The sequence below is a fragment of the Anomaloglossus baeobatrachus genome, chromosome 1, assembly GCF_048569485.1.
Source record: "Anomaloglossus baeobatrachus isolate aAnoBae1 chromosome 1, aAnoBae1.hap1, whole genome shotgun sequence".
Lineage (NCBI taxonomy): Eukaryota > Metazoa > Chordata > Amphibia > Anura > Aromobatidae > Anomaloglossus > Anomaloglossus baeobatrachus.
In genome coordinates this window covers 62,124,704-62,268,882 of record NC_134353.1, presented here as the reverse complement: position 1 = coordinate 62,268,882, position 144,179 = coordinate 62,124,704, and positions in this window count along the sequence as shown.

Below are 144,179 nucleotides of genomic sequence, written 5' to 3'. Positions count from 1 at the left end.
CGGGCTGTATACTACATGAAGGTGCCTAATGCTATATGGGTCTGCATTGTGCTATATGGGGGCTGCTTAATGTTATATGGGGGCTGCATAGTGCATATAGGGGCTACATAATACTATATGGAGGACAATGGGGGCTTCATAACACAATATGGGAGCTGCATACTACTATACCCCCAGAGTTGTATGTCCCCTCCACCCAGGTGCTGTATACCCCCTCAGAGCTGTATGTCACCCCACCCCAGTGCTGTATAACACCCAGAGCTGTATGTCCCCCACCACCCCAGAGCTGTATACCCCCAGAGCTGCATGTCACCCCCCACCTCACAGCTGTTTGTCCCCCCACTTCAGAGTCACTGCCCTCCTCTAGAGCTGTATGCCCCCCATTGCTGTATACCCCTTTCCTCAGTAATATGTTTGTCCCCAGCCTCTCTTGTGATGTATATACAGTAGTGTTAGTGTGCTCTATGTGCCGGCTTCCCAATATTAGAAATATATATACAGGATAAATATATAAAAATAATGTGTGTGTGTGTGTGTGTGTGTGTGTATGTATGATGTGTATATCTATGTATGTCAGTGTATATGACTGTGTATAGATTTATGTCTATTTATGTGTTTTTGTGAATTTCTCTTTAAATAAGTATGTGTACATATGCCTGTATGTGTATGTATCTGTGTATGTCTATGTGTGGATGGGGCCCACTGAGACTCTTGCGCCCAGGGCGCACAAAAACCTGGAGCCGGCCCTGGTCAATAGCATATCGCTTCCAATGCTCTCGCAATGAAAGCTACGCGCAAGTGGAACCATACCCTTATAGTCACACAGCTCTACAGTGAGAGCAGAGAGCAGCCTGGTAACGCCCCTGCTAATTAAAATAAGTACTGGGGGCGGAGTTATCTTCCAGGCAACATTCTCCCCATAGCCTGGAAGAACTCATTACATAAAGTGATAAAAGTTGATATTTCAACAACAAGGCGTTTGATATCAACATAAAGGTAAGACTATTGTCAGCATTCTGTAACCTGTATGCCCTTATTAAAAAGAACCTGTCAGGTGCAATATCCACCCAGAACCATGAGCAGTTCTGGGTGCATATTGCTAATTCCTGCCTAACTGTCCCTGTATATGTGGCACCCCTGCGGCTTCAGGCGCCACAGGGTACTGCACCTCAACCGGGTTGCAGTATTCATCTTGGATAAGGAGGAGGTCATCACCGGTAAACCACCACTAACATACTCATCCAACACAACACGGGAGCTCTTTCACTGGGACTGAGCTAGGGTAGGTGCTAGTGTCGCGGGCGGCGGGGCGCTGCGCTCGCTAACGCTCGGGTCCGGCGCTGCTGCGGCTGCTGCTGCTCAGTGGCTCGAGCGGTGGGCCGGATCCGGGGACTCGAGCGGCGCTCCTCGCCCGTGAGTGAAAAGGGGGTGGTTTGTTTGGGGATTTAGTCCGTTACGCCACCCAGGGTTGTGGTGAAGATGGGCACCACCGCTGCTGGTGACGGGGATACCGGGAGCGATGGTAGGGGGTAGCTGGGATGTTGTTTTCCCCCTCCGTGGGTAGGGGTTGGTGGTCCCGGGGCCCGGTGGTGTGACGGGGAGGCAGGGTCGGTGAGGTGCACGGTTGCAGGGACAGCGCGGCGCGGTGCCGGATGGCACGGGTGTACTCACTCAGCAAAAGATGCACAAAGTCTCCGGTAAACCAAACGGCTGGATGACGGGTCCCGCAGCTGGCTGCAGTGTCTCTCCCCGGACAGGTGGTGGTGGCTGTCTCTCCCTGCACCTTTGTGTACTGTGTTGACTCCAATGGCTTCCCAATGGTAGTCCGCTCCCCGGTATATAGATACCGGAGGACCCCATTTTTGCCCACAGGCGCTGGCCCTTGGACTTCTAGCCGGTGGCGGTGGCTGTATGTCCTCACGGTGTGAGCGGTTGTCTTCAATCGGGACTTGGTTGTTAGGGAACCTCGGGGGTTCCTGTCACATTCGGATTTGACTATTGACGGCGGCTCCAAGCCTGGCCGGGGTCCGATGGCCCTGCCTGGGTGTGCTTACCTTCACTCCGTTCCCCGGTCCGGTACCGGTGGGCCACCGCCCAGCCCCGGTCCTTACGGCTCTGCGGAGTTCCACCAACTCCTGCAGACGGCCACCACCGTCTGCCAACCTTGCTCTCAGTGCCTGGGCTCCAACCCAGACACTTGCAGTACGTGACCTCTCACTTTCACCTCCTGGACTCAACTGACTGCTTTTCCCGCCTCCAGGCCTGTGAACTCCTCCGTGGGTGGGGCCAACCGCCTGGCTCCACCCCACCTGGTGTGGACATCAGACCCTGGAGGGAGGCAACAAGGGTTTTGTGCCTGACTAATGTAACTGTCCGGGGGTGTGTGTGTTTTGTCTGTGGCTACCTGGCTAGTCCAGGGCGCCACATTCCCCCTTGGTAAAATGCAGACCGTCGGCGGGCTGCCTGTCCATCACCGGTTTTATTTTTCAAAACTGTAAAAATATAAATAACAGGTAAAATGGTAAACATTTAAAACATAAGCATTTTTTTTTTCAGGTCTCTTTAAACGTTACACATATAAACATTTTTAATACTGACGGACGGACGGACGGACGTCTTCCGCTCTCCCACCCAAGCAACCTAGCCCTGATGCTGCCCCTAAGAAGTGGGCAGCACCCCTTGACCCCAGTCCAGGTTCAGGCTGCCCGAGCGGGAACGGGTACGGTAACTCGCACCTGACTGTCACTTCAGGGGACCCCACGTCCAAGGGGGACCCCTGACCCCCGGAGGATGGCCTCCGGTCCAGGTGGTAGCCGGGCCCCAGCCTGTTCTGCTGCGGGCCCTTCCTCCAATCTGCCTCTCCGGAGGCGGCAACGGTATCCATCCCACAACATTATTTACAGGCTCACAAGTTTGTGGGTGGCCTGCTAGTTCTCGGCCATGTCCATGAGGAGTTTCTCATGTGGGTATGGGAATGAACTTAACAACAGGACAACTCCAGTCCCAACGGGGACGGTTCTCTTCTCGGACGGTAATCAGGTGATGTTTTGGATTGATTAACTGTGCTGAGGGTCCCAACGGGGGACAACAGGGTGCAACGGTGGACCGCTGCCTTCACTTTAGGTCGACTTCCTTGTAGACCTGTTTTACCTCGACATCCTGACGGCAAGGTGGAGGAGGGGACTGGGACTCCGCCTGGAAACTACGGCCTTCCCTCACCTTCACGTCGAGGGTAAACCAACCCCTCTGCCCGCAGTGTCGAGTGTAGGACACAAGGTCACCTGGCAGCAGGTCTCGGCCTGGGTGGCCCGTCGGCAGATGGGCATGCACGTCTCGGCGAGCCACGAACACCTCGGCCTCCTGGCCTGGCTCGTAAATAAAGCCGTACCCCCGATGGGGATCAAATCTCCGGACCTGACCTTCATACACCGGGCACCGTACCCGGGATATAGCATGGCGGAGGTTGTCCTTTTCGCGGATGGTGCGGGCCACCACTTCGGCTCTTTGTTGCTCCCTTCGGCCCAGCGGGTTCGGTTCCCTGTCTCAGTACGGGACGTCTGCATGCCCCCGCGCGCGGGTCGGGCCCCGCGGGACTTCCTTCACGCTGCCCACAACTGGCGCCCTTTTTGGAAGGTCCCGCGGTGACGTGGCCTGGGGTGCTGCCTCACAGTGGCGACCCGGCGCAGCCTCAGCCGAGGTTTGGGAACAGGGGCCCTCACCGGCTGGACCTCCGCCTCCTTCTGGACTGGACGGACTACCGGAGCCGGGACAGGCTTAGGTGCGGCCACTTCCGGTGCAGACGGCTCCTCTTCGCGGACAGGCACCTCCCGCTGGATCTTCCATGGCAGCGGTGCGGGTCGTCTGCGGACATCGTTAGCAGGCTGGTCGTCCAGGGCGGACTGGACGAGCTCCGCTACCGGTGGTGGGGGTAGCGGGCCTAGTGGCGGAGCAGCAGCAGCCGAGATGGATAGCGGGGGAGGCAGCAGGGTGAGCGGGCGCAGACCGGGCCCCTCAGCCGCAGCGACCGGTCCCTCGGGGACACAGGGGCATGGGTTGCTTACCCGCTCCTCCAACTCTGTCTCCACTTCGCGTCTCCGCACGGCTGCCGCCACTATCGCCATGTCGGCCATCCATCCTTCCAAGAGGGACTGTACTTGGGCCTGCAGGCGGCTGCACATTTGTGTGGTCCGGACCTCCACCCACGCCGCTGTTCCTGGCGTGGGCTCTGGGGTTTCAACGGTGCCGGACGGATGGGACATCTTGCGCAGCAGTGTTCCAGGAACCAAATGGCTTGCAGAGTCCTGGCGTCCCTGCTTTTATGGCCTCGGTTACATTAGGCAGGTTTTCACCCGCCCCCCCTTGGTTCTCTTTAGCACTTCCGCTTTGGGGGCGGGGCTTCGCTTTTCGCGTCTTCCCTGCTCGGGGAAGACGCTCGAGCGGGAAATCTTCGCGCCAAAGATGGCGGCGTTTCAAATTTTTCGGCCGGACGCCGCCGGTGGAGACCACAAGGTGCACTTCTACTGGTAAGTAGATCGGCTCGATCCTGTTCGTGACGCCAAATTGTCGCGGGCGGCGGGGCGCTGCGCTCGCTAACACTCGGGTCCGGCGCTGCTGCTGCTCGGTGGCTCGAGCGGTGGGCCGGATCCGGGGACTCGAGCGGCGCTCCTCGCCCGTGAGTGAAAAGGGGATAGTTTGTTTGGGGATTTAGTCCGTGACGCCACCCACGGGTTGTGGTGAAGATGGGCACCACCGCAGCTGGTGACGGGGATCCCGGGAGCGATGGTAGGGAGCAGCTGGGATGTTATTTTCCCCCTCCGTGGGTAGGGGTTGGTGGTCCCGGGGCCCGGTGGTGTGACGGGGAGGCAGGGTCGGTGAGGTGCAGGGTTGCAGGGACAGCGAGGCGCGGTGCCGGATGGCACGGGTGCACTCACTTAACAAAAGATGCACAAAGTCTCCGGTAAACCAAACGGCTGGATGGATGGGTCACGCAGCTGGCTGCAGTGTCTCTCCCCGGACAGGTGATGGTGGCTGTCTCTCCCTGCACCTTTGTGTACTGTGTTGACTGCAATGGCTTCCCAACGGTAGTCCGCTCCCCGGTGTATAGATACCGGAGGAGCCCGTTTTTGCCTGCAGGCACTGGCCCTTGGACTTCTAGCCGGTGGCGGTGGCTGTATGTCCTCACGGTGTGAGCGGTTGCCTTCAATCGGGACTTGGTTGTTAGGGAACCTTGGGGGTTCCTGTCACATTCGGATTTGACTATTGACGGCGGCTCCAAGCCTGGTCGGGGTCCGATGGCCCTGCCTGGGTGTGCTTACCTTCACTCCGTTCCCCGGTCCGGTACTGGTGGGCCACCGCCCAGCACCGGTCCTTACGGCTCTGCGGAGTTCCACCAACTCCTGCAGATGACCACCACCGTCTGCCAACCTTGCTCTCAGTGCCTGGGCTCCAACCCAGACACTTGCAGTACGTGACCTCTCACTTTCACCTCCTGGACTCAACTGACTGCTTTTCCCGCCTCCAGGCCTGTGAACTCCTCCGTGGGTGGGGCCAACCACCTGCCTCCGCCCCACCTGATGTGGACATCAGACCCTGGAGGGAGGCAACAAGGGTTTTGTGTCTGACTAATGTAACTGTCCGGGGGTGGGGGTGTGTGTGTGTTTTGTCTGTGGCTACCTGGCTAGTCCAGGGCGCCACACTAGTATGGGACCTCTTGCCCACTAGTTCAGCAATCCGGTAGGCGGGGAACCAACAAGGGGAAGTTAGAAGCGATCTCTCACACAATGGGCAGTTAGCAACAGGCAGCGCCCACGCCAGGTTGGATTAAACAAGCAAAGACAAGAATAGCAAGCGGAGCTGGAGGCTCGACCTGGGTTCATAAGAAGAAAGAGGATCCTAGGGTTTGCGGGGAGTGCAGTAGGCACCCATGACCCATTCCACGGCCCAGGAGTTGGGTTGGGGAAGACCATTGAAAAGAAACGTACAGAGGGAAACGCCGACCTTGACCTCCGAAGTATCGGGGATCGGATGAGGCCCATCACAGCGGGACACGTCACTCTAAGGGCAGAGTGACTTCAGTGAGTAAAAAGAACTTGATCTACGCCCTACGTGTCGGCCCTCAATATCGCGCCCCTGCCCCATAGACGACTACTACGCCGAACATCCTTCCTGGGACCTGAGCTTTGCCTGTGGAGAGCTGTTCCATCCGAGCTGCATTATCATCCGTCCCAGAGAGAAGACATCCGGCAGCGTCGGCTCCTATATTGTCACGGCCAGGTGGACGGGCAGACCCAGGAGGTGGATCCACTGGGCCGAACTCCTAGATGGTAGTAAAGAGTCCGGTAGCTGGAACACTATAAACAGCAGAACAGTCCGTACACACGAGTATAGCGGAGAAGTTCCTGGGACCACGGAGTCAAGGGTGGTAGTCCGGGTGACGCAGCTCAGGTTCGGAAGCCGAGATGATGTCAGGCGGGGTCCGGAACCTTTGGAGCGAGATGACGGGTCACCGCAGGGATCCGAGATGGTGCGGACTGTCAGGATGGCAGATGGACAGCGTTCGGGGTTCAGGATACGGCAGGACTGGATGGCGAGGCAGGCACGGCTCTACAAGAGAGATAGGTGAGTATATGCACAGAGACACCAGGAGACCTGACTCCTAGCTTAGGAAACACGAAGATCAGGCCCCGCCCCCTTGGACAATAAACCCCTTTATACCCTGTACCTGTTTAGCCTCATTTCCTGTTAATGGACGCTGGCCCTTTAAGAAAGGGTCAGTGACCGCGCGCGCGCCCTAATGCGCATGCGCGCGGCCCGGGTGCCAGAAGCCAGGGAAGGAAGCTGAGAGGAGGACGCAGGGGAGCCGGCCAGGGCCTGGGAAGCCGTCGGGCGCCGGGATCGGAGACCAGGGGACCTGGGAAGGACGGGCACCGGAGGCTGGAGAGCGGGGAGCGTGGCAGGTGAGCCGGGGAGCGGGGCTGAGGACCCGGGGAGCGGAACAGAGGACCCGGGAAGGGGAGCCGAGGACCCGGGGAGCGTGACAGTACCCCCCCCCCACGCCCCCCTCCCCGCAACCGGGACATGAAGGCACGGATCAGAGGAGTGCCTACGTTCTCCCTGGGCTCCCAGGACCTATCCTCAGGACCATACCCTTCCCAGTCCACCAGGAAGAACTGTCGACCTCGTACGGTCTTCATGGCCACGATATCCCTTACCGCATAGATGTCGTCATCGGCAATAGGTGGAGGAGCCGGACTGGCAGCAGCGGAGAAGGGACCAAGGACAACCGGCTTGAGCAGGGAGACGTGGAATGAGGTTGTGGGAGAATTCAGCCCAAGGAAGAAGAGCGGACCAGTCGTCGTGATGGGCGTTAACATAGTGACGTAAGAAAGAGGTCAAGATTTGATTGACCCTCTCTACCTGGCCATTAGACTGAGGATGGTATGCAGATGAAAAGTCCAGAGTCACTCCCAGATGTTTACAGAGAGCCCTCCAGAAGCGGGAGGTGAACTGAGTTCCTCTGTCGGATACGATGTGTAATGGAAAGCCATGCAAGCGGAAGATGTGTTGTATATAGGCGTCCGCGAGTTCCTGAGCAGAGGGCAGTCCAGCCATAGGGACGAAATGGGCCATTTTAGAGAACCGGTCCACCACGACCCATATGACTGTGTGTCCGGAGGACAATGGCAAGTCCGTAATAAAGTCCATTGCTATGTGTTGCCACGGAACTGAGGGTATCGGCAGAGGCAGAAGACGGCCATATGGGAGGTGTTTGGGCGTCTTGTTCCTGGCACAAGAGGAACAGGCGGATACAAAAGCAGCGACGTCCGTGTGAAGGGATGGCCACCAATAATGACGTACAATCGCACCCCATGTCTTTTTCTGACCAGCATGACCGGCTGTTTTCGAGGCATGACCCCAGTGTAACACTTTTTTCCTGTCTACCTCGGAGACATAGGTCTTCCCGGGCGGTATCTGGGCCAGGGTGACAGGGGCCACCGGAATGATTTTACTAGGACAAATGATGGGTTGGGTAGTCTCTTCCTCCTGCTCCATGGGCATGAAAGACCTGGACAAGGCATCAGCGCGTACATTCTTGTCCGAGGGTCGGAAGTGAAGCTGGAAATCAAACCTGGCAAAGAATAGGGACCACCTGGCTTGCCGTGGGTTCAGACGCTGAGCGGACCGTAGGTATTCCAAGTTCTTGTGGTCCGTGTAAATAATCACGGGGTACACTGCACCTTCCAGGAGGTAGCGCCATTCCTCCAAAGCCAGTTTGACTGCCAAGAGCTCTCGGTCACCGATGGTGTAGTTGCGTTCAGGCGCTGAGAAGCCCTTGGAGAAGAATCCGCAAGTCACCATCTTCCCGGAGGAGGACTTTTGCATGAGCACTGCTCCGGCTCCTGAGGAGGAGGCATCCACCTCCAAGGTGAACTGGCGGTTTAACTCCGGACGGTGAAGTACAGGAGAGGAAGCAAAAGCCCGCTTCAGAGAGCCAAACGCGGCGTCAGCCGCAGGTGACCAGTCCTTTGGATTAGCCTCCTTCTTAGTCAAAGCGGAGAGAGGAGCAGTCAAGGCAGAGAAGTGAGGGATAAACTGGCGGTAGTAGTTGGCGAATCCCAGGAAGCGTTGGATTGCCTTCAGTCCAGAAGGAGGAGGCCAGTTGAGAATGGCGGAGACCTTCTTGGGATCCATCTGCAGTCCAGTATCAGAGATGATGTACCCCAGAAAGGGGAGAGAAGACTGCTCAAAGACACACTTCTCATGCTTTGCGTACAGACGATTCTCTCTCAGTCTTTGTAGAACCAGCTGTACGTTTTCTCTGTGGGTTTGGAGGTCCGGAGAGAAGACAAGGATGTCATCTAGATACACTACCACACAGATGTAGAGAAGGTCCCGGAACACGTCGTTCACCAGTTCTTGAAAGACGGCAGGAGCGTTACACAGGCCGAAGGGCATCACGCAGTATTCATAATGTCCATCGCGCGTATTGAACGCGGTTTTCCATTCGTCACCAGAGCGGATGCGTACCAGATTGTAAGCACCCTGAAGATCCAGCTTGGTGAACACACGAGCTCCTCTAAGCCGGTCAAACAATTCGGGAATGAGCGGCAGAGGGTACTTGTTTTTTACGGTGATTTGATTCAAACCCCGGTAGTCTATGCATGGGCGTAAGTCGCCCTCTTTCTTCTTGACAAAGAAGAAACCTGCTCCAGCAGGAGAGGAGGATCTCCGAATGAACCCCCTTGCCAGGCTCTCTGAGATGTAAGCAGACATGGCCCTTGTTTCGGCTGGAGATAAAGGATATATCCGTCCTCGTGGTGGTGTTGTTCCTGGGAGCAGATCGATGGCACAATCGTATGGACGATGTGGCGGCAGTACCTCGGATTCCTTTTTATCAAAGACATCTGCAAAGGACCAATAGGCCGAGGGCAGCCCCGGTAGGTTCTCTGGAACCGGAGGTCGTCGGATGGGTTGTATGGACTTTAGGCACCTCTCATGACACGAAGAGCCCCATCGGGTGATTTCGCCAGTGCCCCAGCTAACTGATGGTTCGTGTGTCCGCATCCATGGAAGTCCCAGCAGGATCTGGTGGGACATGTGTGGGAGGACGTAGAAAGCGATGTTCTCGGTGTGAAGGGCACCGATACGCAGTTCGACCGGCCTGGTGATCCAGGAGATGGTGTCAGAGAGGGGTCTCCCATCCACCGAGGCAATCACTAGGGGCTTGTCGAGTGGAATAACAGGCACCCGGTACTTGTCCACCGTGGCCTGCTGGATGAAATTGCCTGCTGCCCCGGAATCGAGGTAGGCATCAGCCGTGAACCGCGTCTCTCCCGTTGTCACTTGCACTGTCCATGTAACCGGGTCAGAGAGAGTCCCAGCACCTAGGGTGGCCTCTCCTACCAACCCTAGGCTTTGGAGTTTCCCGGCCTCTCTGGACAGGAGCGTAGCAGGTGTGTGCCCTCACCGCAGTAAAAGCAGAGACCCTTGGCGAGCCGCTCTGCTCGACGTTGTTCAGACTGACGCACTCGGTCGATCTGCATGGGCTCGTGGACGGGAGCCCCAGCTGTCAATGACTGAAGTACGGAGGGTTTCTGCGGAGGAGAGGAATGCCGTACCGGACGTCTCTCACGGGACACTTCCTTGGATCGCTCCTGAAAGCGAATGTCCACTCGAGTCGCTAGGGCAATCAGGGCATCCAGGGTGGTCGGTATGTCACGACCCGCCAGCTCGTCTTTAATTCGCCCTGAGAGTCCTTCCCAGAAGGCGGCGGTTAGGGCCTCGTTGTTCCACCCGAGTTCTGAGGCCAGGGTGCGAAACCGGATCGCGTATTGACCCACCGTCAGAGTCCCCTGACGTAACCGGAGAAGAGACGAAGCAGACGCGGAGGCGCGTCCGGGCTCATCAAAGGTACCACGGAATGCCTGCAGGAAGTCCTGGATGTTCGTGGTCACAGGATCCCCCTTCTCCCACAAGGGGTTCATCCACGCCAGTGCCTCACCCTCTAGATGGGACATGATGAAGGCAACCTTGGCTTGGTCGGAGGCAAACAAATGCGGCAGCTGCGTGAAATGGAGGGAGCATTGGTTTAAGAATCCCCTGCAGGTCTTGGGGTCTCCGGCGTACCGGGGTGGTGAAGCCAACCGAAGTCTGGTGGTATCTGAAGAAGTCGCCACAGGAGCTGGATCCGTGGATTGACTAGTGGAAGCCCGAGATGCTGAAGACGTGACTGCCGCTTGTAGCGTGTTCAGGCGGGCGTCCACAGAAGACATGAATTGCAGCATGCGGGTCTGAGTCTCACGCTGGCGTTGGAGTTCCTCCTGTACGGCTGCTAGTGCTGCAGCGGGATCCATGGCCTGATCTTACTGTCACGGCCAGGTGGACGGGCAGACCCAGGAGGTGGATCCACTGGGCCGAACTCCTAGATGGTAGTAAAGAGTCCGGTAGCTGGAACACTATAAACAGCAGAACAGTCCGTACACACGAGTATAGCGGAGAAGTCCCTGGGACCACGGAGTCAAGGGTGGTAGTCCGGGTGACGCAGCTCAGGTTCGGAAGCCGAGATGATGTCAGGCGGGGTCCGGAACCTTTGGAGCGAGATGACGGGTCACCGCAGGGATCCGAGATGGTGCGGACTGTCAGGATGGCAGATGGACAGCGTTCGGGGTTCAGGATACGGCAGGACTGGATGGCGAGGCAGGCACGGCTCTACAAGAGAGATAGGTGAGTATATGCACAGAGACACCAGGAGACCTGACTCCTAGCTTAGGAAACACGAAGATCAGGCCCCGCCCCCTTGGACAATAAACCCCTTTATACCCTGTACCTGTTTAGCCTCATTTCCTGTTAATGGACGCTGGCCCTTTAAGAAAGGGTCAGTGACCGCGCGCGCGCCCTAATGCGCATGCGCGCGGCCCGGGTGCCAGAAGCCAGGGAAGGAAGCTGAGAGGAGGACGCAGGGGAGCCGGCCAGGGCCTGGGAAGCCGTCGGGCGCCGGGATCGGAGACCAGGGGACCTGGGAAGGATGGGCACCGGAGGCTGGAGAGCGGGGAGCGTGGCAGGTGAGCCGGGGAGCGGGGCTGAGGACCCGGGGAGCGGAACAGAGGACCCGGGAAGGGGAGCCGAGGACCCGGGGAGCGTGACATATATTAGCCGCATACCACAGGTGGCGTCACGAATAAATACTCCCATCATCCCCATTCCCGTTGTTATTGACACCGCCGGGGTCACGGAACCGGGCCTGGCCACCGCGGCATCCCGGAAGCTGAACCGCGGCACGGTAACAGGCAGCCCCAGACCCAGTGGACGCGTCTTATACACTAGCATAGATAAAGAGATCTATAGAAAAAGTATTTCTAAAGATCCTTTATGATATGCTAATGAGGCCAGGGACTAGTCGCAAGGGTGTTAGTTCCTGCACTCATTCCGCCCTCTTAGCATGTCAGTACGCCCACAGGGGTGTACTAACTTGCTAATGAATGCCCATTGCCCAGAGTCATCAGTGGTGACGTGCATACCTGTGGCCATTGTACCGCCTCAGACACCAGGCTTAGGGTCACTGTGCATGGATCATAAGTCACCGCACTTCCGGTTATGCGCACTAGATCTCTCTGAAGCTGGGACACGTACACCAGGCTTCATACTGCGCATGACTGGAAGTGTGGGGCATGTTGATAATGTGCACTGACCCTATGCCTGGCGTTCTGACGCAGTGTGATGGACAAAGGTACGCACGTCAACGCTGAAGACGCTTGGCGATGGGCATTGAATGGCATGTTAGCACGTCCCTGTGGGTGTACTAACATGCTAAGAGGGTAGAATGAGTGCAGTAATGAACGCTCGGATGGGCGGGAAAAATGCTTAAGCTCCCAATTGCCCCCCATTATACTCAGATACTTGAGTCGCGCCAAGCTTCCAACTGGTCGTTAAGAGTACCAAGCACCTGAGCATGGTAGTGCCCGCTCATCACTAGTTACGAGTACAGAACACCCGAGCATGGTAGTGCCTGCTCATCACTAGTTACGAGTACAGAGCACCTGAGTATGGTAGTGCTCGCTCATCACTAGTTATGAGTACAGAGCACCCGAGCATGGTAGTGCCCGCTCATCACTAGTTACGAGTACAGAGCACCTGAGCATGGTAGTGCCCGCTCATCACTAGTTACGAGTACTGAGCACCTGAGTATGGTAGTACTCGCTCATCACTAGTTACGAGTACAGAGCACCTGAGCATGGTAGTGCCCGCTCATCACTAGTTACGAGTACAGAGCACCTGAGCATGGTAGTGCCCGCTCATCACTAGTTACGAGTACTGAGCACTCGAGCATCGTAGTGCCCGCTCATCACTAGTTACAAGTACTGAGCACCCGAGCATCGTAGTGCCCGCTTATCACTTGTTACGAGTACCGAGCACCCGAGCATGGTAGTGCCCGCTCATCACTAGTTTTCAAGTACTGAGCACCTGAGCATGGTAGTGCCCGCTTATCACTAGTTATGAGTACCGAGCACCCGAGCATGGTAGTGCCCGCTCATCACTAGTTATGAGTACCGAGCACCCGAGCATGGTAGTGCCCGCTTATCACTAGTTATGAGTACCGAGCACCCGAGCATGGTAGTGCCCGCTTATCACTAGTTATAAGTACCGAGCACCCGAGCATGGTAGTGCCCGCTTATCGCTAGTTACAAGTACCGAGCACCCGAGCATGGTAGTGCCCGCTTATCGCTAGTTACGAGTACCGAGCACCCGAGCATGGTAGTGCCCGCTCATCACTAGTTACTAGTACTGAGCACCTGAGCATGGTAGTGCCCGCTCATCACTAGTTACTAGTACTGAGTACCTGAGCATGGTAGTGCCCGCTTATCACTAGTTATAAGTACCGAGCACCCGAGCATGGTAGTGCCCGCTTATCACTAGTTATAAGTACCGAGCACCCGAGCATGGTAGTGCCCGCTTATCGCTAGTTACGAGTACCGAGCACTCAGCATGGTAGTGCCCGCTTATCACTAGTTATAAGTACCGAGCACCCGAGCATGGTAGTGCCCGCTTATCACTAGTTATAAGTACCGAGCACCCGAGCATGGTAGTGCCCGCTCATCACTAGTTACAAGTACTGAGCACCCGAGCATGGTAGTGCCCGCTTATCACTAGTTACAAGTACTGAGCACCTGAGCATAGTAGTGCCCACTCATCACTAGTTACGAGTCCTGAGCACCCGAGCATGGTAGTGTCCGCTCATCACTAGTTACGAGTACAGAGCACCTGAGCATGGTAGTGCTCGCTCATCACTAGTTACGAGTCCTGAGCACCCGAGCATGGTAGTGCCCGCTCATCACTAGTTACGAGTACTGAGCACCTGAGCATGGTAGTGTCCGCTCATCACTAGTTACGAGTACAGAGCACCCGAGCATGGTAGTGCTCGCTCATCACTAGTTACGAGTCCTGAGCACCCGAGCATGGTAGTGCCCGCTCATCACTAGTTACGAGTACAGAGCACCCGAGCATGGTAGTGCCCGCTCATCACTAGTTACGAGTACTGAGCACCCAAGCATGGTAGTGCCCACTCATCACTAGTTACGAGTACTGAGCACCCGAGCATGGTAGTGCCTGCTTATCACTAGTTACGAGTACTGAGCACCCGAGCATGGTAGAGCTCGCTCATCACTAGTTACGAGTACTGAGCACCCCAGCATGGTAGTGCCCGCTCATCACTAGTTACTAGTACTGAGTACCTGAGCATGGTAGTGCCCGCTCATCACTAGTTACTAGTACTGAGCACCTGAGCATGGTAGTGCCCGCTCATCACTAGTTACTAGTACTGAGTACCTGAGCATGGTAGTGCCCGCTCATCACTAGTTACGAGTACCGAGCACGTAAGCATGGTAGTGCCCGCTCATCACTAGTTACTAGTACTGAGTACCTGAGCATGGTAGTGCCCGCTCATCACTAGTTACTAGTACCGAGCACGTAAGCATGGTAGTGCCCGCTCATCACTAGTTATGAGTACAGTGCACCCGAGCATGGTAGTGCCTGCTCATCACTAGTTACGAGTACCGAGCACGTAAGCATGGTAGTGCCCGCTCATCACTAGTTACTAGTACTGAGTACCTGAGCATGGTAGTGCCCGCTCATCACTAGTTACTAGTACCGAGCACGTAAGCATGGTAGTGCCCGCTCATCACTAGTTATGAGTACAGAGCACCCGAGCATGGTAGTGCCTGCTCATCACTAGTTATGAGTACAGAGCACACAGCGCCCCTAAGGCTTCAGTCATCACAGATTATTGCACCTTATTTTAGGTGTATTATTCACCTCAGGTAAGGAGAGGGTTAATCGCCGGTTTTCCACATTCACACTTTACATATAGCTTAGGAGCCTTCTTTCTGGGGAGCTGTGCTAGGGTAGGCAGGGGGGTGGCCAACACAATACTTGGGACTGTCCCGGTCACTAGGACAACCACCTGGGTGGAGGGTTCTGCTTGGGGTAAAAGAGGAGCATCACACACACAATCACTAGTCAATCTACCCGGGACATCAGTTCTGGGACACGACTCCACTTTCTTTCCTCTCCACAGGACCTGGGGCTGGGGGTGGACTGGCAGAACATGGGTAACAATGTTCCACAACAATCTGTTGAATGCCAGGTCTTAAAGCTGCAGTCTGTCGGTGTCATTCTACCACTTGATCATGGATCAAGTAGATTAAAAACCTGATGTGCACCCTAGTGTGGTGACTGAACAAAGAGCACAATGTCATAGGTGAGGAAATCCTACCAAATTATATGGCACTTGTTTGCTCAGTATTGTAACAACCAGTGGTAGAGACCTGGGGGATACTTGGGCAATGTGATGCCCTGGCAGAGCCAGGTGGTCACACAGTAGGTCCCTGCACAACACCTTCCCTCACAGGGTTACACACAGCCGACCTGAAACCCTAGCCACCCCCCCTCAGGGCAAGACAGGCACACCAGTGGGCCGGACCAGGCGGATGAGAAACGCCCACCTAGGGATCTAGACAGCCCGAGGCGGGAAAAGAGTTCAGTTCAGTTCTGACAGATTAAGTATGGAGTTCAAGTTGAGAGGAGTGTAGGTGTAGCTCCAGCAGGAGGAGAAGCTCAAGTTGACAGGCGCCAGGGTTGGAGCCCTGGTGCCTTGGCTAGGTGGCAGACGGTGGTCTCCGTCAGCAGGCGACGGGAAGACGGCAGCCGGAGATCCGAGGTGGACCGGGACAGGGTTGGAGCCCGCCGGTACCGACACTGGAGAACTGAACCGGAAACCGTGCACAGAGGGGGTACTTGGACCCTGAAGCCAGGACCGGAACCAACGGCTAGTTAATTAACCAATTGAGCGCAGGATTTTAGGTCCTGTCCCAACCAAAGTCCCGAAAGCAGACAACCACCCACAGAGAGGGATAGGGCATCCGCCATGGCCCGGTAGATCCCACGGGTCAGCGTCAATGGGCATGGCTCCTCAGGTACACAAAACACTGGGAGCGGACTCTTGCGTTTCAAACCGAGAAGTCTACACAAACACAAAAGCAGTGGAAAGAGACGGCGACCACCAGCCCGAGTGGGGGACCCGAGTACAACCGGCCATGGCGGCCGGCCACCAGCACCTTTGGTTTACCAAAAGACTCGTGTGATTTATTATGAGTAACCAAACATTCCCTGGTACGTCTGAGTGCGGGGGGCCCCTGCCACCGCCATCCCTTGCACCAAACCACCAGGTCCTGGGGCAACCATCCCTACCCACGGAGGGGTTAATATCCAGCTGAAATCACATCTCCCCCGGGTATCCCGCAACGGCAGCGGTGGTGTCACACTTCACCACACACCGTGGGTGGCGTCACGAACCGAGTAGAGCCAAGCCCGTACAACTACGTCCCCCGTTCATTTGGCGTGTCCGCGTGACCCCCCCGGGTCCAGAGGATCCCTCGAGCCACACAGCGGGTCCGGACCCAAGCAGCCCAGCTGCTACAGGCGTGGGGGCGGCACAGCAACATGCAGCAAACCTGGATTGAAGGATTCAGGTTTGGCAGGTTAAGGACCTTTAGGTGTTTTGGAGAAAGGACTCAGGTTTGGAGGGTTAATGGCCGTTAGGTGTTTTAGAGAAAGGACTCAGATTTGGAGTGTTAAGGACCTTTAGGTGTTTTGGAGGAAGGATTCGGGTTTGGAGGGTTAAGGACCATTAGGTGTTTTGGAGAAAGGACTCAGGTTTTGAGGGTTAAGGACCTTTAGGTGTTTTGGAGAAAGGACTCAGGTTTTGAGGGTTAAGGACCTTTAGGTGTTTTGGAGAAAGGACTCAGGTTTGGAGGGTTAAGGACCTTTAGGACCTTTAGGTGTTTTGGAGAAAGGACTCAGGATTGGAAGGTTCAGGACCTTTAGCTGGTTTAGAGAAAGGATTCAGGTTTGGAGGGTTAAGGACCTGTTTTAGGGAAGGAGTGCAATTTTTTATAATCCAAACTTGGGTATAAAAATCCCTAATTTGGAGCCAGTATGTTATATTACAGCTAAAGGACAGGGGGCATACTGTTCTTGACTCCCATAAATGGGGGAAGGAGAATGACGAAGGATCAGGGTCGTGGCTGTCACTATTCCTACTGTTCCTCTGTATAAACCATAACATAAAACATGACTATTGATATATTAATGGTGACATCACCGTTCCGTACAAACACCAGGGACGGTTCCTCCACAGCAATGACTTTGTCACCATGATGTCTAGTCTTGTAGTGACATCTTCCAGACGGCCGACTATAAACCTCAGGCATTAATAGTAGTGCGGGGTCTGCTCATCATGAAAGATTAGGGAATGTAAAACATGTAAGAAGTGACTGAATCCCACAAATAATGAGCGCAGGTGTCATCGTCCGCATTACATCAGATTGGTGGATGCTCTTATAATTCGCACCTTCTTGTAAGACCGGATGGGTTTTGGGGCACAATGGCCGATGATTTCCTGCTATTGGAGTTTTGTGCCAGTTGGTAGCACCTCACTATACCTAACTGAGCTGGGGTCGTGGTGCTGGGATATACCGCGGCACTCTACATAAGGGTAAGTTCACACAATCAGTATTTGCTGCGGTTTTTGATGCTGTTTAGTTTTGTTACTCAGCGTCTTACACAGTGAATGGTATTACACAGCTTCCACTGAATCCTATAGACTGCCCATGTAATGTATTAACATTATCTATATTATTAAAAAATTCAGACGCAAAATACTGGACTCATATATCTTGTTCTTTACAGGTCACTTATACCAGGTATTATTACACACAGCGTTATAATGACAGATAAGACAAGAACCGCCATTTATAATAGATGATATCACAGCTCACCTCCACCTCCTGTTCAATGACTGATAACCGCTATATACAGTAGATAACACAGGATCCACCATTCACAATAGGGGATGTCACAGCTCACCTCCTCCTCCTGTACAATGACTAATAACGCCCTTTTATATAGTAGATAACACATAATCCACCATTCACAATAGGGGATGTCACAGCTCACCTCCTCCTCCTGTACAATGACTGACTGATAACACTTCTATATACAGTTGATAACACAGGATCCACTAGTCACAATAGGTGATGTCACAGATCACGTCCTCCTTCCTTTATACAATTACTGATAACAATTAAATAGACAGTAGATAACACAGAATCCACCATTCACATTAGGTGATGTCACAGTTCACCTTCTCCTTCTCCTGTAGAATAACTGATAACCGCTATATACCGTAGATAACACAGGATCCACCATTAACAACAGGTGATGGCCACCCCCTCTTCCTTCCTGACCTTTGCACAGATCAAAGCATGCCTATAAAGATCCACTATTCACAAAAGGTGATGCCACAGCTCACCTCTGCCTGTGCATTGACTGATATCACCTCTATATACAATAGATAACACAGGATCCACCATTCACAGTAGGTATCACAGCTCACCTCCTACTCCTCCTGTACAATGACTGATAGCAACTTCTTATACAGCAGATAACACAGGATCCACCATTTACAATATGTGATGTCACAGCTCACCTCCTCCTCCTTCTGTATAATGACTGATAACCGCTATATACAGCAGATAACACAGGATCCACCATTTACAATATGTGATGTCACAGCTCACCTCCTCCTCCTTCTGTATAATGACTGATAACCGCTATATACAGCAGATAACACAGGATCCACCATTTACAATATGTGATGTCACAGCTCACCTCCTCCTCCTTCTGTATAATGACTGATAACCGCTATATACAGCAGATAACACAGGATCCACCATTTACAATATGTGATGTCACAGCTCACCTCCTCCTCCTTCTGTATAATGACTGATAACCGCTATATACAGTAGATAACACAGGATCCACCATTCACAATAGGGGATGGTCACCCCCTCTTCCTTCCTGACCTTTGCACAGATCAAAGCAAGCTTATAAAGCTCTCCTGTAGAGGTCAGTGACTCAATTCCAGTCTATTGCTATGTATGTGACTGCTGAACAGAACAGAAAGTAATGAGCCGAGTATTAGGCTTAGTGGCCAGTGTAAAAATTGCATTGCTGTTTCATTTTTTTATTATTACTTTATTTTTTTTTTTATATTATTTATTTTATCATTATTTTTTATTATTATTTTAGATAATAAGTTGGGCATTAACAGTAATATTAGGGGTGCAAGCTCCAAATTCCCAGATTATCATAGTAGTGATGTAAAAAAATAAAAAAATAAGTGATACGCAAAATTGAAAAAATACTATATATATATATATATATATATATGAAAAAGTTTGTGCACCCCTATTAATGTTAACCTTTTTTCTTTATAACAATTTGGGTTTTTGCTATTTCAGTTTCATATTTCTAATAACTGATGGACTGAGTAATATTTCTGGATTGAAATGAGGTTTATTGTACTAACAGAAAATGTGCAATCCGCATTTAGACTAAATTTGACAGGTGCATAAGTATGGGCACCTCAACATAAAAGTGACATTAATATTTTGTAGATCCTCCTTTTGCAAAAATCACAGCCTCTAGTCGCTTCCTGTAGCTTTTAATGAGTTCCTGGATCCTGGATGAAGGTAGATTTGACCATTCCTGTTTACAAAACAATTCCAGTTCAGTTAAGTTTGATGGTCGCCGAGCATGGACAGCCGCTTCAAATCATCCCACAGATTTTCATTGATATTCAGGTCTGGGGACTGGGATGGCCATTCCAGAACATTGTAATTGTTCCTCTGCATGAATGCCTGAGTAGATTTGGAGCGGTGTTTTGGATCATTGTCTTGCTGAAATATCCATCCCCTGCGTAACTTCAACTTCGTCACTGAATCTTGCACATTATTGTCAAGAATCTGCTGATACTGAGTTGAATCCATGCGACCCTCAACTTCAACAAGATTCCCGGTGCCAGCATTGGCCACACAGCCCCAAAGCATGATGGAACCTGCACCAAATTTTACTGTGGGTAGCAAGTGCTTTTCTTGGAATGCCGTGTTTTTTTACCTCCATGCATAACGCCTTTTTGTATGACCAAACAACTCAATCTTTGTTTCATCAGTCCACAGGACCTTCTTCCAAAATGTAACTGGCTTGTCCAAATGTGTTTTTGCATACCTCAGGCGACTCTGTTTGTGGCGTGCTTGCAGAAACGGCTTCTTTCACATCACTCTCCCATACAGCTTCTCCTTGTGCAACGTGCACTGTATTGTTGACCGATGCACATTGACACCATCTGCAGCAAGATGATGCTGCAGGTCTTTGGAGGTGGTCTGTGGATTGTCCTTGACTGTTCTCACCATTCTTCTTCTCTGCCTTTGATATTTTTCTTGGCCTGCCACTTCTGGGCTTAACAAGAACTGTACCTGTGTTCTTCCATTTCCTTACTATATTCCTACAGTGGAAACTGACAGGTTAAATCTCTGAGACAACTTTTTGTATCTTTATCCTGAACAACTATGTTGAATAATCTTTGTTTTCAGATCATTTGAGAGTTGTTTTGAGGAGCCCATGATGCCACTCTTCATAGGAGATTCAAATAGGAGAACAACTTGCAAGTGGCCACCTTAAATACCTTTTCTCATGATTGGATACACCTGCCTATGAAGCTCAAAGCTCAATGAGGTTACAAAACAATTTAGTGCTTTAGTAAGTCAGTAAAAAGTAGTTAGGCGTGTTCAAAACAAGAAATTGATAAGGGTGCACATACTTATGCACCTGTCAAATTTAGTTTAAATGCAGATTGCACATTTTTTGTTAGTACAATAAACCTCATTTCAATCCAGAAATATTACTCAGTCCATCAGTTCTTAGATATATGAAACTGAAATAGCTGCTGCAAAAACCCAAATTGTTGTAAAGAAAAAAGGTTAACATTAATAGGGGTGCCCAAACTTTTTCATATGACTGTATATATATACAGTACAGACCAAAGGTTTGGACACACCTTCTCATCTCTAGAACAACTGTTAAAGGGAACCTGTCATCAGAAATGTAGCTTTAAACCTAAACGTTTCCCCCTCTGCAGCTCCTGGGCTGCATTTTAGCAGGTTCCTGTACTTTTTGTGGCCCCTTTTAAACCAAATTAAATACTTTATAAACTTGTACCTTTTGCTATGTAAATTTTGTAAATCGTCCATGGGGGCGGACTCTCTGGTGACCGTTGCTGTTCCTCCAGCAGATTCATGCCGCCCCCCAGCGCTGAATTTCATATCTCAGGACGCCGCCCCTGGGCGCCTGTGGTCCCGCGCATGCGCTGTGCGACTGTAGCGGGACTGTGCACTGCGTGCACGTGTGACCGCTGGTGACGTTTTGCGCAGGCACGAGGTTATGGGCGGCGCTGTGAGTGTCATCAGCAAGTGCCGCCCATAACCTCGTGACCGCACTTTCCCCTCTTCCTCCAGTGTTCTGCGCAAGCGCTTGCTGGCCAGATGACCCGACGTCACCTCTTTCCCATCTTGCCCTGCTGCAGGGTATGGGAAGGAGGTGATGTCGGGTCATTTGGCCGGCGAGCGCTTGCGCAGAACGCTGGAGGCAGTGGGGGAAAGCGCGTCCACGAGATTATGGGCGGGCACTTGCGATGCAATCACAGCGCCGCCCATAATCTCGTGCTTGTGACACACGTCACCAGGGATCCTGGCGTGGGCGGCACCTCGGGCGCAGTGGGCGGTGTCCTGATGGATGAAATGGAGCGTGGGGGGACGGCGTCAATGTGCTGGAGGAACAGCAACGGTCAGCAGAGAGCCTGCCCCCATGGACGATTTACAAAATTTACATAGCAAAAGGTACAAGTTTATAAAGTATTTAATTTGGTTTAAAAGGGGCCACAAAAAGTACAGGAACCTGCTAGAATGCAGCCCAGGAGCTGCAGAGGGGGAAACTTTTAGGTTTCAAGCTAAATTTCTGATGACAGGTTCCCTTTAAGAGGAGACTTTGTGCAGCAGGCCTTCATGGTAAAATAGCTGCTAGGAAACCACTGCTAAGGACAGGCAACAAGCAGAAGAGACTTGTTTGGGCTAAAGAACACAAGGAATGGACATTGGACCAGTGGAAATCTGTGCTTTGGTCTGATGAGTCCAAATTTGAGATCTTTGGATCCAACCACCATGTCTTGGTAGAAAAGGTGAACGGATGGACTCTACATGGCTGGTTCCCACCGTGAAGCATGGAGGAGGAGGTGTGATGGTGTGGGGGTGCTTTGCTGGTGACACTGTTGGGGATTTATTCAAAATTCAAGGCATACTAAACCAGCATGGCTACCACAGCATCTTGCAGCGGCATGCTATTACATCCGATTTGCATTTACTTGGACCATCATTTATTTTTCAACAGGACAATGACCCCAAACACACCTCCAGGCTGTGTAAGGGCTATGTGACTAAGAAGGAGAGTGATGGGGTGCTACGCCAGATGACCTGGCCTCCACAGTCACCAGACCTGAACCCAATCGAGATGGTTTGGGGGTGAGCTGGACCGCAGAGTGAAGGCAAAAGGGCCAACAAGTGCTAAGCATCTCTGGGAACCCCTTCAAGACTGTTGGAAAACCATTTCCGGTGACTACCTCTTGAAGCTCATCAAGAGAATGCCAAGAGTGTGCAAAGCAGTAATCAAAGCAAAAGGTGGTTACTTTGAAGAACCTAGAATATAAGACATATTGTCAGTTGTTTCACACTTTTTTGTTAAGTATTTCATTCCTCATGTGTTAATTCATAATGTTGATGCCTTCAATGTGAATCTACAATTTTCAGAGTCATGAAAATAAAGAAAACTCTTTGAATGAGAAGGTGTGTCCAAACTTTTGGCCTGTACTGTAATATATATATATATATATATAAATATATATATATATATATTACATATATATATGTGTGTGTGTGTATATATATATATATATACACACACACACACACACTTAATATATAGACTTGATTTAAATGAAATATTGTCTTCCTGATGAGACGTTGCCCTTAAAGATTAACCTACTAGAGACTCTTTAGTCGGGCGTGCTATAAATGAGTACTCTGTGGGGTTCCTCTGTGGGGTTCCCTCCTCTGCAGCCCCCAATGTCTCTGATAATGGGGCTGCCCGGTGCACTGTCCAGTATTATGGGATTAGTGGTCATTCCGTTCTTCGATTGTCGGTTATTAGACGTCATTAGAACAAACGCTTCATGCGGAGCCAAACCTACAACCTCCCCATAATGATAGCTTCTAATATCAGATAATCCCTTTCTTTTCTACACACGCTGTCATTTACTCTTACATTTGAGGCGTCTGTGAAATTTGGTGAATCTTACTCAGCAGTTCTCGCTCTATATAGTAAGTAATATCTAATACGGTGCTCACCGTGCGACCACAAGTGGTGCCAGGCCCGGCCAAGAGGGTCCCGCAGAAGAAATCACATTGTTTGTGCCACGCTGAAATTACAACAGGAGCGCTTATATTCCTGCAGCCTTTGATGTTTTTCCTCACTCTTTCATGTAAATCAGCTAAATTAATGAGTCTGAGACATTTATGATTTGAAGGTTGAAATCTTTAAAAGCTTTTCATCATTTCTTTTATTTTATTTCTTCTTTTGGTGAGAACACAGAACAAATACAAGAAATACAGATGAAGTCTGACATGCATTGTTTGCTTATTTGGTCCTGTCCAGCAACAAAAGGGCATGGATCTCCATACTCATAGTTGAGGTGTATTGTTATGATATATATATATATATATATATATATATACATATAAAAAATATATATATATATATATATATATACATACTGTATACACTGTATATACATAGATAGTAAGAACATAACCTTGAGAGTCCAGGAAGGGAGATGTGTATCAAGTCAGAGATGTATTCTCAGAAGCAAGCTGGGGTGTATTCCTTATATATATATATATATATATACTAGCTGTACTACCCGGCTTCGCCCGGGTTACTAACTGTTGTTAACAAAATAGAATGTAGTAACAAAAATTTATTCTGCACACAAAACAAATAGATAGAAATGTAATTATTAAAAGGCAAAAACTAAGCTAATACAGCATTTCACAACATATATTGCAATACCACATATATTCCACACAGATTTAACTAAATTGGCCAAGTAATGTGCTCCGTCTGTCTCTTTCCTCGTCTGTCTCTTTCCTCGTTTGTCAGTTTCCTTGTCTGTCTGTTTCCTCGTCTGTCTCTTTTTCCTCGTCTGTCTCTTTCCTCGTCTGTCTCTTTCCTCGTTTGTCTGTTTCCTTGTCTGTCTGTTTCCTCGTCTGTCTCTTTTTCCTCGTCTGTCTCTTTCCTCATCTGTCTCTTTCCTCGTCTGTCTGTTCCCTTGTCTGTCTGTTTCCTCGTCTGTCTCTTTTTCCTCATCTATCTCTTTCCTCGTCTGTCTCTTTCCTCGTCTGTCTCTTTCCTCGTCTGTCTCTTTCCTTGTCTGCCTGTCTCTGTCTGTCCCTTTTTCAGTCTTTCTCTATCTCTCTGTTTCTTTCCCCATCTCTCTTCCTAGGTCTGTCTCTTTCCCCGTCTGTTTCCCCGTCTCTTTGTCTGTGTCTTTCCCTGTCTGTCTCTAATTCTCTGTCTCTTTCCCCGTCTGTCTCTATCAAGGTCTGTGTCTTTCCCCATCTATCTTTATCTGTCTCTCTGGCTGTATCCTCCTTCCCTGTCTGCCTGTTTCTGTCTGCATGTCTGTCTGTCTCTTTCCCCCCGTCTGTCTCTTTCCCACCGTCTGTCTCTTCCCCCCCGTCTGTCTCTTCCCCCCGTCTGTCTCTTCTCCCCCGTCTGTCTCTTCCCCCCGTCTGTCTCTTCCCCCCGTCTGTCTCTTCCCCCCGTCTGTCTCTTTCCCCCGTCTGTCTCTTTCACCCCATCTCCCCACCCACCAACATCTAATTCCCTCACATATAAGCTTCTTATACTATGAACGTCTTTTGTTCCTATAGCAACAACTCACAGCTCCTACTAATAACCTGTAGTTCCAGACTCCATTTACTTTAATGGAGTCATGTTTTTTGGAGAGTAACTGTAAAGCGCAGGGTTAAATTTTCCTGTCAAAACATAGTCTACGACGTTCCCTTGGTCACATGAGGTGTCTGTGAAAAATGTCGTGATTGTAAATGCGACGGTCCCGATACACTTTTCGTATCACTTTTTCCCCATCATGTAGATAGGGGCAAAATTGATTGATAAATTGGAACGCGCAGGGTTAAAATTTCGCCTCACAACTTAGCCTATGACGGTCTCGGGGTCAAGACGTGTGAGTGTGCAAAATTTTGTGGCTGTAGCTGCGACGGTGCAGATGCCAATCCCGGACACACACCCCACACACACACACACACACATTCAGCTTTATATAATATATATATATATATATATATATATATATATATATATATATATATATATATATATATATATATATATATATCTATATATCTCTATCTATCTATCTATCTATCTATCTATCTATATATATATATATATATTCGGCCCCCTTAAATTTTTCAACCTTTTCCCACATTTCAGGCTTCAAACATAAAGATAAAAATGTTAATGTTCTGGTGAAGATTCAACAACAAGTGGGACACAATTGTGAAGTTGAATGAAATTTATTGCTTATTTTAAATTTTTGTAATAAACTGAAAATTAGGGCGTGCAATATTATTCATCCCCTTTACTTTCAGTGCAGCAAACTCACTCCAGAAGTTCATTGAGGATCTCTGAATGATCCAATGTTTTCCTAAATGACTTATGATGATAAATATAATCCACCTGTGTGTAATCAAGTCTCCGTATAAATGCCCCTGCTCTGTGATAGTCTCAGGGTTCTGTTTAAAGCACAGAGAGTATCATGAAGACCAAGGAACACAACAGGCAGGTCCGTGATACTGTTGTGGAGAAGTTTAAAGCCAGATTTGGTTAGAAAAAGATTTCCACAACTTTAAACATCCCAAGAAGCACTGTGCAAGCGATCATATTGAAATGGAAGGAGTAGCATACCACTGCAAATCTACCAAGACCCGGCCGCCCATCCAAACATTCATCTCAAACAAGGAAAAGAATGATCAGAGATGCAGCCAAGAGGCCCATGATCCCTCTGGATGAGCTGCAGAGATCTACAGCTGCGGTGGGAGAGTCTGTCCATAGGACAACAATCAGTCATACACTGCACAAATCTGGCCTTTATGGAAGAGTGGCAAGAAGAAAGCCATTTCTCAAAAATATCCAAAAAAAGTGTTGTTTAAACTTTGCCACAAGCCACCTGGAAGACACCAAACATGTGGAAGAAGGTGCTCTGCTCAGATGAAACCAAAAATCAAACTTTTTGGGCACAATACCAAACGATATGTTTGGCGTAAAAGCAACACAGCTCATCACCCTGAAGACACCATCCCCACTGTCAAACATGGTGGTGGCAGTATCATGGTTTGGGCCTGCTTTTCTTCAGCAGGGACAGGGAAGATGGTTAAAATTGATGGGAAGATGGATGGAGCCAAATACAGGACCATTGTTGAAGAAAACCTGTTGGAGTTTGCAAAAGACCTGAGACTGGGACGGAGATTTGTTTTCCAACAAGATAATGATCCCAAACATAAAGCAAAATCTACAATGGAATGGTTCACAAAAAAACGTATCCAGGTGTTAGAATGGCCAAGTCACAGTCCAGACCTGAATCCAACCGAGAATCTGTGGAAAGAGCTGAAATCTGCTGTTCACAAACGCTCTCCATCCAACCTCACTCAGCTCCAGCTGTTTACAAAGGAAGAATGGGCGAGAATTTCAGTCTCTCGATGTGCACAACTGATAGAGACATACCCCAAGCAACTTGCAGCTGTAATCTGTGGCTTGGCTTTCATGGGCGTACCGCCCACACGACACAAGTCCACCCACTCAGCCAGGGCCATGTGTTTTCTGTAGCATGCCGGAGCATCCGGAATCATTCCCTCACCCTCAACGAGTACTCCGCGCTACTCTACACCGCTACCACACGTTCTGTTGTTCCATTTGGATCTCTCTGCTGCACCAACGTCATCAGTCCGTGCTTCATAACAACTGCTGTGAGAATTCACCTCTTCAAGTGAGACATAATATTTTTGGGAAGATCAGACATCTTTTTCTGCTTTATTTAACTCTTTAAACCCATCCCACTTTTTTTTTTCTTTCTTTTAACTGCCACTTATCTGCTCTCTGGTCTTCTACAAAGTCAATTATTCTTTTGGGGGAATATTAACAAGAAACTAAGGAAGTATTAAGATTTTTATGGTCTAAGTAAGTAATCAAAACATGACATGTTCCTCACCAAATTCACCAGCCTGATATATTATTGTCACATTGTCGGCACTCATAGCCCAGGAGCACTGATGCTTTTCCCTCCTCCCCTGCTTCTGTCCGGTCCCATGGTCCCCTGGTCCCTCCTGTCCTTCCATCGGCACTCCAGCTCCCTGTATGTCGGTGGCGCTGATGTTCCTCATGCTCCACGCTTCCTGGTCCTTTCTTTGTCTCCCGCAGTAGGGCTCTCAGGAACGCACTTAGGCTGCGGCTGCGCTGCTCTACCTTTTCTTAAAGAGCCAGAGCAACCTAAAACCGAAAGTGCTTCCCAACCCCTCTTCATACACAATGTATTAAACACCAGAGCTACTGAGGTAGTCATTTTGACTACTTTGCACCATGTATTTCTATATAGGTGCCACGAGTCCAGTAGTTCTAGTGTTAAGGCATCTTCCCCCATTGGGAGGTGCCTGTTCAACCTATCTCTGTAGCTAGTCTGCCCATGCTAGTTGTCAGGTCCCCGTACTTATAACCACTCTCTGTACTGCTCCATGACCATCCTGTGTCCTCCACCATGTCTGCACCTTTCGTACTCCAGTGGCTTCCAGAACCAGCCGGCACCAGCTGCACCAGCTTCTGCCTTGTCTACTCCAGCTCCTGGTGTCCATCCTTTGGTGCCAGCTGCCATGATATCGGGATCCCTCGCGGCTGCCTCCTGGAAGTTACTTACAAGCATTGGTTGTGGTGAAGTCTAAGGTTTCTGTAGCCGCTCCTTCGGGTATTGCGGACCACTTCCTCCTCGACTGGTTACCCGGGCATGACAATTACTACTATCTAATTGTCTGGGATCGATATGCGGTAATTACAGGATAAGTCATCAATATCTGATTGATTGGGTCCAACACCCGAAACCCTCTCCCGATATACACAGTAGACCACTACAGCGCCACACACTGCATACTGGCCATTCTTGGGTACTGCGGTTCAGATGCTATTAAAGGGAACAGGAGCACGCAAAATCCGACTCAAGTTTCAATCCCGATACATTTGTATTGTTGCTACATCACCATGCAAAATAAACATGTGACGTTCCCCCGATACTTAGAGATTGTTTCACCACTCATTTTATTCGGAGAAGCCTTCTTAACAGCGGCATTATTTATATTCTTAGTCGACCAAGCGCAAGGATTTGCAGAAGTCTTCATTTTAGCAACTGTCATAACATACCTGCTCTGTGTATTCTGTGTTTAAAGTTTTCACTAGAAAATGTAGCGGTATTACGGGGAGGGAGAGGCGGATGAAGGATGGCTACGACCACTGTCTGGTTTATATGATGAGCGCGAGCGGGGGAGGGGGAGTAAAATTTACACAACCCCCTATAAACATCTTATAATCACCACTTTATATGTATTTAAAGTTAACCTCTCGCCTACTTACAGCCGGACACAAATCATATACGAGAGCATTAGTAGCCACAAGCGCAGAACATTCTCATCCTTAGTAATCGTTTTGGACAAATCCTAATTGTTAAAAGAGTCCTCTGACAATAAGGGGATCCCAAAGTCGCCAGCGATCCCCTGCAGAAGCCTGCCAGTGAGTGTTCAATTTACCACTAGCGCCACAACAGGTGAAGGTAAGTATTACACTGTGCAAAGTCACTGAAGGATTATGTGTAGAGTTGAGCGAATAAGTCAGATAAAATTTTGGCAAAATTTCCAGCAAAATTTTGCACAAGCCGGTATCTGATTTATTTTTTTGGGGCAATTCCAAATACAGCTAAATTTTACTGGATTGTAGACGGCAGGGAAAAGTAGGTGCGAAACATTATACTTACCTCGCCGCTCAACTGTTCCTTCCGCTGCAGCTCCTTGCCGAGTCCTCCACTGTATCCTCCCAGCTCTGTTCCCTTTTGGTCTTTATGGCAGTCAACGTCCCCGTCCGCATCTTCTTTCCTTCTGCAGATACAGTTCCTGCGGCCTCATATGAAGCACGATGTGGCATCACGACGCCATGATGTGTGTCACCCAAGGTGTAGTCATCACTTCGAGGAACACAAGTCCTGATGTCATGAAGTGCAGAAACGTGCGTTGGAAAAGTGCGTCAACTGCCATGAATCCCAGAAGAGACCGGAGCCGAAGGGGCCAGCGGAGGACCAAGCTTCTACGGTCATTGTGTCCTGGGGTCAGCAGACCATAGAGAATGATAAGGCACATTTTACTCACAATGAGTAAATTCAATGTAAATTGAAATTTTGGGTCAAATTCAAATAAATTGATGAATTTGAAATTAGGCAAATTTTCTCATTACATTAGTAGTTGTGTGTAACATGGGAAAGGATATGAGAGGGAGAGAGGAGAGAGGGGAGAGAGGAAAGAAGAGAGTAAGAGACAGAGGGGAAAGAGAAGGAGAGAAAGAGAGGGGAGAAGAGAGGGGGAACCAGAGGGGAAAGAAAAGGAGAGAAAGAGAGGAGAGGGAGAGACAGAGGGGAAAGAAAAGGAGAGAAAGAGAGGAGAGAGGAGAGGGAGAGACAGAGGGGGAAGAAAAGGAGAGAAAGAGAGGAGAGGGAAAACCAGAGGGGAAAGAGAAGGAGAGAAAGAGAGGAGAGGGAGAGACAGAGGGGAAAGTGAAGGAGAGAAAGAGAGGAGAGGGAGAGACAGAGGGGAAAGAAAAGGAGAGAAAGAGAGGAGAGAGGAGAGGGAGAGACAGAGGGGAAAGAAAAGGAGAGAAAGAGAGGAGAGAGGAGAGGGAGAGACAGAGGGGGAAGAAAAGGAGAGAAAGATAGGAGAGAGGAGAGGGAGAACCAGAGGGGAAAGAGAAGGAGAGAAAGAGAGGACAGAGGGGAGAAGGAAAAAGAAAGGGGAGAGGAGAGGGAGAGACAGAGGGGAAAGAGAGGAGATGAGGGATGAGAGAAAGAAAATATATGAGAGAGGAGAGAGAGGGAGAAGAGAGAAAAGGAAATATAGTGGAGAGAGAGAGAGGAGAAGGAGAGAAAGAGGAAAGAGAGGAGAGAGAGAAGGAGAGACAGAAGAGACAAGGGAAAGACAGGAGAGAGAAAAAGTAAGTGAGAGAGATATGGGAAAGGAGAGGAAAGAGGGTTAGGAGAGAAAGGAGGAGAGAAAGAGGAGAAGAGAGAGATGAGGGAGGAGAGAAAGAAATATACGAGAGAGGAGGGGAGAGAAAGGAGAGGGAGGAGAGAAAGGGAAAGATAGGGGAGAGAGAGGAGAAGGAGAGAAAGGAAAAAGACAGAGGAGAGAGAGGAGAGACAGAGGAGAGAAGAGACAGACAGAGGAGAGAGAAAGAGTGATAGAGAGATATGGTAAAGAGAGGAAAGAGGGAGAGGACAGTAAGGAGAAGGAGAGAAAGGGGAGAAAGAAAGGAGAGAGAAGAAGGAAAGAGAAAGGAGAGGGAAGGGTGAGGATCAGGAGAGAGAGGAGAAGAGGAGAAAGGAGAGAAAGAGACAGAGACAGATGTGAGGTAGAGAAAGAGAGAGAGAGATGAGAGAAAAAGAGGAGAAAAAAAAGTGGGAGGAGAAGGAAAGAGATAGGAGACGGAGGACTGAGATGGGAGAGACAGAGGAGAGAAAGAGAAGGAGAGAAAGAAATAGAGGAGAGAGATAGGAGACAAAGGAGAGAGGAGAAGGGAAGAAAGGGGAGAAAAAGGAAGAGAGAAATAGAGAGGGGAGGGAGGAGAAGGAGAGAGAAAAAGAGAGAGAGGAGAGGGAGGAGGCAGACAAAGTAGAGAGAAGTGAGAGAGAAGGAGAGGGGGAGAAAGTAAGAGGAGAGGGAGAGGAGAAAAAGAGAAGAGAGAGGAGAGAGAGTGCAGAGAGAGAAGAGAGATAAAGGAGAAAGAGGGAGGAGAGAGGGAAAGCTGCTCTCTCTACCTGCTCTTTATTCTTCCCAAGAGGTGAGGATTGCTAACTGAGCACCAAAAGCGGTGTTCACATGCAGCGTTTTTACAGAATTTTTTTGCTGCTTTTTTCTAATGCAAATTATGCAAATTAAAAGCTGCTTTTTACTGCAGCAGCACAGCTGTCAGATTTCAGACATCTCATGCACACACTTGTTCTTTTCTGACTGTATTTGAGAATGCTGCATTTTTTTTTAAATTTGCAGCGTGTCAATTCTTTCAGTGTTTTTTACCTATAGAAAGCAACGAGAAAGTGAAAAAAACGCAACTACGTGTGTTTGATGCATTTATGTGGTGTTTTTGAAGTGTTTTTGGTAAGTAAAACTAACTTTACTTAGCATACACCGAGACAAATCACAAAAGTAATTTGCACCCAAAAAACCCTGGAAAAAAACACTAAAAAAAAGCAGCAGAAAAATAACAGCGTCTTTACTGTCAAGAGAGCAGGTTTTAGCTGCAGAAAAAACCCTCACTGCTTATGAACAAGGCCTAAAATGGGTTTCCTAAAACAAACAACTTTCTAAGGATATAGTAATTGTTTGGTTTTTTTTTTTTCATTCCCAGGGTTGCAGCATCTCAAAGCTTAAACCATTACATTTTCTGATTAATGTTGCTGTATGAGATCTTTTTTTCCAGCTATTATTTTGGGGAGAATATATATATATATAAATATATATACATATATATATATATATATATAAAAAAATATAATCTATATATTATCAATTCTGCAAATATTAGTCTGTTGTTAGTATTCCGTTTTCACTGGAACGTTTATGGTTTATTTTTATGGTTTTCCAAACCCCATAAATTATTGTTTACATTTTTACATTTATTCATTTATTTTACAGTTTTTACAATAATCGGCATATAAATATATATATATATATATATATATATATAAAAAAAATATAATGTAAATATATATATAGTATATAAATATAATGTCAATGTATATAAATATATTTTAATATTTTATATTATTAATTATAATATTATATATAATATTAGATTTTTAGTAATTTATAATTTATACATTATATAATAATAATATATACATTATACAATTATAATATGTAATATTAATTTTAACATATATAGAAATATATAGAAATATAATATAATAATATAATAATCTGTCTGTCTCTCTCTCTCTATATATATATGTCCAAACTTTTGGTCTGTACTGTATACATATATATATATATATATATATATTATACATATATATATATACATATTTCTATGTTAATCATAATAATTTCTATATATATATATATATTATAAATAAAATAATATATAATAAAATATATATATATATATTTTATTATATATTATATTATTTATAATATATATATATATATATATAAATATATATATTATAATTATTAACATAGAAATATATATATATGTATGTATATATATATATATATATATATATATATAGTCACCTTTTCCTTCAAAGAGTTTTCTTTATTTTCATGACTCTAAATATTGTAGATTCACATTGAAGACACCAAAACTATGAGTGAAAACATGTGGAATGAAATACTTAAAAAAGTGTGAAACTGAAAATATGTCTTATATTCTAGGTTCTTCAAAGTAGCCACTTTTTGCTTTGATTACTGCTTTTCACACTCTTGGCATTCTCTTGATGAGCTTCAAGAGGTAGTCACCGGAAATGTTTTTTCAACAGTCTTGAAGGAGTTCCCAGAGATGCTTAGCACTTGTTGGCCCTTTTGCCTTCACTCTGCGGTCCAGCTCACCCCAAACCATCTCGATTGGGTTCAGGTCTGGTGACTGTGGAGGCCAGGTCATCTGGCGTAGCAGCCCATCACTCTCCTTCTTAGTCAAATAGCCCTTACACAGCCTGGAGGTGTGTTTGGGGTCATTGTCCTGTTGAAAAATAAATGATGGTCCAACTAAACGCAAACCGGATGGAATAGCACGCTGCTGCAAAATGCTGTGGTAGCCATGCTGGTTCAGTATGCCTGCAATTTTGAATAAATCCCCAACAGTGTCACCAGCAAACCACCCCCACACCATTGGATTCAAAGATCTCAAATTTGGACTCATCAGACCAAAGCACAGATTTCCACTGGTCTAATGTCCATTCCTTGTGTTCTTTAGCCCAAACAAGTCTCTTCTGCTTGTTGCCTGTCCTTAGCAGCGGTTTCCTAGCAGCTATTTTACCATGAAGGCCTGCTGCACAAAGTCTCCTCTAGACAGTTGTTCTAGAGATGAGAAGGTGTGTCCAAACTTTTGGTCTGTACTGTGTGTATATATATATAGTATATAAATATAATGTAAATGTATATAAATATATATTATATTATAATATTATTAATTATGATGTTATATATAATGTTATATTTTTAGTAATTTATACATTATCTATATATATAATTGCCTTATTCTGTCTGTCTGTCTGTCTGTCTGTCTATCTGTCTGTCTATCTGTCTGTCTATCTGTCTGTCATGCTCCGAAATTGTGTCCTTACGGTGACACAAAGCTGATTGGCCGCTGGGCTCGCCATGGCCCCGCCCCCCCCCACGGATTGGCCTCTCGCCCCGGCTCTCTGCAGGCCCCGCCCCCTCACGCAATGCACGCTCGCTCTGGCCTAACTGACACGGGGCTCCGATTCCCAGGTGAGTACACACACGCATCAGATCACACTCACTCTCACACTCACCTCACACATCACATCCACACATCACATCCACACATCACAACATGCTGGGATATCGCTTGCTTCTACACCGGCTCCGTCAGGATCCCGGCAGCGCCAGACATAACCTTGCGATGCTGGGATCTTAACGGAGGCCGTGAAAGCTGGTAACCATTATACACATCGGGTAACTAAGGTCCCTTAGTTACCCGATGTGTATCATAGTTACCAGTGTACACCGGCTCACACTCACTCTCACACACACATCACATCGCATCCACACATCAAGGTCCTGCAGCTGCGGAACATACATAACATAACAGCACACACATAACAGCACACACACACACACACACACACACAAATCAGATCACACTCACACATACCTCACACATCACATCGCATCCAAATACTCACAACATCCTGGGATATCGCTTGCTTCTCGGCGGCGATATTGTGCTGTGAGCTTCCAGGACCTGACGGAGGATCACATGGCCAGAAGCATGTGATATCCCCGGATGTTGTGAGTATCAGCGCGTATGTGCAATATCGTCAGTGTCTGTGTGTGTGAGTGTATGCGATCCGGTGTGTGTGAGTGGATGCGATCGGTTGTGTGTGTGAGTGGATGCGATCGGTTGTGTGTGTGAGTGGATGCGATCGGTTGTGTGTGTGAGTGCATGCGATCGGTTGTGTGTGTGAGTGCATGCGATCGGTTGTGTGTGTGAGTGCATGCGATCGGTTGTGTGTGTGAGTGCATGCGATCGGTTGTGTGTGTGAGTGCATGCGATCGGTTGTGTGTGTGAGTGGATGCGATCGGTTGTGTGTGTGAGTGGATGCGATCGGTTGTGTGTGTGAGTGGATGCGATCGGTTGTGTGGGTGAGTGGATGCGATCGGTTGTGTGTGTGAGTGGATGCGATCGGTTGTGTGGGTGAGTGGATGCGATCGGTTGTGTGTGTGAGTGGATGCGATCGGTTGTGTGGGTGAGTGGATGCGATCGGTTGTGTGTGTGAGTGGATGCGATCGGTTGTGTGTGTGAGTGGATGCGATCGGTTGTGTGTGTGAGTGGATGCGATCGGTTGTGTGGGTGAGTGGATGCGATCGGTTGTGTGTGTGAGTGGATGCGATCGGTTGTGTGGGTGAGTGGATGCGATCGGTTGTGTGGGTGAGTGGATGCGATCGGTTGTGTGGGTGAGTGGATGCGATCGGTTGTGTGGGTGAGTGTCGGCAGAGGAGCACGGCGTGCTGGAGGAGGCTGGGAGCAGAGAGGCTGATCTTGGGGAAGGCTGGGAGGGGGAGGCTGATGCTGAGGGAGGCTGGAAGGAGAGAGGCTGAGCAAACGTGCTCCATCCGCCATACTGCGCACTCCCCATCGTGCTGCATCCCCCATGCTGCGCACTCCCAAACGTGCTCCATCCGCCATGCTGCGCACTCCCCATCGTGCTCTATCCGCCATGCTGCACACTCCCAAACGTGCTCCATCCGCCATGCTGCGCACTCCCAAACGTGCTCCATCCGCCATACTGCGCACTCCCCATCGTGCTCTATCCGCCATGCTGCACACTCCCAAACGTGCTCCATCCCCCATGCTGCGCACTCCCAAACGTGCTCCATCCGCCATGCTGCGCACTCCCCATCGTGCTCTATCCGCCATGCTGCACACTCCCAAAAGTGCTCCATCCGCCATGCTGCGCACTCCCAAACGTGCTCCATCCGCCATGCTGCGCACCCCCCATCATGCTCCATCCGCCATGCTGCGCACTCCCAAACGTGCTCCATCCGCCATGCTGCGCACTCCCAAACGTGCTCCATCCGCCATGCTGCACACTCCCAAACGTGGTCCATCCGCCATGCTGCGCACTCCCAAACGTGGTCCATCCGCCATGCTGCGCACTCCCAAACGTGGTCCATCCGCCATGCTGCGCACTCCCAAACGTGCTCCATCCGCCATACTGCGCACTCCCAAACGTGCTCCATCCGCCATACTGCGCACTCCCCATCGTGCACCATCCGGCATGCTGCGCACTCCCAAGCGGATGGAGCATGATGGGGGGTGCGCAGCATGGCGGATGGAGCACGTTTGGGAGTGCGCAGCATGGCGGATGGAGCACGTTTGGGAGTGCGCAGCATGACGGATGGAGCACGTTTGGGAGTGCGCAGCATGACGGATGGAGCACGTTTGGGAGTGCGCAGCATGACGGATGGAGCACGTTTGGGAGTGCGCAGCATGCCGGATGGTGCACGATGGGGAGTGCGCAGTATGGCGGATGGAGCACGTTTGGGAGTGCGCAGCATGGTGGATGGAGCACGTTTGGGAGTGCGCACCATGGCGGATGGATCACGTTTGGGAGTGCGCAGCATGGCGGATGGAGCACGTTTGGGAGTGCGCAGCATGGCGGATGGAGCACGTTTGGGAGTGCGCAGCATGGCGGATGGAGCACGTTTGGGAGTGCGCAGCATGGCGGATGGAGCACGTTTGGGAGTGCGCAGCATGCCAGATGGAGCACGTTTGGCAGTGCGCAGCATGGCGGATGGACCACGTTTGGGAGTGCGCAGCATGGCGGATGGAGCACGTTTGGGAGTGCGCAGCATGGGGGATGCAGCACGATGGGGGGTGCGCAGCATGGGGGATGGAGCACGATGGGAGGTGCACACCTCCCCCAACACACACACGCGCACTGCACAACACACACACACTAGGAATCACAAACAACGCCCTACACAGACACCCACACACACAGACAACGCTGCACACACAAATATACGCACATACTGCACAACACACACATTGCTCAAAACATACCTCCCCCCAAAACACACCACACACACACAAACCGCGCAACACACACACACACAACGCTACAGACACACAGCGCTCCACAAACAACGCAACACACGCAACACACATACAACACCGCTCTCACCCCCCGCGACACTCAGAACATGTACAGCGCCCTACACAAACACTTGGTAACTACACACAACAACATATATATATATATATAACAAAAATCATACATGAACTACACAATACGTAAATTCTAGAATACCCGATGCGTAGAATCGGGCCACCTTCTAGTATATTAATAATAATGTAGACATTATACAATTATAATATGTAATATTAATGTTAGCATATTATATAGAAATATAATATAATAATATAATAATCTGATTATATATTTATATATATATATATATATATATATATATAAAATATTATTTATATATATATAATATTTTTATATTATATATAAATAATTATATAAATATAAATAAAAATTATATTTACAGTTTATATATATATATATATACATATGTAATATCAATATTATAATATATAATATAATTAAATAGTTATATATTATATTATATAATATATTATTTTATTACATATTATATATATTATATTACATATTATATATAAATCTGCTTTTTATATATATATATATATATATGTATATACAATTATATTATGCTATATATATATATATATATATATATACTGTATACATAATTTTTTTATATACATACTGTATGTATATATATATATATTATAAAAATTATATATACCATATATATATATATATATATATATATAAACTTATATATATTTTTATTATTTCAATTGTAATACAACTGAATTAATTAAAAATGGTTAAAAAAATAGGAAAATATATTTTTTAACTTCACATGTTGCAAAAATTTGCAAATATATATATATATATGTGTGTGTGTGTGTGTGTATATATATAATATATATATATATATATATATATATATGCAGTATATATATTTATTTACTGTAAGAAACTGATTTAATTAAAAATCTTAAAAAAAAGAGAAAAATTATAGTAAAGTTATAGTACAAAAATAAGTGTTGTAAAACAATCTGCTACATCTCTGGTACAAGTTGTGCTTTAAGGGGGTATTTCTTGCTATATTAGTCATAATTATGTGTTGTCTGAGGCTGGCAAGACATTAAAGGGGGTAGCAGAGTTAATACCAAGGGTAGAGGGGGAGAGACACAAAGTGGATGGTGCTATATTACATATTTCTGTCTAGGCTGTCCAAGGACAGACAGCATTGATAACAAGAAGCTGACAAGCTGTACATAAACTCGTCTGGGCCGTGAGCCTCCTGCTACCTTGTAAGGGCACACGTCGTCTTATATACATGAGATATATAAAAAAATGAGATATTTATTGTATTATTATTATAAGGAGTACAGGGCGGAAATTGAGAATCCCACGCGAGGATCCCAAACAGTGATCTCAGGTCAGCTGAAGGCTAATCCGGCACATCACTATGGATCAGGAACTTCTGGAGCACCGTACAAGTCATCTCCAACCTGATTATTTATTAGTCCCATTATGCTGGGACTTGTAGCTTCTCGACAGTGGGAGAGTCATGGGTTGGAATCTACCACTCTGCAGGATATGCCGCCTGTATTTTTCTCCATAGGTGGCGGTATTCTTGTAGATAATACTTAAAGGGGTTTCATTTAGTTTCTAAATATGTTCCCAAGACATCTTGTGGTAGGTTGTATTAAATATAATAATTAGTAGAGATAATGAGCTCTGGAGAATTATCCTCTTACTATGTTAAAGGATCTGTCTCTTCCAAGAAATATGTAATGTTTGTGTCCCTGGTGTAAATGCCGCTGTTCTTCTGAATCCGGCGTTGGTTTTCTTTTGTTCCTGCGCCTCTCCGTTCCTGAGATATGGCCGCTTCTTCCTTGCATATAAATCTAGCTTTTTAGGGAAGTGGGCGTGGTCCTCAAGTATACGCCCACAGAGAGAGCAGCTGATGGCCACACCCACTTTTCTAACAAGACTTGATTAATATATAGGGAAGAAGGGGTTATATCTCAGGACAGGAGAGGCGCAGGAATAAAAGAAAAACATCACCGGATTCAGGAGAACAGCGGCTTTTAAACCAGGTAATATATAAAAAAAGTTTATGGTAAGTGACAGGTCCCCTTTAAAGGAGTTTTCCACTCTTCAGTAAGTAAATAAAGCTTTATTAAATGAAAAAGTCTACAACTTCCAAAAATGCTTTCAATTATTCACAATTTGCTTGATTTGTGTTTGCTGTCAGTGAATGAAAACACTTAATGCATATCTAGTCTTCTCATTTGAGAACCAGATACATTTGTATTTAGTCTAGGCAATTCTTTATGCTAAGTTACCTGGACTTATGACCATTACAACCACTGGGGAGATTTGTATTGCTGTTGTGAATGTTCGTATTATGAATTCCTCTACAGTACCCTCTACACACACAGTATGATGACCCTACTGTACCCCCCTTCAACTTCCCCAATAGTATAATCCCCAACTGTGACCCACAGAGCCCTTTATGCAGTATGAGCCTCCATACAGTATAATGGCCCCCACACCTCTTCCCACTGTATAATGGCCACCAACACAGCCTTCAAATAGCCCACTATAAAGTACAAAGGGTGTCTAATAGCCCTCCAAATATTATAATGGCCCGAACATAGCCCTACAAATAGTATAAGGCCGCCACTAGCTCTTCAAATATTATCAAGTCCCCATATAGCCTTCTATATAGTATAATTGGCCCCATATAGTACTCCATATAGTATTATGCACCCCCCATAGTCCTCTATATAATATATTGGGCCCCACATAGTCCTCCATATAGTATTATGCACCCTCCACAGTCCTCCATGTAGTATAATGAGTTCTACATTACCTTCTCTAATAAGGCACCCCATTATAATTCAGCCTATAGTCCTCTATCTAGTATAATGCGTCCCCCATAGTCCTCCATGTAGTATTATGCACCATCCACAGTCCTCCATGTGGTATAATGGGCCCCACATTGCCTTCTCTAATAAGGCACCCCATTATAATTCAGCCTATAGTCCTCTATCTAGTATAATGTGTCCCCCATAGTCCTCCATGTATTATATTGCACCCCCGTAGTCTTTCATATATTATAATGTACCCCCAAAAGTCCTCCAAATAGTATAATGCACCCCCATGTTTCTCCATATATTATATTTCCCCCCCATAGTCCTCAAAGTAGTATAATGCACCCTCATAGTCCTCCAAATAGTATAAGACACCCCCATAGTCCTTCATATAGTATAATGCACCTCCATTTTTTCCATATATTATAATGTACCCCCATAGTACTCCAAATAGTATAATGCACACCATAGTCCTCCATATAGTAAAATGCATCTCCATGTTTCTCAATATAGTATAATGCACCCCATAGATTATATTGCACCCCCATAGTTCTTCATATATTATAATGCAGCCGCATAGTCCTCCAAATAGTATAATGCACCCCATAGTCCTCTATATAGTATAATGCACCACTGTTTCTCCATATATTATAATGCATCTCCCATAGTCCTCCATATATTATATTGCACCCCCATAGTCCTTCATATATTATAATGCAGCCCCATAGTCCTCCAAATAGTATAATGCACCCCATAGTCCTCTATATAGTATAATGCACCACTGTTTCTCCATATATTATAATGCATCTCCCATAGTCCTCCATATATTATATTGCACCCCCATAGTCCTTCATATATTATAATGCATCTCCCATAGTCCTCCATATATTATATTGCACCCCCATAGTCCTTCATATATTATAATGCAGCCCCATAGTCCTCCAAATAGTATAATGCACCCCCATAGTCCTTCATATAGTATAATGCACATCCATGTTTCTCCATATATTATAATGCACCCCATAGTCCTACAAAAAGTCTACAGACCATTGTCTACACTGGATGCAACCTGGCATACAACTGATTTCTACCTCTGAATGCAAACAAGAGATTTCTTATTCATTGACAGCAAACACAAGTAGCAAATATCTTGCTTAGGAGACCGGCCGCCGCTAGTATGGCTCATTCAGACGTCATTTTTTTTTTTGATGCACGAACAAAACTGGCCTGAGTTTCATCAGCGATTTTCATCAGTTTCCTCAGTGTTTCATTAGTTTTATTTCATTGATGAGAAAACAAAAGAAAGTTTTTCCACTTTTTCTATCCATCAGTGAAAAATGGATGCTGCCAGATATCCTGAGGAAGGAGACTACGCTCTCCGAAACGTGTAGAATAAATCACTGTTCAACTTTATAAGTCTCTTGGATTCTTCACGGCAGCGCAGATGGTTAACCCTTTATTTTCCCCATACGACTGAGGCGCAGTAGGAGCACTGAACTATGTTGGGGGCACTGTAGAGACATCGTACTGTGTTGGAGGCTGTGGGGGGAGCACTTTGGAGCATCATACTATGGGATAATCATATTGTGTGGAGGGCATTGTGGAAACAGCAGTCCTATGGAAATTTTGAAAATACGACCTCTGGATATGAGTTCATGCACTCAACTTGATTGGTTGGCCATAGTGAGGCCTGTTCTGAGTGGATCCTGCCTTGTTATACCACTGTATGGTCTTGGCCACCGCTGCAGCTCAGTGTCAGGTGGTACCAATCTTCTTATAGCCTCGGCCATCTGTATGTAGAGCAACAATTCTTTTGTTTCTGATCCTCAGAGAATTCTTTGTCGTGGTGATCTTCCAGTGACCAGTATGAGAGAGTGTGTGAGAGATAACACCAAATGTAACACCCCTGCTCCTCATTCACGCCTGAGACCTTGTAACACTAATGAGTCACATGACACCGGGGAGGGTAATGGCTAATTGGGCACAATTTGGCCATTTTCACTTAGGGGTGTACTCACTTTTGTTGCCAGCAGCTTAGACATTATTGGCTGTGTGTTGAGTTGTTTAGAGGACACCAAGTTTGCACTGTTATTCAAGCTGCACACTGACACTGTACATTGTCTCATATCTTCAGTGTTGTCCCATAAAAAGATATAATAAAATATTTACAAAAAATGTAAGGGGTGCACTCACTTTTGTGATGCACTGTAATTTGCCCCCATATACTGTAGTTTGCTAAACATGCACAAAATGATGACCCCACAGTCCCCCCAGCAAAGTATGATGTCCCCAGTGAAATGATGACCCCACAGTCCCCCTAGCAAAGTATGAAGCCCCCCAGTGAAATGATGACCCCACAGTCCCCCTAGCAAAGTATGATGTCCCCAGTGAAATGATGACCCCACAGTCCCCCCAGCAAAGTATGATGTCCCCCAGTGAAATGATGACCCCACAGTCCCCCTAGCAAAGTATGAAGCCCCCCAGTGAAATGATGACCCCACAGTCCCCCTAGCAAAGTATGATGCCCCCCAGTGAAATGATGACCCCACAGTCCCCCCAGCAAAGTATGATGCCCCCCAGTGAAATGATGACCCCCACAGTCCCCCTAGCAAAGTATGATGTCCCCAGTGAAATGATGACCCCACAGTCCCCCTAGCAAAGTATGAAGCCCCCCAGTGAAATGATGACCCCACAGTCCCCCTAGCAAAGTATGATGCCCCCCAGTGAAATGATGACCCCACAGTCCCCCTAGCAAAGTATGATGCCCCCCAGTGAAGTGATGACCCCACAGTCCCCATAGCAAAGTAAGATGCCCTCCAGTGTCCACACTACAGTACAATGCACCTCCAGTGCCCCCCACACAGTAAAATGTATTGTAGCGGTATAGGGGCATTGTCATTGGGAGATATGTCCTATTTGCCGTAACACTATAATCCACTGAATAATATTAGTTTTTGAGGGGGAGTGTAATTAAGACTTTTGCTTCGGGGCCCCCCGGATTGCTATATGACCCCCTACATCACTGGTTTATAGTATCAGTAAAGTCACTTGTAATGTTGGGTGTGAATGGAGAACGCGGCATCATGCTATAAATCAGCACAAAAAATGTGAAGCACAATGTTCACTAGATTTGTAGTTTATACCCTGCAGCGAGGATTCCCTAGAAGCCTGTAAAGGGTTAACACAGATTCCATGGCTCCCAGCGATCTGGTGACATAACTGGGTGCTGCAGGCATCCTCCATGTATCTGAGCACACAGGCTCTGCCGTTGGGCAGGTGACTGCTGTCTTTCCTTATCTTTTCTTATAACCGCTGATGAGAAATGCTGATAAAGAGCTGAAGTACATGAAACTAGGGAGGAGGGGGCGAGCTGTGCCGCTTCTCCTCACCGAGGAATGTGCCGCCAACAATCACTGATCTCATTTGCATATATGCTGTATTTACAGACAATAAATTAGAAAATGATCTGTTGATTATGTCAGGCTTTTATGTTTTTTTAAATGTTATTTTTTTATTTTCATATGACTTTATGTAAGGAAAAAATATTGCATTTTGTAAACTGCCAATAGGTCAAATATCAGACTTTGACTCTGTATTCTTCACATAGACATTAGCAGCAAGAAACGTTAGATGAGTATGCTCTAATGTTGGTGAAGATCATTGTATAAGAAGGAGGTGGAGGTGAGCTGTGATATCACCCTTTGTGTAGGGTGGATCCTGTGCCATCTACTGTATATAGAGGTGTTATCAGTCATTGTGTAGGAGGAGGTGAGCTGTGACATCACCTATTGTGAATGGTGGATCTTGTTATCTATTATATATACAGGTGTTATCAGTCATTGTACAGGAGGAGGAGGTGAGCTGTGATATTACATATTGTTTATGGTAGATTTTGCCTTATCTACTGTGTATAAAGGGGTTATCAGTCATTGTACAGGAGGAGGAGGCGGTGAGCTGTGACATTACCTTATTGTGAATGGTAGATCCTGTGGTATCTACTGTATAAGGAGGGGTTATGGGTCAGTGCACAGGAGGAGGAGGTGAGCTGTGACATCACCTATTCTGAATTGTGGAACCTGTGTTATCTACTGTATAAAGAGGTATTATCAGTTATTCTACAGGAGGAGGAGGTGAGCTGTGACATCACCTATTGTGAATGGTGTATCCTGTGTTATCTACTGTATATAAAGGTGTTATCAGTCATTGTACAGGAGGAGGTGAGCTGTGATATCACCTATTGTTTATCGTGTATCCTGTGTTATTTACACTATATAGAGGTGTTATCAGTCACTATACAGAAAGCAGCTCAGCTGGTATGAGGTCATCATAATGTGTGTTGGGGACTGTGGGGACATCATATAACTCATATACGGAATATATCATTATACTGTGTGTGGACAATATACTGTATTGAGGGGGCGACTGGAGCATCAGACAGTATGGAGGAAATATCACGTGGGAGTATTTTACTGTTTTTGAACTACGGGGTGCCCCATACAGTGTGTGAGAGTCTTAGACTGCATGTGTGGCGCCCCTGAGGCTCCAGTCGCCACAGATTATTGCACCCGATTTTGAGTGTAATGCTAAACCCGGATCCTGAGGAGGTCAGTCCCGGTTTCACCACATTACACACTCAAATACACACCAGGTTGCCCTGTTCCCACTGGGGACTGGGCTAGGATAGGGTAATAAAGGGGTCGCCGACAGAGAGGCATTTACAAGATGCCCTCATTCAGGGTCCCCAGTCCCACTAGCTTAGGACCTGGGAGGGGGGAGGTGCAGCCAGTAGGGGGAGTCAGGAGCCGACACAACAGTTAGAGAGTTCTCCAGCAGGAGAGCAGCGGAGCAGACATGTTTCACGGGTGCTCTGGTGGGAAGGAGGAGAAGTTCACATGATTTCCGTGGGGAGAGTGCATCTGCTCCCCTCAGAACCGGCGCCACACAGGGCGGCAGGACCCTAAGGAAGATCATACTTCACGTTGGTTTTCCAGAATCTGCTTGGACGGGGAAAGTTTCAAACTTCCCTGCCCACAGGGCGCCCTAAAGCACAGTGCCAGAGAGGATCTGGGGCCTAGGTTAACACCAGACCCCCCAGCAGAACCGCGGCACCTGCATATAGGGACAAGAGTACTACTCGTGAAAACCCAGGTCCCCTCGTAGCTTCAAGCCAGGGGATCCACTGCGCAGGCGCTTCAAAGAGGGAACCCACCGAACACCAAACCGGACTGATCTCTAATAGGATTCGGGTGAGCGACACAGCACAAATAGTGAGTAAGCAACCTGGAACCGCAGCCATAGACTCTGTCTCTTGATTACCGGAACCGCTTCTCGGCGCTTCGGTGCCTGCCATTACTACTCCCCTCATCATCTTCACCGGGGCCCGCTCCACCTGTGAAGAGCGATACCACCCATAGCTGCTACCACCATCTGCCCCGGAGGACAGCGACAGCAGCGGCGGCCCATTCCTGGTCGCATACCACAGGTGGCGTCACGACATTCACCTCACAACTACCCCCATCATCTCTCCCCTGCCATCTTCTGTACGGCAACGGAGCCGGGCTAGGCCACCCGTGACCACGACAGTCCACGGCACGGCTACGAGTAGGTTAACCGCCTGCCCCGTGGGGCGCTACACATGATTTTAGCCATGTATGTTTGACTCTTAAATCATGCAGCCAGTGTCGGATACATGCTGCCCATGGATGATTTATGTGTGCATTATGTGTGTTGCATGTATACTCTGTATGATATGTGTGTTATTTACATGTCTTTTCCATTTTGTGTGCATTATCTGTGTGTTGTGTGCAGTATATTCTATTTTGAGTGTATTGTGTATAATGTGTGTATTATGCTGTTATTTTATACATAGTGCTGTATTTTGCCATTGGCTCCTCGCCTTCCGGTTTGGTTATTTGTGTGCTGTGTGTGTGCGCTTTGTCTGTGTACAGTCCTCTCTGTTTGCAGATATATCAGATGACACAGATAATGACACTAATTTCAAGATTGACAGGCGTTCAAATTGCCCTAATTTGGGATAATTTTGTAATATTACTCCGTGTTGAAGAATTACGACCTGTAGAGACTGGGGATGAATCCTCTGCTATTACCAGAGTTTACTTATTAAATGGAGAGATGGACCGGCCCCCCCACAACCCCCTCCCCAATTATCTCCTGTATGCAATATAGAAAGGAACAACCAATTTGATTATAATGAAATTGCTCTTTAATTTTTATTTTTTTTTAATAGTCTATATCAAAGGTAAGGAATGGAGTGACTAGTGGTCAAAGGAATTTTCAAAGTATTAAAAGGAACCCATCACCAGACATTGGGCTTCTAAGCTAAAACTATCCCCTTAAGGAGCGCCTGTGCTGCATTCGATATAGGTGCACGTTACCCCCTGTCTTCCCCGTAGACCCACAAATACCTTAATAAAATCGCATGCCTGGTATGTAAATTTGCTCAATCCGGTCCAATGGGCGTCCTAATCTGCGCCTCCTGTCCCTCCTTTCGCCCTCCTCTTGTGCTTATTCACCTGAATGAGGCCTCAGACGCCATCCACGTGGGAGGGCAAAATCACATATTCAAAATCAGACATATTACCAGATTGCACAGGCGCACTTTGCTCTGCCCATAGCTGAAAACATAGGTGCGCCTGCGCGAACCGGTGAGTTTTCTGCGCAGTCGTGAGATTTTGCCCGGCGATGTGGATGACGTCACCCGCTTCATCCACATCGCCGGGCAAAATCTGGCGCCTGCGCAGAGAACTCGATGGTTTGTGCACCTATGTTTTCGGCTTTGCCCGCAATAGGGCAGAGCGAAGTGCGCCTGCGCGATACTGGAATATGTCTGTGCAGGCACGAGATTTTGTCTGCTTACATGGATGGCATCCAAGGCGTCATCCGTGTCAATCATGAACATGGCGAAAGAAGGGACAGGAGGTGCAGATTAGGACGCCCTTCAGACAGGACAATTTACATACGTGGAGGGAGATTTTCTAAAGGTATTTTTGGGGGCTACAGGGGGGGGGGTCAGGTGGTAACATACACCTTTACAGAATGCAGCACAGGCGCTGCTTAAGATGCTAGTTTTAGTTTAAAAGGCCAAAATCTAGTGACAGGTTCCCTTTAAAGGGAATCTGACAGCAGGTTTGTGCTACCTCATCTGAAAACAGCATGATGTAGACAGAAAGATCCTGAATCCAACAATGTATCACTTAGATTACTGGATGCAGCTGTTCTAAGACATCCAGAAATTTTAGCTTTAGCCATGCAGCAGAGCTGAGAGAGCTGCCCCCGCCCACACAAGGCTCTCTATAGACATTGTACATTGACAGTCAGGTGTCAATCAGAGGAGGAGCATGCCGGATTGCCACAATGATAAGTTCTGCTGCTTAACATAGCAGATGAACAACAGATTGAACCTTGACAACACAAGCATCCTTGAATTTTCTGTGTTAACCCTTGCAGCATGCTGCCTTCAGATTACATAGCAAAAATCTGCTGATCAACTTCCTTTAAATCATTTAGGTTCATTATTCAGGTTATATGTGAGAATTTCCTCCATTTGTACCCAATCTGTTTGACAATGGTTTGGTAGAGCCAAAACCCTGGTTTATTAACCTTTGCAAGCCTGATGAGTATCAACAACTATTCTTCTGTATTCTGTAGAATGTTTTCACTAAATATGTATTATATGTTATACCTTACAATCTGTTGCCAAACTATCTATCTATTTATTTATCTATCCAGTGGCATAACTAGACTCCAATGACCCCCCCCCCCCCCCCGGTGCAATTGGGCCCATGTAGCATCCAATATCCTATAAAGACATTTGTGTTCGCCCCGCCATGTAATAATGTCCCTCATCCTGGAACCTTCCTGTAGTAATGTCCCCCATCCTTGGTCCTTCTTGTAATAATGTTACTCATCCTGGCTCCTTCCTGTATTAATTTATCCCCATTCTGGGCCCTTCCTTTAATAATGTCCTGGCTCCTTCCGGTAATAATGCTCCCATCCTGGGTCCTTTTCTTGAACAATGTCTTTCATCCTTGGCCCCTTCCTATAATAATGTCACCCATCCTGGCCCCTTCCTGCAATAAAATCCCCCATCTTTGGCCCATTCCTGTAATAATGTGCCCCATCCTGGGCCCCTTACTGTAAGTATGCCCCATTTTTGTCCCTTCTTGTAATAATGTTACCCCATCTTGGGCCCTTCTTTTAATAGTATCACTTCATTTTGGTCCCATCTTGTAATAATGTCACTCATCATGGCCCCATCCTGTAATAATGTCCCATGTCCTGGCCTCTTCCTGTAATTATGTCCCTTTATCTGGGCCTCTTCCTGTATTAATTTCCCCTCCTGTAATAAAGTCCCCATGCTGGGCCTTTTCCTGTAATGTCCCTCATCCAGGGCCCCTAACTGTAATAATGTTCACATCTTGGGCCTCTTTCTTTAATAATGTCATCTGTCCTAACCCCTTCCTGTAATTATGGTCCCCATCCTGTGCCCCTTACTGTAATAATGCCCCCATCCTGGGCCTCTTCCTATATTAATGTCCCCCATCCTGGCCCCTTCCTGTAATAATGTCCCCATCGTGATATAATGTCCTCCATTCTCAACCCCTTCTGGTGATTACGTATCCCATCCTGGGCACCTTCTTGGTATAATGCCCCACGTCCTGACCATTTCCTGTAATAATGTCCCCCATCCTGGCCCCTTCCTGTAATAATGTCCCCCATCTTGTTATAATGTCCTCCATTCTCAGCCCCTTCTGATCATTATATCCTCATTCTGGGCACCTTTCTGGTATACTGTCCTCCATCTGGAATCCCTTTTTGGTGTATTATTCCCACTCATGAACCACACCCAGTAATAATGTCCTCTGTTCTTTATCAAAGTTTTTTCTTATCTTCTTCCGCTCCCATGACATGCGGTGTCCTCTTCCATAGCCTCTGATTGGCTGACAGCATGTATTGCACTGCAGGAAGCCTGTGGGTCTCTGCGCAGCAATAAATCTCAGCTGAATATGTGTCCCTGGTTGCACACCCAGCTGAAGCAGGCGCTAGCCTCGCTGGGCCCCCCTTTGCGACCGCGATAGTTACACCCCTGTATGTATCTATCTTCTGAGTTGTTGCTATCAGTTCTCAGAACTGGAGAAATGCAATATAAAGTCATTAGCCATGTGGCTGAAAACAGAGAACAATAAATAACGCTCATAGCAAATGCAGTTAATCCATTTTAGTATCTCTTTAGGAATTGCTCCTTTTATGTCTGCATACGTCCCCCATACTCAGGACTGCAGTGTTAGCTTTTTCTTTATGCCCGCCAGACATAATGCAGGAAACGTATGTTCGGATTTGACAGAGAAGCGGAGGCTGGGGTTGGCGGGGAGAAGCAGCTGGGCGCAGCATTTTCTCTCCTGGACACTATTTACAGTAAATAGGTCAGAAGCAGATAGAAAACTAAACCTCTCACCTTCCAGGGATTCATCTTCAGGTCTGTCCTCCTACGAATTCATTATTCACGCTCTGATTCCAGGTGATCCATCAAAATCGTTTTTGGTGCAAAATCAACAGTAAGACCACCTGCCCCAGTGTTGTTCTCTTTGGGACCCCCCATACCATTTGTCACCAGCCCGGGCATCTTTGTATATAAAATTCTCTGGTCTGTTTTGGACTTAAATCTCATCCCTTGTTTTGCCCCTTCGACTGAGGTTTTTTACAAAATTGTGACATGCTCCATCAGACGCCATGTTATGAGTTATAACTAGTGATGAGCGGGCACTACCAAGCTTGGATGCTCAGTACTCGTAACTAGTGATGAGCGGGCACTACCATGCTCAGGTGCTCAGTACACGTAACTAGTGATGAGCGGGCACTACCCATGCTCAGGTGCTCAGTACTGGTAACTAGTGATGAGCGGGCACTACCCATGCTCAGGTGCTCAGTACTGGTAACTAGTGATGAGCTGGCACTACCAAGCTTGGATGCTCGGTACTCGTAACTAGTGATGAGCGGGCACTACCATGCTCGGGTGCTCAGTACTCGTAACTAGTGATGAGCGGGCACTACCATGCTCGGGTGCTCAGTACTCGTAACTAGTGATGAGCGGGCACTACCCATGCTCAGGTGCTCAGTACTGGTAACTAGTGATGAGCGGGCACTACCCATGCTCAGGTGCTCAGTACTGGTAACTAGTGATGAGCTGGCACTACCAAGCTTGGATGCTCGGTACTCGTAACTAGTGATGAGCGGGCACTACCATGCTCGGGTGCTCAGTACTCGTAACTAGTGATGAGCGGGCACTACCATGCTCGGGTGCTCAGTACTCGTAACTAGTGATGAGTGGGCACTACCATGCTCAGGTGCTCAGTACTCGTAACTAGTGATGAGCGGGCACTGCCATGCTCAGGTGCTCAGTACTTGTAACTAGTGATGAGCGGGCACTACCATGCTCGGGTGCTCAGTACTCGTAACTAGTGATGAGCGGGCACTACCATGCTCGGGTGCTCAGTACTCGTAACTAGTGATGAGCGGGCACTACCATGCTCAGATGCTCAGTACTCGTAACTAGTGATGAGCGGGCACTACCATGCTCGGGTGCTCAGTACTCGTAACTAGTGATGAGCGGGCACTACCATGCTCGGGTGCTCAGTATTCGTAACTAGTGATGAGGGAGCCCTACCATGCTCGGGTGCTCAGTACTCGTAACTAGTGATGGGGGAGCACTACCATGCTCGGGTGCTCAGTACTCGTAACTAGCGATGAGCGGGCACTACCATGCTCGGGTGCTCAGTAATCGTAACAAGCGATGAGCGGGCACTACCATGCTCGGGTGCTCTGTATTCGTAACTAGTGATGAGCGGGCACTACCATGCTCAGGTGCTCAGTACTGGTAACTAGTGATGAGCGAGCACTACCATGCTCAGGTGCTCAGTACTCGTAACTAGTGATGAGCGGGCACTACCATGCTCAGGTGTTCAGTACTCGTAACTAGTGATGAGGGGGCACTACCATGCTCGGGTGCTCAGTACTCGTAACTAGCGATGAGCGGGCACTACCATGCTCGGGTGCTCTGTACTCGTAACTAGTGATGAGCGGGCACTACTATGCTCGGGTGCTCAGTACTCAGAACTAGTGATGAGCGGGCACTACCATGCTCGGGTGCTCAGTACTTGTAACTAGTGATGAGCGGGCACTACCATGCTCAAGTGCTCAGTACTTGTAACTAGTGATGAGCGGGCACTACCATGCTCGGGTGCTCAGTACTGGTAACTAGTGATGAGCGGGCACTGCCATGCTCGGTTGCTCAGTACTTGTAACTAGTGATGAGTGGGCACTACCATGCTCGAGAGCTCTGTACTTGTAACTAGTGATGAGCGGGCACTACCATGCTCGGGTGCTCAGTACTTGTAACTAGTGATGAGCGGGCACTACCATGCTCAGGTGCTCAGTACTTGTAACTAGTGATGAACGGGCACTACCATGCTCGGGTGCTCAGTACTGGTAACTAGTGATGAGCGGGCACTGCCATGCTCGGTTGCTCAGTACTTGTAACTAGTGATGAGCGTGCACTATCATGCTCGAGAGCTCTGTACTTGTAACTAGTGATGAGCGGGCACTACCATGCTCGGGTGCTCAGTACTTGTAACTAGTGATGAGCGGGCACTACCATGCTCGGGTGCTCAGTACTCGTAACTAGCATTTTGACGATTCGGTGGGCTCGACTTGAGTACCTAAATATAATGGAAGTCAATGGGGAACTTGAGAAAAATGCACAAGTTCCTCATTACCTTCCAGTTTTCTTGGTAAACAAGTTGAGTCTGTCCAAGTGTCAAAATGCTAGTTACAAGTACCGAGCATTAAAGCATGCTAGTGTGGCGCCCCAGGACCTGGTCGCCACAACAGCATTGCCCTTCCAAAGGGTTAATGCTGAGCCTGGAGGTAATGGGGAGGTCCATTGGCCAGCAAGTTTAACATCCACCGCAGTTCTCCCTCCGGCCAGCAGGGGGAGCTCTGAACCTGGAATTCCAGGGAGCCTTCCTCAAGTCTGACCTGAGGGAGGAAGTAGAGTCAGTCTGTAGGGAGAAGTGATAGTGAACAGACGCAGAGTGTGCTGTCCTGTGGATCTGGGGCCTAGAGCTAGAGCAGCTTGGCCCAGGGAAGCAGGAGTAGCAGAGAGGCAGCGAAGAGACTCGGACATCGGAGTTTGTGGCCAAAAGGGCTTAAAATACTCCCTGGTAGCCGAATCCGAAGGGCAGGAGAGCTGCAAGCACCTGGCCCATAAACAGCCCGAAGGTACAGCTGCAGCATCAGGGCCCGGTGAGGACTCCAGCAGAGAAGCACCAGAGAGGGCCTGCACAGCCTACTACAGAGGGAAAGGGACGTACCATCGGTCCCAGCAGCAAAGAGGGCCATTGCTGGATTCAGAGAAGCAGGGTCCTATCATAACAAAGAAAAGCACAGGAGTAGGCCTCATACTCAGCTGGCCAGAAAGATCACCCCAAGTACTTCCAGGCCGACCGGATCCCCATCACCACCTGTGACGGTCTCCCAGGACTGGACTGTTCCTAAAGTAAAAGAGGAGAAGGTAAAGAGACTGTTGTTTGTGCCTGGTTCTTTCATTGCCTGTCGGCCCTGCACCGTGTTAGCCACACAACACCATAGACTTTCACGAGCACTAACAGTGTCCCTGGGGCTCCGCTCCACCTGTGGGGAGCAGTACCACCATTGCTGCCATAACATCACCCCGGAGGCCTCACACAGCAGCGGCGGCTTAATAGCCGTATACCACAGGTGGCGTCACGAAACATATACTTTAATTGCTCCCAAGTCACCAGCCCTATTACAACTGACACCCACCAGGGCCACGGAGTCGGGCCCCGCCACCACTGACGTCCCCCGGACTAGTCCGGCCCGGCACCGGGTGTCCCATAGCCCTGGGGTGGGCGAGTCAACTTTGGCGTCACGAACAGGATTTCGTGCCCGGTCCCACCGGGTACTGTCCGCCTGCAGAAACTGTGCTTAAAAGACTGTGTTACTGTTTGCAAACTGCCGCCGCCATTAGCCTCGCCGAGCGCAGGAAGAAGGGGGGCGTGCCTGACAAAGAGAGCGAAGGGAGCGCGCCATCAGAGCAGAGCGTCGTTAACCCCGCGCTACCCGGAAGAGATTGTAACAAGACAGCGGAGCCTGGTAAGGTTCACTAAGGGGGAGGAAGATGCCCGACACCGAGGGAGAGCCGGTGGCTGTAGTGGTTCAAGACGTAGCAGCGCCGGCCGATGTAATCCCAGTCGCCGTCGCCCCAGCCCCCCGCGGTCGCGCCGGTAATGCCGATCACAATGCCGTACATCCCGGGAGCAGAATGGCTGCCGCAGTACTCCGGGGAGTCCCATACCCTGAGCGACTTCAAAGAAAGTCTGCACGACTTGTTCACAGTGTATCCGCTGACTGAGAGCCAGAAGGTGGGCATATTAATGGGGCAGCTAGCCGGCGCGGCCCAGCGTGAAGTGAAGTCCTGGCCTGATACAGATAAAGGGACAGCAACCCAGATACTGGCCAAGCTAAAGAGTACTTTTGACACCCGCACCGCAGCAGAAATAAAGATGAGATTCTTTGGGTGCAAACAACGGGCCACAGACAGCATACGGGACTATGCCTTAAACTTGCAGGAGGCCCTGAAAGCAATTAAACAGGTGGACCCAGAGAGTGTACGTGAAGAACACAAACTCCTAACTGAGCAGTTCATAGAGGGGCCCCTGTCAGATGCCCACAGGACTCAGCTGCGTATCATGGTCCTGCAGAACCCTGCTCTGGACTTTGCAAAGTTTAAGGACCAGGCCATCCGGGTACTGAGAGAATCTACACCGGATGACCCAGTACCCCTCCGGCCTCTTGCTATCACGTACCCAGGGGTGGTGCCTGCAACACGAGCCGCTGCAGGGGCTGAGGCGCAGTCCCTGGATAAGGATCCCACTGCAGAGCTCAGACAGCAGGTCCAGGAGCTGACCAAGACTGTAGCTGCCCTTGCTAGGACCGTGCAGTCTTTACAAGTGACCCCATCGCCTGCAAGAATCGAGTTGGCCTCCAGCCCAGATGACGTCCCATGGATGCGACAGAGGAGGAGTCCGCCGACCAGAGGAAAAGATACAGACCGGTATGATTCAACGGGACAACCGATCTGCCGCCGCTGCAGTCAGGCGGGCCATATTGCAAGACACTGTCCTTTAAATGGGCCGAGCCTGGGGCCAGGAGCCAACCCCCAGGTGTAAGGAAGCCCGGCTCAACCCCCAGCCACAGCAAGTATGTGGGAGGACGACCGGTCCTTCCTATTGTGCTGGATGGGATCCCGTTGAATGCCCTCCTGGATACGGGGTCCCAGGTAACAACCATCCCTTATAAACTGTACAAAAGATATTGGGCTGATTCAGACATTGACCATGGCCCCGATGATGATTTAACAATTGTGGCCAGTAATGGTCAGCCCTTACCTCAAATTGGGTATAAAGCAGTAACCATTAAAGTGGGGCGGGTAGAATTGCCATGTCAGGGGATGATAATTGTAGATATTGATCGCAAAGAATCTGAGCCACTGCTAACCATTGGTACAAATGTGATAGAAAATTGTATTGCCGAGGTGATAATTTTGTTGCAACAGGCGTCTGAAAGTGCCAGCTCCGGGCAGCAGCGTGCCCTACAGAGGGAGATCAGAGCCCTGATGAGGAGGCAGCAGGTAGAGCTGGCCGAAGGAGAAATTGGCAGTGTGAGGGTAAGTGACCCCCTCCCCATTGCAATACCCCCAAGAAGTGAAATGTTGATATGGTGTCGGGCAGCAATAGGCCTCAAGGGTCAGGATTACCATGCCTTGGTAGAACCGGTGTATTCAGACAGTAGGCCTGGAGTCCTGATAGCCAGAGGGGTAGCAGACGTTCGCAAGGGGAGAGTGCCCGTCCGTGTCCTGAATTGTGGGGAGGAGGAGGCCAAATTGCCCCGGTACGCCACCGTAGCAAAACTGTACACTGTCAGCAACAATACCATCAAAGCAGTGGAACCCTTGATCCCGTCCGACCAGGCGGAAGACAATGGCTCCAAGGGGCAGCTGGAAGACTGGTGCCAAAAATTACATGTGGGCACCGACTCCACCCCCTCACACCAAAAGCATGGGGTTTACCGGGTGGTACAGGAGTACGAGCGGGTCTTCAGCAAACACCCCCTAGATTTTGGGCAGGTAAAAGGGGTTAAACATCAAATCCCCACGGGTGATCATCATCCCATTAAAGAGAGATACCGCCCTGTACCCCCCGCACAGTATCAGCGTGCCAAAGAAATGTTACGGGAAATGAAGGAGGCTGGGGTTATCAGAGATAGTTGTAGCCCCTGGGCAGCTCCACTAGTGCTCGTAAAGAAAAAAGATGGTACAATGAGAATGTGCGTAGATTACAGACATATTAACCGCATTACACATAAAGATGCTTATCCACTACCCAGAATAGAGGAGTCACTAACAGCCTTAAAGTCAGCTAACTATTTCTCCACCTTGGATCTCACCAGTGGGTATTGGCAGGTTCCCGTGGCAGAGGCGGACAAGGAGAAGACTGCATTCACGACACCAATGGGCCTCTGCGAGTTCAACTGTTTGCCATTCGGGCTCTGCAACGCCCCAGGGACATTCCAAAGGTTGATGGAGTGCTGCTTGGGCCACCACAACTTTGAAACCGTGCTGTTGTACCTGGATGACGTCATAGTCTACTCCAAGACTTATGAAGACCACCTGAGGCACTTAGCAGAAGTGTTTGAGTCCTTGTCGAAATATGGCCTGAAGATAAAGCCGTCCAAATGTCACCTCTTGAAGCCAAAGGTACAGTACCTGGGTCATGTGGTCAGCGCAGAAGGTGTGGCACCTGATCCGGAGAAAGTCACCGTAATCAAGGACTGGCCAAGACCCACCACGGTAAAGGAGGTGCGCCAGTTCCTTGGGCTGGTGGGCTACTACCGAAGGTTCATTGATGGTTTCACAAAGATAGCAGCGCCCCTTCAAGATCTCCTGGTGGGCCAGCCAAAGCAGGCTAAGAAGCAGAGCCCTCCATTTGAATGGAGCAGCCAACTGGAAACATCCTTTGTCCGGCTGAAAGGGGCTCTCACGGGAGAAGAAATTCTGGCCTACCCTGACTACAGCCAGCCGTTTGTACTGTATACAGACGCCAGCAACGTGGGACTGGGAGCAGTTCTTTCCCAGGTGCAGGGAGGCAGAGAGAAGGTGATAGCTTACGCCAGTAGGAAGCTTCGGCCCACAGAAAGGAATCCAGAAAACTACAGTTCCTTCAAGCTGGAGTTCCTCGCTATTGTTTGGGCAGTGACTGAACGCTTCAAGCACTATCTGGCATCGGCCAAGTTCACCATCTTCACGGACAACAATCCGTTGACACATCTGGCAACAGCCAAGTTAGGTGCGTTGGAACAGCGATGGATGGCCCGGCTGTCTAACTTTGACTTTACCATCAAGTACCGGGCTGGCAAGAAGAATAACAATGCTGATGCGCTGTCCAGAATGCCTCACTTACCCGAGTCTGGAGAAGACCTGGATGAACTCGAAGAGATAGAGTTACCGGCTTTCCATCACCAAGGTGTTTCCCAGTGTGAGCATGCTGTAGGAGTGAAGCGCTCGAGCCAGCACGAGGTCTCGGTCAACCCGTTACTCCACCATAATTGGGAAGAGACACAGAACGGTGACCCGGCCGTGCGATTGGTCAAAGAAAAGCTAGCACAAGCTGAGACCCACCTTGGCCCAGATGCTCCAGAAGAAGCCCAGCAGCTGTGGAAGGAGCGGGGACGACTGTTCACGTACCAAGGCAAGCTCTGCAAGAGATATGTCAACTGGCGAACAAATGAACTCGTCTGGCAGATAGTGGTCCCACAGAGGGATGCTCCAATGGTCCTAGCCGCTTACCATGATAACGCAGGACACTTCGGGTGGAAGAAGTTGGAGACCCTACTCCGCGATCGGTTCTACTGGGTGCACATGAGAAAGACAGTCGAGAAGTGGTGCCGAGGCTGTGGTCCGTGTAACCTGAGGCGGAAAGATGATGCCAGCCAGAGGTCTCCCCTACAGCCAATTGTCACGAAGCAGCCCCTGGAGTTGGTGGCCCTGGACCACGTGAAGTTAACACCAAGCCGGTCAGGCTATGTGTACGCCCTCACCATTGTGGACCATTACTCTCGTTTCCTGGTAGTAGTGCCTGTGAAGGACCAGACAGCCAGAACAGCAGCTAGAGCATTTCAGGCATACTTTTGTCGACCTCACGGTTACCCTGAGAGGGTACTGACTGATCAAGGTCCTGCATTCGAGGCAGAAGTGTTCCAAGAGTTCTGTAACATGTACGGTTGTAAGAAAATCAGAACAACACCGTACCACCCCCAAACCAATGGATTGTGCGAGAAGATGAACCATGTGGTCATTGATATGCTCAAGACTCTACCTCTGGAAGAAAGAAACCAATGGCCGGAGAAGTTACCAGATCTGGTAGACCTGTACAACCATATCCCAGTAAATTCGACCAACTGCAGCCCTGCTTACCTGATACGAGCAAGACCTGGCAAGTTACCTGTAGACTTTGAGATGGGGACTGTGTCACCTGAAGCGGTTCAGGAGATAGAAGATTGGGATACAGAGCGACAACAGCAGTACCGCAAGGTCCAGGAATGCGTAGAAAGGAGCCTGTCCCAAGCAAGAACGAGACAAGAGAAGAACTACAATCAAACAGCCCCAGCAACTCCCTTAGCACCTGGAGAACAGGACCTCAAGAAAAAGCGGAGGGCGCATAAATTAGATGATCAGTGGGAGAATGAACCCTACACCATTATTCCCTCCAACTTTGACAATAGTAAGGTATGCCTCATAAGCAAAGATGAAGGCAAGACCTATCAAGCAGTTTCTCGAGACCGCCTGAAAGCGTGCCCCGAACGGTGCAGAACCCAAAAAGAAGTAGAATAAGTACAAGAAAGTCCCCAAAGACAAGAAAAAGAGGAAGAGATGATCCAAACAATCCTTGGAAAGTTCCCCAAAACTTGGACCCGAATAAACAATGCCATAGTGGTACCAGTGTTGACGTTCCCGCAGTTGGTCGAGCCAGAAACAGAAGAGGTTCCAGATCCACCTAAAGAACCGTCCGCTCCAACACGAGATGACACGCCAGCAGTGGAACAGGAGAATCAACCCCCTGTCGGTGGTGAACCTGTCATACCCTTGGCGACTCTTAGACCACATAGACAATCATCACGCATACTTATCAGGGTTAGGCCTACCTGTAGTGCTGAGGTAGAAGACACACCAAGTAGTCAGGGACAAACACCAGAGCTATGCAGGTCTCAACGCAGCACTCGGGGACAGCCCCCTCCAAGGTATAGAGAGTAAAAAGAAAAAGTACTTATTAGAATGTAAATAGTTATGTGAAATGTCTGTAATGTTGTGTATAAAATGTTTTTCTTTTTTGATTGAGAAAATGGACAATTGGGCCACTGGACTATGGGTGGCCAACACCTAGCTGTACATAGTTATCACCAGTGTGCTCAGCACCCCTGAAGGAAAACCCGTTTGGCGTGCATAGAGTGGGGTCATCAATGCTCTGACGCACGCCCAGAGCCTACGTTGGGGGTTTTATCGCGGTGGGTCCCCCATGGAGCAGTGTAATGGACACCCGGCAGGGAGCCACGCTGGACTCTAATAGTTGTTTAAGGTTGTAACATGTTTTGTTTTGTTTCTACAGTCCGGGAGTACTGAATTTAACTAAGGGGGAGTGTGGCGCCCCAGGACCTGGTCGCCACAACAGCATTGCCCTTCCAAAGGGTTAATGCTGAGCCTGGAGGTAATGGGGAGGTCCAATGGCCAGCAAGTTTAACATCCACCGCAGTTCTCCCTCCGGCCAGCAGGGGGAGCTCTGAACCTGGAATTCCAGGGAGCCTTCCTCAAGTCTGACCTGAGGGAGGAAGTAGAGTTCAGTCTGTAGGGAGAAGTGATAGTGAGCAGACGCAGAGTGTGCTGTCCTGTGGATCTGGGGCCTAGAGCTAGAGCAGCTTGGCCCAGGGAAGCAGGAGTAGCAGAGAGGCAGCGAAGAGACTCAGACATCGGAGTCTGTGGCCACCAGGGCTTAAAATACTCCCTGGTAGCCGAATCCGAAGGGCAGGAGAGCTGCAAGCACCTGGCCCATAAACAGCCGGAAGGTACAGCTGCAGCATCAGGGCCCGGTGTTGACTCCAACAGGGAAGTACCAGAGAGGGCCTGCACAGCCTACTACAGAGGGAAAGGGATGTACCATCGGTCCCAGCAGCAAAGAGGGCCATTGCTGGATTCAGAGAAGCAGGGTCCTATCATAACAAAGAAAACCACAGGAGTAGGCCTCATACTCAGCTGGCCAGAAAGATCACCCCAAGTACTTCCAGGCCGACCGGATCCCCATCACCACCTGTGACGGTCTCCCAGGACTGGACTGTTCCTAAAGTAAAAGAGGAAAAGGTAAAGAGACTGTTGTTTGTGCCTGGTTCTTTCATTGCCTGTCGGCCCTGCACCGTGTTAGCCACACAACACCATAGACTTTCACGAGCACTAACAGTGTTCCCGGGGTTCCGCTCCACCTGTGGGGAGCAGTACCACCATTGCTGCCATAACATCACCCCGGAGGCCTCACACAGCAGCGGCGGCTTAATAGCCGCAGACCACAGATGGCGTCACGAAACATATACTTTAATTGCTCCCAAGTCACCAGCCCTATTACAACTGACACCCACCAGGGCCACGGAGTCGGGCTCCGCCACCACTGACGTCCCCCGGACTAGTCCGACCCGGCACCGGGTGTCCCATAGCCCTGGGGTGGGCGAGTCACTAGTGCCTGCTCATCACTAGTTACGAGGTACTGAGCACCTTAGCATGGTAGTGCCCGCACATCACTAGTTACGAGGTACTGAGCACCCGAGCATGCTAGTGCCCGCTCATCACTAGTTACGAGTACAGAGCACCCGAGCATGGTAGTGCCCGCTCATCACTAGTTACAAGTACTGAGCACCTGAGCATGGTAGTGCCCGCTCATCACTAGTTACGAGTACAGAGCACCCGAGCATGGTAGTGCCCACTCATCACTAGTTACGAGTACTGAGCACCCGAGCATGGTAGTGCCCGCTCATCACTAGTTACGAGTACAGAGCACCCGAGCATGGTAGTGCCCACTCATCACTAGTTATCAGTACTGAGCACCCGAGCATGGTAGTGCCCGCTCATCACTAGTTACAAATACTGAGCACCCGAGCATGGTAGTGCCCGCTCATCACTAGTTACGAGTACTGAGCACCCGAGCATGGTAGTGCCCGCTCATCACTAGTTACGAGTACTGAGCACCCGAGCATGGTAGTGCCCGCTCATCACTAGTTACGAGTACAGAGCACCCGAGCATGGTAGTGCCCGCTCATCACTAGTTACAAGTATCAAATCTCCATATGTACAGCACTTAGGCTGGGTTCACAGCTATGCAGTAGTCCATGCTGACCACTGTTTTAAGATTGTAGTGTGAAAAAAGACGCACAATGCCAGGCCGGACGTCAGATGGAGTACAAAGTGACTTCCCCAACAGCCTTATAGCAGTGTATTGGGGATCTGTCCGGATTTCCATCAAAATCTTGTTTTTCAGTGAGTCAGAGCCACTTCCCAGTGAAGACCTTTGGAACCCAGCTTTTTTAAACAGCCATATAGGGCCCTTCACTACTGTACAGAATCCATGCACAAGGCATCCAAGCTCGGGCACAGAGGACTAGTGGTCATGTTGGATTTTGTCGTTTGGTAGACACAATGAATAAGTCATTTTTCAGTCGTTTGTATACTTCACAGGGGGCAATGTACCTAGGATTTCACTGTGTTGAGTGCCCTCGCTGGCTGCCGGCAGTGTTTTCTCAGGCTGGTCCCCCCGAGATCAGTGATTGTTTGTCTTGTTGGTCTACTAGGCATTGCTCTCACCTAGCCAGAATCCTACTCCACACTGATGAGGGGCAATACCCCGAAACAGCTGTCTGTGGATAGATACCTGGCCTTGGTATTTCCCTTGTCATATCTTTAAACTCATCAAGAGCTGGATATTGACTAAAAGGGCCATTTAACATGGTGGTTATGGTGGTCTCCTAAAAATAGCCACTCCTTGGCTAGGTCCTTCTTGGAGGGATATCTGGCTGTTTTCTGTGTCGAGACTCCTAACAGAGGCTCCACGGACCTTTTTGATTTGCATTTTTCAGTCTTGTCTTTTTATTTTTTTGCCCTGGCAATTTTCACTCCAAATTTATGAAAATGGTGCACCATTTTTGATGAATTTGGTGCAGTCAGTGATGCTTTTATTTTTGCTCTTTTTCTTTATTTGCACTTTTTTCACAGAAGCTTTCAACTGTGCAGAAATAAAAATACAAATTAGACAAAATATGGTGGAGATTCTTCAAGACTGGCATTTTATATCACTTTTAAATCACCCCAGGGAGGGTTGGAATAAATTTCTACAATAATTTTACAACTTATTTAACAGTTACAATGGATGAATCAGCCAAAAACATCTGAAAACCCCAAACTCCGTCCATGAAACCTACATGAATGCAGATGTCTGAGCATTTCCATAGTTCTCTATGTACTGGTAGGAGAATTTTCCTATATCTGTGCTGCTTTGCAGATACCAGTGACTGTCACAAGCTGATCCTCTCCAGGACAAGGTCTAGAACAGATCCATGACCTCCATGTCGGGAGATAAACAACCTGCCCTCTATTCCAGAGACCTTCTTCTTGTGATCTGCTTATCTGCTGCATTTCACAAACATGGGACAGTGAGCTCTGGACTGTCCCGTGAACAGTGGCTGAACAACACTGAACAAGCCAAGGACGTGCATAAAAATTTCAAGGTCCCTAACTGTTTAATATCTTATTTATTGAGTGATGATCCCCAATATGACTCTCTGATCAGTACTCCATCTGATGGATCATCTATCGGTAAGTTTGAGACATAGAAATCTTGGTCTTGACCATTTTTGGGTTATAATATGGGCCCCCCTATCCTATAGCACCCCTGTGGTGTGCAGCTGGACGCTCTGCACCTATGACATGTCCATATGTCTACATGCAGAATTTTGGATACTCATGGTCATATCCTGGGAGAGGAGTCCGTCGAGGATGTCTTAGGTCTATCAGTTAATTTGAGTCAGAAACGTTGGTGCCATTTTTGGGTTATAATATGGCCTCCATATCCTATAACACCACTCTGCAGCTGCACACTCTGCACCTATGATATGTCTCCAAGCAGAGTTTTGGATACTCATGGTCAGATCCTGGGAGAGGAGTCTGTCGAGGACGTCCCAGGTTTATCGGTAATTTTGAGACATAGAAATCTTGACCATTTAATATCTTATTTATTGAGTGATGATCCCCAATATGACTCTCTGGTCAGTACTCCATCTGATGGATCATCTATCGGTAAGTTTGAGACATAGAAATCTTGGTCTTGACCATTTTTGGGTTATAATATGGGCCCCCCTATCCTATAGCACCCCCCCTGTGGTGTGGAGCTGGACACTCTGCACCTATGACATGTCCATATGTCTACATGCAGAATTTTGGATACTCATGGTCATATCCTGGGAGAGGAGTCTGTCGAGGACGTCCCAGGTTTATCGGTAATTTTGAGACCTAAAAGAATTGGTGCCATTTTTTAGTTATAATATGGGTCCACCTATCCTATAACACTCCTCTGCAGCTGCACACTCTGCACCTATGATATGTCCATGATATGTCTCTGTAGCACCCCTGAGGTACCAGGTGCCACAAAATGTAACCTGTGGAAACCCAAACCCCGGAATATCTGTGCCAGTCAACACACCAGCACCCTCAGGCCACATATGTGACGCCCCTGCGGTAACCAGGTGTCACAAAAACAAGGTAACATCAAGGTAACAGCTCGGGTCCAACATGACTGTGCCATTCAACACACACACACTAGAAAACCAGGACATATAAACTCACAATCAGGGTGGGAGACCCCCCTTAGAGCCAGGTGACAGGGCTGGGCACTGTGAGCTAACAGGCAGCCAACTGGGAAGGGAGGGACCAGACCTGGGGGAGGACAGAGTGACCTTGGAAGTTTGGGTAGACAGCGGGAGGAGTCAGTTAGTTGGAAGGAGTGAAAGAGGAAGGAGTTAAGGAGAGAAGTGTGCGGTAGTAAAAGGAAAGGTGTCAAGACAGACAAAGGAATCTTGAGACACATTGAAAATAGCAAAGACTCTGCAAAGACCTGAGTAGAAAGATCAGCCACTCAGAGGAGAAAATTAGCTTGAGAGCGAGACAGAGCAAGCTCCAAGGACAGAGGGATCCTGTGGGGTGAACATCCCGGGCTCACAGTACTTTGCACGCACGAGGTGCAGATCCCAGAACAGACCAGGACTTCAAGCCATCTGTTAACTCTGCCCGGCGGGTGGGCTTTCAGGACTTATCTGCCACCACTAACGTCCGAGGCATCAGCAGCAAAGAGGGGACCGGGAGAAATCCCCTTAAATAGTCCAAGCTGCCTGCGGCAGGACCCAGACACCAGACGGACCTCCAAGTGCTTCACGCCAGGGAGGACTGACAAATACCCCAGTCTGCATCGGTGGGAGAGTGGCACCATATTGGTTGGCACAGCTATAGAGGACTCGGGCGCACCTGGGATCCAGCACGTCTCCAGGGTGCGAACCCAGTAAGTAAACACAACCAAACTGCACTCCCTGTCAGGACTGATTTATTGCCGTGCACCTCCACATTAACCTTTCACCTACCCCTGGGGAAAAGCCCTGCTCGCGGAGGGCTCCACTATCCATGCTGCCCCCATCCATCACCCCCAGTGGGAACCCGCAGCGACGACCCTACCATCCCTGGCCGCACACTGCGAGTGGCATAGTCGGACTTTCTTTTTCTTTTTGTTTTCATTTAAAACTGGTCGACGGTGCCCCAGGATCCGGAACCCCTTGAGCCACGGACTATTCGGATCCGAGCAGCTCGGCTGCCCTGGGGCGCGACACATACATAACCCCAATTCCAGACTGGGAGACTGCCTAGCAAAAGGTAAAAGGGATGGGCACTCATTGGCTATTTGCAACCCAATCTGTAGGGAGAGACCCAGCGAAGGGAGGGTGTGAGGTAAATCCGGAGAGATGACGATAAATCATGATATTCAAGTATGTCAGGAAGCCCTCTCCTGGTGTCACCCCCCCCCTTTCCTTCACACAACTGGTTTAGCAACAAATCCCATGGCCATGTCCTGTGATATGGAAATGAGGTGGCTTGGGGACAATGGACACAGGATGACTCCCTGCCGTCACCCTGTAACAAGAGCTGTATCTCATTAGCAAGGCTATGGAAATAGCCAGACAGAACGACTCCAGTAAAAAATGGTTCATATCTCGCAAGCCATATTTCCGATAAATATGGCAACCATAAAAATGGTGTCTCCGCATGTGGACGATGCCGGCACCCCCTTTTTATGGGAGCAGGACATTGGGAAATGCCCCAGGCGTGATATCAGCCAATGGGGAACTGGCAGACAGGTCATGAGTCCCCTCGTTCTGTAGCTAAATTCATAACTGTCACAATGAGAGCATTGGCGTCCGCCTACGACGCTCCCAGGCAAAGTTATGGCCAATATCCCCTTTGCTGGATAATTCTGATCCATGCAGGGGGAGTGGCAGTGCTTCCCTGTGAGGTCACTAAGGTAGGAGGGGACCTGGATCTGCCCAGGTTGATAACCCTACTTCGGCCATTTTCCAGTGTTCTTCTGCTCGGGGGCCTGGTTGGGAAAGACCTGTGAGGGAGTTCCTGGAAACCTGGTCTACAGCGCCCCCCTGTGGCCAGACGCAACAAGGTAACTGCTGGAACTGTGTATGCCTGTTTGTAACCCATGCTTTGATTGTAACTGTACTCTGACATAACTGTATATTCTGTAGATTCCCTATTGTATATATTGTAGTTTCTAGTGTGGCTTTAGGCTGATTAAATTATATAATTAATCTTGGGCTGTTCTGTTATCTCGATCTTGAATCCCACGTCTGTGTGTTCGGCTAATAGTTACCGTAAATCGGTTGGTGGCAGCGAGTTGTGCCAAGGATTATTGTGGGGAGGCCAGTGAGATTCAGGGAGGTTTTATATATTCCGCCCGCGGAAGTCGGGGGAATATATACCTTACTCTCACCGGGGACCCTTCAATAATCGGCATAAGTAGTATAGCGGCCTCCTGGCTTATGGTCGGGCAATTCCATAATTGGCCTGACTATAAGAGGGGCGCTAGAGAGCGCGTCACGTGCTCTGTCTGTCGGTCGGGAGGTATAAAGGAGGGGTGACCCCCACTTGTTACCCCCCGATTGTGACGTACTGGTAGCCAGCGCGGGGGATTTCTGAGTGACCCCCCCGGTGGTTTGTGACATATTGGTGGCATAGCGGTGGGATCGAGATAATAGTGTGTGTGAGTGTGAGACCCATACTCCCAGACACTAAAGACTGCCTGCAGCAGCTGTGGCTGCTGGGGTCTTCAGACTAGCTCAACACTAGAGTGTCAGAGTGCAGATACTGTAAGGTGTGTGGAGGCATCAGGTGTCAGTTCTGTGTCAGTGACCAAAAGTCTGCAAGAATGGCTGATGGCACCAGGAGCAGAGCTATGCAACTGGCCAATGCTAAGGCAGGAGCCGAAGAGAGGGAGGACGGTGCTGTGGACAGCAATGAGGAGGTTGCCCACGAGTCCTCCAGGAGCTCGACGCCAGAAAACCGTTCTGCCGAGGACATTGCGCAACCTGGCACTGCTGGACAAGATGAGGAGCAGCTCACCCAAGGTTCCTCAACGAGCCAGATGCCAGCCCTCCGCTCTGAAAGGGACAGTGAATCGCCTAGCTCTGCAGCGTGCCGCAGATCACCACGTGCCATTCCACCGAGCCTGGGAGGCTCGGATAGCCTTCTTCAAATGGCTATGGCCCTTCTCCAGGCTGGAGACCAGAAGGGCTACAAGGAACTCCTGGCAGAGCGCAGGGCAGAGCGGCACGCAGAGCGTGAGGCTGCGGAGCGAGAGCGGCAGGCAGCGCGTGAAGAGCGAGAGCGACAGGCAGACCGTGACTACCAGCTGCAGCTAGCTCAGCTCCGGCCCTCATCAGCCACATGTGACCTTCGAGACACCAAACTTCCAAAGGTCCGTGTTGAGGACTTCCCAGTGCTGGAGAAGGATGGAGACTTGGACTCTTTCTTGACTGCTTTTGAACGGACTTGCTTGCAGCACCATCTGGACAAGGACCAGTGGGCCAAATACCTGACCCCCCGTTTAAGGGGTAAGGCCCTGGATGTCCTTGGGGACTTGCCTGCTGAGGCAGATCAGGGCTACGACACCATCAAGCGGGCCCTGATCCAACAGTACAACCTCACTCCAGAGTCCTACCGCAAGAAGTTCCGGAGCCTACAGAAGGGACCAAAGGACTCCTGGGCTGACCACCGGCGGGCACTTGCCCGAGCTGCCGACCACTGGACCCAAGGCCTGCAGCTTTCCACCGGACCGGAGATCCTGGACTTGTTCATCACGGAGCAACTCTTGTGGAACTGCCCTGAGGATCTCCGCCAGTTCATCCGAGACCAGAAGCCAAAGGGGTCCACGGCTACAGCTGCCCTTGCCGATGACTACACCAACAACCGGGCCCCTGAGGCCAGGAGAGCGGCCACCAGCAGCACCTGGAGAGGGGGTAAGATGAATTCTGCGACTGCCCCACCTGCCCCTAGACTGCAGGGGTTGTCCCCCTCAACTCCCCTCTCCAGGCCCGTGGCGGAACCAAGACGGTGCCACCAGTGCAACCTACCTGGACACTTCAAGGCCATGTGCCCTCAGCGTCCCAAGGCCCCGGCTCCGTCCCCGTCCCAAGGGCCGCCCAAGGTGTATTGTGTGGGTGGGGGTGGTGGTAGGTCCCTGGACAGCTTCCAACCTGTCACCGTCGGCCGGTCTGTGACCATAGGACTGCGAGACAGCGCCTCGGAGGTGACTCTGGTGCGGCCTGAGATGGTGTCCCCCCAAGACTTGATCCCTGGAAAAACCCTCGCTGTCTCCGGGATTGGAGGCACTGACCCGGCGCTGCCTGTTGCTGACATTTATGTGGACTGGGGCGCAGGGCGAGGGGTGAGGGAGGTGGGGGTAACTGATCGGATCCCTGCAAACGTGCTACTTGGGACAGATTTGGGGCAGATAACCTCCCAGTTTGGGCCCCAACCAAGGGCTGAACCTTCAGCCCGTACTGACATGCCTCCGGACAATGTTAATGTGTTATCTATGAATGATGTAAGGGAGGAGGGAGTGAACTCTGATATTTCTGCTTGCATAGACACCATAGACACACACTCAGCTGCAGCTGTGACAGGGGAGGGGGTCAGAGAAAGGTGTGACAATGCCTCTACAAGTAACCAGCCTGTGAGCTGGGATCTGTTGCCCTCTGCAGGGATAAGCAGAGAGCAGGGTGCTGCAGGGGGAGGACCAGTGTGTGGGGTGGGGGCTACCACAGCAAATGTGGGGTTCCCAGAGATTTCACAGCGGGGTTCTGTTGCTGCAGGAGGGGAACAGGCAGGTGAGATTGGGGCCGGTCCAGGAGCGGAAGTGCTCCCAGGTAAGATCTCGGTGCATGGTTCCCCCACAACCGGGGTGTCAGGAAGCCAGGTAGGTCTGCCTGAACCGGCGACTTGGTCAGGAACGGAGGAGGAGCAGGCACGACCCACGGTCGCAGCGGCTGTGGCCGCTGTCACCCGCAGTGGGAGTGCTGGAAGCCAAGGGGCCTCCCGGAGGTCCGATAGCTCTTCCCCTTCTGACCAAGTGGCAGCCGAGTCAGGTGGAGGCCAGGACACAGGTCCCGGGGTACTGACTGAAGATGTGACAGTCTCGTCGATTCTGGCCACATCTAGTCAGGGGTTTCAGGCAGCGTTAGAAGCTGACGACAGCCTGAAAGCTCTTAAGGAGCAGGCGGCACAGCCTCCCTCGGACTCGGACCCGGAGCGAGTGGTCTGGGACCAAGGACGGCTGTACCGGGCCACGGTCCAGCAGGGTTCACCGGAGGCGTGGCCCAGGGACCGACAGTTGGTGGTACCCTATCCGTTCCGGACGGAGTTGTTGCGGATCGCACATGAGATTCCGATGGCCGGACACCTAGGGATCGCTAAGACCAAGGCCAGGTTGAACCAGCATTTCTACTGGCCAAAAATGGGGGCCGATGTGGCTGCCTACTGCCGTTCGTGTGAAACCTGTCAGAGAGTGGGGAAGGCGGGGCCACGCCCCAAAGCCCCACTGGTATCTCTGCCCATCATCGATGAGCCTTTCAGGAGGGTGGCTGTGGATCTGGTCGGCCCGCTGGCCATCCCCAGCAGCTCCGGGAAACGCTTCATACTGACGGTAGTGGACTATGCCACCCGGTACCCAGAAGCAGTGGCCTTGTCGTCCATTCGGGCTGACAAGGTGGCCACCGCATTGCTGGAGATTTTCTCCCGAGTGGGTTTTCCCCAGGAAATGCTCACTGACCGGGGGACCCAATTCATGTCCCAGCTGATGGAGGCCCTCTGTAAGCAAGTCCAGGTGCGACATCTGGTGGCCAGCCCGTACCATCCACAGACTAATGGCCTGTGCGAGCGGTTCAATGGCACCTTAAAGCAGATGCTTAAGATGTTGGTCGACTCCCATTGGCGTGACTGGGAGCGGTATCTCCCACACCTGTTATTTGCTTACCGGGAGGTTCCACAGGCCTCAACAGGATTCTCACCGTTTGAGCTCCTGTACGGGCGACGTGTGCGGGGCCCCCTGGCTCTGGTGAAAGAGGCTTGGGAAGGGGATTTGGCCACCCCTGGAGTGTCGGTTATCGAGTATGTCATGCGCTTCCGGGACAAAATGCAGGCCTTGACGCAACTGGTACACGACAATATGGCTCAAGCCCAGGCCGATCAGAAGCGTTGGTACGACCAGAACGCTTGTGAGAGGACCTACCAAGTGGGTCAAGAGGTGTGGGTACTGGTCCCCGTACCACAGGACAAGCTTCAGGCAGCCTGGGAAGGCCCATACCTCGTGTACCAGCAGCTCAACCCTGTGACGTACCTGGTCACCCTGGACCCTGCCCGTGGAAGGCGGAAGCCCTTCCATGTGAACATGATGAAGGCACATCATGAGCGGGAGGCATGTGCGCTCCCCGTGTGCAACCTGCCCGAGGAAGGAGAAGCGGAAACCCTCTTGGATATGCTAGCCCAGGTTAGGGCAGGCGGATCCATTGAGGATGTGGAGGTTGGCACCAGCTCTTGGAAGACCAACGGTCCCCAGCTGTGGGCCACCCTCCTCCCCTTCCGGGGGTTGTTTACCAACCCAGCCCGGAAGGACTGACTTGGCTGTCCATCACGTGGACACTGGGGATCATCCCCCGATCGGCGTTCAGCATATCGGGTCTCCCCGGAGGTGCAGCAACACATGCGCCAGGAGATTGACGAGATGCTGAAGCTGGGGGTGATCCAGGCATCCAACAGCGCTTGGGCCTCGCCTGTAGTCCTCGTCCCTAAGAAGGACCGAACCACGCGGTTCTGCGTGACTACAGGGGGCTCAATGCGGTCACGGTCGCCGATGCGTACCCAATGCCACGCATCGATGACCTGCTCGATCAGTTGGCCGGGGCTCAGTACCTGACCATCATGGATCTGAGCCGGGAATATTGGCAGATCCCCCTGACTCGCAAGGCCAGGGAACGCTCTGCCTTTATTACCCATTTGGACTGTACGAGTCCACGGTGATGCCATTCGGGATGAGGAATGCCCCTGCCACTTTCCAGCGGATGGTCAACACCCTGCTCAAGGGACTTGAAGGGTACGCGGCCGCGTACCTGGATGACATTGCTGTCTTCAGTCCCACCTGGGAGGACCACCTAGAGCATCTAGCACAGGTGCTCAGGCGGATCCACCGGGCAGGTTTGACCATCAAGCCGGGAAAGTGTCAGCTGGCCATGAGCGAGGTCCAGTACCTCGGTCACCGGGTAGGTGGGAGAACACTGAAGCCCGAGCCTGAGAAAGTGGAAGCCATCGCATCCTGGCCCACCCCCAGGACCAAGAAGCAGGTGATGTCCTTCTTGGGGACCGCTGGGTACTATAGGAGGTTTGTTCCATGCTATAGTAGCCTGGCAAAGCCCTTGACGGACCTCACCAAGAAGAAGCTGCCCTCTGCAGTCGATTGGACAATGGACTGCGAGACAGCCTTCCGGGCCCTAAAGGACGCCCTGTCCAGCCCGCCCGTGCTACAGGCAGCCGACTTCACGCGGCCGTTTGTAGTACAGACCGACGCCAGTGACTTCGGCCTCGGTGCGGTGCTCAGCCAGGTGGACTCTGCGAGCCAAGAGCACCCAGTCTTGTACCTGAGCAGGAAGCTGTTACCAAGGGAAGTTGCCTATTCCACGATGGAGAAGGAGTGCCTGGCCATAGTGTGGGCCCTGCAGCGTCTGCAACCCTATCTATACGGGCGCCACTTCATCGTGGAGACGGACCACAATCCCCTCAGCTGGTTGCACACCGTCTCTGGGACGAATGGGCGATTGTTGCGATGGAGCCTTGCGCTCCAGCAATACAACTTCACCATTCGCCACAAAAGGGGCCGTGACCACGGTAACGCAGACGGGCTGTCCCGACAAGGAGAGGTCGCGGACGGGCGCACGGGGGAACACCGGAGTGTGCTGCCCCCTAGCGCCCTCAAAAGGGGGGAGGTGTGAGGTAAATCCGGAGAGATGACGATAAATCATGATATTCAAGTATGTCAGGAAGCCCTCTCCTGGTGTCACCACCCCCCCCTTTCCTTCACACAACTGGTTTAGCAACAAATCCCATGGCCATGTCCTGTGATATGGAAATGAGGTGGCTTGGGGACAATGGACACAGGATGACTCCCTGCCGTCACCCTGTAACAAGAGCTGTATCTCATTAGCAAGGCTATGGAAATAGCCAGACAGAACGACTCCAGTAAAAAATGGTTCATATCTCGCAAGCCATATTTCCGATAAATATGGCAACCATAAAAATGGTGTCTCCGCATGTGGACGATGCCGGCACCCCCTTTTTATGGGAGCAGGACATTGGGAAATGCCCCAGGCGTGATATCAGCCAATGGGGAACTGGCAGACAGGTCATGAGTCCCCTCGTTCTGTAGCTAAATTCATAACTGTCACAATGAGAGCATTGGCGTCCGCCTACGACGCTCCCAGGCAAAGTTATGGCCAATATCCCCTTTGCTGGATAATTCTGATCCATGCAGGGGGAGTGGCAGTGCTTCCCTGTGAGGTCACTAAGGTAGGAGGGGACCTGGATCTGCCCAGGTTGATAACCCTACTTCGGCCATTTTCCAGTGTTCTTCTGCTCGGGGGCCTGGTTGGGAAAGACCTGTGAGGGAGTTCCTGGAAACCTGGTCTACAGCGCCCCCCTGTGGCCAGACGCAACAAGGTAACTGCTGGAACTGTGTATGCCTGTTTGTAACCCATGCTTTGATTGTAACTGTACTCTGACATATGTATATTCTGTAGATTCCCTATTGTATATATTGTAGTTTCTAGTGTGCTTTAGGCTGATTAAATTATATAATTAATCTTGGGCTGTTCTGTTATCTCGATCTTGAATCCCACGTCTGTGTGTTCGGCTAATAGTTACCGTAAATCGGTTGGTGGCAGCGAGTTGTGCCAAGGATTATTGTGGGGAGGCCAGTGAGATTCAGGGAGGTTTTATATATTCCGCCCGCGGAAGTCGGGGGAATATATACCTTACTCTCACCGGGGACCCTTCAATAATCGGCATAAGTAGTATAGCGGCCTCCTGGCTTATGGTCGGGCAATTCCATAATTGGCCTGACTATAAGAGGGGCGCTAGAGAGCGCGTCACGTGCTCTGTCTGTCGGTCGGGAGGTATAAAGGAGGGGTGACCCCCACTTGTTACCCCCCGATTGTGACGTACTGGTAGCCAGCGCGGGGGATTTCTGAGTGACCCCCCCGGTGGTTTGTGACAGAGGGGCCAATGGTCGGTTGGAGAGTTGGCAGGAGGAAGGAGAAGTGTAAGGAAGTCAAGGAGAGAAGTGTGAGGAAGTCGAGGAGAGGAGAGGTGGAAGTAGAGAGTAGAGAGTGGATTAAAGAAAATAAGGTGTAATGACCTGACGTAACAATGGAACGCTGTAAAGGAGACGAGGACTGTGGAAGTGTGGAACCAAGGCTTACAGGACTCAGCACAAGGCGGGGAGCAGACCCTAGGACAGCGGGACACTTTATGGTCAACTGTTAATGCTGTCAGGTGAGGGGATCTCCAGGGTCCATCGGCAACCAAAGAGTTCAAATCATCAGCAGCAAAGAGGGGACTGGGGACTGAACCGCTTAAATAGTCCTGGCTGCCTGCAATAGGACCAAGACTGAAACAGAGGGGCTCCCGAGAAGCTCTAAGCCACGGGAGCCCAATACAAACGAGTGTGCATGGAGGACAGCTACCTCAGGTCACAGCTGGCATGGAGAACAAGGGGAGCGGGAACACCTGAAACCAGCACCAGCGGGTCCAGGTACAAAGCACAAAGTAAAAAAGGCAAGTTGAAACTGCAATTCCGGTGTGGACTGTTTCCTTATCACCTCCGTGCGCATACACTGGCTGTCCCCTACTATTTCCCCCTCATCATCCACTGTTGGGGCCTGGCCCTGTTTGCGGAGGGCCCAAAACACCTAAGCTGCACCACTCCACCAGCCCCAGCAGGATCCTGCAGCGGCGGCCTCAATAACCTGGCCGCACACCGCAAGTGGCGTAGTCAAGAACTCCTTTATTTTTCTTTTTATTTTTCACCCCTTTTTTATCTGACCGACCCCCAAGGTCACGGAACTGGGCCTCGGCCGCGACCACGACTGTTTCCCCCTGTGCACCGCACGCCCAGGACTGAGTACCCCACTGCCCCTTGGGTGTCACATCTCCATGAAGAGTTTTGGATACTCATGGTCAGATCCTTGGAGAGCAGTCTGAGGAGGACATCCCAGGTCCTTGTGTCCTATTAGGGGTTCTCCGGTTTGGGATTTCTTCTTGTGTAGGTCCACTGCCAGAAGTAGATTTAGAACTGGAAAAACTAGTGGAAACACGACTGCTCCCCATTTCATGGTTTATATATAAAAGGTATCCCGAGATTAAAGGGGTTTTCCAGTCACCACATATTCAAGTTAGGTCATCAATATTAGATTGGGGAGTGTCCGACACTCGGCATCTCCACTGATCAGTTGTCTGTTGCTCCCCCGTGACCAGATGTACACAATTTATAGACCTGGAATAGCATGGCTCTGTACACCATGTAGTGGCCTTTCTCAGGTACTGCAGCTCCGCTCTTATTGAGGTGAGTGGGAGCTGAGACACAAAACTCGAGAATGGCATCTACACAGTATACAAAGGAGATTTTTGCAGGCATCACCAACTGTCATGGCGGCACAAGGATCTGTGGAAACTACAGATTCTGGCACTCTGCCTCCTAACATCCCTGATGTCTGTGATCAGACAGGGATAGCAAGATTTATGCAGGCGTCACACGAGACGATCTATCGTGCGATATGTCGTTGGGGTCACGGTTTTCGTGCCGCACATCCGGCATCGTTTGCGACGTAGTTTCGTGTGACACCTACGAGCGTCTCAGAACGATCGCAAATCGGTTACAAATCGTGTATCGTTTACACGTCGTTTATTTTTAAAAAATCGTTTATTCTTCTTTGCGCCGGTTGTTCATCGTACCCGGGGTAGCACACATCGCTCCGTGTGACACCCCGGGAACGATGAACTGCAGCTTACCTGCGGCCACCGGCTATGCGGACGCAAGGAGGTGGGCAGGATGTTTACGTCCCGCTCATCTCCGCCCCTCCGCTTCTATTGGCCGGCCGCTGTGTGACATCGCTGTGACGCCGCATGTCCCTCCCCCTTCAGGAAGTGGATGTTCGCCGCCCACAGCGAGGTCGCTCAGCAGGTAAGTACGTGTGACAGGGGTTTAACAACTTTGTGCGCCACGGGCAACTAACGACGGGGGCGGGTACGATCGCTTGTGCGATCGCACGAAAGATCGTATCGTGTGACGCCCGCATTAATCTCTGCTTGGCTGGTTGTTAGTCTCCTTAATCACATGCTGTGAGGGAGCCAGTTATGTTCGCTGCCCTCCTATTTACACTACAGTTCAAACGTTTGGGGTCACCCAGACAATTTTGTCTTTTCCATGAAAAATCCTACTTTTATTTATGATGATTATTTATAGATGAGTTGCATAATGAAAATGTGACGCCCTGGGCAAGCCAGGGGTCACAGGTCATGACACCACCACACACCCCACATTCCCTGCAGGCACACCAAGGTCAGAACACAAATCCTTGTTGCCCTCCTCCAGGGGCTGATGTCCACACCAGGGGGTGGGCCAGGCGGTTGGCTCCGCCCACTGAGGAGTTCACAGTCCTAGAGGCGGGAAAACCAGGCAGATAGAGTTTGGAGTTGAAGTGAGAGGGAAGTGGTAGAGGAGCAAGTGAAAGGAGCTGAAGTGAAGTAGAGTAACAGAGCCTGAAGTTGGTCCGGGTGTGTGCCCCGGACTGAGACAGCAAGGTTGGCAGACGGCGGTGACCGTCTGCAGGAGTGGCCTATTGGAGTCTACCGTAAGGACCGTGGACGGGTGTTGGCCCGGTGGTACCGGACCGGTACACAAAGAGAAGCCAGCACCATTGGCAGGGGCCTTTCGGATCCCGGCAAGGCTTGGAGTCGCCGTACAATTTGCCAAATCCGTCAGTGAAGGGGACCTCCGGGTCTCTAAACAGCAAAGTCCCGATTGAAGGCAACCGTCCAACCATATTGGAGAGACACCGCCACCGCCAAGGCACCAGTTTCTCAGGGCCAGCGCCTGCGGGCAAGAGAGGGGCTCCTCCGGCTCATATCCAAGCTGGGGAGCGGGTTACCGGTGGGAATCCATCGCTACCAACAACCGTATTTAGGTGCAGGGAAGAGACAGTCACCGCTAACTTGCAGGGAACATCAACACCGCAGCCGTCCGAGGGACCCGTCCAACCAGCCGCTTGTTTACCGTGAACTGTGTCATCATCCTTGGGCTGATTGAGTACCTCCGTGCCGTGTGGCACAGCGCTGCCCCTGCGTCCCTGCACCTCCACAGGCCCCATAACCCGCCTGACAACCATCCTAACTCCCCATCATCGGGCCCCGGTACCACCAACCCCCTACCCACGGAGGGGAGGGCCAACATTTAGCTGCTCCATACCACCACTCCCGGGATCCCCATACAGAGCAGCGGTGGTGTCCACACAATCACCACAACCGTGGGTGGCGTCACGGACAATAAATCCCCCCCCCCCTTTTCACTCACGGGCGAGGAGCGCCGCTCGAGTCCCCGGGATCCGGCCCATCGCTCGAGCCACCGAGCAGCAGCGGCCACAGCAGCAGCGGCAGCCGGACCCGAGCAGTGGGAGAGCGCAGCGTCCCCTCCTCCGCCCGCGACAACTTGGCGTCACGAACAGGATCTTACCGCTCTGCCGTCTGGTAGAGGTGCGCCTTGTTACCGCCGGAGGTGTCCGGCCAGAAAATTTCAGAAGCCGCCATCTTTGGCGCTAAAAGTTCCCGCTCGAGTGTCTTGTCGAGTAGTGGAGGTGCGAAGGCCAAAACCCCGCCCCGACAGAGGAGGAGCCGGACTAAGGCTAAGGGGGACGCGGATGGAGGAATGTCGGCGTCCTCGAATTGGAGCGCGGGGATACCCGCTACCGGGGCATCCAAGCTCTGGGGAAAAAGAGGAGGAGTAGCCTTTGAAGACTGCGGCCCGGGTGAGCTCCCCGCCGGGACCGCTGAGTGGCTGGAGCGGGAATTAGGTCGGTTCTGCTTGAAGGTGAGGGCGCAGAGCCTGCAGCAGTTGATGGACTGGAAGGCGGAGATGCGCAGAATGGTTGCCGTAGCGGGGGCCCGTGAGCAAGGGGCCGCTGCGGCCGTGCCGCGTCGCGATCAGTCCACCCAAACCCCAGAACCGGCCCTGATTGAGTGGGAGACGGACATCAGCGCCGCGGCCGGGGGTCCGGAGAGAATGCCGCTGATGGAGGAAGAGGTCCCAAGTATGCTGCCTCCGCCGCTGTTCCTAACGGCTGTCAGTGGTTCGGGGTTGAATTTCCGATGGAAGGAGAACCCCATGTACCGTTCGGTCCCTGAGTGGGCCGACCCCCTGCGGTGGTAGCCGCCTCAAGGTCAGCGGAAGCCCACTGCAGTTGTCCCCGTTGGGACCACCAGTGTGTGTTGAAAGTTTTAAGTTGAAATTTATAAGAGAAATGATTAACCGAAAAGTCATCTGATTATCTGCACTTGACTGAAACCGGTCGTTGCCGACACCGTTGTCCCCGTGGGGACCATCCACATTTTATGCATAGGGAACTCTCTATGAACTAGCCCGTGAACTTGCAGGGCAACCACAAACGTTAGTGGCTTGTAAATAAAATGTTTGTTGCAGCTGCTACCGTACCGCCTCCGGAGAGGCAGGTTGGAGGGAGTGCCCGCAGTGGAGCAGGCTGGGGCCCAGCCACCACCGGAACCGGTGGCTACCCTCTGGAGGGGAAGGACAGATCCCGCTCGGGTAACTTGGTTCAGGACTGGGGTCAAGGGGTGCTGCCTGTTTCTTAGGGGCAGCATCAGGGCCAGGTTACTTGGGTCGGAGAGAGCGGCAGCCGCAACCGTTACCGTAACGTTTAAGTACAGTGCCTCCCGTTGTGGGATGATGTTACTATACTTGTATGTCTTGTTTTTTATCTTTTCAGAAAAAAAAAGGAAAATAAAACCGGTGTTGGACGGGCAGCCCGAGGACGGTCTGCGTTTTGCTAAGGGGGAATGTGACGCCCTGGGCAAGCCAGAGGTCACAGGTCATGACACCACCACACACCCCACATTCCCTGCAGGCACACCAAGGTCAGAACACAAATCCTTGTTGCCCTCCTCCAGGGGCTGATGTCCACACCAGGGGGTGGGCCAGGCGGTTGGCTCCGCCCACCGAGGAGTTCACAGTCCTGGAGGCGGGAAAACCAGGCAGATAGAGTTTGGAGTTGAAGTGAGAGGGGAGTGGTAGAAGAGCAAGTGAAAGGAGCTGAAGTGAAGTAGAGTAACAGAGCCTGAAGTTGGTCCGGGTGTGTGCCCCGGACTGAGACATCAAGGTTGGCAGACGGCGGTGACCGTCTGCAGGAGTGGCCTATTGGAGTCTACCGTAAGGACCGTGGACGGGTGGTGGCCCGGCGGTACCGGACCGGTAAACAAAGAGAAGCCAGCACCATTGGTAGGGGCCTTTCGGATCCCGGCAAAGCTTGGAGTCGCCGTACAATTTGCCAAATCCGTCAGTGAAGGGGACCTCCGGGTCTCTAAACAGCAAAGTCCCGATTGAAGGCAACCGTCCAACCATATTGGAGAGACACCGCCACCGCCAAGGCACCAGTTTCTCAGGGCCAGCGCCTGCGGGCAAGAGAGGGGCTCCTCCGGCTCATATCCAAGCTGGGGAGCGGGTTACCGGTGGGAATCCATCGCTACCAACAACCGTATTTAGGTGCAGGGAAAAGACAGTCACCGCTAACTTGCAGGGAACATCAACACCGCAGCCGTCCGAGGGACCCGTCCAACCAGCCGCTTGTTTACCGTGAACTGTGTCATCATCCTTGGGCTGATTGAGTACCTCCGTGCCGTGTGGCACAGCGCTGCCCCTGCACCTCCACAGGCCCCATAACCCACCTGTCAACCATCCTAACTCCCCATCATCGGGCCCCGGGACCACCAACCCCCTACTCACGGAGGGGAGAGCCAACATCTAGCTGCTCCATACCACCACTCCCGGGATCCCCATACAGAGCAGCGGTGGTGTCCACACAATTACCACAACCGTGGGTGGCGTCACGGACAATAAATCCCCAAAACCAATCCCCTTTTCACTTACGGGCGAGGAGCGCCGCTCGAGTCCCCGGGATCCGGCCCATCGCTCGAGCCACCGAGCAGCAGCGGCCGCGGCAGCAGCGGCAGCCGGACCCGAGCAGTGGGAGAGCGCGGCGTCCCCTCCTCCGCCCGCGACAACTAGAAAATATCGTCCAGACAGTGACGAGGTTAGAAATAATAATTTTCTCTTCACACTTTGCTTTCGGCACAGAATGCTCCTTTGCAGCAATTCCAGATTTGCAGAGCTTTGGCATTCTAGCGGTTAATTTGCGGAGGTAATCTGTAGATATTTCCCCCCATGCTTCCCCCTCCCACAAGTTGGATTGGCTTGATGGGCACTTTTTGCACCATACGGTCAAGCTGCTCCCACAACAGCTCTATAGGGTTGAGGTCTCGTGACTGGGCTGGCCTCTCCATTACAGTAGAATACCAGCTGCTGCTTCTTCCCTAAATAGTTCATGGATAATTTGTAGGGGTGCTTTAGGTCATTGTCCTGTTGTGGGATGAAATTGGCTCCAATCAAGCGCTGTCCACAGGGTATGGCATGATGTTGCAAAATGGAGTGATAGCCTTCTTTATTCAAAATCCCTTTTACCTTGTACAAATTTCCCACTTTACCAGCACCAAAGCAACCCCAGACCATCACGTTACCTCCACCATGCTTGACATATGGCGTCAGGCACTCTTCCAGCATCTTTTCAGTTGTTCTGCGTCTCACAAATGTTCTTCTGTGTGATACAAACACCTCAAACATTAATTCGTCTGTCCATAACACTTTTTTTCAATCTTCCTCTGTCCAATGTCTGTGTTCTTTTGCCCATATTACTCTTTTCCTTTTATTAGCCAGGCTCAGATATGGCTTTTTCTTTGCCACTCTGCCTTGAAGGCCGGCATCCCGGAGTCGCCCTTTTCACTGTAGATGGTGACACTGGTATTTTGTGGATACTATTTAATGAAGCTGCAGTTGAGGACCTGTGAGGCGTGGATTTCTCACACTAGAGACTGTAATGTACTTGTCTTGTTGCTCAGTTGTGCAGCGCGGCCTCCCACTTCTCTTTCTACTCTGGATAGAGCCTGTTTGTGCTCTCCTCTGAAGAGAGTAGTACACAACGTTGTAGGAAATATTCTGTTTCTTGGCAATTTCTCGCATGGATTATCCTTCATTTCTAAGAACACGAATAGACTGTCGAGTTTCACATGAAAGTTCTTTTTTTCTGGCCATTTTGAGAGTTTAATGGAACCATCAAATGTAATGCTCCAGAATCACAACTAGCTCAAAGGAAGGTCAAGCAGTTTTATAGCTTCTCTAATCAGCAAAACTGTTTTCAGCTGTAATAACATACTTGCACAAGGGTTTTCAAGGGATTTCTAAACATCCATTAGGGTTACTTCACACACAGCGAGATCGCTACTGAGATCGCTGCTGAGTCACGTTTTTTGTGACCTCATTAGCGATCTCGCTGTATGTGACACTGAGCAGTGATCTGGCCCCTGCTGTGAGATCGCTGCTCGTTACACACAGCCCTGGTTTGTTTTTTTATTGTTGCTCTCCCGCTGATAAGCACACATCGCTGTGTGTGACAGCGAGAGAGCAACAATCCTGAATGTGAAGGGAGCAGGAGCCGGCGTCTGACAGCTGCGGTAAGCTGTAACCAAGGTAAACATCAGGTAACCAAGGTGGTTACCCGATATTTACCTTCGTTACCAGCCTCCGCAGCTCTCACGCTGCCAGTGCCGGCTCCTGCTCCCTGCACACGCTAAGTTAAGCGGTGTGCACTGGTAACTAATGTAAACATCGGGTAACCATACTCGATGTTTACCTTAGTTACCAGTGTCCGCAGCTTCCAGACGCCGGCTCCGTGCAAGCGCAGCGTCGCTTGCACGTCGCTGCTGGCTGGGGGCTGGTCACTGGTCGCTGGTGAGATCTGCCTGTTTGACAGCTCACCAGCGACCATGTTGCGATGCAGCAGCAATCCTGACCAGGTCAGATCGCTGGTCGGATCGCTGCTGCATCGCTAAAGTGTGAAGGTATCCTTAGTCTTCTAAGAAAGTTAGCAAACACAATGTACCAATAGAACACTGGAGTGGTGGTTGTTGGAAATGGGCCTCTATACACCAATGTAGATATTGCATTAAAAAAACAGACGTTTGCAGCTAGAATAGTCATTTACCACATTAACAATGTATAGAGTGTATTTCTGGTTAAATTAATGTTAGCTTCATTGAAAAATAAAAATGTGCTTTTCTTTAAAAAATAAGAAAATATCTAAGTTACCCTAAACATTTGAACTGTAGTGTATGATGGCTGGACTATTCCATTATTGCCAGCTATAGCTTATCTATACTGGTTTGGTGAGGTGTTGTGAACCAGACTTACTGGTGGTTGTTGTGCCTTATTGCTGTGAGCAGTTGTGGTGTTAACTCTTGTGATCGTTTTGATACTTACTTCCTGCTCTTGCTTTTCTCCTTAGTCTTTTACGGTTTATTCCTGCGATTTTGCAGTGTCTGAGTTTTGGGTTTCCCCTATCTGTCTTAATCTGTGTTTTCATCACACTCCTGCCCCTTCCTTTCCTGGGGGGGAGGAACAGACAGATTAGATCTGGTCAAGAGAAAAGTAAGACACACGACACTGGCGTCTCCACCTTCAGGGGTAATCTAAAGTTCACAGATAGCCTAGGATTCCCTAGTGTAAGGGACAGTATGTGAGCCCCTTATACCTTGCTATGTTGCAGTCACATCGTGACACTGTGGTTTTCCGATTCTGCACACTGTGTAGTGTACATCCGGGTCATCGATATAAAAGTCATAGATAATCTACTTAATACTGTTTGACCTACATCTCCATTTGGTTTTCTATGTTTTTGTGTTTGCATGGGTTTCCTACAGATCAAACAAACATATAGATAAATTGTCCCTAATTAAAGCACATTTGTTTGCTGGCCATACCTTTTAGATAGCTCACTTCTGACAGATATAGCTCCCACCTGCTCCAGTACAGCTGAGCCAGTGTACAGTATGTCTTCCTGAATGGGGAGAGTGAAGTAGGCGCCAGCCAGCCACCATTCGCACAACTGTTTTGTCCTGACAATAAAAGGATGTTGTAATCCAACAGTCTGTCACTAGTGTGTCACGGGTGACAGACAGTTATGTGGTTTCTGGCAGTAGAAGGTCACAGTGTTTCTGCGCAAAATATTTCTGTTAGTATTAATTATATTAGGTAGCTTTCCTGCTGGATTTTCATTTATTCTCCTTTAGGACCCAATGGAGCTAAACTTTTGTCCAGCTCCTATCAGTATTCCCCATCTCCCTGGACTGGTGCTGGTGATATTATTCAGTTCATTCAAACTCTGATTGCAAGCAGGTGGCTTGTACTCCTCTGTGGTATTGTTGCTGAAGCTTTGCTGAATTTCCTAAGTCATCTGTGGATAAGTAGTTCATGCACTTTTCCCCTGTGTGTCCTTCTTCTGTCTTCATTTAGAGTTTAGTGGGGTGGACGAAGAGCTCATACCACCCGTTACCTATTTAGGGTCCAGCATTAAGGATACCTAGGGTCAGATATCCAGCTTGGCGCATAGATGTGGAACCTAAGATGGAAGATGGTGAGGGACCCCAGAGACCAGCAGTAGGTTTGGTCAGGTGTCACCATCTCTCCCGTACCTAGACGCAGGGATCCCCTTCCTTTTTAGCTTTCGCCACTCGCTTGGTACTTACCCGTACCTAGCATGACACAGTCCTTCTCCAAATTCAACAGTCGTTCTCCAAACATCTGCCATCAGGAAAAAATCAGGGCACATATAAACACCTAAGATGATCAGCTGTTGAATTTCAGTCAACATTTTTCTAATGTGTAAGGTCACTTTAAGTCTTAGGCGGGCTTTGCACGCTACAACATCGGTAACAATGTGTTACCGATGCTGCAGCGATAGTCCCGCCCCCGTCGCACGTGCAATATCTAGTGAAAGCTGCCGTAGCGATTATTATCGCTACGGCAGTTTCACACGCACATACCTGCCGTGCGACGTCCCTCTGGCCGGCGACCCGCCTCCTTCCTAAGGGGGCGGGTCGTGCGGCGTCACAGCGACGTCACACGGCAGGCGGCCAATTGAAGTGGAGGGGCGGAGATGAGCAGGATGTAAACATCCCGCCCACCTCCGTCCTTCTCATTGCAGCCGGCGGCAGGTAAGGTGAAGTTCCTCGCTCCTGCGGCTTCACACACAGCGATGTATGCTGCCGCAGGAGCGAGGAACAACATCGCACCTGTCGCTGCACCGGCATTATGGAAATGTCGGAGGCTGCAGCGATGATACGATAACGACGCTTTTGCGCTCGTTCATCGTATCAAAAAGGTTTTACACGTTGCGATATCGACTGCGACGCCGGATGTGCGTCACTTTCAATTTGACCCCATCGACATCGCACGTGCAATGTCGCAACGTGCAAAGCGGCCCTAACTCCACAGCTGGCTTTCCAATTGTGCTTCTGTGTCACCCAGGGTTATGGGGTACTCGGTCCCGGGCGGTTTACAGCTGGGGAATGTCACTTTGGTGGCCATTGCCCGATCCCGTGCCCTGGGTGCTTTTTTATAGGGAGTATTTGTACCACCCCGCGCTCGGCTGCAGCTGAGCCGCTCGGATCCGGGCTCATTGGTGGCTGGCGCTTTTGGTGGGGGTTAGGTAGGTGCACGGCCGGAGCCACGCTTGAGTTCGTGATGCCACCCACGGGATGTGCCTCTCTCCGCAATGCCAGGTGTAGCTCACCAGCTCTCTGGGCTCCAGATCCCGGTCGGGATGGCCAATAGGCAGGTGCGGGTAGACGTCCCTTCGGGACACGAAGATCTCCACCTCCAGGCCTGGCTTGAAGATGAACCCCCTTCCACGCCGGGGGTCAAACTGACGGACCTGGCCTTCATACGTCGGGCCCCGTACCCGATAAGTGGTGCTGCGGAGATTATCCTTCTCCTGGATCGTCCGGGCAGCACCTCCGCCTTCTGCTTCTCACGTGTCGCGATCTCCCGGCTCAGCTGGTGCTGCTGCCACTCCCAATACGGAGGGTCTGCCTGCTCCCTTTGCGCGGGGGTCAGGCCCAGCCAGAGCTCCCCCGTGCCGGCTACGACCGGCACCTTCTGCACTGGGGGACTCCGCTGTGACGTGGCCTGCTGTGCAGCCATGCAGCGGCAACCCTGCGACACCTCAGCCGAGGCCTGGTTTGTGGGAGCGGCCAGCTTTGCCCGCTGGACCTCCTTCCGGTCACCGGGTACTTCCATCTTGGCCGGGCGGACTTCCGGGGCCTGAATTAGCTGGGGTGCGGCTGCTTCCAGGATCAACGGGCTCGCTCCAGGGCCGGACACCTGCTGGCGGTCAATCTTCCACGGAAGTGAGATGGGCGTTGATCGGGTGACTGGCCATCCTCGGGCTCCTTCCACCGGCAGGTCCTCGCGGGCGGATTGGACAGGCTTCACTGCCGGTGTCGGGGGCAGCGGACCGAGCGGGGGAGCAGCAGCAGCCGGTACGGGCGGTGAGGGAGGCAACATAGAGGGCAGGGGCAGACCGGGTCCCTCAGACGCGTCGGCTGGTCCCTCGGGGACACAGGGGCATGGGTCGTTTACCCGCTGCTCCAAAATTGCCTCCACTTCACGCACCCGCACGGCCGCAGCTATCTCCTCCATCTCGGCCACCCACCGCTCCATCAGGAAGCGCACCTGGGCTTGCAGACGGCGGGACATCAGTGTCGTCCGGGCTTCTACCCACGCTGCTGTTCCAGGCGCGGGCTCCGGTGCTGCGGGCTTGCGGGACGGGTCGGCCATGGCGCTCTCGCGGGGTCCAGGAACCAGAAGTGTGGCAGGGTCCTGGAGTACCTGCCCTTTATCAGCTCGGTCACATGTCGCTGAATCTTCACCCACCCCCCCTTGGTCTTTTCGCGGCACTCCCTTTTTCTGCCGATCAGTTTCGTTTTTCGACCTCTCACTTTTCTGCACGGCCGCGCTCCCAGGGGGCGGGGCTTCAGTTTTTCGCCCCCTTTCTGCGGGAAAGAAGACTCCGTCGGGAATCTTCGCGCCAAAAGATGGCGGCAAGATGGCGGATTCCGAAAATTTCGCAACGGATCACCACTGACTTTACTTCAAGGCGCACTTCACTAGGTAAGTGAATAGGTAAGTATCTTGTTCGTGATGCCAGAAGAGTCGATGTGTACCGCCCCGCACTTGGCTGCAGCCGAGCCGCTCAGATCCGGGCTTGTTGGTTGGTGGCTCGAGCGCCTCCGGACCCGAGGTCACTTCGCTCTGAAAGGGGATGCTGGCGCTTTTGGTGGGGGTGTCAGAGTTCCGGGATTTCCAGTTCTCTTTTGAAAGAGCTTGCCCTCTGTTAACATGGAGTTTGCTGTTCTGTTGCCCTACTTCCTGTCCATCTGTTTAAAAGGCCGCCCCTAAGCTTAGTCCAGTGCCTGAGTATACTGCTTGCTGTGTACTCCTGCCCTGCTGCTCTTGGTTCCTGATCGACATTTGGATCCTCCTGAAAAACAACCGACACCGACTCTGGACTTCACCTGTCTCATCAAGCTGTGCCCGGACTCCGTCTGCCGTCTTTGTTCAGCACTTCTGCCCGGTTCCTTCCGGTTCGTAACCACTCTGGACTCTCATCTCGTACGGACATTTTTGGACTATACCTATTGCCCTTTGTGTCCCGGCTGCTGCGCATTTAGGCCTTCTGGGGTGATTGCCAGACAGTCCCTGTATAGGGGTTCGCTCTTGGTGGTCTCCCTGGGGGAGTCCGGTGCGTGGCCCCGGGAATTCCCTTCGTTCCGATCCTGGAAGGTATTTCCTGTGTTTTATGTTCTACTGTGTTTTTGTTCCGTTTATGTACATATTGTTGGTTACATATATTATAAACATCTCTGCACCAAGAACTCGTCTCTGGTTGTCATTGCCCTAACTCAATCGAAATCCTCAGTACATACAATAGTATTACATTATACTCAGGCCATAAAAGGATTTCGCTGGGGCAATGACTGAGACACGAGTAGATCAGCATTTTTCCATGATTAACTCATTACAGCAGGAGATGTAGGCGGTGCAAACTAAGCTTAGAGATGTGGAGGTACAGCTGGGCCATGATCACCAGGTACTGGGTCCGGCTATCCAGGATTTGCAAACCAGAGTGGAGGCTCAGGAAGCTGCCCCCACTACATCCGTATCAGCTGCCGGTATGCCTAGGTTACCCCCGTTTCGTTTCAGTGGTGATCGTAGTCAGTTTCGTGGATTTGTTAACCAATGTATACTGTTTTTTGATGTACATGCTGATTATTACCGTTCTGACCGGTCAAAAGTGTTATGTATAATCATGTTGTTAACCTCACGAGCACTGGCTTGGGCTAATCCTATGATAGAGAATCGTGATATCCGTTTAAATCACCTGGATGACTTTCTGACCGCAATGGCGCAAATGTTTGATGATCCGAATCGCCGTGCTACCGCTGAATCGGCTCTCCTTTCCTTACGTCAGGGAAAGCGGTCTGTCGTTGAATACGCCACTGAGTTCAAGAGGTTAGTGGTAGACACCGACTGGGGAAACAATGCGTTATTGTCAGCTTTCAGAAAAGGTTTGTCCGGTACCATCAAGGACGAGTTAGCTCGTTCCGAATCTCCAGGGGATTTTGAACAGTTTCTCCAACACTGTGCGTATCGATACCCGCTTGACGGAACGTAGACAGGAAAAATGGGCAGCTGTAAACCGGGTAACCAACTTTGCGTTTCCTTCCAGAGAACCCGCTCTCAGGACGCCACGGGAGGCCGAGGATGTTCCTATGCAAGTGGACTCTCTACAAAAGCGAGAGACCAACGAACGTCGTGAACACCGGCTCCATGAGCGTTTGTGTTTCTATTGCGGTCAATCGGACCATTTCCTGATTGACTGCCCAAGACGTCCAAATCGCCCAAATAAGGTATTGGCAGCCATGGCAGAGTGTGACAACACGGACGCAGAGTCCGATATCTCTGAGGCAAGTGGACACCTGGATGCGGTATTTCCCTTGACTGTAATGTCAACTTCACCTAAGGACTCAGAAGGGAAATACACCCATTGCTCGCTTCCCATTCAGATACGGTGGGAGGGACAGTTAATTCCTACATCTGCTATGATAGACTCTGGGGCAGGGGGAAATTTCATGGACTCTTCTTTTGCCAGGAAACACGGTATCCAGACTCAACAAAGATCCTCACCGGTTACCATGGAGACGGTAGACGGATCTCCATTAGTTTCTGGACCAGTTGATCGGGAAACAGTACCCCTAGAATGTGTGATGAAGCCAGGTCAGCAGGAGACCCTTGTTTTCATGTTGATTTCTTCTCCCCATTTTCCGATAATCTTAGGAATTCCGTGGCTACGGTCTACAAATCCAGTCATCGATTGGGAGACTAAAGAAATATCCTTCCCACCGCAGAGTGGTCCGACCATTAGTCCAACTGTACCGGTTCCAGTAACACCGAATGCGGAGGGCACTGTAAAGGTACTTGTTCTACCCCCGGTTTATCATGACTTCGCTGATATATGCGACAAAAGAAAAGCAGATCGGCTTCCCCCGCATAGACCGTATGATTGTCCCATAGACTTACTCCCAGGGGCAGAGATCCCGTTTGGTCATGTCTACCCGTTGGCGGCACCTGAGTTAGAAGCACTAAAGGATTACATCGATGAAAGCCTAGCCAAGGGATTTATTCGACCTTCTACCTCACCAGCAGGGGCACCCATCTTTTTTTGTGAAAAAGAAAGAGGGGACTCTGAGACCTTGTATCGACTACCGGGAACTAAATAAGATAACCATCCGGAACCGGTATCCGTTACCGTTGATTCCTGAGCTATTGGAGAGAGTCCAACAGGCAAAGATATTCACTAAATTGGATCTCCGTGGGGCATATAATCTACTCCGCATACGTCCCGGAGACGAGTGGAAGACAGCGTTCAGATGTCGGTATGGACATTATGAGTATCTAGTGATGCCTTTTGGACTCTGTAACGCTCCTGCGGCTTTCCAACACCTAGTCAACGATATTTTTAGGGATATAATGGACCAATTCATGGTGATTTACCTGGATGATATCTTGATCTTTTCTGATTCCCTACAGGAACACCAGGAGCACGTCAAGACAATACTTACCCGACTGAGGGATAACCACCTGTATATTAAACTGGAGAAGTGCGAATTCCATTGCTCAAAAATAAAATTTTTAGGATATGTCATCTCTCCTCAGGGACTGAACATGGAGTCTGGCAAGATACAAGCAATTCTAGACTGGCCGGAACCGGGAAACATCAAGGAGGTACAACGCTTTGTCGGTTTTGCCAACTTTTACAGACGCTTTATCCGTAACTTTTCAGAGATCGTCCGTCCTATTACTCTGTTAACCAAGAAAGGACAGAAGTTTGTGTGGTCCGCCCAGGCCCAGGAAGCTTTCAATCGTCTCAAGGTTTGTTTTACCTCAGCACCAATACTAATACACCCGAATCCCGCACTCCCCTTTATTGTGGAAGTCAACGCTTCCGATTATGCATTAGGGGCTATCCTTTCCCAAAGAACTGGGGACAAGAGTCTCTTGCATCCGTGTGCTTTCTTTTCTCGCCGGTTGTCCCCTGCAGAAAGGAACTATGACATTGCGGACAAGGAATTGTTGGCGATTATTGCGGCTTTTAAGGAATGGAGACACCACTTACAGGGAGCAGTGCAGCAAGTGATCGTTCTCACAGACCATCGTAACCTGGAATTCCTTAAATCTGCCAGGTGCCTGTCTCCACAGCAAGCCCGTTGGAGCTTGTTCCTTAACCAGTTCAATTTTATCGTTACATACCGTCCAGGTTCACGTAATGGGAAAGCCGATGCCTTGTCCCGAATCCACGCCATGGACTCCGTGCCTGGAACCCCGTCTCAGACCGTGTTATCAGATGCCAATTTCGTTGGAGTAATCCAGGACCAGGACTTGTGGAAGGACATCAAGCTGGCCTATGATGGTGACGTATTTCTTGCTGCCCCCCCGAATGATGTGACTCTTGTCCTTCGGAATGGTGTGTGGTTGAGAGAGCGACGTATTTATGTCCCGGAGGCTGTAAGACGTCGGGTTCTCAAATTGGTCCATGACTCCGTGTTGGCAGGTCATAGGGGGGTACAGAAGACGCAGGAATTTCTGAGTCGTTTTTTCTGGTGGCCAACCTGTTTAAAGGATGTGAAAGACTATGTCCACTCATGTGTGGTTTGTGCCCGGTGCAAGGTCCCTCGTGTGGCTCCTACGGGACTCCTTCAACCGTTACCCGTTCCATCTCGCCCTTGGGGATCCATCTCAATGGATTTTATTGTGGAGTTGCCAGTCTCAGGCGGTAACAATACCATTTTAGTGGTGGTGGATCGGTTGACCAAAGCTGCTCCATGTACCGGTCTTCCCTCAGCCGCAGAGACAGTGGATTTGGTTATCCAGAATGTATTTCGACTGCATGGGGTACCAGATGAGATCATCTCTGACCGGGGCGTGCAGTTCACGTCTAAATTCTGGAAGGGGTTTTGTTCAGCACTCCGTATTGATGTCTGTTTGTCTTCTGCATACCATCCTCAGACAAATGGGCAAACCGAACGGACTAATCAAACCCTGGAGCAGTACCTACGTTGTTATGTCAGCCATCTGCAGGATGATTGGTTGAAGCTGCTTCCTTTGGCGGAGTTCTCGTATAACAACACTCAGAGCAGCTCCACTAAGGTAACGCCCTTTTTCGCTAACTTGGGTTACCATCCGAATGTTTTGCCTAGGTCACCGGTGGCGGTTTCGGTGCCAGCGGTGGAGGACAGAGTGACGGAGCTACGACAGAATCTGGAGGTTTTAAAGGACTCTTTGGCTTCGGCTCAGGAGCGTTACAAGAAGTTGGCAGACGCTCACCGGAAACAGGCACCCATGTATAAGGTAGGGGACTCGGTGTGGTTATCCACCAAAAATCTGAAATTGGGTGTTCCTTCGCAGAAGCTGGGGCAGAAATTCATCGGTCCGTTTAGGATCACCAGGATCGTGAGCCCTGTTGCCTGTCGGCTGAGATTGCCGCACCATTTGAAGGTACACCCGGTCTTTCATGTTTCTCTGCTCAAACCTGTCTCCCCTAATACGTTTCATGGTCGTATCGTGCCTCCTCCTCCGCCTGTGATGGTTGACGGCCAGGAGCAGTTCGTGGTTGAGGACATTATTGACTCCCGGCTCCATCGGCATCGGCTTCAGTATCTGGTATGTTGGCAGGGGTACTCCCCCGAGGACGATTCCTGGGAACCTGTGGGTAACATTCGTGCGCCCCGGAAGGTTGCTCAGTTTCATCGGCGGTACCCGGACAAGCCAGGCCCTGATCCGTCCTGAGGCCATTTCTGGGTGGGGGAATACTGTCAGAGTTCCGGGATTTCCAGTTCTCTTTTGAAAGAGCTTGCCCTCTGTTAACATGGAGTTTGCTGTTCTGTTGCCCTACTTCCTGTCCATCTGTTTAAAAGGCTGCCCCTAAGCTTAGTCCAGTGCCTGAGTATACTGCTTCCTGTGTACTCCTGCTTTGCTGCTCTTGGTTCCTGATTGACATTTGGATCCTCCTGAAAAACAACCGACACCGACTCTGGACTTCACCTGGTCTCATCAAGCTGTGCCCGGACTCCGTCTGCCGTCTTTGTTCAGCACTTCTGCCCGGTTCCTTCCAGTTCGTAACCACTCTGGACTCTCATCTCGTACGGACATTTTTGGACTATACCTATTGCCCTTTGTGTCCCGGCTGCTGTGCATTTAGGCCTTCTGGGGTGATTGCCAGACAGTCCCTGTATAGGGGTTCGCTCTTGGTGGTCTCCCTGGGGGAGTCCGGTGCGTTGCCCCGGGAATTCCCTTCGTTCCGATCCTGGAAGGTATTTCCTGTGTTTTATGTTCTACTGTGTTTTTGTTCCGTTTATGTACATATTGTTGGTTACATATTATAAACATCTCTGCACCAAGAACTCGTCTCTGGTTGTCATTGCCCTAACGCAATCGAAATCCTCAGTACATACAATAGTATTACAGGGGGTTAGGTAGGTGCACGGCCGGAGCTGCGCTTGAGTTCGTGACTCCACCCACGGGATGTGGTGAAGGTAGACACCACCTCTGCAGTTACAGGGCACCCGGGGTAGATGTTTATGCAGCAAGTTGTTAACCCCTCCGTGGGCAGGGATGGTGGCCCCGGGACCCATTGGGAGTAGCTGGGCGGTGCAGGGCGGTGCGCGGCCGGATGGCACTGTTGTTCTCACGATTATTGACACACACAAGTCTCTGGTAAACCAAGTTGATGGTGGTCGGTGCCCGCAGCCGGCTGCGTCTGGTCCCCCACCCGGTTCGGTGGTCTTGGCCTTTCTCCTGCACCATGTTGTGTATTTGGGCTGCATGCGCTTCAGCGACGGGAGTCCGCTCCCCGGCTTTGTGGATGTCGGGAGAGACCTTTTGCCTGCAGACGCTGGCCCGTGGGATCTCTCTGCCTTTGCGGTAGCTTTCTATCCCCCTCGTTGGGCTGTTGTCTTTAGTCGGGACTTGGGTGGGAAAGGACCTATAGTCCAGACCGCAATCAGTTAATTAACTAAGTCCAGTGGATTCTCGACCTCGTTTCAGGGTCTGAGTACCCCCGTGTGCTCCGGTTTCCGAGTTGGTTCCCCGGGTCGGTACCGGCGGGCCACTACCCTGTCCCAGTCCACCACGGTTCCACTGAGCAGTCTTCCCGGCTCCTGCAGCCTAAGGCCACCGTTTTCCTCCTAGCCAAAGGTGCCCGGGCTCCAACCCCGGCACCTGTCAGACTCCTGCAGACCTGGGCACAGGCCTGCTTTCACACTGACTACTCCTCTACTCAACACTCAAACTGAACAGACTGTTTCCTGCCTCAGGCCCTCTGAACTTCTCGGTGGGCGCGGCCAACCGCCTGGCTCCACCCTCTAGTGTGTTCATCAAGCACTGAGGGAGGTGACTAGGTTTTAATGGTTGGCTGACAGCTTTTTGGGAGACAGGTGTAGTGCGGGGGTCTATCTGTGACCACCTGGCTAGTCCAGGGCGTCACATATTTACAGGGGAGATTAAAGTCATTAGTGTGACACCACCTGCGGGTTGCGGTAAAGATGGTGGGACCGCTGCTGCGGAGTTGATTATCCCTAGGGCTGGTGGTAATGGCAGCTGTGGTGGTAGGCCCTCCGCTGGTAGGGCAGAGCCCCGGGGGAAGTATGGTGGAGACTTTCGCTGAAGAAGGGAGGCCACACCGTGGGCTGTAATTAACAGTCTTTACTCACAGTTGGGCCCTTGCATGGCTGGTTCAGGTCCCTGTATTTCCAGTGCCAGTTGATGACTCGGTTGCTCTGTCCCCGCACCCTCAGTGTGGTTGGGTCCCCATAGCTTGGAGCTGGTTTGGGGCCCAACTGTCCTTTGGCAGTCTCCTTGTCCGTACGGCGGCCAGTGTGGACCCTGTAGGGGCGGTCCGTGTTCCGAACCCTGATCCTCACTTTACTGCTGGTGCCCCCGGATCTGTGGGTCAGTGAGGTTTGTGAAGGTCCCCTCACTGGGCAGGTATTTGCAAGGCCGCGTGAAGCTGGTGCCTGACCTAGGGTCCTGTGTCCTGTCGATGCTCTGGTCCCAGTGGTACTCGGGTGTACCTACCCTGGCAACCACTCTCCTGTGCCAATGGGTCACCGTTACACGACCCAGCTCTAGGCACCTCTCTCTCCTCTCTCACTCCAACTGTCTACTGTCCCCTCCCACCAGGCTGACTAGTCACCTGGACTGGCTCCGCCCTCTAGGTGGCCATCCCCTTTGGTGTCTGACTAGCCAATTACCCCTGTGTAGAGTGGTAACTAGGATTTTGGTTTGTTCAGATCTTACTGGCACTGGTGGTCCAGGTCCCTGGGGGTAGGCCCTGCATCCTGGTGAGGATGCAGTACCTAGTAGTTCCCTGAGTGGCTCAGGGGCACTACACATCCTTCAGAGCTGAACTCTTTCTGCACTTCCTGCTAATTCACTGTTCATAGAGACTGATGATGCTTCTTTTGAAGAGTCATGTTTATGCTAAACAGCTGTTTGACATAGAAAACATTTTACCTTTGGAAAATTAGCATTTTAGACTTTTCTTTGGATCTCGTTCTGGTCACCACGAGTGTGAACCATTCATGAATGGTTGGTCTTTGACTATCATTGCCATACGAGGGTGAACCATTCATGAATGGTTGGTCTTTGACTATCATTGTCATACGAGAGTGAAACATTCATGGATGGTTGGTCTTTGACTATCATTGTCATACGAGGGTGAACCATTCATGCATGGTTGGTCTTTGACTATCATTGTCATAAGAAAAAGCACTGCTGATGGTCTGACGCAGGGATATACTGGCTCACCATAGTGATGGAGGATCTTTCAGTAGATACCCAAGGTTTCTGCAATAGATAACCTGATTTGAAGGCAACTTTGAAGCCAATCCCTTGTCCCTGGTGTCAATTCACTATGAGGTGATCATAAGTAACTAACTAGATCTTTTTGACATGTCCTATGTGTATGTAGGTGGACGACCACATGCTCTGTGTGGACCTCGGAATCATTCTCTCAGATAGGTCCCAGTATGACACTGGTCTGAAAGGATAATGACCGTCCCCATACGTGGCATGATTCTTATCCTTTACCTCAAAGGACCTGTCATCTCGTTCAGTTTCAGAATAAATAGTAACGTGATTTTTAAGCAGAGGAACAGGTTCTCCCGGGAATCACTGCCAGGACGGTATATGTGGGATTTACTCCTATAGCCGAGATAAAACATATAATTCAATGATATGTGTTCCAACAGGCAGGTTTCACACATCACATACATGGAACTTCCTTCTAAACACCAAATGCTTCTGTATTTCTGAAAGGGTTACTCCCATATCATAAAGTGATGACATACAGTATCACTAGGACCGGTGGGACACCAAGCACACGGGGTGTCTGATAGTGCTGCAATGGAAGGAAATGCAGTGAATGTACCCGAGTCCTGAAGCAAGTCTGCAATCCCCTTCATCATCCTCATCATTATTATTTATTATTATAATGTAATTTATTCCATGGCGTTTACATGTGAAAAGGGGTGTACATAATAGGGACAAGTACAATAATCATAAACAATACAAGGCACAGACAGGTACAGGAGGATAGAGGACCCTGCCCGCGAGGGCTCACAGTCTACAAGCGATGGGTGAAGATACAGTAGGTGAGGGTAGAGATGGTCGTGCAGCGCTATAGTGGACTGAGGGATACGGCAGGTTGTAGGCTTGTCGGAAGAGGTGGGTCTTTAGGTTCCTTTTGAAGCTTGTCAAGGTAGCCAATAGTCTGATGTGTTGGGGCAGAGCATTCCAAAGTATGGAGGATGCTTGGAAGAAATCTTGGATGCGATGGTGGGAAGAGGAGATGAGAAGGGCGTACAGTAGGTGATCTTATGAGGAACGGAGGTTGCGTGGAGGTAAGTACCGAGAGACTAGGTCATAGATGTAAGGAGTAGACAACCTGTGGATGGCTTTGTAGGTCATGGTTAGGGTTTTGAACTTGAGTCGTTGGACAATGGGAAGTCAGTGAAGGGATTGACAGAGAGTAGAGGTCGGGGAATAGTGGGAGGACAGGTGGATTAGTCGGGCAGCAGAGTTTACAATAGATTGTAGGGGTGCAAGACTGTTACAAGGGAGGCCACAAAGCAGGAGGTTGCAATAGTCCAGGCGGGAGATAATAAGAGCATGCACTAGGGGTTTTGCAGCTTTTTCAGAAAGGAATGCACGAAACCGGGAAATATTTTTGAGTTTGGAGGCAGCAGGAGGTGAAGAGGGCTTGAATATTTGGCTTCAAAGAGAGATAGTTTAGAGTTACTCCCAGGCAGCGAGCAAGTGGGACTGGGAAAAGTGAGAAACCATTGACTTTGATGGATTGGTCATTTGGGGGGATTGATCAAGGAGGAGGAAAGATAATGAATTCTGTTTTGTCCATGTACAATTTTAGAAATCGAGCAGAAAAAAAGGATGAAATAGCAAACAGACATTGTGGGATTCTGGTTAGTAAAGAGGTGAAGTCAGGTGCAGAGAGGTAGATCTGCATATCATCAGCGTAGAGATGATACTGAAAGCCGTGGGACTCTATGAGCTGTCCCAGGCCTAAGGTTTAGATGGAAAAGAGGAGGGTTCCAAGAACAGAACCTTGGGGGACATCGACAGACAGGGGGCGAGATGAGGAAGTGGTGTAAGAGTGGGAGAAACTTCAGTCCGTTAGGTATGAGGAGATCCAAGATAGGACCAAGTCTGTGATACCTAGAGACGAGAGAATCTGTAGTATAAGGGAAAGGTCAACTGTGTCGAAGGCAGAGGACACGTCCAGCAAGAGGAGGACAAAGTACTGTCGCTTGGCTTTGGCGGTTAGTAGGTCATTGGTGACTTTAGTTAGAACAGTTTCATTTGGAGGACATCCTAGAGGTTGGACTACTACAAATCATTACGCAATCACATAGTTAGGTCCAGAAATATTTGGACAGTGACACAATTTTCGCGAGTTGGGCTCTGCATGCCACCACATTGGATTTGAAATGAAATCTCTACAACAGAATTCAAGTGCAGATTGTAACGTTTAATTTGAAGGTTTGAACAAAAATATCTGATAGAAATTGTAGGAATTGTACACATTTCTTTACAAACACTCCACATTTTAGGAGGTCAAAAGTAATTGGACAAATAAACCAAACCCAAACAAAATATTTTTATTTTCAATATTTTGTTGTGAATCCTTTGGAGGCAATCACTGCCTTAAGTCTGGAACCCATGGACATCACCAAACGCTGGGTTTCCTCCTTCTTAATGCTTTGCAGACCTTTACAGCCGCAGCCTTCAGGTCTTGCTTGTTTGTGGGTCTTTCCATCTTAAGTCTGGATTTGAGCAAGTGAAATGCATGCTCAATTGGGTTAAGATCTGGTGATTGACTTGGCCATTGCAGAATGTTCCACTTTTTTGCACTCATGAACTCCTGGGTAGCTTTGGCTGTATGCTTGGGGTCATTGTCCATCTGTACTATGAAGCGCCGTCCGATCAACTTTGCGGCATTTGGCTGAATCTGGGCTGAAAGTATATCCCGGTACACTTCAGAATTCATCCGGCTACTCTTGTCTGCTGTTATGTCATCAATAAACACAAGTGACCCAGTGCCATTGAAAGCCATGCATGCCCATGGCATCACGTTGCCTCCACCATGTTTTACAGAGGATGTGGTGTGCCTTGGATCATGTGCCGTTCCCTTTCTTCTCCAAACTTTTTTCTTCCCATCATTCTGGTACAGGTTGATCTTTGTCTCATCTGTCCATAGAATACTTTTCCAGAACTGAGCTGGCTTCATGAGGTGTTTTTCAGCAAATTTAACTCTGGCCTGTCTATTTTTGGAATTGATGAATGGTTTGCATCTAGATGTGAACCCTTTGTATTTACTTTCATGGAGTCTTCTCTTTACTGTTGACTTAGAGACAGATACACCTACTTCACTGAGAGTGTTCTGGACTTCAGTTGATGTTGTGAACGGGTTCTTCTTCACCAAAGAAAGTATGCGGCGATCATCCACTACTGTTGTCATCCGTGGACGCCCAGGCCTTTTTGAGTTCCCAAGCTCACCAGTCAATTCCTTTTTTCTCAGAATGTACCCGACTGTTGATTTTGCTACTTCAAGCATGTCTGCTATCTCTCTGATGGATTTTTTCTTTTTTTTCAGCCTCAGGATGTTCTGCTTCACCTCAATTGAGAGTTCCTTAGACCGCATGTTGTCTGGTCACAGCAACAGCTTCCAAATGCAAAACCACACACCTGTAATCAACCCCAGACCTTTTAACTACTTCATTGATTACAGGTTAACGAGGGAGACGCCTTCAGAGTTAATTGCAGCCCTTAGAGTCCCTTGTCCAATTTCTTTTGGTCCCTTGAAAAAGAGGAGGCTATGCATTACAGAGCTATGATTCCTAAACCCTTTCTCCGATTTGGATGTGAAAACTCTCATATTGCAGCTGGGAGTGTGCACTTTCAGCCCATATTATATATATAATTGTATTTCTGAACATGTTTTTGTAAACAGCTAAAATAACAAAACTTGTGTCACTGTCCAAATATTTCTGGACCTAACTGTATCTGTCCCATGTGTGTTACAGGTGACAGACAGTCATGTGGTTTCTGGTCATAGAAGATCACAGTGTTTGGCTGCACAAAATGCTCCTTGATTTTCTATTGTTCCTGCTTTCAATTCATTGTACTAGACTAGGTAGCTTTCCTGCTGGATTTTCATCTCTTCCCCTTTAGGACCCAGTGGAGTACTCTTTCCATCCAGCTGCTGATTATCAGTATTCTTTTGGTGCTTAAATACTCCCATCTCCCATGGACTTGTGCTGGTGATATTATTCAGTTCCCTCAAGTCTTAGTTGCAAGCAGGTAGCTTGCTCTCTTCTGTGGTATCATTGCTGAGACTTTGCTGAACTTCTACCGGAGTCATCTGTGGATAAGTAGTTCATGTATTTTCCCTCTGTGTGTCCTCCTTGTGTCTCCTCTAGTGTTTAGTGGGGTAGATGAAGAGCTTATCCCACCCGTTCACTATTTAGGGAAAGCTAGGGTCAGGTATCCGGCTTGGCGCATAGGTGTGGACCCTATCTAGGGTGGTGTTTGACCCTACGGACCAGCGGTAGGTTTGGTCAGGGGGTCACCATCTCCCCTATCCCTAGACACAGGGTTTCCTTCCCTTTAGCCATTTGCTTGGTACTTCCCCGTACCTAGTGTGACAATATCCTAACTATATTCCATCACTTTATAAGATGGAAATAACCCTTTACTCCAGTCCTACTCCATCACATGCTATTTCATCATGGAAAGGGTACAAGATTGTCAAATGGACTCAGGAACTGAGCCCGCTTGACACATCCACATGGGCATGTGCTAGCTGTGATATACAGCCTGCACCTGCCTCTAACAACAGCGATTGGGACAAACATTGACCAGCCTCTGTTTAACCACATAAATGCCACTGTCAGTCTAATTCCCCATGAGTAGCGCAATCCTAAAAAATAATGTGAGAACTTTAAAAAAAGGAGATTTTTTCAAATTTTTTTCAAATTTTAGATAAGTAAAAGTCGGAATCACCCCCTACACTTTTCCCAATTAGAAAATGATTTGAATAAATAAGCATATTTGGTAATGCTGCATCTGAAAAAGCTCAATCTATCAAAATATAAATTGTCTAATGCAGTTCCAAACATTGGAAAAATAAAAAAAAGAGTACTCGCTCGCAGGAAAAAGACCAAAAAAAAGTTATTTGTTTTACAAAGTTGAGAATTTTTTAAATTAACCCCATTACGACCGCGTTACGTTTTAAAACGGCACTAAAAAAGGGTACTTATTCCTTTCTGCCGTTTTAAAACGGCGGTCGGAAAAAAGGGTCTAGCGCCCCCCAGAGTCAGAAAATTTCCGGGGTCTCAGCTGCCGGGGGTAGCTGAGACCCTGGAGATCATGATTCGGGCCGGTTTTTCCGGTCCCCGCTCACCTGATGACCGGTATACACCGTATACCGATCATCAAGTTATAGTAAATGACCGCGCCGGTAAAAAATCATTTATCTCCCATCTGGCATGATCAAACATGCCAGATGGGAGATAAATCTTTTTCCCGGTTCCCTCCGGTCCCCTCGGTATCCCCAAAGTGCCCCCCCCGACCCCCAACCCCCTCCCGAAAATCCAAGATGGCCGCGCGCATCGGAGAGCACAGCAGCGCGCCGGCCGCATTTACACTGTTCCTATGGTTTCTGTCGTATGTGCCATAACACATACGACAGAAACCTGCTCCCCAGGCCCTGCCGGGTCCCCCCCTACCCCCCCCCTGGTGTCCCCCGGTGTCCCCCGGTGTCATACATACCGGAGCGCTGATCCCCCGCGGCCCCCTCCTCCTTCTCTGCAGACTCCGGTCACATGTGCCGAGCAGATGACAGCTTCCTGTGTTCAGAGACGCTGGCTGCTGCTCAGCACTGTGCAGCTGTGACCCGGGGAGGGTGGGTGCAGCTTTTTGCACCCACTCTCCTCAAATGGAGGGTCTGCCCTCCTAGAAAATGGGGGATACGTTCCCTGAACGTGTCCCCCATATTCTAGAAGGTCCAGAGGCGACGTGGGACGTCCAAATGGATTATAGTGGATTTTTTTTTTCTTTTCAATAAATTGGTCAATCAGGGAATGTTTTGGGGAGTGTTTTTTCAAATAAATTTTTTTTTGTTGTCAATTTTTTTTCTTATTACTGTCAATTAGTTATGTCGGGTATCTGATAGACGCCGTGACATAACTAATTGCTGGGCTTGATGCCAGGTGACATTACACACCTGGTATCAACCCCATTCATTACCCCGTTAGCCAACGCACCAGGGCGCGGGATGAGCTGGGGCGAAGCGCCAGAATTGGCGCATCTAATGGATGCGCCACTTCTGGGGCGGCTGCGGCCTGCTATTTTTAGGCTGGGAAGAGTCCAATAACCATGGCTCTTCCCATCCTGAAAATACCAGACCCCAGCTGTCAGCTTCACCTTGGCTGGTGATCTAATTTGGGGGGACCCCACGTTTGTTTTTTTTTTTAATTATTTATTTATAAATAATTAAAAAAAAAAAAACAGCTTGGGGAGCCCTCCAAATTGATCACCAGACAAGATGAAGCTGTCAGCTGTGGTTTGCAGGCTACAGCTGTCTGCTTTACCCTAGCTGGCTATCAAAAATAGGGGGGACCCCACGTCATTTATTTTAATTTTTTTTTTTTTTGGGCTAAATACAAGGCTAGGCATCCTTTAGTGTCACATGAAAGGCACTAAAGGGCGCCAGCTTAGAATATGCAGGGGGGTGGGACGTTATATATGTTTGACATCTATCCATTCATCCATTGTAGCATTTTACGCTGTGTGCCCACAATCAGGGTTTGCAGCGTTTTGGGCGCAGAGTGTTTTCCCTGCGTCCATAACGCTGCGTTGTGCAGTAGAAGCACAGTGGCAGGATTTTTAGAAATCCCGTGCCCACTGTGTTTCTTTTCTCCGCAGCATAAACCGACCTGTGGCGCAGCTTCCCGAGCCTCAGCATGTCAATTTATGCTGCGGAGATGAGTGTTCTTTGCAGGTAGAATAAAACTAAAGTCCACAGCAGCCTGAACCCAAATCGTGGGCATGGGCAGCTGCGTTCTCCCGTGGACAACACTCACATTTCTGCAGGAGGCTGACACTGTGTACTAGACGCCGTGTCGCTGGATCATGGCCACATAGCCTAAAGGCTACTTTACACGCTGCGATATCGGTCCCGATATCGCTAGTGTGGGTACCCGCCCCCATCTGTTGTGCGACACGGGCAAATCGCTGCCCGTGCCGCACAACATCGCGCAGACGCATCACACATACTTACCTGCCCGGCGACGTCGCTGTGACCGGCGAACCGCCTCCTTTCTAAGGGGGCGGTCCGTGTGGCGTCACAGTGACGTCACTGAGCGGCCGCCCAATAGAAGCGGAGGGGCGGAGATGAGTGGCCGGAACATCCCGCCCACCTTCTTCCTTCCTCATAGCGGCCGGGAGGCAGGTAAGGAGAGGTTCCTCGTTCCTGCGGCGTCACACATAGCGATGTGTGCTGCCGCAGGAGCGACGAACTACATCGTTACTGCTGCAGTAACGATAATCGAGAATGGACCCCCATGTCACCGATGAGCGATTTTGCACGTTTTTGCAACGATGCAAAATCGCTCATCGGTGTCACACGCAGCAACATCGCTAATGCGGCCGGATGTGCGTCACCAATTCCGTGACCCTAACGACTCCGCATTAGCGATGTCGCAGCGTGTAAAGCCCCCTTAACAGTGAGAAATTTGTTGCTACAGCAACATTTTTGTGAAGTACCTGTGGATTCAAAATGCTTACTATACTCCTGAATAAAATCCTTGAGGGGTCCAGTTTCCAAAATGAGGTCACTTGTGGGGGGTTTCTGATGTATAGGTACCCAAGGGGCCCTGCTAATGTGACATGGTGCGCGCAATTTACTTCAACTTTTCCAAAATTCAAATGGTGCTCCTTCCATTCCAAGCCCTCCCATTTATCCAAACAAAGGTTTTTGGCCACATGTGGGGTATCCCTGCGCTCACAAGAAATTAGATAACAACCTGTGGGGTACACGTTTTGTTGTTGCCTCTTGAAAAAGTGAAAAATGTGTCGCTAAATCAACATTTTTGTGAAAAAAATGAAAATTTCAATATGGCAACCTAAGCTTATCAAATTCTGTGAAGTATTCGTGGATTCAAAATGCTCAATATACACCTAGATTAAAGCCTTGAGGGGTCTTATTTCCAGAATGGGGTCACTTGTGGGGGACCTCCACTGCTTAGGCACCTCAGGGGCTCTCCTAATGCAACATGGCGTCCGCTATTGATTCCAGCCAATTTTGCAGTCAAACTGCACTCCTTCTCTTCTGAGCCCTGTAGTGTGCCCAAACAGTTGATTTCCACCACATACAAGATATCAACAAACTCAGGAGAAATTGCGCAATAAATTTCATGGTGATTTATTTCCTGTTACCCTTGTGAAAAAAAAAGCTACCTGGTTGAAGTAACAATTTTGTGGTAAAATTTTATTTTTTTATTTTCATGGCTCAACGTTATAAACTTCTGTAAAGCACCTGGAGGTTCAGGGTACTCACCAAACATCAAGATAAATTCCTTGAGGGGCCTAGTTTCCAATATGGGGTCACTTGTGGTGTTTTTTTGCTGTTTACGTACCTTAGGGGTCCTCCAAATGCGACATGGTGCCTGCAATCTTTTTCAGCCAAATTTCCTTTCCAAAATTCAAATATTGCTCCTTCCGTTCCAAGCCCTCCCATTTCTCCAAACAAAGGTTTCAGACCACATGTGAGGTATCACCGCGCTCATAAAAAAGTGGGTAACAAACGTTGGGGTCAAATTTTTGGAATTACCTCTTGAAAAAGTGAAAAAATTGATGCTAAAGCAACATTTTTGAGAAAAAAATGAAAATTTTCAATGTGACAACGTAACGTTATCAAAATCTGTGAAGTACTTGTGGATCCAAAATGCTCACTATACCCCTAGATAGAAGCCTTAAGGGGTCTAGTTTCCAAAATGGTGTCACTTGTGAGGGGTTTCTGCTGTTTAGGTACCTTAGCGGACATGTAAATGCAACATGGTGCCCGCAATCTATTTCAGCCAAATTTGCTTTCCAAAATTCAAATATTGCTCCTTCTGTTCCGAGCCCTCCCATTTGTCCAAACAAAGGTTTCTGACCACATGTGGGGTATTGGCGCGTTCATAAGAAAGTGGGTAACAAGTTTTGGGGTTCATTTTGTTGTGTTATTTCTTCTAAAAGTGAATAAATTTGGGGTAGAGCAACATTTTAGGTAAAATTTTATTTTTTGCTTTTTTTCATTCCACTTTGCTTTAGTTCCTGTGAAGCACCTGAAGGGTTAATAAACTTCTTGGATGTGGTTTTGAGTACTTTGAGGGGTGCTGTTTTGAGAATGGTGTCACTTTTAGGTATTTTCTGTCACTTAGGCCTCTCAAAGTCACTTCAAATGTGATGTGGTCCCTAAAAAAATGGTTTTGTGAATTTTGTTGAAAAAATGGGAAATTGCTGATGAACTTTGACCCCTTCTAACTTCCTAACCCCAAAACATTTTGTTTCAGAAATTGCGCTAATGTAAAGTAGACATGTGGGAAATGTTATTTATTAACTGTTTTGTGTGACATAACTCTCTGGGTTAAGGGCATAAAAATTAAAAGTTTGAAAATTGCAAAATTTTCAAAATTTTCATCAAATTTCCGATTTTTTCACAAATAAAAGCAAAAAATATCGTTCTAAATTTATAACTATCATGAAGTACAATATGTCACGAAAAAACAATGTCAGAATCACCGGGATCCGTTGAAGCGTTCCAGAGTTATGACCTCATAAAGTGACACTGGTCAGAATTGCAAAAAATGGCCTGGGCATTAAGGACAAAACTGGCTTCGTCCTTAAGGGGTTAATCAATTAATAAAAAAAAGAACTATACACGTTTGGTATCGCTGTAATAGCACTGACCTTACGAATTATGTGATCTGGTTATTGTTACTGCACAATGAATGACATAAAAACACACCTCCAAAAAACAATAGTTGATTTGCATTTTTTCAGCATTTTTCCTCATTTCGTTTTTTTTGTGGGATTTCCCACTCCCCCCTTTAATTTTTAAGAATGGTGTCATTCAAAACAAGCATTCATGTCACAAAAAAAGCCTCAAGGTTCTTGGAGATTTTGGCTCTTGGAAAAAAAAAGAAAGACGAAAAAATAAAAGCACAAATATATAAATTGGCTGCCGTTGGAAAGAGTACAAGGCTTTTTCGACTCCCAAAAATAAGTTGAAGGCCTAAAGGCCCCTTTGCACACTAAGGGCGGCTTTGCACACTACGACATCGCAGGTGCGATGTCGGTGGGGTCAAATTGAAAGTGACGCACATCCGGCATCGCATGCGTCTTCGCAGTGTGTAAAGCCTAGATGATACGATTAACGAGCGCAAAAGCGTCATAATCGTATCATCGGTGCAGCGTCGGCGTAATCCATGATTACGCTGACGCGACGGTCCGATGTTGTTCCTCGCTCCTGTGGCAGCACACATCGCTGTGTGTGAAGCCGCAAGAGTGAGGAACATCTCCTACCGGCGTCACTGCGGCTTCCGTAGGATATGCGGAAGGAAGGAGGTGGGCGGGATGTTTACATCCTGCTCATCTCCGCCCTTCCGCTCCTATTGGCCGCCTGCCGTGTGACGCCGCACGACCCGCCCCCTTAACAAGGAGGCGGGTCGCCGGCCAGAGCGACGGTCGCAGGACAGGTGAGTCCATGTGAAGCTGCCGTAGCGATAATGTTCGCTACGGCAGCTATCACAAGGATATCGCTGCTGCGACGGGGGCGGGGACTATCGCGCTCGGCATCGCAGCATCGGCCTGCGATGTCGCAGCGTGCAAAGTACCCCTAAAGGCTGCTTTACACCAGACAATCTATCGTGCGATAGATCGTCGGGGTCACAGTTTTTGTGACGCACATCCGGCATCGCTGGCGATGCCGGCCTGTGTGACACCTCCTAGCGACGCAGCATCGCTCACAAATCGTGAGTTGTGTACTGCTCGCTAGGTTCCATAATATCGTTTAATTTAGTTGTTCATCGTTTCCGGGGTAGCACACGCCGCTCCATGTGACACCCCGGGAACGATAAACAGCAGCTCACCTGCGTCACGCGGCCGCCGCCGGCTATGTGAAGGAAGGAGGTGGGCGGGATGTTTACGTTCCGCTCATCTCCGCCCCTCCACTTCCATTGGCCGGCGGCCGTGTGACGTCGCTGTGACGCCGAACGTCCCTCCCACTCCAGGAAGTGGACGTTCGCCGCTCACAGCGAGGTCGCACGAGAGGTAAGTATGTGTGACGGGGGTTACCGACTTTGTGCGCCACGGGCAGCGATTTGCCCATGACGCAAAAAGGATGGGGGCGGGTACGATCGATTGTGAAATTGCACAATGGGTCGTACCGTGTAAAGCAGCCTTAAGACTTTCTAGCGATCCCACCAGAGATCCCAACCTTGCCGGGATCGCTACAAAGTCTCTTTTGAGTCGCTGGTGAGCTGTCAAACAGGCAGACCTTACCAACGACGCAGCAGCGATGCGGACCTGCAGAACGACCTAGCTGGTCATTAGGGACGTGTTAAAGCAGCTATTTGAAAGGGAAGTCACTAACAAAGTCGTTGTAACGGTGTCAAACACACCAATGCATCCTGCTCAGCGGGAAACAAAGGACCAAAAAATGGTCCTGAAAGATTTGTAGTGATCAGCAACCTCTCAGCGGGGGCCAGGTCGCTGATGCGTTTCACACACTGCAATGTCGCTGGGGAGGTCGCTATTGCGTCACAAAACCGGTGACGTTACAGCGATGTCGTTAGCGATGTTGCAGTGTGTAAAGGCGCCTTTAGACACACGGCTTGAAAATCGGAGCGAGTGGAATGCGATAAAACATCGCATTCTACTCGGACCAATATTACCCTATGTCCCAGCACCCATGAGTGATTATTTTCTCAGCCCTAATCGAACCGAGAAAACAGTCGCAGCATGCTGTGGGTACAATGCGATCCTAGTTTCTCTCGCACCCATTCAAGTCTATGGGGCAAGAGAAAAATCACACTGCACTCGCAGTACACCGATGTACCGCGAGTACAGGGAGAGAATGGCAATAGCAGACTACGGAGGAGAGACGGAGATAAATCCCTCCCTCCCCTCCGCAGCGCCAGCCCACCCCTCCTCAGCACTGGCCCGCCCCTCCTCAGAGTCGGCCCGCCCCCGCAGCTGTGGTCGCAGTGACACTCGCATGACACTCGGCTCCCGCTGTGCTGCCAGCGTGAGCCGAGTGTAATGCAAGTGTCGCGGGCGGAGGAGGGGACGCTGCGCTCTCCCACTGCTCGGGTCCGGCTGCCGCTGCTGCTGCGGCCTCTGCTGCTCTGTGGCTCGAGCGATGGGCCGGATCCCGGGGACTCGAGCGGCGCTCCTCTCCCGTGAGTGAAAAGGGGATTGGTTTTGGGGATTTATTGTCCGTGACGCCACCCACGGTTGTGGTGATTGTGTGGACACCACCGCTGCTCTGTATGGGGATCCCGTGAGCGGTGACAGGGAGCAGCAGAGTTGTTAGTTCTCCCCTCCGTGGTTAGGGGTTGGTTGTCCCGGGGCCCAGTGATGGGGTGGAGGATGAGGAATGGCAGGCCAAGTGCGGGGCCTGGTGAGGTGCAGGGTCGCGGGGGCAGCGCTGTGCCTCACGGCACGGTGGTACTCACTCAGCCTGAGACGGTGACACAGTTCTCGGTAAAACACACGGCTGGAAAGACGGTTCCCACGGACGGCTGCTGTTGCTTTTCCCCGGTAGTTAACGGTGACTGTCTCTTTCCCTGCACCTTGTGAAATGTTGGTAGCGATGGGTTCCCACCGGTAACCCGCTCCCCGACTTGGATATGGGCCGGAGGAGCCCCTCTTTGCCCGCAGGCGCTGGCCCTGAGAAACTGGTGCCTTGGCGGTGTCTCTCTCATACGGTTGGACGGTTGCCTTCAATCGGGACTTGGTTGTTTGGAGACCCGGAGGTCCCCTTCACTGACGGATTTGGCAAATTCACGGCGACTCCTAGCCTTGCCGGGATCCGAAAGGCCCCTGCCAATGGTGCTGGCTTCTCCTTGTGTACCGGTCCGGTACCGCCGGGCCACTACCCGTCCACGGTCCTTACGGCACCTCCGATAGGCCACTCCTGCAGACGGTCACCGCCGTCTGCTAACCTTGCTGTCTCTGTCCGGGGCACACACCCGGACCAACTTCAGGCTGCCCTGTTACTACTCTCCTAGCTTCACTCCCACTCCTCTCACTTGCTCCTCTACCACTCAACTCCAACTTCAAAACTCATCTGCCTGGTTTTCCCGCCTCCAGGACTGTGAACTCCTCGGTGGGCGGAACCAACCGCCTGGCCCACCCCCTGGTGTGGACATCAGCCCCTGGAGGAAGGCAACAAGGATTTCTGGTCTAGCTTAGGTGTACCTAACTGGGGTGTAGGGTGTGGTGATGTCATTACCTGTGACCCCTGGCTTGCCCAGGGCGTCACATTCCCCCTTAGCAAAATGCAGACCGTCCGCGGGCTGCCCGTCCAACACCGGTTTTATTTTTCTGAAAAAGATAAGAAAACAATACAAGTAGAAGAACATCATCCCACAACGGGAGGCACTTTTCTTAAACGTTGCAAACGGTAACAGTTTCAAACGGTTACGGCTTCCGCTCTCTCCCACCCAAGGAACCTGGCCCTGATGCTGCCCCTAAGAAACAGGCAGCACCCCTTGACCCCAGTCCAGCACCAAGCTACCCGAGCGGGATCTGTCCTTTCCAGGGGACCCTCGTCCATGGGGAGCCCCTGTAACCCCCAGAGGGTAGCCACCGGTTCCTGTGGTGGCTGGGCCTCAGCCTGCTCCACTGCGGGCCCTCCTTCCAATCTGCCTCTCCGGAGGCGGCAACGGTGGAAGCTGCAACAACAACATTATTTACAAGCCACTAACGTTTGTGGTTGCCCTGCAAGTTCACGGGCTTGTCCGTAAGGAGTCCCTTACGCAACTTCAGACGGTCCCCACGGGGACAACGGTGCCGGCAACGACCGGTTCAATCAGCAGTGTAGACAATCAGGTTAACTTCGGTTAATCATTTTCATTTTCTCATAACTTCCAACTTTAAAACTTTTAACACACATGTTCAACCCCCCTCTAAATAGTAGTTTCCCTGTACCTAAGTGGGGGTCTACCTAGGTTGGGGCGAGTGGACCTCCGGGGTCCAGTGTCAGTGGTGACAGGCAGCGGGGGAGAGGGAACAATCAGTCTCTCTTCCCTGTTATCGTGTGGGGCAGGCGGAGGCATAGGGGAGCTGGGCACAGGTTCATCCCTGGGCACTGGCACTGGTTCTGGCTCACGGTTGACCACCTCCATCATTTCTTCATCCACGGGTTGTGGGAATAGCATCACTGGAAGAATCACCGCGCCGTTCTGTGTAGGCCAGTCCGCTGGGAAGTCACCCATCACGGTGTTGATTACCTCTTTTGCCTTCTCTGCTGGTGGAGGAACCGGTACTTCAGCCGTTGCCCTCAATACTGGTGGGCACCTTTTCAGATGGTCCCGGGAAACCGTGGCCAAGGTGCCCCCTTGGTCACGACTGATCTGGTAGGCCTCCCCATCTTCCCATCCTGTGGGCTGTATGACGTATGGGGTTTGTTCCCATTGATCATCCAGCTTGTGGGTTCTCCTCTTCCGCTTCAGCACTACATCTCCAGGCTGGAAAGGGCCAGCAGACGCCTTCTGGTTGAAGCGCCGCTCCTGTTGTTCCCGACTCCGACTTAAGTTCTTCTCCACATATTCCTGAATCTGTCGGTACTGAGCCCTCCGCCGGGTGTCCCATTCAGCTGTCGAGGGGAGTGTTTCTGGGGCTTCCAGTCCCATTTCCAGGTCCACCGGCAGTCGGCCGGGGCGAGCCCTCATCAGATATGCTGGGGTGCACTTCGTTGAGCTGGACGGGATATTGTTGTACATATCGACCAAGTCAGGCAGCTTCTCCGGCCACAGGTTCCGCTCTTCTAGCGGCAACGTCTTGAGGAGGCCAAGGACCAAATGGTTCATCTTCTCACACATACCGTTGGTTTGGGCATGGTAAGGCGTGGTCCGGATCTTCTTGCAGACGTACAGCTTACAGAACTCATGGAACACCTCCGCTTCAAAGGCGGGGCCTTGGTCAGTAAGCACCTTCTCAGGGTATCCATGTGGCCGACAGAAGTAAGCTTGGAACGCTCTAGCGGCAGTACGGCCGGTTAGGTCTTTAACCGGGACAACCACCATGAACCTTGAATAATGATCCACTATGGTGAGAGCGTAAGTGTACCCACTTCGGCTGGGGGTGAGCTTCACATGGTCCAGGGCGACCAGCTCCAGCGGTTGATGTGTAACGATCGGGTGCAGGGGTGCCTACTGGCTGGCCTCGTCCATCCTTCACAGCGTACACGGGCCACACTCTCGGCACCAGGCCTCCACAGACTCCCGCATCCCACTCCAATAGAACCGCTCCCTCAACAGCATTTCCAATTTCTTCCATCCATAGTGTCCGGCACCATCATGGTACGCTTGTAGAATGGTGGGCACATTAGCTTGGGGAATCACCAACTGGCGGATTTTCTCATGAGTCTTTGGGTTAATCAGCTCACGGTACAACTTCCCTTGGTGTAGATACAGCCGGGTCCGTTCTTTCCACAGGCGTTGGGCTTCAGCTGGGGGGGCAGGGTCTATTCCAGCCGCGCCTTGCTCTACCAGAGTCTTGACTAGGCGGACAGCGGGCGCCTGGTTTTGAGCTTCCTGCCACTCCTGGCTGGGCAGTGGATCCAGGTTCACCCGTTGTTGATGGACATGTACCTTCTCAGTTGGTGGCTGGTGAAATGCAGGCAACTCGATCTCTTCGAGGTCATCATCCTCGCACCCTTCTTTTGACAAGTGGGGCATCCGAGAGAGTGCATCAGCATTAACGTTGGCACGACCGGCCCTGTATTTAATTGTGAAGTCGTAGTTGGCTAGCCTGGACACCCACCGCTGTTCCAACGCACCCAACTTGGCCGTGTCCAGGTGGGTCAGCGGATTGTTATCCGTGAAAGCGGTGAATTTTGCTGCGGCCAAGTAATGGCGGAACCGCTCGGTGATAGCCCACACCAGCGCCAGGAGCTCCAGCTTGAAAGAGCTGTAATTTTCAGGGTTCCTTTCAGTCGGTCGGAGCTTTTGGCTAGCATAGGCAATCACTTTTTCCTTCCCATCCTGGACCTGGGACAAGACTGCCCCCAAGCCCACATTGCTGGCATCAGTGTAGAGGATGAACGGGTGGCTGTAATCAGGATACGCTAGGATCTCCTCCCCGGTCAAGGCCGCTTTCAGCTGATGGAAGGATTCCTCATGCCTCTCTTCCCACACCAGTGGGGCTCCGAGGGGTCTACCACCTTTGGTCTGTCCCACGAGGAGGTCTTGCATGGGGGCAGCCATCTTCGTGTATCCCTTGATGAAGCGATGGTAGTACCCTACCAGACCCAGAAACTGCCTTACTTCCCTCACTGTGGTTGGCCTCGGCCAGTCTTGGATGGCAGTAACCTTTTTCGGGGTCGGGGGCGACACCTTCTGCTCCCACCACATGCCCCAGGTACTGCACTCTGGGTTTCAACAGATGACACTTAGAGGGCTTCAACTTCATCCCGTACTTGGCAAGGGACGAGAACACCTTGGCTATGTGTTCCAGATGGGCTTCATATGTCTGTGAATACACAATTACATCATCCAGATACAACAGGACGGTCTCGAAATTCAGGTGCCCCAAACAGCACTCCATCAGCCGTTGGAAGGTACCCGGGGCATTGCACAGCCCGAACGGCATACTGTTGAATTCACAGAGTCCCATAGGGGTGGTAAAGGCAGTTTTCTCTCGGTCTTCGGGCGCCACTGCCACCTGCCAGTACCCACTGGTGAGGTCAAGGGTGGAGAAGTAGTTTGCGGTTCTCAGCGCGGACAAGGACTCCTCGATACGGGGCGGAGGGTAGGCATCCTTATGTGTTATCTGGTTAATCTTCCGGTAATCCACGCACATCCGCATGCTGCCGTCTTTCTTCTTAACCAGCACCAACGGGGCGGCCCAGGGACTACAGCTGTCCCTGATAACCCCTGCCTCCCTCATATTCCTCAACATGTCCTTGGCGCACTGGTAGTGTGCAGGGGGAATGGGCCTGTACCTCTCTTTGATAGGGGGATGTTCACCGGTAGGGATATGGTGTTGGACCCCTTTAATCTGCCCAAAGTCTAGGGGATGTTTGCTGAAAACTTGCTCGTACTCCCGTACCACCCTGTATACCCCTTCTATGTGATGTGTAGGGGTATCGTCAGTGCCCACGTGTAACTGTTGGTGCCACTCGTCTAACTCCCCTTGGGGCGGGTGAGTGCTGGCAGTAGGTAGTGAAACTGGAGGGGCTGCTTCATGGATGGTGTGGGGATCTAGGGTGAACAACTTGGCAAGTGTGGCATACCGGGGAAGCCTGACTTCTTCCTCTCCACAGTTCAGCACCCTCACGGGCACTCTCCCCTTCTTTACATCTACCACCCCTCAGGCGGCCATTACTGTGGGCCAGTGCTCGGAGGGCATGGGCTCTATCATGGCAGGGTAGTCACGCCCCTGAGGCCCTACTGCTGCCCTACACCAAATCATCATCTCACTCATAGGGGGCACAGTCAACAGGGCAACATCCATCACTCTCACTCCACCAATCTCCCCTCCTGTCGAGTTTACATGCTGGCGGTACATCAAGGCTCGGATCTCACGCTGCACAGCTCTTTGTCGGCTCCCCGCCGCCGTGGCGGCCAGCTGCTGCAGTAGGGCCAACACATCACTCATACAGTGCTCCATCACATTGGTTCCCAGCACTATCTTCGGGTTATGATCACTGGGTTCATTCATGATCACAATCATACCCTGGTGTTGCAGTTCAGCTCGCCCCACAGTCATGGCCACTTATTTATACCCCACTTGGGTCAGTGGGAGTCCATCAGCAGCAATCAGTGTTATACTAGTATCTGGGGGAGCCAGCTCGTCTGTTCCCCAATACCGTTGGTACAATGTGTATGGTATGGTGGTTACCTGTGATCCAGTGTCCAAGAGAGCCATCACCGGTATGCCGTCCACAGCCACGGGGATGATGGGCCGGGCCCCGATATACCGGTCCCGCCAGTCTGGGGGGCCACGGGGTTCTACTCCTGAGGATTGGCCCGTGGCCCCAGGGGTTGCTCGTTTAACGGGCACTGTCGGAAGTAACGGCCAGGCTTGCTGCACCTGTAGCAGGTTGGAGGTCTGTTCCGCGAGTTGTTAGCACTTCTCCGCTGCATACAGGGAACATCCTCAGGGCTGTCGGCGAGCTGTATCTTGGTTGGAGGCTGGGATCTGGTTGGAGGTTGGAGTGCGGCGAGAATCTTGGCGAGGTCTCCATCCATGCGGCGGACCTGGGCAGCCAGTTCTTCCATCGTGCTGCTTGGAGCTGTAGGTACTGGAGAGGCTGGTAGGGCAGGGGCCACCACGACGGGGGCCGTCTCAACTGGCCACGGGGCTGGTTCCAAGACTTCTGAAGCTGGGGGCTGCAGTGCTTTAATGGCCCGTTCCTTTAACACAGCAAAGTCCACATCAGGGTGTTCTAGGGCCCACAGCCGGAGTTGTTTGCGATCCTCAGAGGACCTCATCCCCTGCACAAATTGCTCTACCAACATTTTGTTGCTGTCCGCCTCATTGATGGTGTCCACCCGCTTCAGTGTGCGGAGGGCGGTTTGCAGACGTAAAGCGTAGTCCCGAATGCTATCCACAGACCGTTGCCGACACTGGTAAAACTGAATCCTCAGCTCAGCTTCGGTACGGGTCTCAAAGGCAGTCTGTAGTTTCTCAAAGATGGTGGCTACAGAGAACCGGTCCCCCTCGGCCCAGGTCTCCGCCTCCTGCTCAGCCGCGCCGGTTAGCTGGCCTAGCACTACCGCTGCACGTTGCTTATCAGTCAGGGGGTACAATTCCAGGAGTGGGTTAAGCTTTTTCCAGAAGACCTGTAACGCATCAGGCTTCCCGTCGTACTGCGGCAGCCAGGTAGCTCCGGGCACATAGGGCAAGGAGAACGGCATCACCTGAGCGAAAGCTGGGACCGCGGCACCCCCCGCCAGCGCGGCCGGGACCTGGGCAGGCACATTCCCATCCACGGGTGCCACTGCGGCTGCGACCGCCGCTCCTCCAGCAGCTCCGTCGGGCGCAGACATCTTGTTTCCGTCCCCCGTGTGGCCCCAGCTAACAGTGACTCAGCTGGAAAAAGAAAAAAATCTCAACATAGCATGCTCAGCCTTGTCCCTCGGCCACTGGTACCGGTTTCCAAGTGGATTTCAAATCAAGTGGCACCTTGTCACACTTACCACCCCCACAGTGCCATTACAGGTTGTCCCAATGAGTAGCGATTGTCTGCCGAGGGATTGGAAGCAACATGGGACCTTGTTGGCCAGTTGTGATGGATTTTAAAAGCAATTATATTAGAATTTATCTTTTTTTTACAATTTCAAACCCTAGAAAACCTTATAGAAAGGTTAATTATAAAGAGCATTCGCTTGGTGAAAAGTATAAGCAAGGTCACATGGGTGACCATCAGCACAAAGCACAAATCAAAGTTTTTTGGCCAAACTATGCGACTATGGTAGATCAGCTTCCCATCCATTATAATTGGTAATAGATGATGTGGAGATAGGGTTATTATCTCATGGCCTATAATTTGGGGAGGGTGACTTTGACATCCTTTCTCTATTTCTCAGCAATTTCATGGCCCTTAGTGATTATCGGTGACAGTACCTGTCACTGTTCAGATCATTGGAGCTAGTAGACGACATTCTGGGGAAAAAACCCCCATCTAAATACTTTGCTAAAGAAATCTCTTAGGTATGAATGATCCTAAAAGAAGTTTTCCTGGACTAAATGAGCTTTACCGTACACATCAAGCTATTAAGAAAGGATCCAGATGGAACTCATCCACAAGCTTACGAATGGTGTCGGCCTCAGGCCATAGATGACCCAAGACACCTTCTTCAAAGAGGCTTCCACTCCTCCTAATATCTCGTTCTGCTTTTCTTACGAGGTCAGATTTGATGTGAAGCAACCCTTTCAGGTCTCACAGATGCTTCGGATAGACATGCTCAGTTTGGTATTCATGAAATCTGTAGGTTTTTTTTTCTCCTTTGGGAGCAGAGTTGGAAAGTGACTACAACCAAGTCTTAAATTAGTATGAATAAATAATTAGATCCATTTTACCGTATTTTTCGGACCATAAGACGCACTTTTTCCCCCCCAAATGTTGGGGGAAAGTGGGGGTTGCGTCTAATGGTCTGAATATAGGGCTGCTGCCGGGAATGAGGGTGCTGCGGTGGAGCGGGCCATTGGCGGCACGAGCAGGCTGTAGCAGCGCCTGCCGTGACCACGTGGGCCCGCTCATTACATATGCATGCCTATCATCCCGCCCATCATCTCTCAGCACTGAAGCCAGCGCTGACAGGTGAGCGGGGTGATGGGCGGGGGGTGCGCGCATATTAAACAGCCTGCTGTGATCACCCCTGGCAACTACAGCCTGGAGTGATCATATGCGGCTGTATTTTTGCTCCCCGCGCATCATCATCAGCGCGGGGTGCAGTGAATACGGCATACTCACCATTCCCCTGCAGCTTCGCGATGTCCTCCCGTCTGCCGGTCAGCTGATTTGTGTAGAGAGCGGTGAGCACAACGATGACGTCATCGCTGTGTGCGCCGCTAGTCACGCAGGTCAGCCGGCAGACAGGAGGATGAGTGATGCTGCAGGGAAGTGACCGATGACGACTCTACACAGGTCAGCAGTGCTGCTGCCGCCACAGACAGGGGGAGGAGCAATGCTGCATGGAGCGAGGAAAGGTGAGTATAAACGTTTTTTTTTTATGTGATACAGGATACATGCCATATAGCAGGATGGGGGTATATAGCAGGATGGATGGGAGTATATAGCAGGATGGATGGGGGTATATAGCAGGATGGATGGCGGTATATAGCAGGATGTGAATATATAGCAGGATGGGCATATATACCTGGATGGCAGTATATATCAGGATGGGGGCATATAGCAGGATGGCAGTATATAGCAGGATGGGGGCATATAGCAGGATGGCAGTATATAGCAGGATGGGGGTATATAGCAAGATGGCAGTATATAGCCGGATGGGGGCATATTGCAGGATGGCAGTATATAGCAGGATGGAGGGATATAGTAGGATGGCAGTATATAGCAGGATGCCAGTATATAGCAGGATGGATGGGAGTATATAGCAGGAAGGATGGGGGTATATAGCAGGATGGATGGCGGTATATAGCAGGATGGGAATATATAGCAGGATGGGAATATATACCAGGATGGCAGTATATATCAGGATGGGGGCATATAGCAGGATATAGCAGGATGGGGGTATATAGCAGGATGACAGTTTATAGCAGGATGGGGGCATATAGCAGGATGGCAGTATATAGCGGGATGGAAGTATATAGCAGGATGGGGGTATATGACAGGATGGCAGTATATAGCAGGATGGGGTATATAGCAGGATGACAGTATATAGCAGGATGGGGGCATATAGTGGAATGGGAGTATATAGCAGGATGCCAGTATATAGCAAGATAAGGGCATATACCAGGTTTATATACAAGGCAGGAGGATCATTACCAGGATGGGGTACCTTAGCAGAGAATTTGGGGACATTACCCCCCATAACAGTGTCAGCAGCAGATCCTCGCCCCATAAAAGTGTGTCATGACCACATTTTTTGCTTAAAATTTTATTTTCCTATTTTCCTCTAAAACCAGGGTGCATCTTATGGTCCGGTGCGTCTAAACATTTCTAGGGTTGTGTAAGGCCACCACCGTAGATAGTGCAACTGACACCTAATAATGGGCCCATAATTCAAGGCTCAAATGGTTGAGCAGAAGACAATCCTATGTGAATCTGATATTGGAGACAATAATTTGTCACAAAGATCTAAACAAGCAGAAAAAGCCCCACTCATAGCTAGAGGCTGTTCCTGGCATTACAACATCCACTAGGATGGGATCAGTCGGCATTTTTCTATCTAAAAAACTAATAACAGCTCCTAGTAGTAGTTTTAAAGGGAACTTGTTAGCAAATGTTTAGATATAGAAGTAGCGGTATAGCTGTACAAGTACTTGTTCTACAATAATAATGATAACTTTTTTGTAAATATCCGATGGGCCGGTGTCACGCTAGGTAAGGGGAAGTACCAACTGAATGGCGAAAGGGAAGGGAAACCCTGTGTCTAGGGAAGCGGGAGATGGTGACCCCTGACCAAACCTACTGCTGGTCCCTGGGGTCCCTCACCATCCTAGATGTGTTCTGCACCTATGCGTTGAGCCAGATACCTGACCCTAGGTATCCCTAGTGCTGGGCTCTAAATAGGGAATGGATGGGATGAGCTCTTCATCAACCCCACTAAACACTAAAGAAGACACAAGGAGGGCACACAGAGGGAAATGCATGAACTACTTATCCACAGATGACTGAGGTAGAAGTTCAGCAAAGGTTCAGCAACAATACAACAGATGAGTACAAGCCACCTGCTTGCAGCCAGAGCTTGAATGAACTGAATAATATCACCAGCACAAGTCCAGGGAAGAAGGGAGTATTTAAGTACAAGGGGAGTAGTGGTAATCAACAGCTGGATGGAAGGAGAGCTCCCTGGGGTCCTAAAGGGGAAGAGATGAAAACCCAGCAGGAATGCTACCTAGTACAATGAATACTAACAGCAAGAACAATGGAAAGTCAGGGAACATTTTGCACAACCAATTGCTGTGACCTTATATTGGCAGAAATCACATGACTGTCACCCATGACAGCTAGTCATCAGAAATCCTGTATGGAAGCAATATGCACATCAGGCTGGAAGCGCACTGGGGGTGTATCAGTGCACTAGTAAGAAAAGAATCCAAGTGTACAGACACGTCCCTCATGCACTTTCAGCCTGATTTACATATGGCTTCCATATTGGATTTCCCATGACTGGCACGTCGGATCTCCAAGGCCTCTTTTCACACGTCCGTATAAAACCACGCGCGTTTTTCACGGACGTGTCAGAGGTGCGTTTTGCCCTCCGTGAGCCGTGTTTATGGCAGACGTGTGTTCTCCGTGTGTTATCTGTAACACACAGAGAACGGGAACTTTCTGCTCACCTGTCCCTGGCGTTGCTGTCCGTGGTGCTGATCTTCGGTCTCCGGTCCTGCCGACTTCCCGCTGCTTCTGCTTCCGGATGCCGTGAAGTGAATAGTCAATGAGCATAATGAGCAGCGGTCGGAAGCAAGTGACAGCAGCGGCAGAGACAGGAGGGCTGGAGAAGGTGAGTAAAGTTTTTTTTTTTCTCAAACACGTGTGTTTTCTCTGGTGCGTGACACCCGTGATGCCGGAGAAAAACGGACATATTGACGTGTGGAGCACACGGACACACGTATGCTCCACACGTACACATGGTCCATGGCAGAACACGCACATGAGCGCAGACCCATTGATTTTAATGGGTCTACGTGTGCCCGTGTCTCCGGTACGTGAGGAAACGGACCAATCACGTACCGGAGACACGGACGTGTGAAATTACCTAAAATAAAGGTATCAATTTTATCGGGAAACAAGCTTCTGTAAAACCATACCATACTTTCATATGTAAAAATGCGCTAACAGGTTCCCAAACATGCATTTCTTAGTGCTGATGAACTTGGCATTACCGATAAAAAATATTTTTAAATATTATGCAAATTACAATATAACTGCTCAGTGGGTGGTACACAACCAGGAAAGTGCTTTGGCTGTTGTTACTAACCCCTCCCTAACTGGACAAGTTAACGTCATACAACACCAAATGGTAAGTGGTAATTGGGGGTTATGGATGACTTCTGTCGCGGGCGGAGGAGGGGACGCCGCGCTCTCCCACTGCTCGGATCCGGCTGCCGCTGCGGCTGCTGCGGCCTGCTGCTGCTCGGTGGCTCGAGCGATGGGCCGGATCCCGGGAACTCGAGCGGCGCTCCTCGCCCGTGAGTGAAAGGGGATTGGGTTTTGGGATAGTTTATTGTCCGTGACGCCACCCACGGTTGTGGTGATTAAGTGGACACCACCTCTGCTCTGTCTGGGGAGCCCCGGAGTGATGGTATGGAGCAGCCAGTTGTTGATTTGCCCCTCCGTGGGTAGGGGTTTTGGTGCTCCCGGGGCCCAGTGATGGGGTTGGTATGGTGGACAGGCGGGTATGGGGCCTGTGGAGGTGCAGGGGCGCAGGGGCAGCGCTGTGCCGCACGGCACGGAGGTACTCACTCAGCCAGTAAACACGACACAGTTCTCGGTAAACAAACGGCTGGTTGGACGGGTCCCTCGGACGGTTACGGTGCTGCGGTTCCCTGCAGTTAGCGGTGACGGTCTCTTCCTTGCACCTATGTAAAGTCTCTTGGCAGCGATGGGTCCCCACCGGTTACCCACTCCTCGGCTTCAATCTGGGCCGAAGGAGCCCTACTTTTCCCGCAGGCGCTGGCCCTGGGAAACTGGTGCCCTGGCGGTGGCGGTGTCTCCCCTTCACGGTCGGACTGTTGCCTTCAATCGGGACTTGGTTGTTAGGAGACAGAGGTCCCCTTCACTGACGGATTTGGCAAATTATGGCGACTCCTAGCCTTGCCGGGATCCGAAAGGCCCCTGCCCTGGTGCTGACTGTTCTTCGTATACTGCTCTAGTACCGCCGGGTCACCACCCGTCTGCGGTCCTTCCAGCAACCTCCAAACAGTCCCCCTGCAGACTATCACCGCCGTCTGCTGACCTTGCTGTCACTGTCCGGGGCACACACCCGGACCAACTTCAGGCTTGCTTAACTGTTCCTTTTCTGTCACTCCTCTTAAGCTCCTCTACCACTTCACCTCCTTCTACTTTCACTTCCTAAACTTCACTCCACTCTAGCCCTCAGCTAGACTTCAACTGCTTCTCAGACTCTAGTATGACTTCAACTGCCTGGTTCTCCCGCCTCCAGGGCTGTGAACTCCTCGGTGGGCGGAGCCAACCGCCTGGCCCACCCCCTGGTGTGGACATCAGCCCCTGGAGGAAGGCAACAAGGATTTTAGGTTAGCTTAGATGTACCTGCCGGGAATGTGGGGTGCATGGGCTGTTGTGACCTGTGACCCCTGGCTTGCCCAGGGTGTCACACTTCCACACCACTTACCCCGTCTTAGACCACTCACTAGGCACTTGCAACCTAATTTGCATATATATATATATATATATATATATATATATATATATATATATATATATATATATAGCGTTATTTCATGAAATATGATGTATTGTCATGAGACTATGGGACTGATTTATCATAGCTTTTATGCCACAAAAGTGTTGTAAAAGCTTTGAAAAGTCACAAATTATTTGGCTTTCCCCAACAAGAGACTGCAACTTTTGGCATTTTCGCCCCTCTTTGGTTTAGGCTCGCCGAAATTGGAGGAACTGGGACAGAGCTGAGGTTCAAAGGAGCTTGATCAGATTTGTCCAATTCATGGAAAGTGGTGGTGGTTTATGCAACTCCAGTTTTTGACCAGTCCTTCATCACTATGGTTTACCAGGGAAGTAAAGAGGGGAGCCCTATACTGGCCGAGGGTCACTGGCTTCCCTGCTTCATTCAATGTGTGTGCTCATGTTGTGCTTCCATTGGGGCGTGCGGGACTTACAACAATATCCAGTATTACCTCCATCTTCATTGCTGGTCCCCATTATAGACAAGGAGGCTACATAATTCACACACACAAGTCTCTTTGTAAAACAATTTGGAAACCGATTTATTGTAGTTCACCATTTCTTCCTTCCTTAGGACAAACAGGTCCTCTTGTGCTGCCACTGCTCTTTCTAGGGTTTCAAACTTGCTGGACATTGCCCTGGGTTTCTATCCCTTAGCAGCCGAGACCAATACATGCTTCCTCCCCGTAACCTTTCCTAGTGGCTTCTGTGTCTCACTCAGGCCCTTGGACTTCAGTAAACCAGCTCCCGAGTCCTGACCAGTTCAAGGTGCCGCCCCCAGTCTCTATACCCCGATGTCCCACCAATCTTGGGACAATGTACAGCTCGTCCGCAAGGTGATGTCTCAACACATGGGAGGAGTCCTCCCGTCCTGGTCAGGTCCTCACTTTTGGCCCTGTCCGCTCATTTGGACCTCTGCAGCTTCACTCTCTACTAACTTTCCTGTCCTCCTGATCCTTCTCTGCTCACTCCTCTCTCCATGTCTCTGTCTCACTGGTCACCACTTGGCTATTTGCAACTGTTCCTGTTCTATCCTGACAAACTCACTAACACTGACACCCCACTCCTGCACACTTGGTCCCTAGTTGCACTACACTAAAACATCCTATCTCTATAACCCTATATTTACGGTACTACTGGCTCTCTACAGTATGTCTCCCGCCTAACACAGCAGGAGGGGCCAGCACCTTACATTATATATTACTTACAATAAATCCATGTGAAACTTGCACTCGCTAGATGGCACCTACCGCCGCACCCGTCCAGCTCTGCTACATCGGTGACGCAGCAGCGCACACATAAGAACATCTTATATTAAATACAATACCCTTTCATATACAACCTATTAATAATACAAGATCACTTTCCTGCAGGAGTGGACGTAGCTCGACCACCTCCTACAGAAGCACCGTAGCTTGGGAAGGGAGCCTTTTCTGAAGAGATCATTATTTCATTATTGCTAGTTAGGTGTCATTGGAACAAGAATAAGTTATTTTATTTTATCTTGGCTTGGATTTCTAGTCTTCTCCAAGATGCAGAGGAAAAGCTTCATCTGGCACAAGTCGGTGTCCTGTGTCTCCCTTCGAGCAGTTAGCGTAATCCGCGAGCAGCGGACGCCTCCTCTGAGCACCATATTGATTCTCTTCTTCTCATGTTTTGTTAACCTCTGGCACAAACATCTGACGGCTGTAATTTAACTCACAACGGTGACTTTATACTACAAAGCTCCGGTCCTACATGAACATATATCTTATCAATATGGCTATTACAATATTTGGACATTTTTATTATGTGTCTGTGCAATTGGATTGATTTTTTTTGTACAGTTTATATTTTTTAGGGTTTGTACTCACGCGGTTGCGAGTTGCGGTAGGCACAGAAAGCAACTTCAGTAAAACGTGCCATCTGGGTTATTAAGACTCCATAAACCGCTGAGGAAACAAACCAAAATCAGCCTTTTCCGGCACAAAGTGGAAAAAAAAAGCAAATAGTCCATACCGTAAAGTGGGTTCACCCTCTCTGGTTAATGTCCAGCTCCCAGTCCTTAGCAATGACAAACAACACTGGAAGTCTTCACACCTCCACACACAGACACTGAATCAGACTACTAGTCTCCATTTTATCTGCTGTACCACTCTCCAGGGTGAGGATATGTGAGCAGTCAGTATGAGCCATCTCTCTGACTACTCATAAACCCGGCCCTGACAGGCCCTATTAACTCTCCCAGCTTTATATGTGCTGGAGCTTGCTTCGGGCTTATACCCCCGAGGCTACCAACCTTCATGATACATATCTCCCATCAAGGACCTCTCCGGCAGCCATCTTACATACCTCCCCTCTGCCTGGCACCTTCTGTCATCAAATAGTGGATTTTAGACAGAGCGTCAACATTGCAATGTAGTGTGCTGGGCCTGTGCTGAACATGGAAGGTTTAATCTTAAATTGCCCGGAACCAGGAGGTTACTCGGGCATTATTCCCTTTCTTTTTCTGCATCCATCTCAGCGGGGCATGGTCTGACACTAACCTATATCTCCGGCCTAATAGGTAATATCCATGATAGAGTAATTCTTCTCACAGGAAGACAGTTTCCTGAGACAAGACGGCACTTAACTCAACATCTGACATGTCCATTTGGACCACAAATTCCTTATTGAAGTCCTGTGCCACCAACACTAGCTGCTTACACAAGGCAAGCTTTAGTTCCTGGAATGCTCTCTCAGCTTTGGGTGCCTGCTTGGTCAAGCCGATTTCGTACCCTTAAAGAGGTCCATTAGGGATGTGGCTATCATGGTGAAGTTGGGAATAAACTGACATTAATAGCCCATAATGCCAATAAACGCTCCAACTTCCTTCTTCGAGAGTGGTTGTGGCCAATTCTGCATTTTGTCAACTCTATTTGTTTGGGGCTTGATTTTCTCCCTGCTTACGACATAGCCCAAGTAATTGACTTTCTTTGTCACGATGCCACATTTCAATGGGTTTATGTTAGAGCACTACGAATCACCTGCACCTTGCTCAAATGGCTTCCCCAATCCTAATTGAAGATCACAATTTCATCCAGGTGGGTCGCTGCCTACTTCTTGTGGGGAGCTAGGATTCGGTCCATGGCTCTCTGGAAGGTGGCTGGAGCTCCTTGCAACCCAAACGGCATTCATTTGTACTGGAAAGATCAATCTGGTGTTGAGAAGGCCGTCTACTCCTTGGTGTCTTTAAACATGGAAATTTGACAATACTCTTTTCTGAGGTCAAGGGTGGTGATGTACCGTACCGGCCCTAGCCTTTCAATCAGTTCATCAACGTCTTCAACTTAAAGATTTTATTCCATTTCCTTCAGATTTTGCAAAATTGAAATTCTCCATCTGATTTTGGCACTAAGGGGCACTTTGCACAGGGGCACAGGTGCGATGTCAGTGGGGTCAAATTGAAAGTGACACACATCCGGCGTTGCAGGCGATATCGTAGTGTGTAAAGCCTTTTTGATACGATTAACGAGCGCAAAATTGTCGTAATCGTATCATCGGTGTAGCGTCGGTCATTTCCATAATTTGGAAATGACCGATGTTACGATGTTGTTCCTCGTTCCTGCGGCAGCACACATCGCTGTGTGTGAAGCTGCAGGAGCGAGGAACATCTTCTACCTGCGTCCTGCAGCTCACACCAGCTATGCGGAAGGAAGGAGGTGGGCGGGATGTTTACGTCCCGCTCATCTCCGCTCCTCCGCTTCTATTGGCCGCCTGCCGTCTGACGTCGCTATGACGCCGCACAGCCCGCCCCCTTAATAAGGAGGCGGGTCGCTGGCCAGAGCGACGTCGCAGGGCAGGTGAGTGCATGCGAAGCTGGCGTAGCGATAATGTTCGCTACGCCAACTATCACCATGATATCGCAGCTGCGACGGGGGTGGGGACTATCGCGCTCGGCATCGCAAGCATCGGCTTGCGATGTCGTAGTGTGCAAAGTGCCCCTAAGAGTAAGGGACTGGAAACGGTCCACTCTTAAACTCTTCAATGACTCCCAGGCTCAGCATCTACCTCACTTCTTACAAGATCACCTCTCGGTGGGCTTCAGAAATGCAGTATGGCTTCAAAATTACCCAAACATGAGGCTTCTTGAGAATCTCATGCTTTATGTTCTGAGTACAACCTAATAACTCTGAAAACAGTTCCAATTTAGCTATTCTAAGTACTGCTACTTTTGGGCATGTGACAGCGTCTCTGTACCGCCCCAGCGCCAGCAGCCGGATCCGCGGTGGCTGAAGGGGTCTCCAGACCCGAGTGGGGTCGCGCGGACACTCGGACTAAAAGGGGGGTATTTGCAGGGGATTTTGTGGTTAGAGTTCATGACGCCACCCATGGTGTGTGATAAGGTGGGATACTACCGCTGCCGTTGGGAGCGCCCGGTGGCGGTGGAATGGCAGCCAGATGTTTAACCCCTCCGTGGGTAGGGGGGAGATGCCCCGGGGCTTGGTGATGGTGAGAGGGGAGCACCATTGGAGAGGGAAGGGGCACTGCGTACTCACTCAGTCCAATAACGCTGACACCGACAACTTGTAAACCAGAATTCTTAGCACTGCTGCAGCAAGGAGGGAGCACGCTGGAATCCATGCCCTATGGTGTTGCCTGTTAGCCTGTGACCTTGACCTTGGCACCTCTGTCTGTAGTTGGTCCCTCTCAGCTTGAAACTGAACAGGTCCCGCTCACCCGTATGGCTAACGAAGTGAGCTTGCTCTCAGGGTTCACGCTTGGGATTTTCTGGACTGTATATTGGGAAGTCCTATCGCCCTCATTGCGCTAGTACCCCGATTTTGGAGCGGGTGGAGGACGAATCGTGAAGTCTTCGCTCTCGTCGGGTAAATTACCAGGACGCTTGAAGCTACTTCCCGGCCTAGGGTCCACGTACCCAGTCGTGCCCTGGCCCCTGCCTGGAGATGGCTCAAGGCTACCGGCTGCCCTCTTCAGCAGTTCCGTGCCCCTTGACACGATCCCCTGCGACCGGGGTTCCAGCTCCTACCAGGTCCAGACCAACGTCTGCCACCTAGTAACTGAGGAGCCCAGCTCCTAACCTCCTCCAGCGACTTGTGACCTCTCCTCTCAAGAGTCACCACTTGACTGACCTTCTCCTTACACTCCTGACCTCCCCTTACCAACCCCCCAAGTGTCCAGCCCTATTCCCCTCAGGCTGTCCACTGGTGTGTCTGGTGGGTGTGGTGCAGAGTGCTTCTAGGATTTTGATTAGCTTGTTTTTAGCAACACCATAGGTTAGGGATCCGTAACCAAGGTGGAGATGGACACCATGCAGAAGGGCCGATTGCACAATGTCCTGTGACGACCTGATAGGCCAGGGCGTTACATCTCTACCACCCTTCCACAGGCTCCCTATCTTGTTATGGCTTGATCAGTTTGATGTGGTACACCTGGCATGGCTTCCTCCTCCCTGGCTTGTGGACTTTCTAGTTAAATAAATGGTACATGGGGAACCTCGTATTTTGATACCCAGTGCAGATAAAGCAGACAGTTGGAGGCTACAGCCCCCAGTTGTGTGCATTATGTTAGCTGTGTATCAGAATACGAGGGACTCCATGTGGCTTTTTTTTAACTATTTAAATAAATAATTTAAAAAAATAAAACAGCTTGGGCTCCCCTCAATTTTGATACCCAGCCAAGATGAAGCAGACAACTAGGGGCTGGTATTCTCAGGGTGGGGGAGCCCATGGTTATTGGCCCCTTCTCAGCCTACAAATGCCGAGCTCTGTTTACTGAGGCCTATGCCATGCTCTACAAATTGCGCACAATGATATTGACTTACGATACCTCTGCAGGGGAATCAGTCCAATTCCTGGGGTTTTGGTTCCGGAATATTCGTTGGTGCGCACTTCTTCAACCGTGGCAAGAGGAACTGCTCTGTCATGGATCTGGTCTTGCTCTCGGCTCCTCCATTGGGTTTCTTCGACCTTGGGGATATCTTCTACTCGGTTCGGTATTCACATCACTGTGACCAGGGGTCACTCATGGTCTGGCTCGCGGTAAAGTTCTTGCACCAGTCCAGTATTTCCCACGACACCATAGCCATGCAAGCTGCCACCATAGCAGGCTCCTTTCAGGATATCTCTCTTGACACACACACACACACACACGCACACACACAGTGTTGATTTAATGGTCCTGAAGAAGAGGTCTTAGACCTTGAAACGCGTAGACCCATGGAATAAAAGATTGTTTAATTTATCAACATCTCCTTCTGGATTACTGGCGGATTGCACGGGTTTAACCCCTTCTCCCTCTCCACTTTGAAGCCTCCATATGTACAAACTTTTTAGAGACTTTCCCCAAAAGACTTGCAGCAGTATCTGCAGCAAAAGGTGGTCCTACAAAGTATTCACTTAGGGGGGCTGAATACAAATGCACGTCACAATTTTCAGATTTATATTTTTAAAATATTTAGAAAACCATGTTTTGTTTCCTTTACACTTTATGAATACTTGCTATTTAGTGTTGGTATATCATATAAAATATCAATAAAAAAAAATTAAGTTTCTGGGTGTAACGTGAAAAAACATTTTGTTAATTGATAACAAAAACCTATTAATTTAACATTTCAATTTTTAAAAAATATTCTTACATTGCAGCATTTTTCCATAACTGCCTAAAATTTTTGCAGAGCATTGAATAGATGATGAATCGCAAACCTCATTACATCATTTACAGCCGAGCTCAGTCTGTGGAGGAGCGGAGGACATCTTCCCCTCCCGATGGGAATAATCCCTGATCTTACATTGAAGATAACATTTTAATTACAAGATAAATCCATTTGCATATTTCATACTGTGTCCAATTACACCGCAGTGCGTCCCCTCCTCTGACCTTCAGGCTATACTAGCAATTAGCATGTGCACACTTGTACCGTCACCTCACTGTAATAGTACGGCACATTGATGTTGTTTTACATCTGATTTTTTTTCTGGATCATCTTTGACCTTCCTGCTGGAAAACAGTGATCAGCCCATCAGAGAGTATGTGCTGTTTATTGTAAGTATTATTTGCTTTTTTTTTCATAGTTACTTTTCTTTTTTGTCTTGTGGCATTCTTTGACATTTTGTAACGCTCACTGCTGGTGTAAGGACAACAAGCGGGATTACTGGACCCACTGGACCACAGGGGGAACCCGGTCTTAAGCGGGCTTTACACACAGCAACATCGCTAGCGATGTCGCTGGTGAGAGCACCCGCGCCCCCGTCGGTTGTGCGTCATGGGTAAATTGCTGCCCGTGGCACACAACATCGCTAGGACCCGTCACACATACTTACCTGCCTAGCGACGTCACTGTGGCTGGCGAACTGTCTCCTTTCTAAGGGGGCAGTTCGTTCAGCGTCACAGCGGCATCACTAAGCGGCCGCCCAATAGAAGCGTAGGGGCGGAGATGATCGGGCCGAACATCCCGCCCACCTCCTTCCATCCTCATTGCGGGCGGCCGCAGGTACGGTGATGTTCCTCGTTCCTGCGGAGTCACACATAGCGATGTGTGCTGCCGCAGGAACGATGACCAACCTGCGTCCTGCAACGCAACGATAATCAGGAAAGGAACGACGTGTCAACGATCAACGATTGGGTAAGTAATTTTGATCGTTAACGGTTGTTCCTGCGTTTCACACACAACGATGTCACTCACGAGGCCGGATGTGCGTCACGAAATCCCGTGACCCCAACGACATCTCGTTAGCGATGTTGTTGCGTGTAAAGACCGCTTTACTCCTTTAGTAGAAGGTGTATAAATAAGAGCCTACCGCAAGTTGGATGCCAACTACCACTCCCAGGGCAGTGACCGGGACTATGAAGCTGACCCCCAGGGCAGGTGATGAACTCAAGTCCAGGCGGGGTGTGTAAGGTAGGCTGGACAGGCAGGTATGGATAGGAATGGTGGGAACGGCAGGGATAGACAGGTATGGGAAGGCAGGTACAGGAGATGGACACAGGGATAACGGGGCCTGACAACTAGCTAAATAGACAAGACACTGACTAACTCAAGGTAATGCGCAGGCACCTCCCCTAATGGGAGGGTGCCTTAAATACACAGTCCCTTTCAGTCATAGGCTGAGAGGCATTTCCTGGAAATGGTGCGCCAACCTTTTAAGAGGAGGGCCGGTGTATGCATGCGCATCTTAGGTGCACTCCCAGGAACCCCATGTGGCATGCACAGGGGAAGGAGGCAGCAGCACATGTGGATGGCAGCAGGGGAGATTGGGACCCCGCCAGGACGGTGAGTAAGACAGTGTCCTGTAGGGACGCTGGCACTACACATTTTTTTTGCATCAAATTCTTCAAAGTGCTTCATGAATTTTGTGCAAAATAAAATGCTGTTCTTTTCTTATCTTTAACACATTTTACAACTTTTTAGAGCACAATAATTATGATTTTGCCCAAATAACCCAGTCAAAAGCTTGGGTAAATCTGCTCATGCAAAGACTTTCCATGCTGTTATTAGAATGTGCACATTGTAAATTCAGACTGAAGGCAGTGAAAATATAACACTAAACCAGAAGAAACAACTAGAAAAGAAACGTGAAACAAACCCCAATATGTGTTACAACTGTTAAAACTTAGATTCTTAAAATTAACCGTGCTTTTTCAGGGACCTGCCTTCTGTTTGCGCAGGTGCAGATACATTTCTTGGCTGGTCTTCAATAAAACTGTGGCAAGGATGGCCCATGTGCATATTGAGATATCGGCTTAATTACGTGTTTTAGAGATCGTGACCAGTCATTCAAACACCGAAAGCAGGCGAAGGGGCCGGGGCAGGAGCAGAAGATCCATTGTACAGTCCCGTCATTGTGCACCGAAATCTCTTACCAGAAAACTTTAAATGCTGATTAAAAGGGAACCTGTCACCAAATTTGGCGACTTTAAGCTGCGGCCACCACCAGTGAGCTCTTATATACAGTGTGACGCCCTGGCCGGGCCAGGTAGTCACAGATAGGTCCCTGCACAACACCTTTCCCTCATAGGTGACATCAGCCAACCTTAAAACCCTAGGCACCCCCCTAGGGATAGATGGACACACCAGGGGGCGGAACCAGGCAGTTGGAACATGCCCACCAAGGAGTCTAGACAGTCCGGGGGCGGGAAAGTAGTCAGATGCTGTTAGAGTTCAAGTTGGAGAGGAGTGTAGGCTGGAGCTGTATCCAGCTCCAGCAGAAGCGAATACCCCAAATTTAACGGCACCAGGGTAGGAGCCCTGGTGCCACTGGCTAGGAGGCTGCAGGAGCCGGAAAGATGGCTCGGTGGAACCGAGGTGGACTGGGACATGGTAGTGGCCCGCCGGTACCGACCCGGGGAACCGACTCAGAAACCGGAACACACAGGGGGGTACTCGGACCTTGAAGCCGGGACCAGAAGCGACTGGAACCAGCTAATTAACTGATTGAGGCCAGGACTAGAGGTCCTGTCCCACCCAGGGTCCCGATAGAGGACAACAGCTCACCGAGGGGGATAGAAGGCCACCGCCAGGGCTCAGAGATCCCACGGGCCAGCGTCTGCAAGCAAGGGCTCCTTAGGCCACATCCAGCCGGGAGCGGACTCCTGAAGTTGCAAGCACAGGTAGTCCACCATTACACAAAGGTGCAGGAGAAAGACAGAGACCACCAGCCGGTTGGGGGAACCAGAACGCAGCCGGCTGCGGGCACCGACCACCATCACCTTGGTTTACCAGAGACTCGTGTGTTTCCTTCAATAGTGAGTACACCAGCACCCTGCGGTCGCCCATCTCCTTGCACCAACAAATCACCCAACGGGTCCCAGGGCCACCATCCCTGCCCACGGAGGGGTTAACAACTTGCTGCACAACATCTCCCCCGGGTGCCCCGTAACTGCAGCAGTGGTGTCCAAACTCACCACATACCGTGGGTGGCGTCACGAACCTAGTAGCCCGTACATATACGTCCTACATCCACCATCACCCCCAACCCTTTTCATTCGGAGTGTCCGTGGGATGCCCCGGGTCCGGAGACCCTCAAGCCACCCACCGGAAGGCCCGGACCCGAGCAGCGGCAGGCTGCCGGCAGGGGGGCGGCACAACAGCATTCTAGAATACTGTATATAAGAGCCCAGTCCGCACTGTATAATGTAAAAAACACCTTCATTATACTCACCCAGGGGGCAGTCTGGTCAGATGGGTGTCGCTACTCTCCGGTCCGGTGCCTCCTCTCTTCCGCTATGTCCTCCTTCTATCAAGCCCAGTCCAGCATTGCGGCCCTGCACAGACACAATTTGATCTGCCCTGCTGAGGGTAGATCAAAGTACTGTAATGTGCAGGTGCAAGGAAAGGTTAAAGACCGCCCGCGCATGTGCACTCCAATACTTTGATCTGCCCTGAGCATGATAGATCAAAGTGCGCTAGCGCAGGACTGCAATGCCAGCCAGTGTGGATGACGTAGGAGGTGTCGCGCACTAGGGCCTCAGAAGTACGGGATCGCCGCAGGGAGGAGGCGCCGGACTGGAAAGCAAAGACACCCATCGGACCGGACTGCCCCTTAGGTGAGTATTAGCAAAATGTTTCTTACATTATACAGCATGGCCTGGGCTCTAATATACAGTAGTCTAGAATGCTGTATATGTCGCGGGCGGCGGGGCGCTGCGCTCGCTAACGCTCGGGTCCGGCGCTGCTGCTGCTGCTCGGTGGCTCGAGCGGTGGGCCGGATCCGGGGACTCGAGCGGCGCTCCTCGCCCGTGAGTGAAAAGGGAGTGGTTTGTTTGGGGATTTAGTCCGTGACACCACCCACGGGTTGCGGTGAAGATGAGCACCACTGTTGCTGGTGACGGGGATCCTGGGAGCGATGGTAAGGAGCAGCTGGGATGTCGTTTTCCCCCTCCGTGGGTAGGGGTTGGTGGTCCCGGGGCCCGGTGGTGTGACGGGGAGGCAGGGTCGGTGAGGTGCAGGGTTGCAGGGACAGCGCGGCGCGGTGCCGGATGGCACGGGTGTACTCACTCAGCAATAGATGCACAAAGTCTCCGGTAAACCAAACGGCTGGATGGACGGGTCCCACAGCCGGCTGCAGTGTCTCTTCCCGGACAGGTGATGGTGGTTGTCTCTCCCTGCACCTTTGTGTACTGTGATGACTCCAATGGCTTCCCAACGGTAGTCTGCTCCCCGGTGTATAGATACAGGAGGAGCCCGTTTTGCCCGCAGGCGCTGGCCCTTGGATTTCCAGCCGGTGGCGGTGACTGTATATCCTCACGGTGTGAGCGGTTGCCTTCAATCTGGACTTAGTTGTTAGGGAACCCCGGGGGTTCCTGTCACATTCGGATTTGACTATTGACGGCGGCTCCAAGCCTGGTCGGGGTCCGATGGCCCTGCCTATGTGCTTAGCTTCACTCCGTTCCCCGGTCCGGTACCGGTGGGCCACCACCCAGCCCCGCTCCTTACGGCTCTGTGGAGTTCCACCAACTCCTGCAGACGGCCACCACCGTCTGCCAACCTTGCTCTCAGTGCCTGGGCTCCGACCCAGACACTTGCAGTACGTGACCTCTCACTTTTACCTCCTGAGCTGATCTACTGCTTTTCCCGCCTCCAGGCCTGTGAACTCCTCAGTGGGTGGGGCCAACCGCCTGGCTCCACCCCCACCTGGTGTGGACATCATCCCCTGGAGGGAGGCAACAAGGGTTTTTGTCTGACTGATGTAACTGTCCGGGGGTGGGGGTGTGTGTGTGTTTTGTCTGTGGCTACCTGGCTAGCCCAGGGCACCACATATATAAGAGCTCACTGGTGGTGGCCGCAGCTTATAGTCGCCAAATCTGGTGACAGGTTTCCTTTAAAGAAGAATCACTTTGCGAAAGGTTTGTTTATTCTGTGTCACAGCATTATTGTATGGCAATGCCTTTCCCCCAACTTGCAAAATTATGCTGACAGGTTTTCTTTAATGAGTTATTATAGCATATAAGTAATTGCTAAAGTAAACAGTTTGCTAATTCTTAATCTACAGTATGTTAAAGGGAACCTGTCACCAGGTGCTGACTGATGGCTGTCGTTGATCTTGATCCGAGGTCTCCTCACTTCTTGCGATCACAGTCCTCTTTCTTGCTTTGCGTGGATGACAAGTCCTAAGTCATCCACAAAAAGTCCTCCATTGCGCTCTTGTGCATGCGCTCTTTGATCTGCCCTTCAGAGGGCAGAGCAAAGTACTGTAATGCACAGGCGAGGGGAAAAGTCAAATATTGTCCGCGCATGCGCACTACAATATTTTCTTCTCTTAAAGCGGGCTTTACAGGCTACAACATATCTAACGATGTGTTGGCGGGGTCACATCGTAAGTGACGCACATCCGGCATCGTTATTGGTGTTGTAGCGTGTGACAGCTACATGCGATTGCGATTGAACGTAAAACCGTTCATCGCATACACGACGTTCATTTGCTAAAAATTGCATGTCGGGTTGTTCAATGTTCCCGAGGTAGCACACATCGCAGTGTGTGACACCCCGGGAACGATGAACACATCTTATCTGCGTCCCGCGGCTCCCGCCGGCAATGCGGAATGAAGGAGGTGGGCGGGATGTTTACGTCCCGCTCATCTTCGCCCCTCCGCTTCAATTGGCCGGCCGCATTGTGACGTCGCTGTGATGCCGAACGTCCCTCCCCCTTCAGGAAGTGGATGTTCGCCGCCCACATCGAGGTCATAGGGGAGGGTAAGTACGTGTGACGGCAATTAATCGTTTGTGCGACACGGTCAACAAATTGAACGTGCCGCACATACGATGGGGGCATGTCACATCGCATACGATATTGTATGCTTAATTGTAAAGCCTGCTTTACACGTTGCAATTTCGCATACGATATCGTATGCGATTTGCAACGCCCCCATCGTATGTGCGGCACGTTCAATTTGTTGAACGTGCCGCACAAACGATTAACCCCCGTCACACATACTTACCCGTCCATACGACCTCGATGTGGGCGGCGAACGTCCACTTCCTGGAGTGGGAGGGACGTTCAGCGTCACATCGACGTCACGCGGCAGCCGGCCTATAGAAGCGGAGGGGCGGAGCTGAGCGGGACGTAAACATCCCGCCCACCTCCTTCCTTCTGCATTACCGGCCGGGAGCCGCAGGACGTAGGTAAGATCTGTTCATCGTTCCTGGGGTGTCACACACTGCGATGTGTGCTACCCCGGGTACGATGAACAATCTGACGTACAATTCATGAGGAATGAACGACGTGCGTGCGATGAACGTTTTACCGTTCAATCGCAATCGCACGTAGCTGTTACACACTGCAATGTACCTTACAATGCCGGATGTGCGTCACTTACGACGTGACCCCGCCGACACATTGTAAGATACATTGCAGCGTGTAAAGCGGGCTTAAGGTGTAAAGCAGCCTTTACAGGATCAGATTGGCCAATTAGAATGCCATAAGTCCATGTTCTGACAAAGCTGTGGATCTTAAAAGTCTATCAAAAGGCAGCACCATTTGAAGATGTTACTCTATGCACACGACACATTTACAGCTCTTTATGGAGATGGCCTTCATAGACTTGTCATTGATAAATTAACAATTCATCTTCCCGAGCCCCTTTCCCAAATGAGATATCCCATCTAGGCCCAAATGTAAAATTTGTAATAGGGCCCCAAGTGGAGTAGTGTGGGCCACCAGTAGTAGCAAGGGACAAGCCAAGTAGTTTTCACTTTCTAATCCCTGGACCACTGGCGGACACCGACAGAAGAGGCCCCTGTGCAACAACCATAAATGGGCCCTTTGCAGTCCAACAGCTCATCATATTGCACAATTTCACCTGCTTTGGAGGTGCATATGGCCCCCTTACTTCTTGGGCTTCTTTAACCAATGATATGTCCGCCCCTGCTCTGGACCATTATCACCCTTTATGCCTCAAGTCTATCTTGGTTGCTACCTATTCAGAGTGCAGTAGTCAAGATGAATTTGTCATCAGCTTCTGCACTCTGCATGTGAGATGACAAAGCTCACTTCATTATATCGAGAACATTCTCAAATTGGTTGCTGCTTATGTGGAGTGTAGCAGCAGCTGAGAAACTCATCTGGACTGCGGTGCTCTGGATAGGAACTGGAGGCATAAAACCAGGTGACAAAGCAGCAAGCTGTGTCTCACTCTACCACTGAAGACCTCAAAGAAGCCGCACTTACTGGTGCTGCTCATCATAATTGGGTCACTTAACACTATGTCACTGTGATTAGGGAGAGCAAGTAACTAGGGCTCCTAGACTGGCCTTCAAGCCAGGAGCCCCTAGCTATCTCTTATCTCAGAGTTACCTCTGAAGGTGAGGATGTCTGAGTCGCCTTCCTGGCCCTGCTCCTACCCCGTCGTCTCCTATCCCATGGGAGGGCTGGGACAGGAGTGTGATAAAACCAACAGAGATAGAGAAACAGGGGAAACCAAAACTCTAACTCCCAGCACACTCACACAAAGGTATAAGACAATAAGAGGTAAGGAGGAAAATAGGAGTAAGGAGGAAGCAACAAGACGATGAGAAAATTCCACAACAACTCCAAGCACCACACAGTATAATCACCAGCAGAACTGGGACACAACAGCACACAGACCAACACAGCTAAGCTATAGTTGGCATAGGAAGACAGATTCCACTATCTTAATAAAGTGGGGAGTAAATGTGATAGGTTTCCAACAACATGTGATCGTAAAGGTAAACAGCAGGCTAGCGAAGGTTGACTCTTGCTAGCTTGACCATTAATCAGCACACAGCTGGTCGACACCTGAGCCGGCCTGTGCAACTTAGAAGCACTAGAGAAACCATAGTGTGGAGTGTCAGAATCTGTAGAGTGAACAGCATCTGATGCCGCCATGACACTTGGTGACTTTTGAGCAAATCTCCGTGTGACATAGTGGGGGCAAAGTATGGCGGAGGGGGTGTAGGGCAGAGTGTGGTCCAAAACTTTACAGCCCATAGAATTTGGTGCATAGAGCAATGGACCCTATTAGTGTCCAACGAACAATGTCCATAATCTATGACACTCATCCTCTATAATTACTATGTAACTTGTCTCTGTAGGACTTCTCTTGTGCTGCACCCATTGTGTGAAATCACTGCTGAACACCCCAAGACTTATTTCTACTATTCTATGTTTTAAACTCAACTTTTCAATTGGAAAAATTGGAAAAATTCATTTTCTACATTATTCAACTTCTACATTCCCCCTCAAACCAAGGTCTTTATAATCAACTTTTAATACTGCATACAGCTGAATTTCAGCACATGTGCTCAGTCATTGAAGCGATTATATATATATATATATATATATATATATATATATATATACTACACACGCTCCCTCTTATCGCCAGCGAAGGAAAATATCTTTAAAACCAGACATGTCACTTAAATCCTCATTCTTCATCATCCGCCAACCTCGAAGGAGCAGACAACCATCGAACAGGGGTCTATGGATTAAAAAAACAAAAAAAAAAGTTCTAGTGATTGGTGATATACCTTGTAGAAAGAGAACATCATTACTCTTCACAGTCAGACATCTAAAACCTCATAAATTTCTGCTAAAACCTAAATCTTCAAGGGATTGAAGTTTCTGGTCACAGTTGAAATAGTTCCTTTAACTTTCCATTTTTAACACAGATCTTCAATCAAAAAACAGACAGGACTTATCAGTTCCCGACTGTGAGAAAATGCTGTCCGCACGTTCTGCGCCATCCTCTGATCTATATGTTAGGTGAAATTAACCTACAGGTCATATCCATCATTGCTTCCATGTGTTGTTACTGCACAGAATATCTTTACAGCCACAATGTTCAGACTTAAGCGGGCTTTACACGCTACGATTTCGCTACAGCGATCTCGTTGGGGTCACGGATTTTTTGACGCACATCCGGCCGCTGTAGCGATGTCGTAGCGTGTGACTTCTAGCAGCGATTTTTGATCGTTACAAAAACGTCCAAAATCGCTCCTCGCTGACATGGGGGTCCGCTGCCAGTTATCGCTGCTGTCGCTGGGGCGAAGTTGATCCTCGTCCCTGCGGCAGCACGCATCGCTACGTGTGACGCCGCAGGAACGAGGATCATCTCCTTACCTGCCTCCGGCCACAATGCAGAAGGAGGGAGGTGGGCGGGATGTTATGTCCCGCTCATCTCCGCCCCTCTGCTTTCATTGGGCGGCCGATTAGTGACGTCGCTGTGACGCCAAACGGACCGCCCCCTTAGAAAGGAGGCGGTTCGCCGGTCACAGCGATGTCAAAGGGCAGGTAAGTATGTGTGACGAGGGTGCACGATTTTGTGCGCGACAGGCAGCGATATGCCCGTCGCGCACAAACGATGGGGCCGGGTCTCTTGCTAGCGATATTGGGCAGGATATCGCAGCATGTAAAGCCACCCTTAGTCCACGTACATACGTTGAGTATTAGGTGAGTTTTTTACCTTAGTATTTGTAGGCCAAAACCAGGAGAGGAACAATCAGAGCAGTGGCGGACATATAGCCAGTGCAGCTGTGACGCCCTGGCCTATCAGGACGTCACACAGAGTATTGTGCAATCTGCCCTTCTGTGCAATATCCACCTCCTTTTTGGTTACGGGTCCCTAACAAATGGTGTTGCCAAAATCAGCTAATCAAAATCCTAGGAAGACGCTGCACCACACCCACCAGACACACCATTGGATGGCCTGAGTGGAATAGGGTCGCCCACTTAGGGGGTTGGCTAAGGGGAGGTCAGGAGTGTCAGGAGTCAGTCTGAGAAAATGAAAGTGTAGAGTTGCAGGTGAAAGTGAGAGGAGGTTAGGAGCTGGGCTCCTTGGAACTACTAGGTAGCAGACGTTGGTCTGGAAAACTAGAAAGAAACAAGGTGCCACGGGAAAAGGTCACAGATCATCAGGCAACACCAACAGAAACAGGACCCAAACGTGCTCCCCCTCAGCGTCAGGGGTGTCCAGAACTTTGGTTTACTAAAGTTGTCGGTGTCAGCGATATTGGACTGAGTGAGTATGAAAGTGACCCTTACCTCCCCAACAGCAGCTCCCTGTCTCCATCACCGCATCCTGGGGCATCCCCCCTACCCGTGGAGGGGTTAAACACCTGGCTGCCCATTCCATCGCCACTGGGTACTCCCAGCCGCAGCGGTGGTACTCCATCTTACCACACACCACGGGTGGCATCACAAACTCTCAATATACTAAGACCCCCCCGTGTAAATACCCCCCTTCATTCGGGTGGCCGTGAGACCCCCGGGTCCGGACGCCCCTCAAGCCACCGCGAATCCGGATCCGAGCAGCTCGGCTGCTGACATGGGGGCGATACACAACCAGTGCGACTACTCCAGGGCCTAGAGGGGAAGGAGGACCCCTCACAACCAGGGTCTGACTAGCCTGGTGGGAGAGCGTGGGTTCCGGGTTCTCTGCGGGCCCCATTTGCTTGATATATGTCACTGCTATGCGCCGAGTGCTGACGTCAGCATGCAGCACATAGCAGTGACTTGTAATAGCCACTGGCCTATCAAAGGTTGCGCATGTCAGCGAGCAGCCTCTGATAGTAGTGGTGGTCATTGGCCTTCGCTTCACTGTCCTATTCCAGGACTGCAACCTCTCTGGAGGCCCAGAAGTACAATATATTCAATGCTCAAGGACACGGCCGAAGTGAAGAGGCTAAAACTGACCACCACTAAGCAAGACACCAAACTACAAGGTGTTCAGTGCTCAGAGACACAGCTGAGCTGAAGAGGATGAAACTCGACCACCACTGAGCAATACCCAGATATACAAGGTGTTCAGCGTTCAGAAACATGGCTCAGATGAGGAGGCTGAAACACTCCGCCACTGACCAAGACCCAGAATTACAAGATGTTCAGTGCTCAGAGACACGGCCGAGATGAGGAGGATGAAACCCAACCACTACTGAACAAGACACAGGAGTGAAAATGTCAAGACTTGGCCAAGAAATATCTGAAGAGAGATTGTTCAAAGGTTTTATGGATGTCATGTCTCCACCACAGTCCGCTCCTGCGACTTCTGCTTCAGTCACCAAGCACCGCCATATTCTCACCGTAGGTGGTGCTGGTGATAGGGGAGGAGGCAGTACCAGTAGCTCTGGTGGGCGCAAGCTCCTCCCATCCACTAAGCTGGGTTTCCTTGGGACCTGCAGTACCACTGGCTGACTGTTGTGGCATATGCCTTCCAGCTGAAGTTACTACCTTTCAGCCACAGCCAATGGGAAGGCATCACACCGTTCTTATTCCCCCTCCTGTCTACTGGTCACCGCCAGATATAGAGTCTAATTTATCCTGCTTGTCTCTGGTTCTCGCCCTGCTCTGTATGTTAATCCTTGTGTTTTGACCCCTGCCTGGTCTCTGACTACTGTCATGTAGCTTATGTCGCGGGCGGAGAAGGGGACGCTGCGCTCTCCCACTGCTCGGGTCCGGCTGCTGCTGCTGCTCGGTGGTGGCTCGAGCGGTGGGCCGGATCCCGGGGACTCGAGGGGCGCTCCTCGCCCGTGAGTGAAAAGGGTGGGGATTGATTGTGGGGATTTGGTTATTGTCCGTGACACCACCCACGGTTGTGGTGATATTGGTGACACCACCGCTGCTCCAGACGGGGATCCCGGGAGCGGTGACAGGGAGCAGCTTTGATGTTAGTTCTCCCCTCCGTGGGTAGGGGGTTGGTTGTCCCGGGGCCTGGTGATGGGGTAGGGAAGGATGACAGGCGGGTTGCGGGGCCTGGTGAGGTGCAGGGTCGCGGGGGCAGTGCTGTGCCGTACGGCACGGTGCTACTCACTCAGCCAATGATGAGGACACAGTTCTCGGTAAAACACACGGCTGGATGGAAGGGTCCCACAGACGGTGCGGTGTTGTTCCTCCCGGCAGGTTAATGGTGATTGCCTTTCCCTGCACCTATGTACTGTAGATGGTTCCAATGGGTTCCCACCGGTAACCCGCTCCCCAGCTTGGATATGGGCTGGAGGAGCCCCTTTTGCCCTGGGAACTTTAGCCTTGGCGGTAACTGTGTTTCCCTCTCTCGGTTGGACGGTTGCCTTCTGTCGGGACTTGGCTGCTGGGAAACCCAGGAGGTTCCCTTCGCTAACGGATTTGGCAAACGGATTTGGCAAATTCACGGCGACTCCTAGCCTTGCCGGGGTCCGTAAGCCCCTGCCAGATGGTGCTGACTTCTCTTTGTGTACCGATCCGGTACCGCCGGGCCACCACCCGTCCACGGTCCTTACAGTAAACTCCGATAGGCCACTCCTGCAGACGGTCACCACCGTCTGCCAACCTTGCTGATCCGTCCGGGCCACACATCCGGACCAACTTCAGTCTGCTAAACTGCTACTTCCCTTCCTTCCACTTTCACTTCCAAACTCTATCTGCAAAACTGAACTGCTTTTCCCGCCTCCAGGACTGTGAACTCCTCGGTGGGTGGGGCCAACCGCCTGGCCCACCCCCTGGTGTGAACATCAGCCCCTGGAGGAAGGCAACAAGGGTTTTATGTCTGACCTTGGTGTGCCTGACCGGGAGTGTGGGGTGTGTTGGTGTAGTTATCTGTGGCCCCTGGCTTGTCCAGGGCGCCACATTCCCCCTTAGTTAAATGCAGACCGTCCGTGGGCTGCCCGTCCATCACCGGTTTTATTTTCACAAACTGGAAAGATATAAAACGGTAAAACAGGTTACAAGCATAATAACATCTTCCCACATCGGGAGGTACTTTACTTAAAATGTTACTAACGATAACGGCTTCCGCGCTCTCCCACCCAAGCAACCTGGCCCTGATGCTGCCCCTAAGCAAATGGGCAGCACCCCTTGACCCCAGTCCAGCACAAGTTACCCGAGCGGGTTCTGTCCTTTTCAGGGGACCCACGTCCATGGGGAACCCCTGAAACCCCCAGAGGATCGCCACCGGTTCCGGTGGTGGCTGGGCCCCAGCCTACTCCACTGCGGGCCCTTCCTCCAATCTGCCTCTCCGGAGGCGGTCACGGTAAAGCAACACACATATTTTTATTTACACACCACAAGTTCGTGGTTGCCCTGCCAGTTTTCGGGCTTGTCCGTAGTAGTCTCTACGCAAAAACTTTTCAAACAGTCCCCACAGGGACAACGGTGTCGGCAACGACCGGTTTCAAATCAGGGTTGAATCAGGTGAACTTCTCGGTAATCATTCTTATCATTCAAACTTTCAAAACTTTAAACAGTTACTGGTGGTCCCAACGGGGTCAACTATAGCGGGACTCCGCTGCCATCACTGCTCGCTTCCCACCGTGGTGGCCTCATCCTCTGCCACCAACTAACGGATTTGACAATTTCAACGGCGACTCCTAGCCTTGTCGGGGTCCGTAAGCCCTGCCGGATGGTGCTGGCTTCTCTTTGCTCACTGGTCCGGTGCCGCCGGGCCACCGCCCGTCCACGGTCCTTACGGCTGGCTCCAATAGGCCTCTCCTGCAGACGGTCACCACCGTCTGCCAACCTTGCTGTACAACCCGGGCCACACACCCGGACCAACTGCAGACTGCTCCTTTACCACTTCACTCTCCTCAACTCCAAACTAAACTGCAACTCCACTGCTCTTTTTTCCCGCCTCCAGGACTGTGTACTCCTCGGTGGGCGGGACCAACCGCCAAGCCCACCCCCTGGTGTGGACATCAGCCCCTGGAGGGAGGCAACAAGGATTTGTGTTTGGCTTCGGTGTGCCTGACCGGGGTGTGGGGTGTGTTGGTGTAGTACCTGTGAAGTCCTGGCTTGTTCAGGGCGCCACACTTTTCTTGGAATGCCGTGTTTTTTTGCCTCCATGCATAACGCCTTTTTGTATGACCAAACAACTCAATCTTTGTTTCATCAGTCCACAGGACCTTCTTCCAAAATGTAAGTGGCTTGTCCAAATGTGCATTTGCATACCTCAGGCGACTCTGTTTGTGGCGTGCTTGCAGAAACTTTTTCTTTCGCATCACTCTCCCAAACAGCTTCTCCTTGTGCAACGTGCGCTGTATTGTTGACCGATGCACATTGACACCATCTGCAGCAAGATGATGCTGCAGGTCTTTGGAGGTGGTCTGTGGATTGTCATTGACTGTTCTCACCATTCTTCTTCTCTGCCTTTCTGATATTTTTCTTGGCCTGCCACTTCTGGGCTTAACAAGAACTGTACCTGTGTTCTTCTATTTCCTTACTCTGTGCCGCACAGTGGAAACTGACAGTTTAAATCTCTGAGACAACTTTTTTTATACTTTCCCTGAACAACTATGTTTCATAGTTTCATAGTTTTTAAGGTTGAAGGGAGACTCTAAGTCCATCTAGTTCAACCCGTAGCCTAACATGTTGATCCAGAGGAAGGCAAAAAACCCCAATGTGTCAAATAAGCTCCAATGGGGAAAAAAATTCCTTCCTGACTCCACATACGGCAATCAGAATAGTTCCCTGGATCAACACCCTGTCATAAAATCCAATATACATAACTGGTAATATTATATTTTTCAATTAATGCGATCAGGCTCTGCTTAAATTTTACTTGTGAATCCCTCAATACAACATCATACGGCAGAGAGCTCCATAGTCTCACTTAATAATCTTTGTTTTCAGATCATTTGAGAGTTGTTTTGAGGAGCCCATGATGCTGCTCTTCATAGGAGATTCAAATAGGAGAACAACTTGCAAGTGGCCACCTTAAATACCTTTTCTCATGATTGGATACACCTGCCTATGAAGTTCAAAGCTCAATGAGGTTACAAAACCAATTTAGTGCTTTAGTAAGTCAGTAAAAAGTAGTTAGGAGTGTTCAAATCAAGAAATTGATAAGGGTGCCCATACTTTTGCACCGGTCAAATTTTGTTTAAATGCGGATTGCACATTTTCTGTTAGTACAATAAACCTCATTTCAATCCAGAAATATTACTCAGCTCATCAGTTATTAGATATACGAAACTGAAATAGCTGTTGCAAAAACCCAAATTGTTATAAAGAAAAAAGGTTAACATTAATAGGGGTGCCCAAACTTTTTCATATGACTGTACCTCTGCAAGTGTCTCATTGTCCACCTCAGGATTCATTTTACCCAGACAAAGGCTCTGAATATGACCTGAAACGTTGGCAAAACTGACAATGTGACTTTTTGCAGAAATTACTGTGAAATAAAACGTTTTTTCTATATAAATCCACGTGTGCCAGAATTTTATATCTCCTACTATTAAATTCCTTTACTGAGCACCGATCTGCCTATGGTTGAAGCAGAACTCTATCCATTTGTTACTGACAACATGTCTGCTCCAGGGGATCGTGCCAGTGTCCCAATTCAACCAGGGACCTGGACCGCGGAGAGGCTAGAGGCGGAGGTCCAGTGGCTGTGCTGGACTCTGCGTGCGGAGCACTTGCAGCGAGTTGAGGAGTGGAAGGTGGAGATGATGGAGGTGGTGGCAGCCATGCGGCTCAAGAGAGTGGAGCGCCACTTGACCAGGCTGCATCGATCCAGCTACCGGGATCTGTCCTCGACCAGACTGTGTCACCGCCAGAGCCAGAGAAACCAGCGGTCACATCACCTTCTCCGCTGGAGAAGGGCACAGTGTTGCCAGCTTCCCCTGCCAGACCAGAAGTGGTCGCATCCCCTTCTCCGCTGGAGAAGGAGCAAGCCTCGTCATCTAATCCAGTGACAGAAGGCCCAGGCGATGACGTCATCGAGAGCCGCGGAGGAGGCCGCCACCAGTGCTGACGATCTTCCCCAGGTACTGTACCCAGTTGCTGTCGGGGACCCGGCAGTGAGCTACCCTGAACCAGGTAGCGGGAAGTCAATAGTCATTACCTGGGATCGGGCACGGGTTGAGGAGGACACCCGCGCCTGGTACCTCAATGCTACCAGTTAAATTGTTATTGTTTGATGTTTGAACGTTTGAACTGTTCCTGAAAAAGTTAAAATGTGTGCTGTAAAAGTTACCAGTTTTTGAAATATTTTTGATAAAAATGGACCCCAGGCTGCAGGACTGGCAGCAGCCAACACAAACTTGTGTTCTTGTACATAATTGCACCAGTTGTGCCCCACCAGGGTATACCCATCCAGTGGGCATTGCTGTGGGCACCACCACCAGGAGAGGCCGGGTGAGGGAAAGGTCTGCTGCAGAGGCGGCCGAGACCTGGTCACCAGTGAAACCAGTGACCTGCCTCCATAGAAGGGTTCTGGGACCAGGATCGTTGGGTGGTGGGTGCAGGGAGGGACACCAAAGTAGAAACGTTAAAGTAATGCACCTCCCCTGCGTGGGATGGACCTGTTATGTTTAATATTTTACTTGTTGGAAATAAAAAAAAAATTGTTCACTGTTTACGTAAAATGCCTTTTGAAAATTGTGTTGTTGTTTGAACATTGGACTGTTCCAGATTACCAAGTTACCAATTTTTGAAATGTTTTTGATATAAGAATGAACCCAGGCTGCAGGACTGGCAGCAGCCAACACAAACTTGTGTATTGTACAAAGTTTCACCAGTTGTGCCCAACCAGGGTACACCCATCCAGCGGACATTGCTGTGAGCACAGCCACCAGGAGAGGCTGGGGGCAGGAATGGTAACTAATGAAACCGGTGACCTGCCTACTTAGCAGGGTTCTGGGACCAGGATCTTTGGGTGGTGGGTGCAGGGAGGGATACCCAGGTTTGAAACGTTTGAAGTAAGGAACCTCCCCTGCGAGAGATGAACCAGTTATGTTTACTTGAAAGTAAAAGAAAAAAATGTGTAACCAGTTTACATTGCAGCCCGAGGACGTGCTGGATTTAACCAAGGGAGAATGTAGTGCCCCTGAACACCTCAGGGTGCTACAAGGTTCTGCACCCCCACCAGGATGCAGGGCCTACCCCCTTAGGTACCCAGAACCCCAGTGCCGGCACAAACAAAAACCCAGGTAATCCCAGTTTTCCCCAACAATCCCCCATACAATGGTACCTAGCTAGGGTGGGACCAATGGATGGCTGCCTAGAGGTGGAGCCACTCCAGTCCACTAGTTGACCAGGTGGGAGGGGCAGACTGTGGAGAGTAGTCAGGACACAGGAAGACAGTAGACAGAAAGGAGAAAGAAGTCTGCAGTGAAAGGCAGCAGATATAGACAGAACTGTAGTGACTGTGGAAGGGTGAAGGTGGAAGAGACATGACACCCTGACTCGGGTTAACGATAACCTGGTACCCAGGAGAGGTGGTTGCTGGTGGAGTACGGTGGAGTACTCCCGGAATTATGCACCGATGGGGTACAGGACCCTAGGACTAGAAAGAGCTTCAAGCCGACCTGTTAACACCTGCACAGCAAAGGGGACCATCAAGGACCTTGCTGACTCTAAAGAATCTGAAGACTCAGTAGCAACGGGAGAACCGGGGACTGCAGCCCCACAGGGTTCGCGCTACCATCAGGCGAACAGAGGTGGACAAACCACAAACCGGGGACTCCCAGTATTCCATACCATGGGGACCCACTTACCAGAGACAGGTGCAGGGGAGGAAGCTACCACAGAAACCATACTGGCACTGGGACGAAGGGGACCTGGAGGTGAAACCAGCCAGCCTCGGGCAACCAGTTAACACCCGAAACGTGAGTAAACCAGTTGCACTGAATACCTGTCTGGACTCCTTCCAATGTCTACTGAACCATACACTCGCTGGGGCAATACCCTACTTGCGGAGGGACTACCATACTAGCTGCTCATACCAGCCCCAATAGAGACACTGCAGCGGCGGCTTCCTACACTTAGCCGCAACACCGCAAGTGGCATCACAAATAACTCTATTCAAATATCCCCTTTAAATATCCCCATTACAAAAAGGGCCCAAGGCACTTACCTACTGCCACTATCGTGACATCCCCAGGACGTACACTACCCGGAACCGATATAAACATGAGAGGACAACGGAGTTTTTAAGGTGAAAAAGGTTAAAAATACAATTTTATTAAGACAATTAATTTAAAAATTAAATACAATTTGCATTTCCATATGACACATCAATAAATACATATATAAATACAAGTTAATTATACAGATGAGGTAGTACGGTTGGTAGGCAAGCGGTAGTGACTGGATGTACACCCTTGTCCCTAAATAACGTATAAACAGTCACTGGATAAACAATTCTACAGCCATCAAGAAAAGGTTAAAGGAAATGGGATATACTGTCACGCTCCCCGGGTCCTCGGCTCCCCTTCCCGGGTCCCCTGCCCCGCTCCCCGGCTCACCTGCCACGCTCCCCGCGTCCCAGTCCCTTGTGCCCGTCCTTCCTGGGCTTCCTGGCCGCCGATCCCGGCGCCCGACGGCCTCCCAGGCCCTGCTCGGCTCCCCTGCGTCCTCCTCTCAGCCTCCTTCCCTGGCTTCTGGCACCCGGGCCGCGCGCACGCGCATTAGGGCGCGCGCGCGGTCACTGACCCTTTCTTAAAGGGCCAGCGCCCATTAACAGGAAATGAGGTTAGACAGGTACGGGGTATAAAGGGGGTTCTTGTCCAAGGGGGCGGGGCCTGATCTTCGTGTTTTCTGAGCTAGGAGTCAGGTCTCCTTGTGTTTTCCTGCCATACTTACGTATCTCTCTTCTAGAGCTGATCCCGCCTCGCCATCCAGTCCTGCTGAATCCCGAGCCCCGCACGCTGTCCGTCTGCCATCTGACAGTCCGTACCATCTCGGATCCCTGCGGTGACCTGTCATCTCGCTCCCAAGGTTCCGGACCCCGCCTGACATCATCTCGGCCTCCGAACCTGAGCTACGTCACCCGGACTACCATCTGTGACTCCGTGGTCCCAGGGACTCCTTCGCTACCTTCACTTGCACGGACTGTTCTGCTGCCCATCAGTGCTTCAGCTACCGGACTCCCTACCACCATCTTAGAGTTCGGTCCAGTGGATCCACCTCCTGGGTCTGCCCGACCGCCCGGCCCTGACAGTAAGATCAGGCCATGGATCCCGCTGCAGCACTATTGGCCCTGCAAGAGGAACTCCAACGCCAGCGTGAAGTCCAGACCCGCATGCTGCAATTTATGACCTCCGTGGACACTCGCCTGTACACATTACAAGCATCAATGACGCCTGCAGCACCCAGGTCTCCCACTAGGCAATCCACGGCTCCCGCACCAGTGGCAGCCGCGTCGGATGCTTCCCGACTCCGTTTGGCGTCACCTCCTCGTTATGCTGGAGATCCCAAGACCTGCAGGGGCTTCATAAACCAATGCTCCCTTCACTTCACGCAGCTGCCCCATCTGTTCGCCTCCGACCAAGCCAAGGTCGCCTTTATAATGTCTCACCTGGAGGGCGAGGCACTGGCGTGGATGAACCCCTTGTGGGAGAGGGAGGACCCCATGACCAAGGATCTTCAAGAGTTCCTGCAGGCCTTTCGCAGTACCTTTGACGAGCCGGGACGCGCCTCTGCGTCTGCTTCATCACTTCTCCGCCTACGTCAAGGAACACTGACGGTGGGCCAATACGCCATCCGTTTCCGCACTTTGGCTTCTGAACTCGGGTGGAATAATGAGGCCCTGACAGCCGCCTTCTGGGAAGGACTGTCAAGTCGCATCAAAGATGAGTTGGCGGGTCGTGACATGCCCTCCACCCTAGATGCCCTGATTGCCCTAGCCACGCGAGTGGACATTCGTTTTCAGGAGCGCTCCAAAGAGCTGGTTCGTGAGCGACGTGCGGTACGGCACTCCTCTCCGCCACAGAAGTCCTCTGTGCCACAGTCATCTACAGCTGGGATTCCTGTCCACGAACCCATGCAGGTTGATCGAGTACGACAGTCTGACCAACGTCGAGCAGAGCGGCTCGCCAAGGGCCTCTGCTTTTACTGCGGAGGGGACACACATCTCCTACGCTCCTGTCCGGAAAGGCCGGGAAACTCCAAAGCCTAGGGTTGGTAGGAGAGGCCACCCTAGGTGCTGGGACTCTCTCCGACCCAGTTATGTGGACGGTACAAGTATCAACAGGAGAGACGCGCTTCACGGCTGAGGCATACCTCGACTCCGGAGCAGCAGGCAATTTTATCCAGCAGGCCACGGTGGACAAATACCAGCTGCCTGTTACTCTACTCGAGAAGCCCCTACTGATTGCCTCGGTGGATGGGAGACCCCTCTCTGATACCATCTCCTGGATCACGAAGCCGGTGGAACTGCGTATCGGTGCTCTGCACACCGAGAACATCGCTCTCTACGTCCTTCCACACATGTCCCACCAAGTCCTGCTGGGACTTCCTTGGTTGCGAACA